The 143,197-nt window shown below is 33.8% G+C and overlaps 21 protein-coding genes across 28 annotated transcripts; 11 read left to right on the top strand and 10 right to left on the bottom strand.

The window, feature by feature from the left end:
- The first annotated feature begins 10,136 nt into the window (after positions 1–10,136).
- On the top strand, positions 10,137–22,063 carry LOC111428677 (cytochrome P450 9e2-like). Its single transcript, XM_023064322.2, has 3 exons — positions 10,137–10,539; positions 10,593–11,464; positions 21,564–22,063. The coding sequence occupies exons 1-3, from the start codon at positions 10,337–10,339 to the stop codon at positions 21,989–21,991; spliced, it is 1,503 nt and encodes a 500-aa protein (XP_022920090.1). The 5' UTR covers positions 10,137–10,336; the 3' UTR covers positions 21,992–22,063.
- A 2,401-nt stretch (positions 22,064–24,464) lies between these two features.
- On the top strand, positions 24,465–25,708 carry LOC111428699 (protein TsetseEP-like). 4 transcript variants are annotated; one of them, XM_071197629.1, is made up of 4 exons: positions 24,465–24,558; positions 24,623–24,982; positions 25,049–25,372; positions 25,472–25,708. In XM_071197629.1, the coding sequence occupies exons 1-4, from the start codon at positions 24,552–24,554 to the stop codon at positions 25,624–25,626; spliced, it is 846 nt and encodes a 281-aa protein (XP_071053730.1). In that variant the 5' UTR covers positions 24,465–24,551; the 3' UTR covers positions 25,627–25,708. The 4 variants fall into 4 exon arrangements, with proteins under 4 accessions (XP_071053730.1, XP_071053729.1, XP_071053728.1 ...); XM_071197628.1 differs by having other exon boundaries at positions 24,466–24,558; positions 24,623–24,958; positions 25,049–25,708; XM_071197627.1 differs by having other exon boundaries at positions 24,466–24,558; positions 24,623–24,958; positions 25,037–25,708.
- A 781-nt stretch (positions 25,709–26,489) lies between these two features.
- LOC111428692 (protein TsetseEP-like) lies at positions 26,490–27,549 on the bottom strand. Its single transcript, XM_071197248.1, has 2 exons — positions 27,450–27,549; positions 26,490–27,100 (listed from the first exon to the last, which is right to left on the bottom strand). Exons 1-2 carry the CDS (start codon positions 27,547–27,549, stop codon positions 26,490–26,492), a joined length of 711 nt encoding a protein of 236 aa, XP_071053349.1.
- A 6,233-nt stretch (positions 27,550–33,782) lies between these two features.
- On the top strand, positions 33,783–34,797 carry LOC111428691 (protein TsetseEP-like). 3 transcript variants are annotated; one of them, XM_071197631.1, is made up of 3 exons: positions 33,783–33,876; positions 33,941–34,282; positions 34,388–34,797. In XM_071197631.1, the coding sequence occupies exons 1-3, from the start codon at positions 33,870–33,872 to the stop codon at positions 34,726–34,728; spliced, it is 690 nt and encodes a 229-aa protein (XP_071053732.1). In that variant the 5' UTR covers positions 33,783–33,869; the 3' UTR covers positions 34,729–34,797. The 3 variants fall into 3 exon arrangements, with proteins under 3 accessions (XP_071053732.1, XP_071053731.1, XP_022920108.2); XM_071197630.1 differs by having other exon boundaries at positions 33,941–34,405; positions 34,493–34,796; XM_023064340.2 differs by having other exon boundaries at positions 33,941–34,796.
- Positions 34,798–41,354: 6,557 nt separating this feature from the next.
- Positions 41,355–42,705, top strand: LOC111428700 (protein TsetseEP-like). Of its 3 annotated transcripts, none has more exons than XM_071197625.1 (3): positions 41,355–41,453; positions 41,518–41,859; positions 42,079–42,705. In XM_071197625.1, the coding sequence occupies exons 1-3, from the start codon at positions 41,447–41,449 to the stop codon at positions 42,621–42,623; spliced, it is 894 nt and encodes a 297-aa protein (XP_071053726.1). In that variant the 5' UTR covers positions 41,355–41,446; the 3' UTR covers positions 42,624–42,705. The 3 variants fall into 3 exon arrangements, with proteins under 3 accessions (XP_071053726.1, XP_071053725.1, XP_022920118.2); XM_071197624.1 differs by having other exon boundaries at positions 41,518–42,096; positions 42,184–42,705; XM_023064350.2 differs by having other exon boundaries at positions 41,518–42,705.
- A 631-nt stretch (positions 42,706–43,336) lies between these two features.
- On the bottom strand, positions 43,337–46,474 carry LOC111428688 (cell surface glycoprotein 1-like). Its single transcript, XM_023064338.2, has 2 exons — positions 46,100–46,474; positions 43,337–46,040 (listed from the first exon to the last, which is right to left on the bottom strand). Exons 1-2 carry the CDS (start codon positions 46,104–46,106, stop codon positions 43,414–43,416), a joined length of 2,634 nt encoding a protein of 877 aa, XP_022920106.2. The 5' UTR covers positions 46,107–46,474; the 3' UTR covers positions 43,337–43,413.
- A 78-nt stretch (positions 46,475–46,552) lies between these two features.
- LOC111428694 (protein obstructor-E-like) lies at positions 46,553–47,546 on the bottom strand. Its single transcript, XM_023064344.2, has 2 exons — positions 47,449–47,546; positions 46,553–47,395 (listed from the first exon to the last, which is right to left on the bottom strand). Exons 1-2 carry the CDS (start codon positions 47,528–47,530, stop codon positions 46,629–46,631), a joined length of 849 nt encoding a protein of 282 aa, XP_022920112.2. The 5' UTR covers positions 47,531–47,546; the 3' UTR covers positions 46,553–46,628.
- Positions 47,547–52,760: 5,214 nt separating this feature from the next.
- Positions 52,761–60,672, bottom strand: LOC111428696 (chondroitin proteoglycan 2-like). Its single transcript, XM_071197247.1, has 4 exons — positions 60,577–60,672; positions 59,895–60,515; positions 53,491–53,601; positions 52,761–53,430 (listed from the first exon to the last, which is right to left on the bottom strand). The coding sequence occupies exons 1-4, from the start codon at positions 60,581–60,583 to the stop codon at positions 52,823–52,825; spliced, it is 1,347 nt and encodes a 448-aa protein (XP_071053348.1). The 5' UTR covers positions 60,584–60,672; the 3' UTR covers positions 52,761–52,822.
- Positions 60,673–67,114: 6,442 nt separating this feature from the next.
- On the bottom strand, positions 67,115–67,926 carry LOC111428702 (peritrophin-1-like). Its single transcript, XM_023064351.2, has 2 exons — positions 67,875–67,926; positions 67,115–67,813 (listed from the first exon to the last, which is right to left on the bottom strand). Exons 1-2 carry the CDS (start codon positions 67,879–67,881, stop codon positions 67,185–67,187), a joined length of 636 nt encoding a protein of 211 aa, XP_022920119.2. The 5' UTR covers positions 67,882–67,926; the 3' UTR covers positions 67,115–67,184.
- Positions 67,927–71,719: 3,793 nt separating this feature from the next.
- LOC139430532 (peritrophin-1-like) lies at positions 71,720–72,523 on the bottom strand. Its single transcript, XM_071197639.1, has 2 exons — positions 72,468–72,523; positions 71,720–72,406 (listed from the first exon to the last, which is right to left on the bottom strand). Exons 1-2 carry the CDS (start codon positions 72,472–72,474, stop codon positions 71,790–71,792), a joined length of 624 nt encoding a protein of 207 aa, XP_071053740.1. The 5' UTR covers positions 72,475–72,523; the 3' UTR covers positions 71,720–71,789.
- Positions 72,524–75,635: 3,112 nt separating this feature from the next.
- LOC111413994 (peritrophin-1-like) lies at positions 75,636–76,493 on the bottom strand. The gene is made up of 2 exons (XM_071197633.1): positions 76,385–76,493; positions 75,636–76,322 (listed from the first exon to the last, which is right to left on the bottom strand). Exons 1-2 carry the CDS (start codon positions 76,389–76,391, stop codon positions 75,706–75,708), a joined length of 624 nt encoding a protein of 207 aa, XP_071053734.1. The 5' UTR covers positions 76,392–76,493; the 3' UTR covers positions 75,636–75,705.
- A 305-nt stretch (positions 76,494–76,798) lies between these two features.
- On the top strand, positions 76,799–77,607 carry LOC139430528 (peritrophin-1-like). Its single transcript, XM_071197634.1, has 2 exons — positions 76,799–76,865; positions 76,926–77,607. The coding sequence occupies exons 1-2, from the start codon at positions 76,859–76,861 to the stop codon at positions 77,540–77,542; spliced, it is 624 nt and encodes a 207-aa protein (XP_071053735.1). The 5' UTR covers positions 76,799–76,858; the 3' UTR covers positions 77,543–77,607.
- Positions 77,608–82,302: 4,695 nt separating this feature from the next.
- LOC111428695 (uncharacterized) lies at positions 82,303–90,886 on the top strand. Its single transcript, XM_071197226.1, has 5 exons — positions 82,303–82,374; positions 82,436–83,037; positions 88,253–88,748; positions 90,079–90,147; positions 90,209–90,886. Exons 1-5 carry the CDS (start codon positions 82,368–82,370, stop codon positions 90,814–90,816), a joined length of 1,782 nt encoding a protein of 593 aa, XP_071053327.1. The 5' UTR covers positions 82,303–82,367; the 3' UTR covers positions 90,817–90,886.
- Positions 90,887–96,539: 5,653 nt separating this feature from the next.
- Positions 96,540–106,997, top strand: LOC111413993 (chondroitin proteoglycan 2-like). The gene is made up of 6 exons (XM_071197225.1): positions 96,540–96,587; positions 96,649–97,248; positions 102,152–102,220; positions 102,282–102,887; positions 106,149–106,259; positions 106,321–106,997. The coding sequence occupies exons 1-6, from the start codon at positions 96,581–96,583 to the stop codon at positions 106,926–106,928; spliced, it is 2,001 nt and encodes a 666-aa protein (XP_071053326.1). The 5' UTR covers positions 96,540–96,580; the 3' UTR covers positions 106,929–106,997.
- A 2,239-nt stretch (positions 106,998–109,236) lies between these two features.
- Positions 109,237–110,056, bottom strand: LOC111413992 (peritrophin-1-like). The gene is made up of 2 exons (XM_023045139.2): positions 109,994–110,056; positions 109,237–109,932 (listed from the first exon to the last, which is right to left on the bottom strand). Exons 1-2 carry the CDS (start codon positions 109,998–110,000, stop codon positions 109,298–109,300), a joined length of 642 nt encoding a protein of 213 aa, XP_022900907.2. The 5' UTR covers positions 110,001–110,056; the 3' UTR covers positions 109,237–109,297.
- Positions 110,057–110,466: 410 nt separating this feature from the next.
- On the top strand, positions 110,467–113,825 carry LOC139430366 (uncharacterized). The gene is made up of 2 exons (XM_071197224.1): positions 110,467–110,513; positions 112,079–113,825. Exons 1-2 carry the CDS (start codon positions 110,467–110,469, stop codon positions 113,823–113,825), a joined length of 1,794 nt encoding a protein of 597 aa, XP_071053325.1.
- Positions 113,826–115,966: 2,141 nt separating this feature from the next.
- LOC139430530 (peritrophin-1-like) lies at positions 115,967–116,732 on the bottom strand. The gene is made up of 2 exons (XM_071197636.1): positions 116,692–116,732; positions 115,967–116,631 (listed from the first exon to the last, which is right to left on the bottom strand). The coding sequence occupies exon 2, from the start codon at positions 116,616–116,618 to the stop codon at positions 116,025–116,027; it is 594 nt and encodes a 197-aa protein (XP_071053737.1). The 5' UTR covers positions 116,619–116,631; positions 116,692–116,732; the 3' UTR covers positions 115,967–116,024.
- Positions 116,733–119,740: 3,008 nt separating this feature from the next.
- LOC111413999 (chondroitin proteoglycan 2-like) lies at positions 119,741–124,154 on the bottom strand. The gene is made up of 5 exons (XM_071197223.1): positions 124,141–124,154; positions 122,683–124,079; positions 122,549–122,555; positions 120,510–120,611; positions 119,741–120,448 (listed from the first exon to the last, which is right to left on the bottom strand). Exons 1-5 carry the CDS (start codon positions 124,148–124,150, stop codon positions 119,820–119,822), a joined length of 2,145 nt encoding a protein of 714 aa, XP_071053324.1. The 5' UTR covers positions 124,151–124,154; the 3' UTR covers positions 119,741–119,819.
- Positions 124,155–130,186: 6,032 nt separating this feature from the next.
- Positions 130,187–130,980, top strand: LOC139430529 (peritrophin-1-like). The gene is made up of 2 exons (XM_071197635.1): positions 130,187–130,252; positions 130,314–130,980. The coding sequence occupies exons 1-2, from the start codon at positions 130,246–130,248 to the stop codon at positions 130,916–130,918; spliced, it is 612 nt and encodes a 203-aa protein (XP_071053736.1). The 5' UTR covers positions 130,187–130,245; the 3' UTR covers positions 130,919–130,980.
- Positions 130,981–132,580: 1,600 nt separating this feature from the next.
- LOC139430527 (peritrophin-1-like) lies at positions 132,581–133,378 on the top strand. The gene is made up of 2 exons (XM_071197632.1): positions 132,581–132,617; positions 132,678–133,378. The coding sequence occupies exons 1-2, from the start codon at positions 132,611–132,613 to the stop codon at positions 133,304–133,306; spliced, it is 636 nt and encodes a 211-aa protein (XP_071053733.1). The 5' UTR covers positions 132,581–132,610; the 3' UTR covers positions 133,307–133,378.
- Positions 133,379–138,440: 5,062 nt separating this feature from the next.
- LOC111413990 (chondroitin proteoglycan 2-like) lies at positions 138,441–141,483 on the top strand. Its single transcript, XM_071197222.1, has 5 exons — positions 138,441–138,491; positions 138,553–139,188; positions 139,836–139,873; positions 139,930–139,948; positions 140,010–141,483. Exons 1-5 carry the CDS (start codon positions 138,485–138,487, stop codon positions 141,410–141,412), a joined length of 2,103 nt encoding a protein of 700 aa, XP_071053323.1. The 5' UTR covers positions 138,441–138,484; the 3' UTR covers positions 141,413–141,483.
- The last annotated feature ends 1,714 nt before the right edge of the window (positions 141,484–143,197 follow it).

Below are 143,197 nucleotides of genomic sequence, written 5' to 3'. Positions count from 1 at the left end.
ACGTCTGCTGCCGTGTTTCAAAATTAAATGATCTCATAGAATGAAAGAACGTTTTAGAGCAAAACTCTGAATGGTTAGATTAAGATTTCGTTGTGAATCTATAAGAGGAAAATCTACCATCTGCGTCTGCAGTAATCTCAGAAAAAGCCGTCCGTGTAAAAAGGACAAAGAGAAGAAATTCAACTCGCTTGCTGCAGACTGAAAGTTTGGAACAATTACGTCGTGCATTTTTGCAAGGACTACGAGCAGAAGGCCAAATTAGGAACGCAAATATTATTGAATGTATAAAAAATACATCAACGGAACAGCAAGATTTGGTTTATCGCGTATTATTCCAAAATGAAGGTATCGAAAGTCTATTGAGTAAAGAAAATTCGTTGGCTATAATGGCAGATATAGGACTGTCTAGGTATCAGTATAATATATTACGACCATACGCTGCAACACAAGGATGTAAATTATTATCTAGTTATTACCAAGTTCAGAGCACAAAGAAAGATTGTTACCCAGATCCTTCATCAATAACCGTCACACCAGTAAGCGCCAATATAACATTACAAGGTTTACTTGATCACACCAGCAAGAGAATTTTTAAAACACAATCAGAGGAAGTGTTAAAATATCTTACGGTAACTGATCTCATATTAATGTGTAAGTGGGGATGTGATGGGTCTTCTGGACAAAGCCAATATAGACAGATTCAAGCTTCAAGTCTAGCTTCAAATATAGCATCCCAAGTTTATAAATTAGCGCCAAAACTTATAATGGTAGGTGTTAAGCAATTTAGTGTAAACTACCAATTATTTTTTACAATGATCGATGGAAAAGTATGCAGCACATTAACAGACACTCCTTCTACATTTACTTGTGGAAATGAATAATCTGGAGAAGGTAACAAGAACATCTCGGGAAGATACATATAAATTTGGTCTCGCATGGATCAAATTTATGGGGTTGGTTATTCATATCTCATACAATTTTTCATTTAAAAAATGGTCTGCCATTGATTCTTTACATAAGATTGAAAAAGAGACTAAGGAAAAACAAGTACAAGACCGATTTGGAGATGAAGTAGGTGTAATTATTGATAACCCTCGACAAGGTACTGAAAACTCCAACGAGGGTAACACTGCTAGAAGATTCGTTTCTAATCTTTGTTGCACAGCAGATATTACAGGAGTAGATGAGGATTTAATGAAATGGTTTTCCATAATTCTTCAAACATTAGCCACCGGAAGAGCCATAAATGCCAAAAAGTTTGGAGAATACGCATATAAAACAGCACAACTGTATGTAGAGCTATATAAATGCTACTACATGCCTGCTTCAGTACACAAAATACTTATTCACGGTGAAAGCATCATACAATATGCTATATTACCAATAGGACAACTTTCAGAAGATGCACAAGAAGCTAGAAATAAAGATTATAAAAAACACTGGTTACATAACGCTCGGAAATGTTCAAGGATTGCCACCAATCAAAATGTTTTCAATACGTTACTATACACATTTGATCCTTATATATCATCAATTAGACATGTTGTAGAAAAAAGCACGTTAGACTTCGATTCAGAAGCCATTGATTTCTATTATACTTTCCATTATAAGTGTAACCATTATTACGTGGAGTTTAACAATTAAGCAAGCATTATGTTTTTTTTAACAATAAATCTATATTTAAATATCATCTGTGTCTTATTTTAGAAGAAAAATTCTGACTAACTTATGATTTCTCTGCAAAGTATACATAAAATTCTAGGATAATGATTATACCGTGTATATTATTTATTGGAACTTCACAGGGTTGCTATTACGCGAATAGGACAACATCTTAACTAACACTTTTAAACATACTATAAGGGTACTAAATGTCGTTAGAATCGATAAGGTAATTTTTAAATAAAAGCAAGAACGGGGTAGTTTACCCCATGGAACCCTCTGGCACATGTGTGATACATCAATGGAAAGCTCTTTAAAAATGAATATCAGTTTATATACAGGGTGATTCATAAGTAATGGGCCAAATTGTAAATGTACGTTCAGGAGGCCAAAATAATAATATTTTCATTAACAATAATGGGTCTTAGTCTGCTCCTTACTGAGATACAGGATGTTAAAGCGAAAAAAATAAAATAGATTAATAGATCAGCTACTTTTCTACATAATGACTCATAGTTGACTTATAGTTTTTGTAAGGGTAAACAATAATGTGTGAGAGGATTTGAGTTAACTCGTAGATGTCGCCACATGCGCCATATGAATTATGAAACGTCAATGAGCTTTTACGTTTAATGAATAGTTTAAAACATTTTATTATTAAGTAAACTGATTCATTCTTGTCCTAACATAAATCAAAATGCCGAGACATAATCACTTTTCAAACGAAGAAATGAGAGACATGTTATGCGTTTACGCACAAGAACGTTTTTCTGGGCAAGCAGCATCCAGAAAATATCGTGAAATGTACCCTTACAGAAGGCAGCCAAACCGGAAGATATTTCAAAATATTTATAATCGATTGGGTGAAACAGGTTCATTTCGTCCAAAATATCATACAGGACGTCCTAAGATTATCACTCCGCAGCAAGAAGATGAAATTTTGGTAAGAATTGCGCAAAATTCTGAAATAAGCACTCGTCGATTGTCTGCAGCAACTGGAATAAGCCAACCATCCGTGACTAGAATTTTACACAAGGAAAATTTATATCCCTATCATTTTATACCTGTGCAAAATTTACTTCCAACAGATTATCGAATCAGAGTTCAATTTTGTCAGTGGCTAAAAGGAAAATTGAATAATAATCCAACATTCCTAAATAACATTCTTTTCACGGATGAAGCAACCTTTACCAGACGCGGAGTTTTTAATTGGCGAAATAGTCATGCCTGGGAAACCGAAAACCCTCGTTTAAAAAAAGATAGACATTTCCAGCACGAGTTTAAAATAAATGTGTGGTGCGGTGTAATAGGCAATACATTACTGGGCCCAGTTGAATTACCTCCTAATTTAAATGGAGAGTCATATTTAATTTTTTTAAATAATGACTTAGTCGACCTCTTGGGAGATCTTCCATTACAACTAAGAAGAAATATGTGGTTCATGCAAGACGGTGCTCCTCCACATTTTTCACGTGCTGTGCGCGAACATCTGAATGAAACATTCCCTCACCGTTGGATTGGACGTGGTAGTGAATTTCAGTGGCCACCATGTGTGGGGTTACATGAAATCAATGGTCTATGCTGAACCTACTATAAATACACGAGACGAGTTATGGAATAGAATTCAAGATGCAGCCAATTCAATACGAAATAATCCTGCTACATTTTTTAAAGTCAGACAATCCTTAACCAAACGGTTAAATGCGTGTATAAATGCTGGTGGTGGTCATGTTGAAAACCTTTTGCAGTAGCTCATAATTAAGCTTAAATTTAATTTAACTTCGCACAACATTAACATGTAGGTTTTGATAACAGTTGTCGTAAGTGGTCTTAGTTCAAGTCTGTTCTAATGTTGTATTTCGTTTTATTAACTGGCGTACAATAAATTGTTTTATTACGTAATTTTTTTATGGTTTCAGTTTAATATTGTTATCAATTATCAATTACGGTTAGGTAAATGTCAACATTCCATGCCATGCTTGTGTCTTAACAGATTAATGCTACGTCGACCACCGTGAAATGTAGTGTAGTGAATTAGTAAAATTCAAATATCTCGAAAATCGTTAATATTTTCAAGATCAAAGAAGTATAGCTTTTTTCTACAGAAATGATGGGGCTATCCAAATTAAACAAGTATGTTGTAAAATAATGAGCGATAAAAAATTTGTAGCTGATTTCATCTAATTCATATGGCGCATGTGGCGACATCTACGAGTTAACTCAAATCCTCTCACACATTATTGTTTACCCTTACAAAAACTATAAGTCAACTATGAGTCATTATGTAGAAAAGTAGCTGATCTATTAACAAAAATCTATTTTATTTTTTTCGCTTTAACATCCTGTATCTCAGTAAGGAGCAGACTAAGACCCATTATTGTTAATGAAAATATTATTATTTTGGCCTCCTGAACGTACATTTACAATTTGGCCCATTACTTATGAATCACCCTGTATATGACTTTCGACAAAAAAAAAGTATTTAAAAGTTATTGAGTTTTGGCCAGCAAAACAGCGTTTCGCCCCACTGTGCGGTGGGACGAAAAGCCCCTCTCCGATACCAGTAAGTTAAGGTTTTGCTTTCTGAAAATTAAAAGTAATCTGCACCTTTTATTGTATACTTGGAGCATACCTGAACCCGAGGGAGACGTGATGGAAATAACTGAAAAATTTTACACTTTCATAAAAAAAAGGCTCGCGGCGCAAGGTTGATTGGTCCACCTTCCCGATATATGATTTATGTAAATGTAATATAATGTAATACCCAGGGATAGTGATGTAAAATTACCGGTAATTTAAAAATCGGTAATATTACCGGTAATGTTACGTAATATTACGGTAACGTTGGTAATTTGTAGAAAACAGCTTTTCAAGTAATACAAGTTTTTTTTATTTCAAAACTGTAAAAACATTACGAAAAACAACAAGAACATTTTTTAAACTAATCAGAGTCACAATGGACTATGTAATAGAGTGGATAATGGTAAATCATCCTCATCATCATCCGGATCATCCCCAACCTCGTCATCTGAATCTTCTTTCTCTTTCGTTAATTGAGTAATGTCTATAACTTCGAAACTGATATCTTCTTTTCCTATTTCTTCTTCAGTAGCTTCTACTATTTTTGAAAGATCGTCTTCATTTAGTAAATTATAATTATGGGCAATATAAGTTAGTTTTCCGGCCCTCTCCACAGTAAGTCTGTTTCTTCTTTGCCGATGAATAAATCCGTAAGTACTAACGGTTCTTTCGGTTGCGGCTGTTGACGATGGTAAATTTAAAATGTCTACAGCCAACCTACTTATTTTAGAACTGGAGCAAATTCCTGCCCACCAAACAGGTCCAGACATACATTTTTCGCTGGAAATAACGAATTCCTTAGCAAAATAAATTAATACCTCTAATTTTGTACAGTGCGAGTGCTTCCATAATAAGATCTACTTGTGAAGAACACTTTGGATGACGCCTTGCAGTTTCATAGATGAACTCCGTTGCAATTAAATTTTCATCTTCAGTTAAATTGTCGCCGCGTTGATTTGGTTCTAATAAGTAAGCAGCAAGATGAACGGGTTTTAAACATTTATTTTGTCGTTTTTCAAGAATTGAACACATTTTCTGGTATTCCAACATAGTAATAGATAAATCTGATACTTTGTCACATAATATAGATCTTATTTCAAAAAAGCAGAGAAACACTTTTGAGATTGTTGGCCCGTTAGCTTCAAAAATCGTCATCCACTTAGTGATTGGCTGGAACAAGTCATAAGTTGCTTCTATTTGTAACCAAAATTCGTTTTGAAGAAGAAATCTTACTGTATTTGATGAAAGAACATCAGAAATATCTGGGCTATCATCAACTGCTAAACTTTTTAATGAATGTTTAGTGTCCAAAAAGCTTTTTAGACAACAAACAAAGGAACCCCATCTTGTTTTCACCGGCAATTTTAAAGAGATGTATCGCCCCGTTTTGTCCAACTGGATTTTTTCAAACGTTGCATGTAAAATCTGCGAATTTGTCAGCTCAGATACAATTGAAATTATGTTCTTTTTAAAATTGGAAAAATGGTCTAATTTCAAGAAGTCTTCAACCAGAAGGTTTAGACCGTGGCAAATACAACCATAATTAGTAATGTAATCATACTTGCTGCTAACTATTTCACGAGCCTTTTTTATATTAGCTCCGTTGTCAGCGACAATAGCTAGAAAATTTGAAGCTCCTAATTCTTTCAACACTTTTTCAATTTCTGAGGCCAAAAATGTTGCTAAATGTCTGTTATTTTCGGTGTGTATTGATTTGTAAAAACCGGAAGAGGTGTATTAATAACAAAATTAGATATAGAGTCATTTCTGTAATTTGACCATCCATCCATTTGTAGGCTTAAGATATGTGCTTCACTAATTTTTGAAGAAACTGCAGCTTTTACTCTAGTGTACTCGGATTCGAGGAGTGGATTTGACAACTGGTAACGAGAGGGTGGTTTATATGCGCATCTCATTGCTTTGAATACATCTAACCATACTTTTTTCGTTGTCATATCTAAGGGGGCTCCTGAGAAATAAATAGCCCTTGCGAGTATTTCATCAATCTTATTGTTTTCTTGAGAGGACTTGTTATCAAAATACGAAGAAATTGTACCCTTTGATGCTTTAGTAGTACTTGAAAATGAAGAACTAGCTGATGAAGGCACAGGCCTGACTAGTGAAGCAATTTCTGAGTCTAAAGATTCTCCCTGCCCCTGCTGAGAGGTAGTATCAGTATCATCAGCATCACTATCTTTTAATACCTCGGTTGAACTTGGCGTGGTGTTATTGTTACTACTGGAAATATTTATTATAGGCAATTTCCCTTTTTTAAGAATTTGTACTACATTTTCAGGTATTTTGACACATTTTAGCAAATGTTGGAATTGTCTGATAGCATTTCTTTTAAAGGAGGTTTTACAATATTTACAGAAATAGTTGTCTTTATCTTTAAGATCGTAGTATCTCCAAACATCACTCTTCGGCTTAACCATATTATCGCAACTACAAAATAAACATCATGCATTTCGGGAAGAGCTCAACTTAAAAATATCTAGACTTAAAAGTTCAAATATCACATAACAAGGCAAAACAATTACAGTTATTTAATAGGAATCGCACTGATAGTTATAAACAACACCTTTTATAACAATAATGTCACTAATTATGATGAAGATTATTTACAAAATATCGCTTGTCGCTTGCCACGGGCCACGGTAATATTAAATATTAAAATTACCGGTAACATTTCCTCGGTAATATTACCCTTTACATCACTACCCAGGGATTTAAAAGAACTCCATAATTTGCGAGAATCGTTTTCAGAAAATAGGTGTGTAAGAAATGCGCGCTTTTTGCGAAGCACAGAACTGGTATGAAGTTATTCATAAATCCCAGCAATAAACTTAAAACATTAATAATTCCGTAACCAATACGATTTGGGTAACCAAATTTCACACATAGGTCACTCTTACCCTCAAGAACAGCTAACCACCAACACTTGGTAAAAAAAAATTTTTCAACCCTCACCCCCGAAAAAGGGATGTTTTTGCCCTGATGGGCACCTTCGAATTAAACGAAATTTTACCACATAATAGAACACACTTCTAAGTATTTTTATCAATTTTCAAAACACCGTAATCCCTAACGGTTTTCGAGAAAAAAAATCAGTATTGTAAACCGCGGATGGGACTTTAGGGGTGAATTTGACCCCGATGGGCACTTCTGAAATTTATGAAATTTTAGGATGTTTTGGAGGGTGGACTTTTGATAGAAAAAAAACTTTTGATAGAGAAAGAAATTTATTATATTAATCTGTTTTACTTATAATTAAATTGTGTAATGGATTGAGAATATGATTATAATTACTTGTACCGCATTCCAGACCGTTTCCAACCCTTGTTCATTTAAGTAAATGCCATCCCTGTGTAGAAATTTGTATAAATACATAAGAAAAGAAACATTTTTACGTTTTGTTACCCTTCCATCATGGTTCTGTTAACAATTGCTTCAATGTCGGTACAATTGATTTGCTTTTCAGCACAAAACCGTCGAATGTAATGATTGATTTCCTATAAAGGCATGGAGAGTATTTATTTATAGCATGACATAGAAGTTATAATATCTTACGTTCACAGACTCGAAGTTTTTGTAGGGAGGAATTGTGCAAATTTGTATTCCTTTAGGATTTAAGGAAACAAGGAAGCGGAAGAGGTGAGAATATTGGGACTTCAGTTGGGATGGTGATGTTTTATGGAGTATATCTTTAGTTCTTATCATTATAACGATATGACGTTCAACAATATCTCCACAAAACCAAGGCGAACATGTTTTTGGAATACACTTTGCGCGCCGCAAAAGTTTTAGTATTGTTTGACCGGCTACTGCTAAGTCGAGGAAATATTTTCCGTTGCTTGTCTGTTTTGATTGTCGTCCTAAAATATATACCATTAGTAGGAATTAATTTCACATCTGTTAGAACAAATACTTACTTTGTAGTTACTTCTAGTACGTAGCATTCGGCAAAAATTACTATCACCCAAAAACAGTAATTTCGTCGACATCTTCACTGGTCATTGGTTTTAACAAGAGATAACTAGAACAGCTGATCTCTGCAATAGCTGAGGAATCTTTATATATTATAAGTTTACTCCTCACCCTTCTGGCAAAATCTAAAAAATGTGTATGACGCTCTAAAACAACACCGAATAAGTCGGCAACTATTTTCCCGGAATGCACTTATAATGCAAAAAATATGGACATATTTTTTCCTTAATACCTGCGCCTTTTGTAACTGCACGTGGCGGAGTTCTTACCCTTTGCCAGTAACGACTAAAAGCCTATAAAACTACAAAATGCCTTTCTTAACAAAATTTATTTTTTCCATGAAATATTAAGAGTTTCGCAGTTTTCATAATCTATTAAAATCGCTAAAGGCACCTACTATCTGCTCTACATACGTGTACAATTTAATAACGAAATTGTTTCTCTGAAGCCGTGGTCGGTGTTTTGACGGTCGATTTAAATCGCTAAAGGCATCCTTTAAATCATCCTAAAATTTCATCAATTTTGGAGGTGCCCAACGGGGTCAAATTCACCCCCAAAGTCCACGCCGCGCTGTGTACCTATAGTGTCTAATAACAAATTTTTTTTCTCGGAAACCGTTATACCTTACGGTGTTTGGATGGTTGATTTCAATTGCTAAAGGCATCCTCTAAATCATCCTAAAATTTCATCAATTTTGGAGGTGCCCAACCGGGTCAAATTCACCCCCAAAGTCCGCGCCGCGCTGTGTACCTATAGTGTCTAATAACAAATTTTTATTCTCGGAAACCGTTATACCTTACGGTGTTTGGATGGTTGATTTCAATTGCTAAAGGCATACTCTAAATCATCCTAAAATTTCATAAATTTCAGAAGTGCCCATCGGGGTCAAATTCACCCCTAAAGTCCCATCCGCGGTTTATAATAATGATTTTTTTCCTCGAAAACCGTTAGGGCTTACGGTGTTTTGAAAATTGATAAAAATACTTAGAAGTGTGTTCTATTATGTGATAGAATTTCGTTTAATTCGAAGGTGCCCATCGAAAACAAAGGGCGAAAACATACCTTTTTCGGAGGTGAGGGTTGAAAATTTTTTTTTTACCAAATGGGGGTGGTTAGCTGTTCTTGAGGGTAAGAGTGACCTGTGTGTGAAATTTGGTTATCCAAATCGTATTGGTTACGGAATTATTAATGTTTTAAGTTTATTGCTGGGATTTATGGATAACTTCACACCAGTAAGCACAGACGAGTTGGTAGAATTTCTCAGAGATTTATAATAATCGAAATGTTAAATGATGTTAATTTTTAGTTTTTTTAAATTGACGTATGGGGTGCTATATCGTTGGAGTATAAGTCACCTCAAGTTGTCATCCTTAGCAGTTTAAATGCATACCGATACCCAGGCTAAACATGTTTTAGCAGGATAACGACCGACCTAATATTGTCCACATCTGTCAGAACTTTCGCTTTCCGGATTTAAACCCGATCGAGCTATGTATAGGATATGATGGGTCGCTATATAAGACGTTTACCACAAGCAGCAAACAGCTTGCAGGAACTTTGTCGTCATCTACAACAATCCTCGGATCATCTCATTCAGAGCTTGCGTCGCAGTAACATTTTATTAGCATAAATTATTTTAAAATTACTTGTAAAAATTTCAACTTTATAACTTAGCTCTCTCGAGGTGTTACAATTTGTTTGGCAGATAATTTATAATAATTCAATTTTTTATTTCGGCATTAAATATAATTTAGAAATATGTTTTGATGTTTTCTAAATATAAATAAATATAAATATTAAATTTATAAATTGTTAAATATAAACATTGCACTAAGTGACACAAAACAAAAGTTCATGGAAAATGATATTGATATCAAGAAATTAACTTAAATAACAAAACTTGTTGATATAATTTATTTCTCCTCCCACTTCTTGCATGTTGTTTTAAAAATAGCTTTTGCCGCTTTAACCAATCGAACAAAAACCTTGAATTGTTTTCCACTCGACGTCAAGGATACCTACTTAATAGAAGGCATCCCACAAACATAACTCAATTCCTAACAAACCTTCAAACTGTTTATGTTGTTATTAAAAACAAACGTTTAAAATGTTTTGGATAATTACGATTTTAGTGTTCGTTTTGTCGCTTGCTTTTTATAAAATAAGGAGGATATATCAACATTTTGAAGAAAAAGGCGTAGACTACATTAAACCAAACTTTTTGTTTGGAAATGTGATGAGTTGTGATTTAAAAAAAGAATCGTTTTATACGCTAATGCAAAAATTTTATGAAGCTTTTCCAACTAAACGGTAATTGTTTTAATTTATTATTTTAACGTCTGATAAATTAATTTTATTTCAAGTTATATGGGATTTTATAATTATCTTACCCCAGTTTTAATAATTCGCGACCCTGAATTAATAAAGTCAATTTTTGTAAAAGATTTTGATCATTTTCCTGCGCACATTCCGTTTGTTCCCGACGGCGCAGACCCTTTATGGAGCAAAAATTTGTTTTTATTAAAAGGAGCTGAATGGAGGCACATGAGATCGACATTAAGCCCATCATTCACCGCCAATAAAATGCGAATACTTTTTTCAGCTATCGTTGAAACTGTCGATATTTACACCGATTATTTTTTGAAAAATAATATTACAAAAATTGGAATAAAAGATACTTGCACAAGATTTACAAATGATACAATCGCTACTGTCGCTTACGGTATTAAAACTGATTCGATTAATAACAAATCAAATGATTTTTATGAAATGTCCAAGAAATTTTCATCAGTCGGACTTCGAGAAAAAATTATACTTTTTCTATATTCAATTTTACCAGGGTTAACAACAACACTTGGAGTTTCTTTAAATACTGCAGAAGTTCGAGAATTCTTCACATCAATCATTTTGGAAACGATTCGAGTTCGTGAAGAAAAAGGAATATATCGACCCGATATGATTTCTTTATTAATCGAAGAAAAGAAAAAAATGCAAGCCGCAGGAAACGACTTAAGTTTAACTAATGAAGAAATCGTTTGTCAGGCGTTTGTATTTTTATTCGCCGGATTTGACACCGTCTCATCAGCTTTATCATTTTGTCTGTATGAAATAGCGCGAAATCCAGATGTTCAAGCGAAATTACACGATGAAATCGACGAGACTTTACAAGAAAACGGGGGCAAAATTACTTACGAAGGTCTAATGAAAATGAAATACATCGAACAAGTCGTTACAGGTAAAAAAAAAACAAATCTAATTGCTTGTTTAGATATTTACAAGGTTATATTTAATTTATGAGAGGTGTTTTATAATCATTTCAGTGTTCCATGACCTAATGATATTTTCCCAGCAATTATTATAAATGAATCCGGAAATAAAAACTAATCAATTTAAATTATCATGCAACTAAAATAACATTCGCGTAATTTTGGTTACCCACCATTTAAACTAGCGTTCCACAAACTTTTTTAAATAGCGACCCAACAATATCAATAAAATTTTAATGTGACTCATAAGTAGAGCTCGAATTTTTATGCAGTCATATTATAGGAAATATGCGCATAAATATGTAAGCTTTTTATTCAAAATATGCAAAAATATGTGGAAATATGCAAACATATACCTTTTTTATAGTTGTTATCAATCTATTTCTATCACATTTTTGTATATGTTTTGCACTTTTTCTATATTGTTCTATTTATTTTCTTCCTCTCACATGTTATCTTAAAAAAGAATAATTAAAAAAGTTAGCCATAGATACTCTAACAGAAGAAAATTTAATTCTGAGACTATAAAACAGATTCGTATTTTTTATTGTCGATTGTCTAGAAACATATGTAAAAACATATTCCAAGAAGATGGGACATCAAATTTAATATAGTTTTATTTAGTTTTAATTTAACAGTTTTCTATTTTTTTAACTCCTAGTGTAAAAGTCTATGAGAAATACAATTTCGGAACAAACCATTGGCAACTCCTCTGAAAACTCTAATTTTTAGCTTAAATCGTTGGCTAAAACGATACAACATAATTTTTAAAAAAATACTTACAACTTTGGCACAAGATTATTTAAATTTAGTTCGGAATAACTTTTTATCCACTGGGATACAAGACACTTTAGGCATTGTTGTTAGAGATTGGTAGATTAATGTTCACACACACTGAACACAGCCACAGAACTATGGTTGGGTATTTCCTTAAAATATCCTGTATTGTGCTTTAAACTAAAAGGTATGTTCGCATATTTAAAAATCAAGCAGTCATTATATTTATTTTATTAAGCAACAAGAAACAAATCTAGTAAAATGACAAAATATGTGAAAATATGCAGTAAAAGGCTAATTTATGCAACAATCAAAAAAATTGTAAAAATATGCAAAATATGCAATTTTTTTATTGTACCATCTACCTTATTTTTATGTAATTCGCCCAGAAACCAATTTTGAAAAAATATTCCAGAAAATAAAGAAGATGCATTTTGCATAAAATCCGAGCCCTACTCATAAGATATTAAAAGAGGGGATAATAACTTATAGAAAATGGAACAAAGTTTCGGCGTAGATTTTCTCAAATAAAATACATTTCAGAGATTTTTTGAGATAAGCATAACAGCTGAAACACTTCTTGCCGCTAAATATGTTGTTGCAAATGGTAGTATGGTATTCATTTCGCATTTGTATCAAAATGTTACTAAATTTTTTTGACTAATGAATTGCGCGAATATCTTGGGGACCCTTCTATTGGACCTCGTCTGCCAATCCATCTCTCTGAAAAACTGGTATTTAAAAATTCGCGTACAGAACGTGAGAAGTGTGGGGTCGTTAGTAATAGAAAAAGTTTCTATGAGGATAGGCATTAGTTGATTTCTCAAAAAGGTTAAACATCTTTCCCCATTTAAAGAGCCATCAAAGAAAGAGGGACCAATGATTTTATTTCGAATTATGCCTGCCCATACACTTATTTTTGTGGGTATTGGGTATGTTCATCGTGCATCCAGCGAGGGTTTTCTCTGCTCCAATATCGGTAATTATGCCTATTTACTGTCCCATTTAGGCAAAATGCGGCTTCATCAGAAAATAAAATATTAGGAATAAAGCATGGATTGCGATCACATCGATTCTGCATAATTTCACAGAATTTCACGATCGCAATCTTCTTCATTTCATTCGTGCCTTAAGTTAAGGCAAAAAAATGTAGTAAAGTTGAGAGGAGGGTTTCGTCCAATCGGAAAAGATGGTGCGTTCTAGACAGTACGTCGCGCCTTTATCTTACCTACATAAAGAAATAAAGGCGTGACGTCCTGTCTGTGGAACATACACCAGAACTACTTAAACATTCTCCCTGTGGGTTGTTGTGTCTAAATTTATTGATTTAATAATTTTCCAGCACTTCGAGTGTATTCCCTTTGTTTCTATGGTGTATATTATCGTAGCGTTGTCATTTTCGTCAAATGTATGGGATGCATTATCTTTTAGATGTTTTCCGAAATTGGACTGAGGTCGTGTTTTGTTTGTTTTATTCTTGTCTTTAGTGCGGTTGAATTATACGGTTGAAGGATACATTATTCTGAGGCGATTTTTGTAATCAAAATTTTTCGAAATGTTTATAATAACCGCACGGGAACTGTTTAAAGTCGTCCAATACGAGATCGTAAATCAGTCCCACCTATTGCCGGTCAGCCGTGCCGTTCTAAACTCGTTTCTTACGTGTTTATTTCTCTTTCTGTGCATCGCTATTGGACGACTTTAAACAGTTCTCGTGCTGTTAGAAAAATCGCTTCAAAATAATGTATCTTTAACCGTATAATACTCTAATCCGGAAGATACGGGATACCTGTATATGTCGGCTTGCATGTGTCACATTCGAGTTTATAAACTCCGTTGTTATTTAATTTATTTTTGTAATTCGCTACGGTAATGGAAGCTATAACAGTACTCAAACGGGTGCTGTAATGAGACTCCTTACAGCATCCGATGCTGTAATGAGATTTTAGTAACATTTTATAGAACCAGTTCAAGTTGGTGACATTGGGTCATTAATTTTTCTAGTTGTCAATGTAACAATTTTTGTCTATGGATGTTTAAACACGTTCTTAGCATCGAATATAAGGTCCACAATGATGAGGACATTGAGCAATTTCTCTTATTTTGGGAGGTGTACATCAAACATTTTTTTCAGGTGAATATATTTTGTGTTTTGACAGTTTCTAATTGTCAATTCAAAGTTTCTATTTTCAAGTGTTCCAGTGTTACCAACTGTTACATACCTATTTCCCTACATTGCCAAAATTTACTTTATTTTTGTTAAAAAAAAGTATAAAAACGCGAATTACAAAAAATAGCATAAAAAACACGTTTCATAAGACTTAAAGCACTCATTCATTAAAAAACTCGTGGCTTCGCTACTCGTTTATCAACTTGAATTCGTGCATTTCAAGCGTGCTTACGAAACTTGTTGTTTAATATACGAATATATGAGTGAGCTGTCCTATTGTATTATTGCATTTTGCTGTTAGTTGCTTGTCGTATTTTTTAAATATTTTTTCAGTTTCTTAAAAAAGTTGCCTTGATATTTTATACTTCTATATATTTTAGGGTTTTCTTCTTGGATTATGTTTAAAGTAGTAAGGTTTTTGGGGTTGTTGTTATTTTGTTGTTTTTTAATCATTTTGTCAATTAGCTCTATTCGGAAATCGTTCTTATTGCTTATTTGTTTTATAGTTTCTATTTCTTTCTTCAAGCTATCTGGGCTATTTGTCGAGTGTGCACGTTCGATGTATGATTTAAATGAGGCTGTTTTTTGCGAGTATTCGTGAATTGAGTGATATGGTATTACTGTATCCGACTGTGTAGGTTTTCTATAAATGTCAAATTGAAAGTTATTTTCAGTTGTGTTAGGGTAGGTACACACGGTCGATTATTCATCGACGAAACAGTTTAGTTGGATTGGTTTGAAATCGCGATGAATTATCAATTTATAACCGACGAAACTATTTAGTTGTTCATAAATCGTGTTGTATGTACACACATATCGATTTCGAAACAACTTGTATTTATATTGAATTGAATATTGAATAATACCGGGAAATAATTCAAATTTTTAAAATAATGTAATTGAATTACCTCATCATTGCAAGTATGCAACCAATATCACAATATTGGTATTGCAATACGCGATTTGCGTATGATGCGTATTGCACTGTGATATTGGTTGTATACTTGCAATGATGACGTTGGGTACGATAATTAATTAACACACTGTGTTTAGTATAGTATATAAAATAATTGAGGGAAACTAAAATAGTAATTGATTTATGTTATACTAGAGAAAACACTTCAACTCTCACTAAATTTGCGCGAGCAACCTAAATTCCTAAAGACCTCATCTCAACTATCGACTGTGTGTGCGCTTCAATATGAAGCTTTGGCATTATCGCAGTTGTACGATAGTTGCACAACTTTTTAATCATAAGTGCACATCGACTCCTTTTGATTAAAAAATCGAGTTGATTTGCAGTTGTGTTGTGTGTGTACCTACATTAAACTTAATACATTTATGTCCATCGTGCTAAACACACACGGTCGACTAAAAATCGACCGTGTGTGCCTACCCTTAATTGTTAGGTCTAGGAAGTTTATTTTATTATCTTTTTCCTCTTCTTACCCTACAAGAGGATTTTTTTTTTGAAGTGAGTAGTTGATGTAGTTGTGAATATTCTTTATGATATTTTTGTTTTTCGTGTTAATAATTATGAATATGTCATCGACATATCTTTTCCAAAGTGTAATATACTATGGTAATATGTTTATTAAATGGGTTTTCGTCGTTAATTATTTTGTCTCTCTCTAGTTTATCTAAGAATATATCTGCAATTAAGCCACTGAGTGGTGTTCCCATGGGAAGGCCTTCATTATAATAGTAGATGTTAAATGTACAGAAATTTTGTTGTAGGCAAATTTGGAAAATACTGTTTGTTTGGTTATTTAATTTTTCATTCAAGATGTTCTTTATTATATCTAATGTCTCGTTTGTCGGTATATTTGTATATACAGTATGTCCCCGGATCGAGTTACAAAGAGGAAAAAAAATTGTGTTACTGATTTTTCAAACTTATTTCAGCATAAATAATGCGCCGGATATGTTCAAACCACTAAATCGCTATAGAAGTTAACCAATTATTCCCATTTTTATGTAAAAATTCGACTTTTTTCTAAATTGAAAAATTTGCAAGTTCAATTTATGATATGTAATCATAGAAACCATAAAAGTTACAACTTATGTTAGTGAAAAATATACGGACAAATCAAATTAAAATATGGCTAAATAATTGAATAAAATATTTTAAATCTAAATGTATGTAATAACACACTATGTAAGTTTGTAAGTGAACAAATCAACTATTCGGCACACATTTGAAGACAAGTTCTAAATTCTTTGAAAGAATTACGAATTTCCGTCAGTGGTTTTAAAAGTTCTGCATTGCCTTGTAGTGGTTCACTGTAAACAATTTTTTTTCAATCGTCCCCAAAAATAAAAATCCATAATTGTAAGATCAGGACTATGTGCTGGTCATAAAATAAGACCATTCGGTCACAATGTATGATGGTGAACTAGGCAACCGTCTCGCTGAAAGTACATTGACCGTATAAAATTTAAGGATAATTCATCAAGTTGTTCATTAAAATAATTTTGTAACATATCCAAGTATTTCTGTTGATTTACATTTTCGTCGAAGAAATATGGCCCAATTACCCCGTGATATGTTATAGCTTATAGCACACCACACATTTACATTTTTGAAATGTTGACTTCGTCTAGAGAGTGTAGAATTTGGATTTACATCACTCTTCTATGGTTACATATCATAAATTAAACTTTGAAAAATTTTTAGTTTAGAAAAAAGGTCCAATATTTACATAAAAATGGGAATAATTAGTTAACTTTTATAATTAGAATATAAAATTCGTGCGATTTAGTGGTTTGAATATATCCGACGCATTATTTATGCTGAGATAAGTTTGAAAATTCAGTAATAAAATTTTTTTTCCTCTTTGTAACTCGATCCGGGGACATACTGTAGATTGACAATGTCAAAGGAAAGTATTGTATGTTGTTCTGTGATATATGTGTTTTTTAACCAAGTGATGAGTTCATTACAATTCTTTATTGTATGTACTGGGTTAAAATCAGTAATATCCTTAAATATGTTCATTAGAAATTTTGATATTTTATAAGTGCTGGAATCGATGGCTTACTTTGTGGAGTTTTGGAAGTATAGACGAGGCATTTTTGAGATTCATATTAAATTGTTCTAGTGTTATTTTAGCTTTTGTTATAATTTTGTTAAAGTGACTGTGAAATTTATTTATGGGGTTCTTTTTATTTATTTTGAATCCATTCTCATTAAGGAATTTTTGGGTCTTTTCTAGATAATCTTTCTTATACATAAATAATATACCTGCATTTTTTATGACCTTTAGTACATATAATGTCTTCTTCTTTCATTTTTCGTTTTATATCCTTTATAGTTTTTATGTTTCTTTCTTCTTATTTTGTCTGTTTCGTCTTCCTTCGCTTTCTCTTCTTCTTATTGTTTTTGTTTCTTCTCTTATTAGTGTTTGTTGATGGTCTTTGATTATTGCTTCCATTTCTATTGCCGTTTTTCTGTAGTTTGGTGATGTATGTATGGCATATTTATGACCTTTGTTAAGTATTTCTATTTCTTGTTGATTAAATGTAATACTTCTTGATGGTGAGTCATTTGATCGGCTCGCAGTGTCTTCAGTTTCTTCATTTTATTTGTTCATTCTCGTGCTGTTCTTGTCCTTTGGATTATTTTAATGTTAAAATAAAATTAGAACTAAAACTAGAACTAACACTAGAAACTTTCGGGTTTTGCCGTGCGTCTTTTAATAAAAGGTTTGACGTTTCGGATGCCATGTTGCAACCTTCTTCAGAAACTGGTTCACTTCGAACCAGTAATTTTAGTTTAATTCACACCGGCCGTGAAAGCCTTCGTACTTATATTTTAATGTTATCTATCATTTCTTTGATTTCCATATAATGGTATCTTAATGTCATTTCTTAATATAAGTAATAAATTTTGATATTATTCTTGTTGACTTTTATGTAGTGTTTTGTTATTCCGTTTTTTATTGTTTTCTTGATTATCTTTTGTGTTTTTTTTTGTTATATTTGATTGGTATTTGTGTTTTGTAAAATTTGGTTTTAGATCTACTCTTAAGCAAGTTTTAAGAAAGAGAATGTGTTGTAGTCTTGTTGTAATTTAAGGTTTTACTTCTTGAAATCGTTTAGAGTTGTGGTCGTACTAACCGCATTTAACAATTGTTTTCGATTTGAAGATAACATCAAATTCTCCCAGTATCTAGTCAACCTCTTCAAATATTAAATTTTTTGATAAAAAATTCAACTTTCTTGTTGCAGGTAATTAGTTTAGTCATGCGCCCTTACATCGATAATGTTAATGCAATAAATAACAAAAATATCAGCAAGGTAAGCAACCTTTGCAAGCCATGCATTGTTTTTGAAGCGCTCTGCTAGTAGATGAATGTTGGTCATTTAAGAGTATTTCTATTTCGGTTCTTACGTCAAAAAATGTTTTCAGTATCTTCTCCTTCAAAAGCCAACATATGTGAATCTAGTAGTAAAACTCGAGATCAAACTGCGCTATTACCAATATGATTCACAATTTTCACACAGTGATCTAAAACTGTGTATAATTCTTCATTTATATTCTTGGATACCAACTGTTAACGATGAAGAATGCAGTGGGTTTTTACTATATTTTTATGCGATAGTTGCCCAATTTGACAACTCAAAATTAATGTATGTTACGTATACTATCAATATAGTATTACTTGAAAAATATGTGGATTCATCTAACTGTGAGGCATAATATGGTGAATGTTCCAATTTTTCAATTAGTTGTAACTTCAGGTCATTTGAAATGCTAAATAACTGCTTACTGTTGTATAGCAGTGTGTAGCCTGTGTCAGCAGACATAGGAATATTGTTAATTTTAGCAATATCTAGCTAAATTGAAAGAGTTATCCATGTTGCAAGATTAATAATCAAATAAAAACCATTTAAAAACTTCTAACTTGCATGAGATGAGGCGAGACTAAAAATCTCATCCCACCAACACATCTTAAAGATTTACTCGTTTTTCTAAGTTTTAACATTCCACACTTTTTAACGTCGCCATTCCTATTTCATCTTTTATCTTCATTTTGTTTATCCATCAGATAGCAAAATGCTTTACTTTCATTTGATTTTCAGTCTACACCTATTATAGCTTCATTTGTCGCTGATGATGGGGTAACCCGAAACTAGTGCGACTTTATATAAATAAATGCAAGTTAGAAGTTTTTACATGGTTTTTATCTAGCTAAATATCTTATAATATTGCATATCTTAGCAATATGCAATGCTACTCAATAAGAACATTGCAAATATTTGTGTTTCAACATATTTAGTCAAACTTGATTTATTCGCCTTCAATTCTTTCAAGTTTTGCTGAGGCATAAAACCTCTTTGGTTTTGTTTTGCGACGGAGTTATCATACTCTTTGCTTGTCTGTGATCTGGAAGTTCTTTCCAGCGTAAGGTTACCTTTGAGACCACCCAACTGCTGATTATTTGTTTTAGGTGGCTTTTTTGTAGTCCACAACAGGGTGGGGTCCAATGAAGGGCGTTTTCGCAAAACTAGAACTAACACTAGACCTGGAACTAGAAATAACCCGAATGTTTCTAGTTCTAGGTCTAGTGTTAGTTCCAAGGGCGTCGCCAGCTTATGACTAAGGGGGGGGGGGCATTGGGCAATATTATGGAGGATCAAAAATATGAACGCCTGGTACAGTCGAAAGCATGAAGCGTTACACTTTGGAAGTCTTTGCCTTGATGACGATTGTAATAAGAACGGTTCTGATAACAATGTATAAAACTTCACAAGCCCTCGACAGCACAATAACTAAATCATACTTTTAAACACAGTAATAATTATTTATTTTAACAAAAATAATATTTAATTAAAACATAACCTGCGGGGATTTTTTGCAAAACTTTCAACCACTTTATCATTAAAATTATTAAGGTTTTTATTTATTATAGGTCTGTGTACACTCATCATGGCCAGACCATTAAGGCGATCTTCTGCCATGGTGCTTCTTAGCCATGTTTTTAGTCTTCTGAGGCTGCTAAAGGATCGCTCTGCTGTACAGGTCGTGCATGGTAAAGCGATCAAAATTTTCAATGCTTTTTCCGTTTCGGGAAAGAAGGAATTTGTTTCGTTTAGGACATCAACAAGTGTAAGATTTGTTAGATTAAGCCTATCGTGCCACAATTGCTGCCAAAGTTCGATTTCATTCTTTATGTTCGGTAAATCATAAAACTGGGCAATAGATTCACAAGTTTGTTTCAGATTTTTCAGTTGTCATCTTTTGCATCTGCGCAGGGTGTAACTTAGATAATGCAAATGATTGCGTGTTTTCTTCAGCAAAACGTACTTCAAGGGAGGTGATAATTGAATCCAAGTATGGTATTACTAAAGACCTCTTCCAGTATTCTGAAGGGCTTTCTGCTGGATGATTGCTTCTATGACGTTGTTTCCCCATAATACGCGGCATTGATGTAATGTCCTCCTCCAGTCCGACTTTCTCCGCAACAGCAGTAGCTTCCTTTATAATTTTAGGCAACTGCCACCTTGGCGACGCCCTTGGTTAGTTCTAGTTTTAGTTGTTATTCAGTGTTAGATTGTTGTAAGAGTAGGGCTAACACTAGACCTAGAAATATTCGGGTTTAGCGGTATGTTTCTTAAAACAGCAAAATCCGAATATTTCTCGTTCTAGGTCTAGTGTTAGTTCTAATGCTAGTGTTTGTTCTTGTTTTAGTTGTTATTCAGCTTTAAATTGTTGTATATTTTTCATTGAAGTAAAACTAGAACCAACATTATAGCTCACTGGAATCACCGGAACTCATCACTGGTACTAACACTAGACCTAGAACTAGAAAGTTTTAAATTTCGAATGTTTCTAGTTCTAGGTCTAGTGTTAGTTCTAGCTTTAGTTGCTATTCAACGCTACATTGTTGCATATTTTATTGATCTAAAAGTAGAACTATCTAATAAAGAACACAACTTTGTGGATAGCTGTTCAAATTTGTGTGCATTAAAATTATTCATTCAAATAGTTTAAAGCGCAAATTTAAAATTGTTCATATAACGGGCTTATTATACTTATTGTATAGCTCCGTATTAATCATGTTAAATCGAGGTTTTACTGTATTCTTAAAATAATCTAAACGTATTTTAATTTTTAGAGAGTTTAAGATTATGGCCACCTGCACTAGCGAGCGATCGAGTTTGTGCTAAAACTTATGTGATCGAGCCAATAAATCCATCAGAAAAACGAATTGTATTAAATCCGGGTGATATAGTTCAAGCCTCAGCACCCGGTATCCAGAGAGACCCAAAATATTATTCGAACCCGTACGTTTTTGATCCAGAACGTTTCAGCGACGAAAATAAGGACCATTTACATCCATACACTTTCATTCCGTTTGGAGTGGGACCAAGGAGTTGCATAGGAATGAGACTTGCTATGATGGAAATTAAAACGTTCATATTTCAATTGTTGGTGAAGTACAGATTGGTCACAATGAACGACGAACCGATTAAATTGAGTACTGATAGTTTAGATTTAAGAATCGATGGCGATTATTATGTTGAGATAAAACCTAGAAAATAAGACGAAAAATAATTTTTATAATATTAAACTTTCAGTGTATTAAGGTTTTAATAAAGATTTTTGCATAACTAACATGTGTTTTTTATTATATACTGTGTGTTTGATTTTAACTGTTACAGCAGATATCTTGATAGAAATTTCAAAATCAGCAAATTTTCATATTTTTGTATCTTTCTCGATACTTATTTGCTACAACTTTTGTTCTAAAACTTCTTTTGTAGTGTGCTTCGATTCCAGAGTGTTTTATCATGAAAAATTGATTAATTCTGGTCGTTAGAGTTACATTAGAATCTTACCTTTTTGCCTTTATTTGCTTCTTAGACGTTGGTCGCCTCAAGTATTGTTCGTGATATAAAAAGTAATCTCGGCCCGTTTCGAAGATGTCGGTCGCCCCAAGTATCATAAACAATATTTAGTTTCATGCTCCGAATTTCAAGTGATACTATTAACAAATACGAATTCAGCAAATTTTCATCGATTGAAAACAAAAGAGCTCTCGTTGACTTTTGCTCTCAGATGTTTAAATATCGACAAGTGTATATAGTATATCAATTAAGCCGAGGTCGCTTGCGGCCGAGGCTCTACAATTAATGTAACAACCCGAAATTAATCATCATCTATGTTGCATTTCAAAACTCAATCCACTGCTTGTAGTAGATTAGCTATTTCTCACAAAAAAGACCACATATTGCTTGCAGAAGACTTGATATTACTTATAAAGGATCAGATATTGCTTGCAGAAGACTAGATACTGTTGACAGAAGCCTACGTATTGCTTACAGAAGTCTGGATACTGCTTGTAATAGACTAGATACTTTTTCCAGAAAACTAAATATTGTTTAGATAAGACTAGATTCTGAAAATAGAAGATTAAATATTTCCAACCACGAACTACACCTTCTATTACTTTTAGAGCTATAGCTTTTTTTTTATTGTTTGGAATTTTAGATTCACGTTCTGATTCCGGGTCTGGTTAAAGTTCACGCAACAAGAAAGGCGATTGTTGCTAGATTCATTGCAAGTATTTTCTAACTAATTCTGCGTAGAAGGAACTTCGATAAAATTTAAAACTCATTTAAAAATAATTACAATAACAAACATCTATTATGAGTATTATGGTTAAATATTATCTTTATCTAAGCTTATCTAAAGTGTTAAAATCAGAGCTATTAATTTCAAGTTGTATTGATTTATTAAGTATGTATTAATAGTTATTAATCACGATTATTGTTCGAATTGCTATAACAACGCAACCAACTTTTTAAATTTGAGTGGGCACCTCAACGAATGGTAATTAAAAATGATAGTGGCATCGACCAAAATTCTTATGTTTGTGAAATATATAAAATATATAATAATATATAATATAATATATATATATATATGTATATATATATATATATATATAGTATGCTTGAGTTTTATGGTATCAGAGACCAACTAAATTTAATAAGATCTTATTTGATGGACAGACACAGTATGTTGAGTACAGCGGTAAAAGTTTATTCAACATAAAAATCAAACAAGGTGTCCTTCCGGGGTCTGTTCTGGGACTTCTTCTATTTATTATATATACTAATGATATGCCATGCAATATTGACGCAGAAACATATCTCCATGCAGATGATACCTCCATAATACTGAAAGATAGTGTAAAGTCTAATTTTAAGGCTAAATCGGAACTAGCTACATATATTATCCTGCCAAGAATGGTGTAAAGAAAAGTTATTGAAACTTAATTATGATAACATATGCTGTTGGAAATCATTCGATATAAAAAAGAATCTGTAGGTGTGAAATCTACACCACAATCTGCACAAATCTACATCTGGATTGCGGGTTGATGTGGGATGTGTAGTTGAGGTATCTTGGGTCTATGCTGACTTTCGCAGTTTTTGCAATAAGAATTCTAAAGTAGGTGGCCACTCACCATGCGGCTAGGTTGTGATATTTCGCTTCGTTTCACTAGGTGGCATCTTATAATTGAAAATTTCATTTCTGATGTTCCTCAAGTATATTAATATTTGTTGTTGATAAAGCCCAACAGTATACATTGGTCAAAAATAAAATTTATGATTAATGATGAGAACTCAATTACGAATTCAGGTCTTGAATCTTAATACCACCACGAGCGTTATTCGCATGTCCGTTCTGTTTATCTGTTTATTTATAAAAAAATAAGGAGTCACAGATAAAAAGGGTTAGTAATGTTAAGATTTTTAAATTGTTGAGGGCTGGCTGACGTTTCAACAACGTCAATGTTTATTGTTCCTCAATACATCCACTTGTAAATTGTGTGAATAGCAGTAATTGTCATCTAAGTCACTATCATTTCTTAATAATCGTTTATTTATAGGAGAAATAGCCACTTGAGACAACATTAATGAATATTTTCTAAAAAAATTTAAACAATTAACGAAATAATCGATTAACTAATAAATTAATACTACTTTAATTTTTTAGATTAACTTTGATAATTCGATTGTATAAATACACAGTTTCATAAGAAAATCATTATAGGTGTTTTGGTTTAACGCCAGATATAACAACTAAGCTAAATATGAAAGGTAAGTGAGTTCTATTTTGTAAATCTTTTAAAATCAATTAACGTTTTTATTATTTTTATTCAAGTTGTGCTCTTTTCGTGCGCGGTTATTTTGGCTGCGATCAACTTGGTTCATGCAGAACCAGTTGGAAAATGCTCATCCACAATGAACCCGGAAACAGTCGATTTTCTCGTCGATTCCAGTGACTGCACAGTTTTTTACAAATGTGATTGGGGAAACCCAGTAAAATACGATTGTCCCGATGGATTGCATTTCAACAAAGAATTGAACGTTTGCGATTGGCCAAATCAAGCTGGATGTGAAGGAGGTAACAACGGAGGAGGCGGTGACAGTAGCGAAGTAGGTTCAAGCTCTAGTTCAAGCGAAGAATCTGTAGAAATTCCTGAACCAGAACCAGAACCTGAACCAGAACCAGAACCTGAACCTGAACCAGAACCAGAACCAGAACCAGAACCAGAACCAGAACCAGAACCAGAACCAGAACCAGAACCAGAACCAGAACCGGAACCTGAACCTGAAGTTCCAAGCGAAGAAAGCAAGAGCTCCGAAAGCAATTCCCAAGAGTTATCTGAAGAACAACCAGAACCTGAACCAGAGCCAGAACCAGAACCCGAACCCGAACCTGAAGTACCAAGCGAAGAAAGCAAAAGCTCTGAAAGCATTTCCCAAGAATCTGAAGAGAAACCAGAACCTGAACCAGAACCCGAACCTGAACCCGAACCCGAACCTGAAGTTCCAAGCGAAGAAAGCAAAAGCGAAGAAAGCATTTCCCAAGAATCTGAAGAGAAACCAGAACCTGAACCAGAACCCGAACCTGAACCCGAACCCGAACCTGAAGTTCCAAGCGAAGAAAGCAAAAGCGAAGAAAGCAAATCCCAAGAATCTGAAGAGAAACCAGAACCTGAACCAGAACCAGAACCCGAACCTGAAGTTCCAAGCGAAGAAAGCAAAAGCGAAGAAAGTGGAAGCTCTGGAAACTCCGATGAAGCTAAACCAAATAAATCAAGTGAAGAAGATTCCGGTTCTGATGAAACTTTCCGTTTCTTACCAAAATTCTTACAATTCTAGTAACTTCTTAAATACAAATATATTGTCAATAATAAAACAAGTAATGAGAAAATCAAAAATAAAGTGTATTTGATGCATTAAATTATAACTGTTTTATTAATTAACTACATCTAACTTTCTCATATTTCTGTAATTCATTGGTATGTAATAGCCCTTTTTGCAAATTTGTATCCATCCAAATTATTTCGGTATTTTTGTATATCCTTTTTAGCTGTTAACATTTTACTAAGAATCTTAAGCCAATAGAACACAGACCAGATAAAAAGTTCGATTTCTTTATCCTACTTCTGTTTCAGTCTTCTATTTGGCATAAATGTACTGAAAACCCAGTGAGTATTGAAAGAATCAAAATTTTTGTATGGTTTGGCTCCTTATTCAACGATAATGGTCTTCTTTACTGACAAAAACACTGCAAAAAGATTTAGAACACAAAAGATACATGAATCATTGAAATGTCAGTAACCTAATCTACAAATTTAAAGTAGTTGTCAATTCACATCTTTAACTCATTATGACAAGTTGTGGTATACTTCTATGTAGCTAGTTTTGAAGACTACACTTCCAAAAGTATGGGTATTATTAATTTGCTTTGTAAGTATTCATTGGATTGTTTTCTAATATCAGATATTTTTACAACTATTTAAGCTAAATTAATAAAGTATTAAAACAATTGAAAATTTTCAGGGATATGGTAATCAGAATTTTGCATGACTGCAAAATAAAAGCCAACTGTTCTGACTTTAATAAATATTGGATTGTGGTTAATAAATAAAATAGTTATACGAATTAACGATTCAAATTAGCTTTATTTTTCATTTTGTTTTACTTGCTATGTTATTGACATTAAATTTGTGTTTAAAGAGTCAACGAAATCGTAAGAATTTGGGTAAGAAACGGAAGTTTTCATCAGAGCTGGAGTTGGAATTTTCTTCACTTGATTTGCTTAATTTAGATTCATCGGAACTTTCAGAACTTCCACTTTCGAAACTGTTGCTTTCTTCGCTAGATTTTTCAGATTCGGGTTTTGGTTTTTCTTCTGATGATTCCTGGGAACTGCTTTCAGAACTTTTACTTTCTTCGCTGGGACTTTCAGGTTCTGGCTCAGGTTTTGGTTTTTCTGCAGATGATTCCTGAGGATTGCTTTCAGAACTCTTACTTTCTTCGCTGGGGGTTTCCGGTTCCGGTTCTGGCTCAGGTTCAGGTTTTGGTTTTTCTTCAGATAATTCTTGAGAACTGCTTTCAGAGCTCTTACTTTCTTCGCTAGGGGTTTCCGGTTCTGGTTCTGGCTCAGGTTCAGGTTTTGGTTTTTCTTCAGATGATTCCTGAGAACTGCTTTCAGAGCTCTTACTTTCTTCGCTGGGTCTTTCGTGTTTGGGTTCTGGTTCCGGCTCAGGTTCTGGTTTTTCTTCAGATGATTCTTGGGAATTGCTTTCCGAACTCTTACTTTCTTCGCTGGGGTTTTCAGGTTCTGGTTCTGGCTTAATTTTTCATGTATTATCTACTCTAGAAGTCTGTCAGCGGTTTTTTGAATCACCCTGTATATGTTGTGCATCGCTGATAATCTGTTGTCTTTCAAAGAATTATTTATTAAACACGTCCACTAGACTAGGCTTCAAATAATCAGTTACCCCCCTAATAGATGAAGTAGTCATACCAAAAATGTCTTCACTAGTTTTTGATTTTAGATTTTTTAGTATGTTACTAACTTCATTTTGGTTTATTGGCTCGAAATAACATGAGTTAACGAAATCGCCTTTCATGCTCGCCAGGTGGCCGATTGACACCATAGAGGAAGTTGACATTCTTGAAAATAATTAGTTCACCTCTTGTGTGTAGTGTTCGCTGAAATCCTTCGCCTTTAATTTCGATCCTATTTCTTTCTGCTCGTTTCGTGGCTTTCTTTGTGCATCGATTACTTCCCATATCTTTTTTTGTTTATTAACTGATTTTTAAATAGTTGTCGCATTTTGTTTTCTCCTTTCTCCTCTTATTGCTTTTATATATTCTTCCTTACACCTCTTATATGTATTATAATCATTGGGAAAGAGACCCGATTATATATTCATTCCTAAAGAATCTAATTTTCGTTTCATTTCTAATAGTCTAGGTGTTGTTCTAAAATGTAGATACTTATTTATTCTATTTGTTTTTTTATTGTAGGAAATGATTCATCGATCAGTCGCTGAATCTTATCATGAAAGCTATTATAGGCATCCTCTGCGTTAACGAATCAAGAACTCCTTCAATCAATGGTTTTAATATCCTCCGTAGAGTATTTAACTTTCTGCTCACTATAATTTCGCAGTTTATTTATTGTAGATCTACTAGATTTTTCCTGATTCTGCTTTTTTACTAACATTATTTGTCCGAAATGATCAGACATATGCAGATTTACGGTCGTACAGATACGGTTATTTGTGCCCTCGTTCGTAAATATGTATATTGCCAATGCATGTGCTATAAACAATTACTAAACGTTGCTCAACAAGTAGGTATTAATTTAATTAATACTTAGAAGTTGTTCAAAATGCCGCCCATTTTCTCTTCTACAAGCATTAATGCGCTGTATAAAAGATCTTGAGGTATCTCTTAACACGTGCATCTTATTTTCTCTAAAGTCGTAAATTATATGGCAGAACAATTGCATATTTTATTACTTACATCTTTTTAAATCTCATAAAGTACCAAGTTGTATTAAAATCTGGTATATCGGAGCAAAATTATTTTACATTATAAAATATTAATCAAATAATAAAAGGAAGAATAAAAAAACTGATAAAATAGACAGAATATAATATTAAGTACAATAACACATATTTTATTACACATTATTCTTTAAATTCTAAATATCAAGAAAACTACTAAAGTTAGATATATGACATACTTATCATTAATTAAAGGTAACTTGATGGGCAATTCAACCAGCACCCAATATAGAGAGTGTTCCATTTAAAAAACCTAAGAAAAAGCCATATGAACATGTTGTATAGCGTATTTAATATCTTTGGTTACTATCATTTATCTACTGGCTTTGACTTTTAGTTATTACATTGTAGTGTAGTAATTAATTATAAATAATATATTAATTTAATTGTTAAGTAGGTTAAGTATTCTTTTGTGCGCTATTGCAAATTCTTCGTAATCGATCATAATGTAACGTAATCACTTTTCGTTATTAAAAAGCGGTCATGATTGCGAAGGATGAGTAGTAGCAATCAATACATTAATGTAATCATATTTTAATAAACATTTATTCTTACATCATGTTTCAATCAAAAAAGATCCTGAACCATCGCATGGCGATCCTGCCAGTCGAGTGAAGCAGCGGATTTATTTGTTAATTATTAATTAGAAGACGTACAAAGAAAATGGGAAAAGGATATAATTATTGCACAAGCGGGCAATAGTGGCGGAGTTAGCAACGATACATCGAAGTACCACCTGACAGAAGTTATTGGCATCATGGCTGTGGGATTCTGCATTGTTTTCATCTTGTGGTGTGCATGTGTAAGAAGTAGAAAAGCATTACGTGTACAAGTAAGAAGAGAAGTGGCCAAAAGTTTTGAAGAGTTGCGTCGTAACGAGTCAGCAGTGTAACAATTTAGTGCTCTGTGGAATGTGTGGGATGTTAACAGATTTCAATTATATTTTGGAACAGGTAGATAGATTTAAAACCAATTTGTTGAAAGATAATCAGAGTAGAAGGTTAAATTTAGAATTAACAATTAAGAAAAGTAGGGAATTAGATAAGTTAGAAGAAAACTTTAACGAATTAGAATCAAAATTTAATTTAATAGGAAGTAAGAATTCAGATATAATTTTAGAATGTGTAGAAAAAATTAGAGAAAATATAGATAATTGTAGAGTAACGTTATTAGAAAGAAAAGAATCAGTTAAGTTAGATAATACAGTAAAAATGACATAAAAATTTGGTAAAAATTTGATCTTAAAACAGCGGCTTCACTGCTACCTGTTATGACAAATTCTGAAAGCGTAACTATGCAATTAATTGATGGAATTGACCTATATTCACAAATGCTGGATGAAGCTGGTCAAAGGTTATTGATTCAATATATTTTAAAAACACGGCTCTCCGTTAGTGCAAAATTGCGATTGGATAACACATACAATTCTATAAATGATTTGGTTAAAGATATGAAACATCATCTACTGTCACAAAAATCTGCTGCAACGCTCTCTGTTGAATTACATAGTATCAAACAGAATAGTAAATCAATTAATGATTATGGAAAACAAGTTGAAGAACTAATGGTAAATTTAACAATTGCGCAATCAAACGATGATGCAAATGCATCAAGTGTACTTCGTAAAGTAAATGAAAAAACAGCAATTGCTACATTTGCCAATGGTTTACGTAGTTCGGAACTAAGAACCATTATAAAGGCTAGGAATTATGAAACACTTAAAGACGCAATTGCAGGCGCAAAAGATAAATAAAAATCTTTTGAAACACCAAATGTATTCCATTATCAACAAAATTTTAATTCATCGTCTAATTCACGAAATCAAAATATTCGCGGAAATTATAGATACAATCGTAATAATCATTTTAATAGAGGTTTTAGAGGTAATTTTCGGAACAGTAAAAATGTGCAACAGTCAGCTAAGAGCAATTGTTTTAGACAAAATAAGTATCAATTTACAAATAATAACACGCATAACGGATTGCGAAATCGTGGCGCACCTAACTATCGTAATCAGCAAGGTAGAATTCGGGGCAATACGTATTTTCATAACAATAATAATAATCAATCTAGAGCTTACGTAGCAAATACTTTGCCACATGAAATCGAAAATAACACACAACAAAATTTAAATACGTTTTTTCGTGAACAATGAATCAAATAGTCATTATTTATAAATTTTTAGTTTAAATGGAGTTAATACGATAACATTAAATTATAATGAATTTGACTTGAAATTTTTAATAGATACAGGAGCATCAGTAAGTGTTGTATTTCCAGATAAATTAAAAAATGAAAACATAGATAACCGTAATAAAATTAAGATAAATGGTATAGGAGGGTATACAACGTCAATTGGTTCAGCGAATTTGGATTTAATGGTTCAAAATTTTAAATTATGTCATAATTTCTTAATTGTAAATAAATTTGACAGTAATTTTGATGGAATTTTAGGCTCAGATTTCCTTATGAAATTTGGTGTTACGATAAATTATGAAAACCTTTCGATGTCATTTTGGATAAATGATCAATTGTTAACGGTATCATTAGCTTCGTCTGTCGATAACATGACCACCATACCACCCAGGTGTGAAATAATAAAATTTTTCGATTGTAATTATGAAGGAGACTGTGTAGTTCTTTCCGAAAACGTATGCGAAGGTGTTTATGTTGCCGGATGCATTGTAAGACCAGATAAAAGTAAGATTCCAATAAAATTGCTAAATGTAAACGAAGGAGATGTTGAGATTAAAAACTTTCGACCCGTTGTACGCTCTCTTAATCATTTTAATATTTGTCAATTTGAAGAAAATAAATTTTCAATAGAACGTGTAGATAAAGTCTTAAATTTAATTAATATAGAAAGTTTAAATAGTGAAGAAAAAGTATCAATAGAAAAAATTTGTGCCAAATATGCAGATATTTTTCATTTAGATAATGATACTTTGACCGTTAGTAATTTAATGTCTCAGGCAATAACTTTAAATAGTAATGCTCAGCTCGTTTATCAAAAACCCTATAGATTACCGCACGCTCAAAAATCCGAAATTCAAAAACAAATCAATAAAATGTTAAACGATAAAATAATAGAGGAAGCTACATCTCCGTGGTCTTCCCCAGTTTTAATAGTTCCAAAGAAAATTGACAATTTAGGAAATAAAAAATGGCGCGTTGTTATTGATTATCGACAAGTCAATAAACAAATTCAAGACGACAAATTTCCTTTGCCCAATATTCATGACATATTAGATTCGCTGTCTGGTGCGATTTATTTCACGCATCTAGATTTAGCGCAAGGTTACTACCAAATAGAATTAGATTCAAAAAGTCGACCAATAACTGCATTTTCTACTGATAAAGGACAATATCAGATGAGAAGATTGCCCATGGGGTTAAAAATAAGTTCCAGTGCGTTTTCTCGAATCATGACAATTGCTATGTCGGGGTTATGTTCAGAATCTTGCTTTGTCTATTTAGATGATTTAATAATTTTTGGTAATAATTTGGAAACTCACAATAAAAATTTAATAAGAGTGTTTGAAAGATTGAGACAGGTAAATCTGAAATTAAACCCGATAAAATGTGAATTTTTGAAAAAAGACTTACTTTATTTAGGACATTTAATTACGGCAGAAGGCGTACTGCCAGATCCTGATAAAATTAAAATTGTAGAAAATTACCCGGTACCAAAGAATCAAGATGAAGTAAAGCGATTTGTAGCATTTACTAATTATTATAGGCGATAAAAAAAAATTTTAGAAGAAATTTTTTTTATTTTCACCCCCAGAGGTGTAGTGTAGTAATTAATTATAAATAATAAATTAATTTAATTGTTAAGTAGGTTAAGTATTCTTTTGTGCGCTATTGCAAATTCTTCGTAATCGATCATAATGTAACGTAATCACTTTTCGTTATTAAAAAAGCAGTCATGATTGCGAAGGATGAGTAGTAGCAATCAATACATTAATGTAATCATATTTTAATAAACATTTATTCTTACATCATGTTTCAATCAAAAAAGATCCTGAACCATCGCAACATAGTTTCAAGGCAAAACTGGAAAAAAAGTCGTTTTTAAAAAGATCCTGCAATGGACACATTTTGGAAAAACAATTTAATATCTCAGGAACTATGAATGCTATGAATTAGTAACATACACGGTTGTATAAACAAATTTGATGATATTCATAATAATATATGATAAAATGTATAGGGTGTTCCATTTAAAAAAATCTCCATACTCTCCGTTACGTTTAAATGAAACATCCTGTATAAGTGAAAATAATTTTACGTAATAAAATGTGGTGAGCCAAACAACTTTTGTATAAAACATTTTTTTCTTTCTCAAACGGTTTAGCAACTATCGTCCGCCGGGATACTGATAACTCGCCCTGTATAGTATGCTTGAGTTTTACGGTATCAGAGGCCAACAACTAAATTTAATAAGATCTTATTTGATGGACAGACACAGTATGTTGAGTACAGCGGTAAAAGTTCATTCAACATAAAAATCAAACAAACTGTCCTTCCTGGGTCTGCACTGGGACTTCTTCTATTTATTATATATACTAATGATATGCCATGCAATATTGACGCAGAAACATATCTCCATGCAGATGATACCTCCATAATACTGAAAGATAGTGTAAAGTCTAATTTTAAGGCTAAATCGGAACTAGTTATATTATCCTGCCAAGAATGGTGTAAAGAAAACTTATTGAAACTTAATTATGATAACATATACTGTTGGAAACCACTCGATATACAAAAGAATCTGTAGGTGTGAAATTTCTGGGATTGCATGTGGATTGCAGGTTGATGTGGGAAGTGCAGTTGAGGTATCTTGGGTCTATGCTGACTTTCGCAATTTTTGCAATAAGAATTCTAAAGTAGATGGCCACTCATCATGCGGCTAGGTTGTGATATTTAGCTTCGTTTCACTAGGTGGCATCCTATCATTGAAAATTTCATTTCTGGTGTTCCTCAAGTATTTTAATATTATTTGTTGTTGATAAAGCCAGACAGTATACATTGGTCAAAAATAAAATTTATGATTAATGATGAGAACTCAATTGCGAATTCAGGTCTTGAATCTTAGTACCACCACGAACGTTATTCGCATGTTCGTGGTAATATCTCTTTATTTATAAAAATATAAGGAGTCACAGATAAAAAGGCTGAGTAATGTTAAGATTTTTAAATTGTTGAGGGCTGGCTGACGTTTCAACAACGTCAATGTTTATTGTTCCTCAATACATCCACTTGTAAAGTGTGTAAATAGCAGTAATTGTCATCTAAGCCACTATCATTTCTTAATAATCTTTTATTTATAGGAGAAATAGCCACTTGAGGCAAGATTAATGAATATTTTCTAAAAAAATTTAAACAATTAACGCAAATAATCGATTAGCTAATAAATTAATACTACTTTAATTTTTTAGATTAACTTTGATAATTCGACTGTATAAATACACAGTTTCATAAGAAAATCATTATAGCTGTTTTGGTTTAACGCCAGATATAACAACTAAGCTAAATATGAAAGGTAAGCGAGTTCTATTTTGTAAATCTTTTAAAATCAATTAACGTTTTTATTATTTTTATTCAAGTTGTGCTCTTATCGTGCGCGGTTATTTTGGCTGCGATCAACTTGGTTCATGCAGAACCAGTTGGAAAATGCCCATCCACAATGAACCCGGAAACAGTCGATTTTCTCGTCGATTCCAGTGACTGCACAGTTTTTTACAAATGTGATTGGGGAAACCCAGTAAAATACGATTGTCCCGATGGATTGCATTTCAACAAAGAATTGAACGTGTGCGATTGGCCAAATCAAGCTGGATGTGAAGGAGGTAACAACGGAGGAGGCGGTGACAGTAGCGAAGTAGGTTCAAGCTCTAGTTCAAGCGAAGAATCTGTAGAAATTCCTGAACCAGAACCTGAACCAGAACCTGAACCAGAACCAGAACCGGAACCCGAACCTGAAGTACCAAGCGAAGAAAGCAAAAGCGAAGAAAGCATTTCCCAAGAATCTGAAGAGAAACCAGAACCTGAACCAGAACCAGAACCCGAACCTGAAGTTCCAAGCGAAGAAAGCAAAAGCGAAGAAAGCATTTCCCAAGAATCTGAAGAGAAACCAGAACCAGAACCAGAACCAGAACCCGAACCTGAAGTTCCAAGCGAAGAAAGCAAAAGCGAAGAAAGCATATCCCAAGAATCTGAAGAGAAACCAGAACCTGAACCAGAACCCGAACCTGAAGTTCCAAGCGAAGAAAGCAAAAGTTCCGAAAGTGGAAGCTCTGGAAACTCCGATGAAGCTAAACCAAATAAATCAAGTGAAGAAGATTCCGGTTCTGATGAAACTTTCCGTTTCTTACCAAAATTCTTACAATCCTAGTAAGTTCTCAAATACAAATATATTGTCAATAATAAAACAAGTAATGAGAAAATCAAAAATAAAGTTTATTTGATGTATTAAATTATAACTGTTTTATTAATTAACTCCATCTAACTTTCTCATATTTCTGTAATTCATTGGTATGTAATAGCCCTTTTTGCAAATTTGTATCCATCCAAATTATTTCGGTATCTTCGTATATCCTTTTTAGCTTTTAACATTTTACTAAGAATCTTAACTCAATAGAACGCAGACCAGATAAAAAGTTCGATTTCTTTATCCTACTTCTGTTTCAGTCTTCTATTTGGCATAAACGTACTGAAAACCCAGTGACTATTTAAAGGATCAAAATTTTTATATGGTTTGGCTTCTTATTCAACGATAACGGTCTTTTTTACTGACTTTTCGTCATTAATAATGTGTTGTTTATAAAAAACTGATTTCACTTAATAAAATTGTAATATTGCAAAAAGATTTAGAACACAAAAGATACAAGAATAATTGAAATGTCAGTAACCTAATCTACAAATTTAAAGTCGTTGTCAATTCACAGCTTTAACTCATTATGACAACTTGTGGTATACTTCTATGTAGCTAGTTTTGAAGACTACGCTTCCAAAAGTATGGGTATTATTAAAATGCTTTGTAAGTTTTCGTTGGCTTGTTTTCTAATATCAGATATTTTTACAACTATTTAAGCTAAATTAATTACGTATTAAAACAATTAAACATTTTCAGGGATATGGTAATCAGAATTTTGCATGACAGTAAAATAAAAGCCAACTGTTCTGGCTTTAATAAATATTGGATTGTGGTTAATAAATAAAATAGTTATACGAATTAACGAGTCAAATTAGCTTTATTTTTCGTTGTGTTTTACTTGCTATGTTATTGACATTAAATTTGTGTTTAAAGAGTCAACGAAGTCGTAAGAATTTGGGTAAGAAACGGAAGCTTTCATCAGAGCTGGAGTTGGAATTTTCTTCACTTGATTTGCTTGATTTCGATCAGTGGTTCCCAAACTTATTATGGCTACGCACCCCTTCTTGAGCCAAAACGTGATCGTGGACCCCCTAGTCAGTGCCGTGCTACTAAAACTGTTTTTACCGGAATGTAAAAAGGGAGCTGGCTAGAAAATTGATGACCTGTCACTGACTTGTGACGTAAAATAATAGTATATTAAAAAACAAGTTTCGTAAGACACGTTTGAAGAGCATGAATTCAAATTGAAAAACGAGTGGCGAAGCCACGAGTTTTTTAATGAATGAGTGCTTTAAGTCTTATGAAACGTGTTTTTTATGCTATTTTTTGTAATTCGCGTTTTTATCCCTTTTTTTTAACAAAAATAAAATAAATTTTGACAATGTAGGGAAATAGGTATGCAGCAGTTGGTGACACCGTAACACTTGAAAATAGAAATTTGAATTGACAATTAGAAACTGTCAAAACACAAAATGTATTCACCTGAAAAAAATGTTTCATGTACACCTCCCAAAATAAGAGAAATTGCTCAGTGTTCAATGTCTTCATCATTGTGGACCTTGTATTCGATGCTAAGAACGTGTTTAAACATCCATAGACAAAAATTGTCACATTGACAACTAGAAAAATTAATGACCCAATGTCACCAACTTGAACTGGTTCCATAAAATGTTACTAAAATCTCATTACAGCATCGGATGCTGTAAAGAGTCTCATTACAGCACCCGTTTGAGTACTGTTATAGCTTCCATTACCGTAGCGAATTACAAAAATACATATAAAAACATTTTGATATTTAAAACAACATTAAAAAAACATATTCCTGTTTTAAAGATAACATTTTTTAATGTGATGGGTGAGCCTGATGAGTTGTGATCAAATTGTTTATGTTTGGCTCTATATTTGTAAGCAATAACCGCAAGTCACCACGAACACTAACATCAAGTCGGTTTCTTTTTTTTCGTAATCAGGCACTCATAACCGCACTAAATCTACGTTCCATTAACTACGAAGACGAAAAAGCTATTAAAAACTTTTCCGCAGTGTCCTATACTTCGGGATATAAAGTTGGTATCTGTTTTTGTAACCGACATTTTTCATATCCGTCAACAAACATTGGTTTTAATTCTTCGTTTGTACTTAGCTCGATAAGTTGCTAATGAATAAACACAGAGCTAGTTGATTTGTATGTAAAAGTGTCCAACACCCAATCGGTAATAACCAAATGAAGAATGTCTTCAAATCTTTTTTTGAAATCTAAGTGAAGTGCCTCCAAGTGCTGACAATATACAAGCAAATCAACATCACGATTTTGTAACTAAAAAGGTTTTGGAAATTAAGAGAATTCTCCTCTTCCCAACCTTTCTTTATAAAAAAAAAGTTTTTTTACGAATGCAGATATTACACTTTTTGTTTTTATTTAATTCAACCGATCGCCTTGCAGCTTCAAATTGATTTCGTTACATTTGGTAAACATATCATTTCTTGAATGAAATAAATTAAGTCGCAGATCATTGTCTTCAGTTTCAAAGAATTCTAAAACGTAATCAAAAAGTGAGTAAAATCTATTCAAACATGCACTTCTAGACAACCAACGTACTTCTGTGTTCAGTAGCAAACGATTGTAACCTTCATCATTCTCCAGGCAAAGTTGAGCAAATAATCTCGCATTCTTTTTGATTTTATTAACTGCTCTAATCATATAATTCAGTGAGCGATGTAAGATTTTTTGCTACTAAATGTTGTCGATGAATGACACAATGAACTGTTAATATATTCGGTACTGCTTGTTTTAAATATGCCAGAAAACCTGGATGGCGTCCTACCATTGCCGGAGGGCCATCAGTAGCAACGCAGATGATATTACACAAAGGAATACTTTTTGCTTCAAAAAAATATTTAATTCCATAAATATAATTTCATCTTTTGTATCAGTTTCCAAACATTTCACAAATCATAATTCTTGAAATATTTTTTTATCCTTTACAAATCTTACATACGCTATACTATCTTACAAATTTAGTTCTTAATACACTTCACAGACTTACATATACTACAACAACTGACTACTGTTCTTACTTTTTGCGGACCCCCCAACGCTAGCTACGAACCCCCGAATTAATTTTATTTTGCTACGGACCCCCTGAGAACTTACAGGGACCCCAAGGGGTCCGTAGGAACCACTTTGGGAACCACTGATTTAGATTCATCGGAACTTCCAGAACTTATACTTTCGGAACTGTTGGTTCCTTCGCTAGATTTTTAAGATTCGGGTTTTGGTTTTTCTTCTGATGATTCCTGGGAACTGCTTTCAGAACTTTTACTTTCTTGGCTGGGTATTTCAGGTTCGGGTTCTGGTTCCGGCTCAGGTTTTGGCGTTTCTTCAGATGATTCTTGGAATTGCTTTCAGAGCTCATTCTTTCTTCGCTGGCTCTTTCGGGTTCCGGTTCCGGTTCAGGCTCAGGTTCTGGTTTTTCTTCAGATGATTCTTGGGAATTGCTTTCCGAACTCTTACTTTCTTCGCTGGGGTTTTCAAGTTCTGGTTCTGGCTTAATTTTTCATGTATTATCTACTCTAGAAGTCTGTCAGCGGTTTTTTGAATCACCCTGTATATGTTGTGCATCGCTGATAATCTGTTGTCTTTCAAAGAATGTTGTTAACCTAGCTTTCATAATTTGCTCTAAAATCTTGGAGAATACCGGCAATATCGCTATTGGACGATATTGCACACATGAGTTACCATCCCCTTTCTTAAGCAGCGTTGTAATTTTCACGACTTTAAGTTTCACTAGACTAGGCTTCAAATAATCAGTTACCTCCCTAATAGATGAAGTAGTCATACCAAAAATGTTATCACTAGTTTTTGATTTTAGATTTTTTAGTATGTTACTAACTTCATTTTGGTTTGTTGGCTCGAAATAACATGAATTAACGAAATCGCCTTTCATGCTCGCCAGGTGGTCAATTGACACCATAGAGGAAGTTGACATTCTTGACAATAATTAGTTCACCTCTTGTGTATAGTGTTCGCTGAAATCCTTCGCCTTTAATTTCGATCCTATTTCTTTCTGCTCGTTCCGCGGCTTTCTTTGTGCATCGATTAATTCCCATATCTTTTTTTGTTTATTAACTGATTTTTCAATAGTTGTCGCATTTTGTGTTCTCCTTTCTTCTCTTATTGCTTTTATATATTCTTCCTTACACCTCTTATATGTATCATAATCATTGGGAAAGAGACCCGATTATATATTCATTCCTAAAGAATCTAATTTTCGTTTCATTTCTAATAGTCTAGGTGTTGTTCTAAAATGTAGATACATATTTATTCTATTTGTTTTCTTTATTGCAGGAAATGATTCATCGACCAGTCGCTGAATCTTATCATGAAAGCTATTATAGGCATCATCTGCGTTAACGAATCAAGAACTCCTTCAATCAATGGTTTTAATATCCTCCGTAGAGTATTTAACTTTCTGCTCACTATAATTTCGCAGTTTATTTATTGTAGATCTACTAGATTTTTCCTGATTCGGCTTTTTTACTAACATTATTTGTCCGAAATGATCAGACATATGCAGATTTACGGTCGTACAGATACGGTTATTTGTGCCCTCGTTCGTAAATATGTATATTGCCAATGCATGTGCTATAAACAATTACTAAACGTTGCTCAACAAGTATTTATTAATTTAATTAATACTTAGAAGTTGTTCAAAATGCCGCCCATTTTCTCTTCTACAAGCATTAATGCGCTGTATAAAAGATCTTGAGGTATCTCTTAACATGTGCATCTTATTTTCTCTAAAGTCGTAAATTATATGGCAGAACAATTGCATATTTTATTACTTACATCTTTTTAAATCTCATAAAGTACCATGTTGCATTAAAATCTGGTATATCGGAGCAAAATTATTTTACATTATAAAATATTAATCAAATAATAAAAGGAAGAACAAAAATACTGATAAAATAGACAGAATATAATATTAAGTACAATAACGCATATTTTATTACACATTATTCTTTAAATTCTAAATATCAGGGAAACTACTAAAGTTATATATATGACATACATATCATTTATTAAAGGTAACTTGATGGGCAATTCAACCAGCACACAATATAGAGAGTGTCCCATTTAAAAAATCTAAGAAAAAGCCATATGAACATGTTGTATAGCGTATTTAATATCTTTGGTTACTATCATTTATCTACTGGCTTTGACTTTTAGTTATTACATAGTTTCAAGGCAAAACTGGAAAAAAAGTCGTTTTTAAAAAGATCCTGCAATGGACACATTTTGGAAAAACAATTTAATATCTCAGGAACTATGAATGCTATGAATTAGTAACATACACGGTTGTATAAACAAATTTGATGATATTCATAATAATATATGATAAAATGTATAGGGTGTTCCATTTAAAAAAATCTCCATACTCTCCGTTACGTTTAAATGAAACATCCTGTATAAGTGAAAATAATTTTACGTAATAAAATGTGGTGAGCCAAACAACTTTTGTATAAAACATTTTTTTCTTTCTCAAACGGTTTAGCAACTATCGTCCGCCGGGATACTGATAACTCGCCCTGTATAGTATGCTTGAGTTTTACGGTATCAGAGGCCAACAACTAAATTTAATAAGATCTTATTTGATGGACAGACACAGTATGTTGAGTACAGCGGTAAAAGTTCATTCAACATAAAAATCAAACAAGGTGTCCTTCCGGGGTCTGCTCTGGGACTTCTTCTATTTATTATATATACTAATGATATGCCATGCAATATTGACGCAGGAACATATCTCCATGCAGATGATACCTCCATAATACTGAAAGATAGTGTAAAGTCTAATTTTAAGGCTAAATCGGAACTAGTTATATTATCCTGCCAAGAATGGTGTAAAGAAAACTTATTGAAACTTAATTATGATAACATATACTGTTGGAAACCACTTGATATAAAAAAGAATCTGTAGGTGTGAAATTTCTGGGATTGCATGTGGATTGCAGGTTGATGTGGGAAGTGTAGTTGAGGTATCTTGGGTCTATGCTGACTTTCGCAATTTTTGCAATAAGAATTCTAAAGTAGATGGCCACTCATTATGCGGCTAGGTTGTGATATTTAGCTTCGTTTCACTAGGTGGCATCTTATCATTGAAAATTTCATTTCTGGTGTTCCTCAAGTATTTTAATATTGTTTGTTGTTGATAAAGCCAGACAGTATACATTGGTCAAAAATAAAATTTATGATTAATGATGAGAACTCAATTGCGAATTCAGGTCTTGAATCTTAGTACCACCACGAACGTTATTCACATGTTCGTGGTAATATCTCTTTATTTATAAAAAAATAAGGAGTCACAGATAAAAAGGCTGAGTAATGTTAAGATTTTTAAATTGTTAAGGGCTGGCTGACGTTTCAACAACGTCAGTGTTTATTGTTCCTCAATACATCCACTTGTAAAGTGTGTAAATAGCAGTAATTGTCATCTAAGCCACTATCATTTCTTAATAACCGTTTATTTATAGGAGAAATAGCCACTTGAGGCAAGATTAATGAATATTTTCTAAAAAAATTTAAACAATTAACGCAAATAATCGATTAGCTAATAAATTAATACTACTTTAATTTTTTAGATTAACTTTGATAATTCGACTGTATAAATACACAGTTTCATAAGAAAATCATTATAGCTGTTTTGGTTTAACGCCAGATATAACAACTAAGCTAAATATGAAAGGTAAGCGAGTTCTATTTTGTAAATCTTTTAAAATCAATTAACGTTTTTATTATTTTTATTCAAGTTGTGCTCTTATCGTGCGCGGTTATTTTGGCTGCGATCAACTTGGTTCATGCAGAACCAGTTGGAAAATGCCCATCCACAATGAACCCGGAAACAGTCGATTTTCTCGTCGATTCCAGTGACTGCACAGTTTTTTACAAATGTGATTGGGGAAACCCAGTAAAATACGATTGTCCCGATGGATTGCATTTCAACAAAGAATTGAACGTTTGCGATTGGCCAAATCAAGCTGGATGTGAAGGAGGTAACAACGGAGGAGGCGGTGACAGTAGCGAAGTAGGTTCAAGCTCTAGTTCAAGCGAAGAATCTGTAGAAATTCCTGAACCAGAACCTGAACCAGAACCTGAACCAGAACCAGAACCAGAACCGGAACCCGAACCTGAAGTTCCAAGCGAAGAAAGCAAGAGCTCCGAAAGCAATTCTCAAGAATTATCTGAAGAAAAACCAGAACCTGAACCAGAGCCAGAACCAGAACCCGAACCCGAACCTGAAGTACCAAGCGAAGAAAGCAAAAGCGAAGAAAGCATTTCCCAAGAATCTGAAGAGAAACCAGAACCTGAACCAGAACCAGAACCCGAACCTGAAGTTCCAAGCGAAGAAAGCAAAAGCGAAGAAAGCATATCCCAAGAATCTGAAGAGAAACCAGAACCTGAACCAGAACCAGAACCCGAACCTGAAGTTCCAAGCGAAGAAAGCAAAAGCGAAGAAAGCATATCCCAAGAATCTGAAGAGAAACCAGAACCTGAACCAGAACCAGAACCCGAACCTGAAGTTCCAAGCGAAGAAAGCAAAAGCGAAGAAAGCATATCCCAAGAATCTGAAGAGAAACCAGAACCTGAACCAGAACCAGAACCCGAACCTGAAGTTCCAAGCGAAGAAAGCAAAAGCGAAGAAAGCATATCCCAAGAATCTGAAGAGAAACCAGAACCTGAACCAGAACCTGAACCAGAACCAGAACCCGAACCTGAAGTTCCAAGCGAAGAAAGCAAAAGCGAAGAAAGTGGAAGCTCTGGAAACTCCGATGAAGCTAAACCAAATAAATCAAGTGAAGAAGATTCCGGTTCTGATGAAACTTTCCGTTTCTTACCAAAATTCTTACAATCCTAGTAACTTCTTAAATACAAATATATTGTCAATAATAAAACAAGTAATGAGAAAATCAAAAATAAAGTTTATTTGATGCATTAAATTATAACTTTCTCATATTTCTGTAATTCATTGGTATGTAATAGCCCTTTTTGCAAATTTGTATCCATCCAAATTATTTCGATATTTTTGAAAATCCTTTTTAGCTGTTAACATTTTACTAAGAATCTTAAGCCAATAGAACACAGACCAGATAAAAAGTTCGATTTCGTTATCCTACTTCTGTTTCAGTCTTCTATTTGGCATAAACGTAGTGAAAACCCAGTGAGTATTTAAAGGATCAAAATTTTTATATGGTTTGGCTCCTTATTCAACGAAAATGGTCTTTTTTACTGGCAAAAACACTGCAAAAAGATTTAGAACACAGTAACCTAATCTACAAATTTAAAGTCGTCGTCAATTCACAGCTTTAACTCATTATGACAAGTTGTGGTATACTTCTATGTAGCTAGTTTTGAAGACTACACTTCCAAAACTATGGGTATCATTAAAATGCTTTGTAAGTTTTCGTTGGCTTGTTTTCTAATATCAGATATTTACAACTATTTAAGCTAAATTAATAAAGTATTAAAACAGTTAAAAATTTTCAGGGATATGGTAATCAGAATTTGCCAGAACTGTTCTGGTTTTAATAAATATTGGATTGTGGTTAATAAATAAAATCGTTATACGAATTAACGAGTCAAATTAGCTTTATTTTTCATTGTGTTTTACTTGCTATATTATTGACATTAAATTTGTGCTTAAAGAGTCAAAGAAATCGTAAGAATTTGGGTAAGAAACGGAAGCTTTCATCAGAGCTGGAGTTGGAATTTTCTTCACTTGATTTGCTTGATTTAGATTCATCGGAACTTCCAGAACTTCCACTTTCGGAACTGTTGCTTTCTTCGCTAGATTTTTCAGATTCGGGTTTTGGTTTTTCTTCAGATGATTCCTGAGAACTGCTTTCAGAGCTCTTACTTTCTTCGCTGGGTCTTTCAGGTTCGGGTTCGGGTTCCGGCTCAGGTTCTGGTTTCTCTTCAGATGATTCTTGAGAACTGCTTTCAGAACTCTTACTTTCTTCGCTGGGGGTTTCAGGTTCTGGTTCTGGCTCAGGTTCAGGTTTTGGTTTTTCTTCAGATGATTCCTGAGAACTGCTTTCAGAACTCTTACTTTCTTCGCTGGGGGTTTCAGGTTCTGGTTCTGGCTCAGGTTTTGGTTTTTCTTCAGATGATTCTTGGGAATTGCTTTCCGAACTCTTACTTTCTTCGCTGGGGTTTTCAGGTTCTGGTTCTGGCTCAGGTTCAGGTTTTGGTTTTTCTTCAGATGATTCCTGAGAACTGCTTTCAGAGCTCTTACTTTCTTCGCTGGGTCTTTCAGGTTCGGGTTCTGGTTCTGGCTCAGGTTCTGGTTTTTCTTCAGATGATTCCTGAGAACTGCTTTCAGAACTCTTACTTTCTTCGCTGGGGTTTTCAGGTTCTGGTTCTGGCTCAGGTTCAGGTTTTGGTTTCTCTTCAGATGATTCCTGAGAACTACTTTCAGAGCTCTTACTTTCTTCGCTGGGTCTTTCAGGTTCAGGTTCTGGTTCTGGCTCATGTTCTGGTTTTTCTTCAGATGATTCTTGGGAATTGCTTTCAGAGCTCTTGCTTTCTTCGCTGGGTAATTCAGGTTCGGGTTCTGGTTCCGGCTCTGGTTCAGGTTTTGGTGTTTCTGCAGATGATTCTTCGGAATTGCTTTCAGAGCTTTTGCTTTCTTCGCTGGGTCTTTCAGGTTCGGGTTCTGGTTCTGGTTCAGGTTTTGGTGTTTCTGCAGATGATTCTTGGGAATTGCTTTCAGAGCTCTTACTTTCTTCGCTGGATTTTTCAGGTTCGGGTTCTGGTTCTGGCTCAGGTTCTGGTTTTTCTTCAGATGATTCTTGGGAATTGCTTTCAGAACTCTTACTTTCTTCGCTGGGATTTTCAGGTTCGGGTTCTGGTTCCGGCTCTGGTTCAGGTTTTGGTGTTTCTGCAGATGATTCTTCGGAATTGCTTTCAGAGCTTTTGCTTTCTTCGCTGGGTCTTTCAGGTTCGGGTTCTGGTTCTGGTTCAGGTTTTGGTGTTTCTGTAGATGATTCTTGGGAATTGCTTTCAGAGCTCTTACTTTCTTCGCTGGGATTTTCAGGTTCAGGTTCTGGTTCCGGCTCTGGTTCAGGTTTTGGTGTTTCTACAGATGATTCTTCGGAATTGCTTTCAGAGCTTTTGCTTTCTTCGCTAGGTCTTTCCGGTTCGGGTTCTGGTTCTGGCTCAGGTTCTGGTTTTTCTTCAGATGATTCTTGGGAATTGCTTTCAGAACTCTTACTTTCTTCGCTGGGATTTTCAGGTTCGGGTTCTGGTTCCGGCTCTGGCTCAGGTTTTGGTGTTTCTGCAGATGATTCTTCGGAATTGCTTTCAGAGCTTTTGCTTTCTTCGCTAGGTCTTTCAGGTTCGGGTTCTGGTTCTGGCTCAGGTTCTGGTTTTTCTTCAGATGATTCTTGGGAATTGCTTTCAGAACTCTTACTTTCTTCGCTGGGATTTTCAGGTTCGGGTTCTGGTTCCGGCTCTGGTTCAGGTTTTGGTGTTTCTGCAGATGATTCCTGGGAATTGCTTTCAGAGCTCTTACTTTCTTCGCTGGGATTTTCAGGTTCGGGTTCTGGTTCCGGTTCTGGTTCAGGTTTTGGTGTTTCTGCAGATGATTCTTGGGAATTGCTTTCAGAGCTCTTACTTTCTTCGCTGGGATTTTCAGGTTCAGGTTCTGGTTCCGGCTCTGGTTCAGGTTTTGGTGTTTCTGTAGATGATTCTTCGGAATTGCTTTCAGAGCTTTTGCTTTCTTCGCTGGGTCTTTCCGGTTCGGGTTCTGGTTCTGGCTCAGGTTCTGGTTTTTCTTCAGATAATTCTTGGGAATTGCTTTCAGAACTCTTACTTTCCTCGCTGGGATTTTCAGGTTCGGGTTCTGGTTCCGGCTCTGGTTCAGGTTTTGGTGTTTCTGCAGATGATTCTTCGGAATTGCTTTCAGAGCTTTTGCTTTCTTCGCTTGGAACTTCTGGTTCTGGTTCAGGTTCAGGTCCTGGAGTTTCTACGGATTCTTCACTTGAACTAGAGTTTGAACCTCCTCCAACATCTTCGTTGCTTCCTCCGTTATTACCTCCTTCACATCCAGCTTGATGTGGCCAATCACAAATGTTCAAATCTTTGTTGAAATGTAATCCACCGGGACAATAGAATATTATCGGTGTTCCCCAAGAACATTTGTAAAAAATCTTGCAGTCATTGGAATCGACAAGAAAGTAAACTGCTTTCTGGTTCTTTCCGGGACATTTTCCAACTGGTTCAGCACGAACCATGTGTAACGCAGCCAAAATTACCACGCACGTTAAGAGCACAACTTGAACCAAATAAAAGAAAATATCAATCGGTATTAAAAAATGTAGAAAATACACTTACCTTTCATATTTAGCTTGGATCTACCTGGTATCTAGCGTTAATCCAAGACACTTACGGCGATTTTCTCCCGAAACTATTAATTTATATAGTCGAATATTCTTTATCAAAGTTGATTATATTAATTTATTTATTAATCTATAAACTGCGTTTATTGTATTATTACTGCGGTACAAATGGTTATTAAGAAATGATAGTGGCATAGGTCACAGTGTGTTTTTTAAAATGTACAAGTACAATATAAAACCTATTCTCTGAACTTTAATTTAACGTTTCAAATAATATTATTTATGGTCTAATTGTAACATTACTATCTTATCATAAAAATAAAATTTGATTTATTAAAAAGTAAATTCTATGAACAATGACCGACTGCTTTGTTGCATATAAAGTTTAAATATTTTTAAGAAATTCAAAAATTTATTGGGGTATTAAAGTGCATTAAAAGATAAGGGGTATAATTGAGCCACAAATATTTATGAGCATGACTCATTTATTACTTAGTTTTCTTTATTATAACATTTCATACAACTTATTTACATCGAGCATTTTCTGGTTCAACACAAACATTATCGTCGAGACTGAAATGGAGTCCACTTGGACAACTCATGTCATAGGCTTTACCCCAATCGCAAACGCAATATTTTTCACATGTTTCCGGATGGGCGAAGAAAACCGGGAATTTGCCGTTTACTTCTTGACATGGTTCATCTGAACACACTCCGTCATTGATTTCTGGAGAGTCAGGTTCCCCACTTCCACTATCAATAGAATCATCATTTTCACATTTAGCATTTTCTGGCCAATCACAAACTTGCAATTCTTTGTTAAAATGAAGCCCAGGTGGACACGATTTATCGTAAGCTATTCCTCTATCGCATTTACAGAATTTATCACAATCTTCTGGGTGAGAGAAAATTTCGGGAAATTCACCGTTTTCTGCTGGACATTGATCATTAGGGCATTTATTTTCTGATGGTTCTGTTTCATTCGATTCTACTTCATTAGATTCTATTTCATTACTTAAATCTTCTTCTGTATTATTTTCATTATCATTTCCATTACATCCAGCAATTTCAGGCCAATCACAACCACCTGTTTCTTTGTTGAAATGTAAACCTTCATTGCATCGGTATTGTACAGGTTCTCCCCAATTGCATTTATAGAATACGGAGCAATCTTCTGAGTCTACAAGAAAGTCTACTTCTTTTGAGTCCATATCCGAAGAACAAGTTCCTACGGGATCGGCGAAACTTGAACTCAAGAATACCATGAGTATGGAGAAAATAAAAACGGTCGCTGAAAGATGTATTAGAATTAAAATTTAATTTTTATTTTTCTTTAATACTTACATTTCATGTTTATGAATGTTTGAATGAACATTGCATGAAGACGGGAGAACATTTGTAGATGCTGGTTTATATACTGCCTCATTATACATTTTTATTTAGCAACAATGGTAATCATTTTTCTTATAAAAAATTAGATTAACGTAAGTTGTGGTCTTTATTACGTATGCAAATTGTTTAATAGATGTTATAATCTATTGTTTCTTATCAAATGCATTGTTATGTTAGTCCTAACATATAAAACTATATTTTCTTAAAACATCTTTGTAAGAATGGAAAGTTATAACATGTGTTGAAGTAAGAAAATTTATTAATTCCTAGAATTAGTTATCTAAGATTAATTTTAATTGATCATGTTATACGCAATTCAAATTTATTATCAATCTATTATATTACTATTTAGATAAATAAGGATTCTAAATTAGAAGTTGTTATCGCAATGATAAGTTTTTCAACAATGTTTAATAGCTTATATTAAATTTATTATCTATTAGTGCTACATATAAAAAAATGTACCTACTTGTTGAGCTACTGCGCAGATTTTACCTTCATTTAAAATGTATTATGCATTCATAGCCTTAATAAGTAAGCATTTTCTTTGTTGTCAAGAATTTTTTTTTGACTAAGCAATTTAGAACATGAATGTGGAATTCATATATTTGTTGACCTTCCTTTATACAGGGTGATTCTCAACCACGCATAAACTTGGGTATTTACTCCTCATGACGAATGATGACTAATAGGCGAAAAATTAGTAGTAAAAGATTTTCTGTTTCATAGATATCCGTGATATTTACTTTCAAATCAAGAATACATAGAACATTTTAAAATAACATCACAGCAAGTGTTCGAAGTTATTTCCCATATTTTCTATCAATTGGGTTCCCCGAATCCAAGATCCCATACTAGCGCGGCCTAAACCAGGGTGTTGGCGGATTGTCTAGGCAGCAACAAGTATCTGATTTTGCAATATTTGCTGAGTATTAACTTCCGTGGCGTACACTCTGCTCTTTAAGTGACCCGAAAGGTGTAACTCAAAAGGATTGAGGACGGGCGATCACTGTGGCCAGGCAATTGGACCATCACGACCTATCCATCTTCCAGGAAACACATTATCTAGATATCGCCGATTATATCGAAAATCTAGGAAAATAAAAAACTTTTACTACAATTTTTTTCATCTATTAGTTATTATTTGTCCTTAGCAATAAATCCCCTGTATATCACAAAGTGGAGATTTTGAAGCCTCCTGAAAAACCTACAACCTAAGTTGGAAGAAACTCAATTGTTGATGAAAACTCAGTTATTGTTCAGTTTAGTTGGAAGTGGCGATTGCAAAATTAATGGAGATCTTGACCAGGAACAAGTTGAATAACGAAATAGAGGATAAAGGAGTGTTTAGTAACGATCAATGCAGTTTTAGGGAAGTTCATAAAAGCAATAAAAAGAGTGCAAGGAGTTTTGGATAAAGAAAACTCTCCTCTTCGGTATAACAGAGTTCCTCAGATGATTTTGATTTAGTTGTAACAGGAAAAAACATGTTAGAAGTAGAATATAAGATGGGATATGCCGCCAAAAGCGTAATAATATAAATTGATGTGTTCGTTTCATTTGATTTGATTTGTTTTTCGAAGTTTCTAGAACTTCCTTTCCGGACATGATGCTTTATTTGCTAGGTTTTTCAGTTTTGTATTCTGGTTTTTCTTTAGATTCTGTTTGAGAATTGTTAGTTCAGGTCTTGGTTTTTCTTCTTGGGAATTGTTCTCGTTGTAGATCTGGTTCAGGTTCAGCTTCGGGTTTTGATTCTGCTTTTGGTCTTTCTTCAGATTGTTGTAAATATAAATGATAAACAAGTAAACACTATATATAAAACACAAAAAGGCCACTCATGTATGGATGTTAAAGAGTACACACCCAAAGAGTATGCACTCTTTACCATTCTGCGTACTCTTAGATTCTGTAAGTTAACAATAATTTTAACTTTATATTATTAACAAAAAGATGGGAAAATACCGACGAAAAACTGATCGACAATTGAAATTTAATGAAGATTTATTGAACGAAGCCAGAACACGAATTGAAAGAGGAGAAAGCAAGCGTTCTGTGGCACGGTCATTGGGTGTTAACGAATCTACTTTAAGAAAAAGGTTAAAAGCAGCAAGTTAACAACTCGTTGTTTTTAACTAAGCATGATAGTTATATACCTATTTTACAGGGTACTATTCCTACTACCTTAGGAAGATTTGCTCCGGTCTTTACCAAGGAAATGGAGTTGGAATTAGCAAACCACGTTAGAGAACTTGATAACAGATGTAATGGATTAAGAATGAAAGATGTTATGTCCTTGGTATATCAATATGCTGAATTAAATGGGATTGAGCATAGGTTTAACCGCGAAAAAAAAATTGCATTGAGACATTGGACTATCTTTATGGAACCCAGAAAAATTTAGTTTAGCTCGGGCTATGGAGTTTAATAAGGTGCAACGTCAATGTGTTTTTAACAATTTAGCACAATGTTACAAGAAGACCAAAGTAGGACCTCATCGTGATTTTAATATGGATGAAACTGGTCTGTCGACTGTACCTAACAAATTGCCAAAGGTTTTCTCATCCAAACGTAAAAAGTGTGTGGCTAAGGTGGTATCAGCTAAAAGGGGCCAACTAATAACTGCCGTATGTTGCATGAGTGCATCGGGTATATGGGTGCTTCCTCCTCTCATTTTCCCTCGAAAAAAGATGAAGGAAGAACTATTTTATGGTGCTCCACCCGGAACTTTAAAACTAATTTCAGATTCTGGGTGTATGAATTCAGAATTATTTATAGAATGGCTACGTTATTTTCAAACCTATGTAAAATCAACATCAGACGACCCAGCTATTCTTATTTTAAATAACCATATTTCCCACTGCTCCTTACAAGCCATTATGTTTTGCCGAAAACATTTCATAATGTTATTCTCGTTACCACCACACTCGAGCCATAAGTTGCAACCTTTAGATAAAGCTTTTTTGCTCCTTTAAAACCCGCATTTTCATCAGAATGCGATAAATGGATGGTAACTAATCCAGCAAAACCCATCACTATTAGACAGATGGCAGCCTTATTCCATTCGGCATATTCTAAAGTTGCCAATATTTCCATACAACCCAGATACTTTTAACGATGTAGATTTTGCTCCAGCTGAAGTAACTAACATACTTACGTTTGATAGTCAACAGGATTTCGATAGTGAAGATGCTTTGCCACTATCTCATTTTTTACTTAAAAGACAAGACACAATAATATCTGAACAATCAATAAGCAATCACAATCACCAGACACAAATTCAAGAACAGCAAATATTAACAATTCAGAAAGAACAAACCACCAACGAAAACAGTCAAGCAGGACCAGGACCATCAATGACATCTACAAAGATTCATTGCCAAACACAACAGAAAGAACTAATAACACACCAAAAAACACTCGATCATATTCGTAGATAAGCAAACACTCAGACATTCAGCTCAAAATTCAGAAAAAAGAAACAACACCTAAAAAGTCATTCTCAACACCAAACAAAAGTCTTCTGACGATACCAGCAAATACATTCTACGGGAGTGACACAATTTCAATCACACCGAAAATGATAATACCTCTTCTAAAAGCGAAACATGTTCAAACTCGAAGAACCAAATCAAATAAATCCGAAATTTTATCTTCCACGCTTTACAAAGATGCGCTGTTACAAAATGTGAAACGAGGTGATTCGACCAAGAGGTAAATTTTACAAGAAATTAAATAAGAACCATCGACAAAGAAAGGAAAAAGAACATGCCGTGCGAAGAGAAAGTAGAAAAATATGTGAACTACAAATGCAGAAGAAGATGATATTTTTCTTAGTTGTCAGGAAAATTACAGAAGCTCTTGTTCTGAATCAGGAAGTTGCTTACAATGTTATAAATTGCATTGTGGTGCTGCTGCGCATAATTATCAAGGACAAAATTTTTTTTTGTGCGACTCGTGTGAAAATTAATACACTTTTCATTTGTATTATTTTTAGACAGATTGTTGTGTTTTATTTAGTTCACCGTTTTTATGCGTACTCTAAGACGCACAAGTGCGTACTCTTAGGAAAATGTGTTTCTAAGAGTACGTGCGCTCGCTTTTTTTATAACATTCTCTGTACATTCCTATGACTACAACAATTCTTTTTCCTTTGACCATTTGTTAGTTTGTAGGCATGGGTACGTACATGTCATAGAATAAACTCCTTTTGATGTCAAATCCATTTTTTATAAAAAAAAAAGTTAAGTGCGTACTCTTAGGCGCACCTCCAGTAGCTTAATGAAACAAAAGTCACATAGTTATTAAAAAAGACATGTGTGTACATGGTTACAAAACAACAACAAATAAATATTAGATTTTACCAGATTTGACTACCAAGTCGTGTGTAAATTTATTACTACATAAATAGAAATCACAACACAGATCCTTCTTGGGAATTCCTTTCAGAGTTGGTGCTAACTTCGCTTGAAATGGGTTTAAGTCGAGGTTTAGGTTCAGAAATGATGTATCCAGAAATACTTCACTTAAATTAGAGCTTGAGATCTTTCAGCTTCTAGTTCTGGTTCACTTTTCTTCAGATGATTCTCCGGAATTACTTTTGGAGCTGTTGCCTTCCTTGGTTAAAATAGATTCTGCTAACGATTCTTGTTCTGACTCTGGATCTGGTTTTGGATCTGGTTCTTGCTCTGGATTTAGTTCTGTTGTTGATCTTGTTCTAGTTTTTATTCTGCTCTTGTTTTGGGTATTGATCTGGATCGCGTTTTAGTTCTGGTTCAGATTCAGCTTCAGCTTCAGGTACAGATTTATTTTCTGGAGTTTTCTGAGATTCATCACTTGAGCTAGCGTTTGAACCATCTCCACTACCTTTATTGCTCTCTTCGTTGATATTTCCTTCACAACCACTTTAGTTTGTCACAATCACAAACATAAAATTTTTTGTTGTAGTGCAATCCATGGCACCCACAATCGTATTTTTCAACTGTGTAATGTAATGACATTATACATACGTTGTGTCGATATAGAGCTCAACATTAATAGAATTCTTCACTATGACAGGGGTACGCACCGATACAAATATGACCATGTCACCTTTTGACTTGATTCTGGCAGAAAGGAAAGCGATACACGAGAAAAGAACAGAATGTATAAGCGATGGTCACTAAATAGTAACTTCTCGCCATCATCTCAGTACATAGTGAAGCATTGCAATAAAGATGACATGACACTATAACTGAATATTTTTATAATAAAATTCAAAAAAATGCTTACAACATAATAATATTTTTATTTATTTAAACAACATAAACATTTTTATAAATCAAATAAATTATTCGCATCCTGCATCGGCTGGCCAATCGCAAACATTAAGTTTGGTATTGAAATGAAGTCCATCTGGGCATGGCATATCATAGGCAACTCCCCAATCGCATTGGCAGAATCTACCACAGGTTTCAGGGTGGGCAAAGTAATGAGGGAAATCACCATTTTCTTTTGGGCATGGATCATTTGGGCATCTGCCTTGACCGTTTCCATCGCCACTTTCGTCACTTTCGGAGCTAGAACTAGAGCTGGAGCTACCGGAATCTTCTTCAACATTGTCATCTCCTCCTTCAACTACTTCTTCATCGTCATCCCCTTCATCGCTTTCGCTACTGCTACTGCTGCTGCTACTTCCACCGTCATCTCCACCATCACCGTTGCATCCAGCTTTATCGGGCCAATCACAGACTTCCAATTCTTTGTTGAAATGTAAATCAGATGGGCAATCGAATTTGACGGGTTTTCCCCAATCGCATTTGTAGAAGACGGTGCAATCGTTATCATCTACCAAGAAATCAACTTTTTCCGGGTTCATTGTGTCAGGGCATTCACCAACTGGATCGGCTTTGGCATATTGGAAAGCCAATACAAAGGTGGCACACAATAAGAATGTAACTAAAATATAAAAAATAAAGTTTTAGCTAAGTTTGTTAAATTGTAATGGTTTAATCTTACCTTTCATTTTGATGCTTAACCAAATTGCTGTAATCGAACAATTCGAATAATAATTGAGGATGGTACTACCTGATTTTATAGCAATGTTGAACGCAAAAAACGTAGATAACAATTATGATAATTGCCAATTAATTAGTGTTAATAAGGGTAGATTTTAATCTTTACTATCAATCTAATACTCAAATACTAATGAAGTGTCAAAAATATGAATATAAGTCATAGGAAATAATAGAATCAATGAAATTTTTTAATATTAATTAATAATTTCAATAACAGTGAACAGTATGATAAGATTTCAATATCAATATTAATTTTCTAAAGAGCTGTTTGTTCCCATTCAATTAAAATTAATTAAAAAACTATATGTAGATAATGTATTGTAAAATTTTAATCATTAATCGAATTGTTCTAAAGATGAAAGGAAGTTTCTAAACATTTTAATATAATAAACTTAGTTATATCTGAAAAAAGTAAAGTGGATTCTTTCCACCCACCTTTAAGTGTTATTGCAATATTTCCAAAGAGAGCTACCAAATCACAGTTTCATTCAAATATACACAATTCTCGCAAGGCTGATTTTCCATTATTAATTGCTTTAATTAAAGATACTAAATGGTTAATTTTGGAGAATTTAAATACGGTGGATGAGGTAGTATCTAAATTTTATCAAATTTTGTACAGTTTATTGGATAGATGTGTACTTAGAGGTAAGGACTCTGTTGAAGGGCCTATTAGAGAGTATCCTAAGTGGTTTACATTTGATATACTTAATAACAAAAATTAATGCTAAACATAGGTATTTGCTGTTATATAAAAGACATAATCTTCAGTTTTATTCAAAATGCATATACCATATACATAACAAATTTTGAACAAAGTATACACGAAAACAGTTCTAACTTCTGGTCATTCATTAAAAGTCGAAAGAATAGTAAGAAGGTTCTTGAATATAACCGTATGACATATCTCGACGATCAATATGAATCATCCAAGGAGATCGCTATGGCGCATAGTGGTTCAAACTGCTATTTTAGCTGGACAAAATGCACGAAAGTGTTTTCTTATAAACTGAGCAAACTAAACGTTTCCATTAGAAACTATAGTGTCTATAGTTATACAATAATCAAATTAAGACTAGAAGACTGTGATGATCACGTAACCGGATGTGTGCTAAAAGTGACTGATAGTTGTTGTGTGCAGGACAAAGTACATACAAGAGAAAATGTATAGGACGGACATGGGAAATGAACAACATGACGATGCATTCTTGTTCGTAATTTCATTGGTTCCGTTTCAATTAAAACATAATGAAGCAATAAAATGGGAAAATCCACGCTATTGTCGCCTAATAAAGTTATTGTTTCAGGAAGAGACTGCACAACTAACTCGAACAGAAGTTAGTAAAGTAGAAACAGAAATAAAAGTTCTTTCTCCGACACATATTATAAATGAAGGCAAAGACATATTCATGGATCACAAAATGGTGATGACAATGATAGACGGAAAGGTCTGCAGTGTTATTGTACAAGAGTCATTTTAAAAGTATTATATCTGTGGTGCAACACCTAAAGAAATGAATAACTTGGCTAGACACGCATCAATGCCTGTTGATGAAGGATATTCGATTTTAGGTTATCAAGTTTTCATGCGTGGATAAGATGCTTCGAAGGTCTACTGCACATTGCCTACAGATTTGAAGTTAAAACCGAGCATTTGAAGAATATGCCATAGACATTGCTAAGTTGTATGTTCAATTATATAATTGGTATTACATGTCGGCAAGTGTTCATAAACTTTTAATTCATGAATCGGATATTATTAAATCTGCTCTTGTTTCTATTCGGCAGCTTTCTGAGGAAGCGCGCAACAAGGATTGTCGAAAGTTTCAGAGAGATCACGCTAGAAAAACGTCTAGAATCACTAACACCGAGGATCTGTTCAATATGTTATTAGTTTCGTCAGATCCGCTAATTACAAACTTCAGAAGTCTTGTTCCTAAGAAAATAGAGAATATTTCCGATGAAGTAATTTGATTATTAGAAAAGTCATCTCAAGAGCAGGAATCTATCACTGCAGAGGAGGAGTCCACAAATGAAGAATTTTGTCCCTCGTGCAGTAGTGATGACTTTTGAAACGACGATGAAGACTTTTAAAACATTTTTTATGAAATTTTGAATATAATTATGTCTAAAAAAGTTCTATTTTTTTCAATATTAATTTTGTCTACCTAGATTTATGAAATGGACCACTGTGTGGCGTTTGGAAAATATTTTTCGTCAGTGTTCAGTGTTCCTTTACCTAAGCTCCTTTACCATCAATTTTACTGGGGAGCGGGTGGATTCTGACTAACTGATACTGACATACTTACAGCCTTGAAGAAAATAAAAACTAAAACATCTGTGGGTTCAGATCAAATTCTTATATAAAAGGTTATATTGAATATTTAATGAAATAATTTTTAACAAAATAATACAAACTTCTGAATACCCCACTTTGTGGAACAAAGTTAAGCTTTTTCTTGTATACAAAGGTGGCGATAAGAGACAAATTACTAATTATAGGCCTATTGCTCTCATTCAATGTATTTCGAAAATATTTGACAATATTATATACATTCAAATTTTTCAACATACAAAAAATTATATATCTGATTTTCAGCATGGTTTCTTTCCAGGGAGATCAACTGTATCCCATTTAACAGTTTTTTCTGAGAATGTAGCCCTGGCCTTAGATAGCAAACAACAGATGGACGTGCTATACACCGACTTTACAAAAGCCTTTGACAGAGTTAATTTTAACAATTTGCTGAGTAAACTGTATAAATACGGTTTATCGACTAATTTATTAAAATTATTTGCATCTTATTTTACGAATCGTAGGCAGTATGTAGTATTTAATGGTGAAAAGTCGGAGTTGTTCCTCGTTCACTCTGGAGTGCCACAAGGCTCTAATATGGGACCATTGCTTTTTTTATTATTTATAAATGATCTCCTTGATGTCATAAAGTAGAGACGCCTTTTGGGAGTGATCGTGAAAAGAGTTAAAAGGAATAATATTATCCGTTTGGGTAGGCTTACGGAATATATCAAACGTAATTTTATGTTTGTGTTTTTGCAAAATAAAATCTAAAAAGTTACTTTTATTTTCTTTTTCCGTTTCTAAAGTATATTTTATATTGTTGTGGATAGTATCAATGTATGTATGTAAATTGTGTACATCATCTCTATTAACAATAATGGCGAATACATCATCAACATATCTAATCCAGAATAAGATGATATTTTTATAAGGATTACTGTTACTAATTATAAATTCGTTTTCTAATTTATTCAAGAAGATATCAGAAATGAGTCTTCTGAGTCACTTAATGGTGAACAAATAGGTACCCCTCCGTAAATTCAAAAATTTTGTCGTTAAAACGACAAAAGTTTTGTTCAGTTTTTCTATTTACAATATCATCCATTTTTCATTTATGATTTCCTCCATTATTTATAGTGATTCTTGAATTGGAACATTGGTATAGAAGTTGGTAACATCGAATGAAATCATAGTAAAGTTTTCAGAGAGTTGTAATAAATTGATTTTGTTTATCACATCTTGTCTTTTTAAAATGGTGTATTCAGGATGAAAATGTACAACATTCTTAAAGAAGTTAACAACGAATTTTGTTATTTTATATGTACTAGAATCAATATTAGAAATAATGGAGCGCATTGGATTGTTAGGTTTATGAATTTTTGGTAGAGCATACAGAGTAGGTATTTTGGGATTCATGGGTAAAAGGTTTTTATGGTAATTAATTATTTGAGCTATAGAATCATAAGTTTCTTTTAATATCTTCTTTGTTTTCTGGTGGAATTGGGTAGTTGGCTTCTTTTTTATATTATTGAAGTTATTTATAGTAAGGAACTCTGTAGTTTTTTCAATGTAATCTGTTTTATACATTATGACCAAACCTGCGTTTTTGTCGCCAACAGTAACAATGAGATTATTGTTCTTAATCTTCTCTCTTATCTTCTTCAATGTTTTATTGTGTTTCTTTGAATGTTTATAGAGGCACCACTCGATGGTTTATAGAAGCAATGGCACCACTAGATGGTGTCCCTTGCTTGTTTCTGTCTTTTCTCTTCTTTTAATAGAGCTAGTTGTAGATCTCTTCGTATTTGATGTTCATTTTCGATTCCTTTGATAGCAGCTTCAAGTTCGACGGCAGTTTCAGCTATATTTGTTGGTTTATATATAGCATATTTTCCTCCTTTGTTGAGTAAAATCATCTCTTCTTTTTCGAACTTTACTGAAGTCAAATTAGTGATTTTAGAATGGAAGTTGTGAAAGGATTCCTGATTATTTCCTCACTTCATTTGTTGGTTTTCTATCTTTTTTGCACATAGGATGTGCAGTTTTTAGTTTTTACGTTTTATACTATCCTTAATTTTCCAATTATAGTTATTGTGCAAATTCTCATTGATAGCATTCAGTTCCAAGTAATGAAGTCTGTGTGATAGTTCTTAATAAATACTATATTTGTTGATATTGTTATAGTTAACAATATCAGAGTAATGTTTATGGATTTCATAATTGATATGTTTCCTTTTTAGTATTTAAACATTATTAGATTTTATGTGTGTAGGGTATTTTTTGTTTGTGAATGCTGGTGTGAGATCTTCATGTAAACATGTTTTAAGAAAACTTATGTGAGATAATTCGATGTTGATTTTGGTGAACATTTTGCCATATGTTTGGATGAGATTGGTCGTACTAACCTTATAGTATGAATTAATGTTATCCATTATATCCATTTATCACTTATCTATTAATGTTTAAAATAAATAGAATCTTATGTACTTAGTGATAATAATTTTTTCTAGTTGCATTAATTCTTCTTCTTCAATTTGCTTAAGCCCAATAGTATCGTTTATTTTCATATTGACAGTTTTTTTACTGTTTACAATAAATTGATTTAGGTCATTTGCGTCCAGACGAGAATTATTTTCTTTCTTGCGCTTTGTTTTTCCAGTTTCTTGCTTCACTATATTCCAGGCAGCAGTTATTCTGAATTCATCATACACTGTCTATAAGCTTCTTTTTTTGTATTATCAGTCTTATAAACTCACGTTTCTTTTTTTTTGATACAATTCTTTGTATTTCTGTTCTTTCGTTACTTCAGCTATCTTTTTTCTTTTTCATCTTTCTTAGGTTATCTAAATTCATTTTAGTCTTGATAGTACATGTTTTCTTTATTGTTGTTATTTCTCGAAAAGCAGACTGATAGTATGATGTAATTATTCGGCGAAACTTTGTATAACTAGTTTGCGTATCAGTGTTTTGATCTTTTATTACTGTGCAATCACTAATTCTTAATTTACTTATGAAATGTTCTATTGTTCCTTTATTTATTAGTCTTATTTTTGTATGTTTGTTCTTTTCAGTTTTATATTCAAGAATAATTGTTGTCAATTGCGCCAGATGGTCACCTAGATGCCAGTATACTGTATTTTTTAAGACAACCTTTGTAAATGTACTTATAAATATGTTATCTACACATCTTCTTCGATTTACACTGGATGGTTAATTAAAGACTGGTTTAAGTCCATGTTCTGACATAATAGATAAGAAATTTTCTTTGATTTTGGAGTTTACATTAACACATATGTTTTAGTCTCAGATACCTGCATAAATTGTCAGTAAAATCAATTTTCAACTTCAACATCCTGCAAAATCAATGGCTTGCTTGTTTACTGCTAATATTTGGAGAACATACCAAAGTGGGTGTTGAGTCCTTTTTCAAATGTCAATATGGTAGGAGCACGATCATCCCAGCTAGAAGAAGAACTTATAGAACTGACAATAAAAGACAATAAACGAGAAAATAAAAATCAAATTCAAATATAGCTATCCGGCGCCCCCCTGCACGTATTCATTTCGATAGGAGAGGAGCACCCATGTAGTCTCCAATCGTACGTAGAATGTCAACGAAGTTTTCGTTTTTCTTCTATGGGATGCTCCACAACTTCTTTCAACAAGACTGTTAAGCTTCACGTCCTAGTTTTAAAAAGCAACATTTTCTTCGCTTGATGTCCTTATGAATTTAAGCACAAATTAGATCTTCTTAGACATACCATATGAATGGATATGGATACCTAATTAACCTTCTTAATTTTCTTTATTATGTAAAGTGATTTATATGTAAAAGATTTTTGAAGGTTAATAAATTGCATTATTATATATTGCATCTTCACTGCAAAATTGTATGGATTGGTATGAGACCATTCATTAAAAATTATAGCCACACTAAAGCCCTTAAGCATAATTATAAAATAAAAAAGACAAATTATAAATACATAATCATATTTTATTTATATTTCTTTAAATAACACTTTTATGAAAATAAATAAATTATTCACATCCTGCATCAGCTGGCCAATCGCAAACATTAAGTTTGGTGTTGAAATGAAGTCCATCTGGACATGGCATATCATAGGCAACTCCCCAGTCACATTGGCAGAATCTACCACAAGTTTCAGGGTGGGCAAAGTAATGAGGGAAATCACCATTTTCTTTTGGGCATGGATCATTTGGGCATCTGCCTTGACCATTTCCATCGCCACTTTCGTCACTTTCGGAGCTAGAACTAGAGCTGGAGCTAGAGGAATCTTCTTCAACATTGCCATCTCCTCCCTCAACTTCTTCATCATCACCTCCTTCAACTACTTCTTCATCGTCCCCTTCATCGCTTTCACTGCTGCTACTGCTGCTGCTACTTCCACCGTCATCTCCACCATCACCGTTGCATCCAGCTTTATCGGGCCAATCACAGACTTCCAATTCTTTGTTGAAATGTAAATCAGATGGGCAATCGAATTTGACGGGTTTTCCCCAATCGCATTTGTAGAAGACGGTGCAATCGTTATCATCTACCAAGAAATCAACTTTTTCCGGGTTCATTGTGTCAGGGCATTCACCAACTGGGTCGGCTTTGGCATATTGGAAAGCCAATACAAAGGTGGCACATAACAAGAATGTAACTAAAATATAGAAAATAAAGTTTTAGCCAAGTCTATTAAATTAATATCGTTATAAAGTTACCTTTCATTTTGATGCTTAACCAAATTGCTGTAATCGAACAATTCGAATAATAATTGAGGAAGGTACTATCTGATTTTATAGCAATGTTAACCGCAAAAAAATCGTAGATAACTATTTTGATAATTGCCAATTAATTAGTGTTGATAGGTACAGATATTAATCTTTACTATCAATCTACTAGTTACATACATATTGAGTATAAAAAATAGGAATTTGAGTTACAGGAAATAATAGAATCAATGAAATTTTCTAATATTAATTAATAATTCCAATAATAGTAATTAATGATGATAATATGATAAGATTTCAACGTCAAAATAAATTTTCTAAAGAGGTCTTTGTTCCCATTCATTTAAAATTAATTAAACATATATAGGCGATAAAATTAATATAAACGGTTTATGGAAAAATTCCTAAAAGGGGTCTGAAGATTTAAATTTTTTAAACATTTTTAAACAATTTCGCGGTACGCATCTTGTTGGAATTGAGTTGGGTCAACATTATCGGGATGAGGCCGTTATGAAAGGAATGATATCATTTTGAAAAAATGTAAACATCGCTCTTCAGTTAAGGTTTCCTAAAAAGGTAAGAACCCAGAACCTTATCCCGTACTATTTCGCTCTAAAATTGATTTTTTGCGGATATTTGATTTGCGACTTTCTTGTCCAATGTGGATTTTGGGTAGCCCAATACCGATAATTTTGTCTATTTACTTGTACAAAGTCTCCATCGTCGTTGCAAAATTGTTGTTGTAAAAACTACGACTCATTGCTCGTGACTGAGATTTACGTTATAGGTATGATATTTTGGTGTTTTTAAAATTTTGTGAACCGTTAATAATGAGGGTAACATGGTAACATGAGAGTTATTCTGCCCAGCGAAAACCACGTTTTATTGAACCTCTCCTGAAACATTTGGTCGGCCAGACTTCGAGCAATCTTTTTGATGCCCATCCTTTTTAAATTTAGCCACAGCTAGGCTTACCATACTTTGAATAATGAGTTGGCGATTAGGATCTTGCATTAAAGAGGTCAACTACATACTAAATCAGTTTTTAACACATAAGAAATTGTTTAAAATAATTAGTTACCACAGTTTCTCATGGCTACTGTTATTTTTACTATGTCAATCAAATTTGTAGTAGTAAAACTTTAAAATAATTTTTCTCGAAAATATTCTTATGTAACCAATAGGGCAACCAAAAATATGCAAACGTATATTTTTTTTCAAACCCTCCAGAATAAAATGGACTAGATAGAAATTTGTTTCAAATCAATCTATGAATTTTGAGCCGTATTTGTTAGAGCATATTTTTGCTTATTTTATCTATACGAGCATACATTGCATATTTTTAAATTATATAACATTTTTGGAAATAAATGAATATTTTTAATGCATATTTTCAAAATTTTATTTTGCAATAAGTTTCAACTTGGTATAAAGTTACCGTAAAGTTATTCAATTCTTTAAAGAATACTAAATTATCGACATTCGAAAAAAGAAATCGTTAGTCTACCATGGTAATTCCCTGTTCGACCGCCGCGCTGGCCGGTGGATTCCCATTCTACCGCGTGATATATTTGCGGAGCACCATCTCTTGATTTTTCACAAGCATTAAAAAAATCTTTATATTTTCTACGTATCGAATGAACACGTCGAAACCTGATGTATCAAAAACGATACACGCGACCAACGGAAAGTTAAGATCGTTGGGTGTTCTCGTATACATCGCGTGTGTAACCATTATAAATTTGAAGTGATTAGAACAGAGTAAGTATGAGTAAAAATTTATTTGAAATTGTAGTAGTAGTACTAATTGGAAATTATTGTAGAATTATGCCGAAAGTAAAGTCGTCCATGTCAGGGAAGTTATCACAATATGTGCGTGAATATCCTGTATTCAACACTGATGGTAAGGTACTTTTTTGCAAAGTGTGCAACAAATCTGTGTCAGCCGAAAAAATATTCTCGGTAAAACAGCATCTGGCAAGTTTAAAACGCATAGAATTAGAGAAAAAAAATAATGAGAAGAAAACTACTCAGTCTTTTTTTGCTGTATGTTCCACATCCAAATCAAAAGATATTCAATTTGCAGAAGATCTATGTAGCGCACTAATTTCAGCTGACATACCTCTATATAAAATGCGTAACAAAAAATTAGTATCGTTCCTAGAGTCATACACAGAGTACAAAGTACCATCTGAAACTACTCTTCGCACAAATAATGTTAAGGAACTTTACCAAAATACCATAGAACACATACGAAAATGTATCAACGGTCGCTTCTTGTGGCTCTCAATTGACGAAACCACAGATGCAACAGGAAGATATGTGGCAAATGTCATCACTGGTATTTTGGATAATGATGAGTCGATTGCGAAACAAAAATTTTTGTTAAATACAGCAGTGCTTGATAAAGCGAATCATAGCACTATTGCAAGACATTTCGATGATTCTGTTAAGATTTTGGGTGAGACTTTCAACAGAGATATGATTTTACTCTTTGTATCAGATGCTGCTCCCTACATGGTAAAAGCAGCAAAGGCGATACAAACGTTTTATCCAAAAGTGACACACTTGACTTGTGCTGCACACGGACTTCATCGAGTTTGTGAGCAAATTCGAGGTACATACACTAACATCGACCGGCTTATCGCCAATGTGAAAAAAATATTTTTAAAAGCGCCATCAAGAGTAGCAATTTTTAAGGAAATAGCGCCTAGTATTGTTCTTCCTCCACAACCGGTAACTACTCGCTGGGGAACATGGATTGAAGCGGCAAAGTACTATGCAACTAATTTCGAAATAATTAGGAATGTGTTTGATGCATTAGACGAAGAGGACGCTGCGTCAATCAAAATTTCAAAGGCCTTACTAAATGACAATACAATAAAATCAGATTTGATTTTCATTGCATCAAATTATGGCTTCCTTTGTACGTCAATAAAAACATTAGAAACAACTGGGCTTTCGCTTTCTGCACAGGTTGATATAGTGACAAAAGCTCAGGACTTAATTAATGGAATAAACAGTGAAACTGCGAAGCCAGTAAAGAAAAAAATGGATATGTGTATTTCAAAAAATCATGGTTTTTCTATTTTGAAAGAAATTTCTACATGTTTAAGTACAAGATCTACAGAAATAAAAAACAATAAATATACTGTTAGTGAAATAGTAGCATTTAAGTTTGCACCTATAACTTCAGTGGAAGTGGAACGAAGCTTTTCAATGTACAAGAATGTTTTACGTGCAAACAGACAAAGCTTCCTTTTTGATAATTTAAGCGAGATGTTTGTCATTTATTGTAATTAAAATTTAAGTTGAATCTGTATTTGTTTTATTATCTATTTCTTTCTATTTGTCTTTTGTATATTGTTCAATATTTTGTAATTGTCTTTTAGTTTAAACATGTCAAACTAATAAACGTCTCGAGATATAAATAGCCTACAAATTTAAAAGACAACTACATTTTAAATTTGATAGGAATATTTGGAAAAGACTCTTTTTTATAGAGCATATTTTCATGTTTAAACAGCATATTTAGATTTTTATACAGCATTTTTTAAGCGCTTAAACTATCATTTTTTGAGCATATTTTTGGTTGCCCTAGTAACCAATATTAATATTGGCTGTACTTGATTCAGAAGAAGACCCTCTTTCATATTCCGTAATGAAAATGGGCGATTGTCATTTGAAACAAATATCGCAGACGTCATAATTCATTTAAGAATGGCGGAAAAAATTTAAAATTCTACACCAAAAAATTGCAAAAAAATTTAAATCTTTAGACACGTTTCAGGCATTTTTACATAAACATTTATAATGATTTTATCGCCTATATACGCTACTTTACGGACACACTGTATAACGTTTTGCATAAAATACGATATATTTATATATCGTATTTATATTTATTTATATATAGAACTGTAACTTTATTTTTTATATTTTAGTTACATTCTTGTTACGTGTCATCTTTGTCTAATACATTACTATATGCCAAAGCCGACCTAATTGATGATTGCCCTGAGGACATGAAGATTATACCGTCTTTTACATATGCGATTGGCGAAATCCCGTCAATTTCGATTACCCACCTGATTTATATTTCAACAAAGAATTGGAAGTCTGTGATTGACAGGATAAAGAAGGATGCAACGGTGATGGTGGAGATAACAGTGGAAGTAGCAGCATCGCCAGCAATGAAGGGGATGAAGACGATAAAGAAAAATTTAAAGGCGGTGATGACAATGTTGAAGAAGATTCTGGTAGTTCCAGCTCTAGTTCTAACTTTGAAAGTAACTATGGAAATGGCCTAGACAAATGACTAAATGATCCATGCCCTAAAGTAAATGGTGATTTCCGTCATTATTTTGCCCACCCCGAAACCTTTTCAAAACCAAACTTAACGTTTGCGATTGGCCAACTAATGCAAGATGTGAATAATACATTTATTTTCATAAAAATGTTATTTAATGAAGCAATAAAACATGATTATGTATTAATAATTGGATTCTTAACCCTTGCGTAGACGCGACTCTATATGTAACGCCAATACACGCTGGGACTATCAGTCCTATAGCAGAAAACAACTCAATTTTTATATTATACATACTTTGAATTATAAATTAAATTGTTTTACAGCAAGTTGGTTTATTAAAGTATTTTAAACCTGAAAATATTAGGGTATAAAAAGGCAACTAATATTTACCTTGAATCAAAGTTAACATTTAATAATTTGTAAAACACATGGGTACGAACACATTTGTTGTATATCTTTATTTTATTTCGAAAACGTTATTTGAATTCATTATCCACGTCTCTTTCACTACTACCTTCAAGACAATTTTGACAAATTAATTTAACGTGTTTTTTCAAACATATATAGCTATTACACTTTTCGCATGTAAAGGTTGTTCTGGCGTCCTTCTTCGATTCTATGTAACAAGCTTCGCATCGTTTCCTTTTGACAGATCTTCGACTTGTTCCAACTTGATTGTTGTCGTCTGGTATTGCTGGTTTATGCTTTGCTAGCATGGTTTTCAGTTCATTTGGCAATGACTGAATAAGCGATCTCCTCGTCAATTGTTCTGAAACTAAACTGAGGGATCATTTTTTTAGATAGTCTCGTCTTGAAATATATTTGTTGCCATTGCCCAAAAAAATAATTCTAGCATTTATCGCTGCTACATTCAATAAATGATAAAAGATGACCATCGGCCATCGCCTTGTTGCTCTAGCAACGTTGTACCTAGCGCACACTACATCCACTCCAGATTTTGTACTATTATAGTATTCCATAATTTCCGGTTTCCGTTGTCTATTAGTTGCCACTTCATTGCTTGACGTATGCGAGCTGGCTAGCAGTACAATAGTCTTACCCTTCTTTGGCATGTAGGAGACAAGGGTTTCGTTTCTTGTGTAACCGAAAATGCTGTCATACTGTGCTCTACGTTTTGGCAAAGCAAAACTTTGTGGTAATTTTCTCTTGTTTTTTCGGGCAGATCCAACGTATGATATTTTCTTCTTTTCCAAAGCTTTTACAAGTTTCAAACTTGTAAACCAATTGTCTGCGGTAATGTTTCTTCCGCTTCCATAAATTGGCTCTGAAATTCGCATGACAATATCTTCCACAGAATTACTTTTTTTGTAAGGTCCGTCAGGAAATGATAAGGCATGGGACTGCCAGTCCCATACGCGTCTATTCAAGGGTTAAACAGTACATTATGATATCACCACAAATAAGACAACTCGAGTAGAATAGTTTACTTTTAAATTTCGATGATGAAGATTACAACAGATAGGTGTTTCACACAAATCTCTAACTCTGTGATAGAGTTTTTGGAAAGAATTTCGCGACAACCTAATCACATGAAAGAATGATTTTGACCTGTATAAATTATTTAATGAAATCAATCTTCCACTTCAAAGTGACGAATTGATGAAAAAAAATGTTACAGCTGTTTTTTTACACAAGAAAAATTTCCCTAACTTATCAGCAACACCATTCAACAATTACGACTTGCTTGTTTACTACCAACGTTTGGAGAACCTCCACAGTGGTTTCAAAGATCGATTGCAGGACATTTTAAAATTGGTAATACCACGGTGGTATCGGATCCTTTTTCAAATGTCAACACTGCAGAAGCAGGATCACACAGCTGGAAGTATAACTTATAGAAGTGACAATAAATAAGTATATTTTTATTTACTTATTTAATCAAATTCAAAAATGGCTACCGGTCGCGTGGTGGGCTTGATGGACAGTATTCATTTTCGTAGAAGAGAATCAGATAATCTCTTATCGTACGTAGAATGTTTTAAACAACATTTTCTGCGCTTAATACGCTTATTAATTTAAGCACAAATTGGATCTTCCTTGGATCTTCTTGGATATGCCATATGAACGGATATGTTATATCTTCACTGCAAAATTATATGGATTGTTATGAAACCATTCAATAAAAGTTATTTCTACAACCTATGTTTTTTTTACAACCTACTAACGCCCTTAGACATGGTTATAAACAAAAACAAATTATTAATACATAATCATATTTTATTTAATTTATATTTCTTTAAATAACATTTTTATGAAAATAAATATATTATTCACATCCTGCATCAGCTGGCCAATCGCAAACATTAAGTTTGGTGTTGAAATGAAGTCCATCTGGGCATGGCATATCATAGGCAACTCCCCAGTCACATTGGCAGAATCTACCACAGGTTTCAGGGTGAGCAAAGTAATGAGGGAAATCACCATTTTCTTTTGGGCATGGATCATTTGGGCATCTGCCTTGACCGTTTCCATCACCACTTTCGTCACTTTCGGAGCTAGAACTAGAGCTGGAGCTAGAGGAATCTTCTTCAACATTGCCATCTCCTCCCTCAACTTCTTCATCATCACCTCCTTCAACTACTTCTTCATCGTCCCCTTCATCGCTTTCACTGCTGCTACTGCTGCTGCTACTTCCACCGTCATCTCCACCATCACCGTTGCATCCAGCTTTATCGGGCCAATCACAGACTTCCAATTCTTTGTTGAAATGTAAATCAGATGGGCAATCGAATTTGACGGGTTTTCCCCAATCGCATTTGTAGAAGACGGTGCAATCGTTATCATCTACCAAGAAATCAACTTTTTCCGGGTTCATTGTGTCAGGGCATTCACCAACTGGGTCGGCTTTGGCATATTGGAAAGCCAATACAAAGATGGCACATAACAAGAATGTAACTAAAATATAAAAAATAAAGTTTTAGCTAAGTATATTAAATTAAAATCGTTGTAACGTTACCTTTCATTTTGATGCTTAACCAAATTGCTGTAATCGAACAATTCGAATAATAATTGAGGAAGGTACTATTTGATTTTATAGCAATGTTAACCGCAAAAAAATCGGAGATAACTATTTTGATAATTGCCAATTAATTAGTGTTGATAGGTACAGATATTAATCTTTACTATCAATCCACTAGTTAGATACATATTGAGTATAAAAAATAGGAATTTGAGTTACAGGAAATAATAGAATCAATGAAATTTTTTAATATTAATTAATAATTACAATAATAGTGATTAATGATGATAAGATGATAAGATTTCAATGTCAAAATAAATTTTCTAAAGAGTTCTTTGTTCCCATTCATTTAAAATTAATTAAACAAACTAAATGTGTATAGGCGTCCGTAAAGTAGCCGATATAGGCGATAAAATCAATATAAACGGTTTATGGAAAAATTCCTAAAAGGGGTCTGAAGATTAAAATTTTTTTAAAATTTTTATACAATTTCCGAATTGTCAAAAACTGATTTAGTATAGCTTATCGAAGTGTAGCGGTGCGCATCTTGTTGGAATTGAGTTGGGTCAACATTGTCGGGATGAGGCCGTTATGAAAGGAATGATATCATTTTGAAAAAATGTAAACATTGCTCTTCAGTTAAGGTTTCCTAGAAAGGTAAGAACCCAGAACCTTATCCCGTACTATTTCGCTCTAAAATTGATTTTTTGCGGATATTTGATTTGCGACTTTCTTGTCCAATGTGGATTTTGGGTAGCCCAATACCAACAATTTTGTCTATTTACTTGTCCACTCAATGTAAATGTTCCCTCGTCGGAAAAAATTATGTTTTTGATAATGTTCTCCGTCGTCGTTGCAAAATTGTTGTTGTAAAAACTACGACTCATTGCTCGTGAATGAGATTTACTTTATAGGTATGTGGTGGTAGAAGCTGTACATAACCGGAGCGATTTATTGTTCAAAACTATCAAAAATAGCAAACACGAGAACTGATAACACATGAATGATAGTGAGAAAAACATAAAGAAAACAAGTAGAATGGAGAGATTGCTCCCAACAAAATATTACAAATCCTAACTACAATACTGATGCTGGAAATGGTTAACCCTTCATTATTAAGTGCAATCAAAAAATATTATTATTAAACAAATAAAACAATAGTTACGCACTCGAGAAAAAATGAAGAATAATAATTGCTAGTAATAAACAAAAAAGAAAAAAAAATGAAGGGTTATACAAATACAACAATAGTAACGTTTAGCGATCAGCCTTCTGACTCCTTGTACCAGTTCTACGAGATGACTAGAAACGCCGACAATCCTCAATGGCAATTTTGTTCTTAAATGCGAATTATCACCAAAAATATTAGATCAAACCGCACCAGCATAGAGCACATCTACACACCTTCCGCCATATTTTTCTTTCGTTTCCACGTTTCTTTCATATTCCGCAATAAAAATGGGCGATTGCCATTTGGGAAAAGTATCACTGACGTTATCATTCATTTAAGAATGGCGGAAAAAATTTAAAATCTACAACAAAAAATGTATGTCTTTAGACAAGTTTCAGGTACTTTTACATAAACATTTATAATGATTATATCGTCTATATACGCTATTTTACGGACATACGGTACAACGTTTTGTATAAAATACGGGGTTGATAAATTATAAATCGTTAATCGAATTGTTCTGTCATAGCAAATTGGCTAACAGTAAATATCAAAATAAAAGGTAAATTGATAACAATTCAAAACTATAAACTTAGTAGTAACTTTATTTTTATATTTCAGATACATTCTTGTTATCTTTGAATGTGCCATTTGATTTACATTTCAACAAAGAATTGTAAGTCTGTGATTGGCCAGATAAAGCAGGATACAATGGTGATGGTGGAGATGACAGTGGAGATAACAGTGGAAGTAGCAGCAGCGAAAGCAATGAAGGGGATGAAAACGATGAAGAAAAATTTGAAGGCGGTGACAATGTTGAAGAAGATTCTGGTAGCATCAGCTCTAGTTCTAGCTTCGAAAGTAACTGTGAAAACGGCCAAGGCAAATGCCTAAATGATTCATGTCCTAAAGTAAATGGTGATTACCGTCATTACTTTGCCCACCCTGAAACCTGTGGAAAATTCCCTGATGGAGATCATTTCAAAACCAAACTTAACTTTTGCGATTGGCCAACTAATGCAGGATGTGAATAACACATTTATTTTCATAAAAATGTTATTTAATGAAGCAATAAAACATGATTATGTATTAATAATTAGTTTTTGTTTATAATTGTATCAAATATTCAGTATTAACAGAAAACTCATCTTGCTCTTTGTTGATATCACTCAAATTGTGCAAGGAAATTGGACTGAGTGTTCAAAAATTGTTTCTTCGGAATCATAATTTTTTTTTTAAATATGTTTAAATTTATTGGGTATCATAAAAATATAAACTGAACGAAAAGATTCTTAAGCAGGACAGTATGATATCACCACATATAAGACAACTCGAGTAGCATAATTTATTTTTAAATTTCGATGATGAAGATTACAATAGATAGGTGTTCCACATAAATCTCTTTAACTCTGTGATAGAGTTTTTGGAAAGAATTATGCGACAACCTCATGACATGAAAGAATGATATTGATCTGTATAAATTGTTTAATGAAATCAATCTTTAACTTCAAAGTGATGACTTGATGAAAACTTTAGTAGCCAAGCTGCTCTTACACAAGAAAAATATCGGCAGATGTCAGTTTCACAATTTCCCTAATTTATCAGCAGCATCCTTCAACAATTACGACTTACTTGTTTACTGCCAACGTTTGGAGAACCTCCACAGTGATTTCAATGATGTATTCCAGGACATTTTAAAATTGGTAATACCACGGTGGTATCGGATCCTCTTTCAAATGTCAACACTGCAGGAACAGGATCATCCAGCTGGAAGAACAACTTATGGAAGTGACAATAAATAAGTAAATTTTTATTTACTTATTTAATCAAATTCAAAAATGGCTACCGGTCACGTGGTGGGCTTGATGGACAGTATTCATTTTCGTAGAAGAGCAACAATCAGATAATCTCTTATCGTACGTAGAATGTTTTAAACAACATTTTCTGCGCTTAATACGCTTATTAATTTAAGCACAAATTGGATCTTCCTTGGATCTTCTTGGATATGCCATATGAACGGATATGTTATATCTTCACTGCAAAATTATATGGATTGTTATGAAACCATTCAATAAAAGTTATGGCTACAACCTATGTTTTTTTACAACCTACTAACGCCCTTAGGCCGGGTTTATACAGACGATTTAGCTGTAAATTTAAATTTAAAAATTTAGCTGTAAGAGTTAAATGTATTGAAACCCCATGTATCATTTATACAAAGCTGTAAGATTTAGCTGTAAACATAAAGTTGGTCAACTTTTCTAAATTTACAGCGTCACACATGCGCAACACGACCTCAATCAGCTCTATCCAATGATCGGCCGGTGTAAATAGCGCGTTCTAACCTAACCTCAACTGTCGTTTATTTCTGTGCCAACAAAATGAGTGAATTCGATGGAAAATTAATTAAAATTGTTGAGAACTACCGATATATTTACGATAAAAAATGTTCTGAATATAAAGATAACATATTGGTAGAAAATGACAACACAAAAACTAGTAATATTTTGTTTCTTAAGGTTGCGATTCTGTAAATCTTAAATTCTGTATAAATCAATTTTTTTCTTAAAGCTAAATAAAATCCTTAAATCTTAATCTTTAAATTTAAATTTACAGCTAAATTCTGTATAAACCCGGCATTAGACATGGTTATGAAATAAACAAAAACAAATTATTAATACATAATCATGTTTTATTTAATTTATATTTCTTTAAATAACATTTTTATGAAAATAAATATATTATTCACATCCTGCATCAGCTGGCCAATCGCAAACATTAAGTTTGGTGTTGAAATGAAGTCCATCTGGGCATGGCATATCATAGGCAACTCCCCAGTCACATTGGCAGAATCTACCACAGGTTTCAGGGTGGGCAAAGTAATGAGGGAATTCACCGTTTTCTTTTGGGCATGGATCATTTGGGCATCTTCCTTGACCGTTTCCATCGCCACTCTCGTCACTTTCGGAGCTAGAACTAGAGCTGGAGCTAGAGGAATCTTCTTCAACATTGCCATCTCCTCCTTCAACTTCTTCATCATCACCTCCTTCAACTACTTCTTCATCGCTTTCACTGCTGCTACTGCTGCTGCTACTTCCACCGTCATCTCCACCATCACCGTTGCATCCAGCTTTATCGGGCCAATCACAGACTTCCAATTCTTTGTTGAAATGTAAATCAGATGGGCAATCGAATTTGACGGGTTTTCCCCAATCGCATTTGTAGAAGACGGTGCAATCGTTATCATCTACCAAGAAATCAACTTTTTCCGGGTTCATTGTGTCAGGGCATTCACCAACTGGCTCGGCTTTGGCATATTGGAAAGCCAATACAAAGGTGACACATAACAACAATGTAACTAAAATATAGAAAATAAAGTTTTAGCCAAGTCTATTAAATTAATATCGTTATAAAGTTACCTTTCATTTTGATGCTTAACCAAATTGCTGTAATCGAACAATTCGAATAATAATTGAGGAAGGTACTATTTGATTTTATAGCAATGTTAACCGCAAAAATATCGGAGATAACTATTTTGATAATTGCCAATTAATTAGTGTTGATAGGTACAGATATTAATCTTTACTATCAATCCACTAGTTACATACATATTGAGTATAAAAAATAACAATTTGAGTTACAGGAAATAATAGAATCAATGAATTTTTTTAATATTAATTAATAATTACAATAATAGTGATTAATGATGATAAGATGATAAGATTTCAATGTCAAAATAAATTTTCTAAAGAGTTCTTTGTTCCCATTAATTTAAAATTAATTAAACAAACTAAATGTGTATAGGCGTCCGTAAAGTAGCGGATATAGGCGATAAAATCAATATAAACGGTTTATGGAAAAATTCCTAAAAGGGGTCTGAAGATTAAAATTTTTTTAAAATTTTTAAACAATTTCCGAATTGTCAAAAACTGATTTAGTATAGCTTATCGAAGTGTAGCGGTGCGCATCTTGTTGGAATTGAGTTGGGTCAACATTATCGGGATGAGGCCGTTATGAAAGGAATGATATCATTTTGAAAAAATGTAAACATCGCTCTTCAGTTAAGGTTTCCTAGAAAGGTAAGAACCCAGGATCTTATCCCGTACTATTTCGCTCTAAGCATTGATCTTTTGCAGATATTTGGTTTGCGACTTTCTTGCCCAATGTGGATTTTGGGTAGCCCAATAACGACAATTTTGTCTATTTACTAGTCCACTCAATGTAAATGTTCCCTCGTCGGAAAAAATTATGTTTTTGATAATGTTCTCCGTCGTCGTTGCAAAATTGTTGTTGTAAAAACTACGACTCATTGCTCGTGAATGAGATTTACTTTATAGGTATGTGGTGGTAGAAGCTGTACATAACCGGAGCGATTTGTTGTTCAAAACTATCAAAAATAGCAAACACGAGAACTGATAACACATGAATGATAGTGAGAAAAACATAAAGAAAATAAGTAGAATGGAGAGATTGCTCCCAACAAAATATTACAAATCCTAACTACAATACTGATGCTGGAAATGGTTAACCCTTCATTATTAAGTGCAATCAAAAAATATTATTATTAAACAAATAAAACAATAGTTACGCACTCGAGAAGAAATGAAAAATAATTGCTAGTAATAAACAAAAAAGAAAAAAAATGAATTGTTATACAAATACAACAATAGTAACGTTTAGCGATCAGCCTTCTGACTCCTTGTACCAGTCCTACGAGATGACTAGAAACGCCGACAATCCTCAATGGCAATTTTATTCTTAAATGCGAATTATCACCAAAAATATTAGATCAAACCGCACCAGCAAAGAGCACATCTACACACCTTCCGCCATATTTTTCTTTCGTTTCCACGTTTCTTTCATATTCCGCAATAAAAATGGGCGATTGCCATTTGGGAAAAGTATCACTGACGTTATCATTCATTTAAGAATGGCGGAAAAAATTTAAAATCTACAACAAAAAATGTATGTCTTTAGACAAGTTTCAGGTACTTTTACATAAACATTTATAATGATTATATCGTCTATATACGCTATTTTACGGACATACTGTACAACGTTTTGTATAAAATACGGGGTTGATAAATTATAAATCATTAATCGAATTGTTCTGTCATAGCAAATTGGCTAACAGTAAATATCAAAATAAAAGGTAAATTGATAACAATTCAAAACTATAAACTTAGTAGTAACTTTATTTTTATATTTCAGATACATTCTTGTTATCTTTGAATGTGCCATTTGATTTAGAAGAAGTTGAAGAAGATTCTGGTAGCATCAGCTCTAGTTCTAGCTTCGAAAGTAACTGTGAAAACGGCCAAGGCAAATGCCTAAATGATCCATGTCCTAAAGTAAATGGTGATTACCGTCACTACTTTGCCCACCCTGAAACCTGTGGAAAATTTCCTGATGGAGATCATTTCAAAACCAAACTTAACTTTTGCGATTGGCCAACTAATGCAGGATGTGAATAACACATTTATTTTCATAAAAATGTTATTTAATGAAGCAATAAAACATGATTATGTATTAATAATTAGTTTTTGTTTATAATTGTATCAAATATTCAGTATTAACAGAAAACTCATCTCGCTCTTTGTTGATATCACTCAAATTGTGCAAGGAAATTGGACTGAGTGTTCAAAAATTGTTTCTTCGGAATCATAATTTTTTTTTTAAATATGTTTAAATTTATTGGGTATCATAAAAATATAAACTGAACGAAAAGATTCTTAAGCAGGACATTATGATATCACCACATACAAGACAACTCGAGTAGCATAATTTATTTTTAAATTTCGATGATGAAGATTACAATAGATAGGTGTTCCACATAAATCTCTTTAACTCTGTGATAGAGTTTTTGGAAAGAATTATGCGACAACCTCATGACATGAAAGAATGATATTGATCTGTATAAATTGTTTAATGAAATCAATCTTTAACTTCAAAGTGATGACTTGATGAAAACTTTAGTAGCCAAGCTGCTCTTACACAAGAAAAATATCGGCAGATGTCAGTTTCACAATTTCCCTAATTTATCAGCAGCATCCTTCAACAATTACGACTTACTTGTTTACTGCCAACGTTTGGAGAACCTCCACAGTGATTTCAATGATGTATTCCAGGATATTTTAAAATTGGTAATACCACGGTGGTATCGGATCCTCTTTCAAATGTCAACACTGCAGGAACAGGATCATCCAGCTGGAAGAACAACTTATAGAAGTGACAATAAATAAGTAAATTTTTATTTACTTATTTAATCAAATTCAAAAATGGCTACCGGTCACGTGGTGGGCTTGATGGACAGTATTCATTTTCGTAGAAGAGCAACAATCAGATAATCTCTTATCGTACGTAGAATGTTTTAAACAACATTTTCTGCGCTTAATACGCTTATTAATTTAAGCACAAATTGGATCTTCCTTGGATCTTCTTGGATATGCCATATGAACGGATATGTTATATCTTCACTGCAAAATTATATGGATTGTTATGAAACCATTCAATAAAAGTTATGGCTTCAACCTATGTTTTTTTACAACCTACTAACGCCCTTAGACATGGTTATAAACAAAAAGAAATTATTAATACATAATCATATTTTATTTAATTTATATTTCTTTAAATAACATTTTTATGAAAATAAATATATTATTCACATCCTGCATCAGCTGGCCAATCGCAAACATTAAGTTTGGTGTTGAAATGAAGTCCATCTGGGCATGGCATATCATAGGCTACTCCCCAATCACATTGGCAGAATCTACCACAAGTTTCAGGGTGGGCAAAGTAATGAGGGAAATCACCATTTTCTTTGGGGCATGGATCATTTGGGCATCTGCCTTGACCGTTTCCATCGCCACTTTCGTCACTTTCAGAGCTAGAACTAGAGCTGGAGCTACCGGAATCTTCCTCAACATTGTCATCTCCTCCCTCAACTTCTTCATCATCACCTCCATCAACTACATTTTCGTCGCTTTCGCTGCTGCTACTGCTACTGCTGCTTCCACCATCATCTCCACCATCACCGTTGCATCCAGCTTTATCTGGCCAATCACAGACTTCCAATTCTTTGTTGAAATGTAAATCAGATGGGCAATCGAATTTGACGGGTTTTCCCCAATCGCATTTATAAAAGACGGTGCAATCGTTATCATCTACCAAGAAATCAACTTTTTCCGGGTTCATTGTGTGAGGGCATTCACCAACTGGGTCTGCTTTGGCATATTGGAAAGCCAATACAAAGGTGGCGCACAATAAGAATGTAACTAAAATTTAGAAAATAAAGGTTAAGCTAAGTTTATTAAATCGTAAATCGTTATTAACTTACCTTTCATTTTGATGTTTTGTCAAATTGCTGTGGTGGAACAACTCGATTAACGATTCGTGACATACCCTCTTATGTTATATAGGAAACATTATCTACACATTCTTTTTTAAATAATTTTATGTGAATGAGAACAAAGAGCTCTTTATTAAATTAAATTAATTAAAAGCGTAGAAGTTTTTAAGTGGTTTCATTGATTCTAATTTCTCTTATGATTTACTTAATTGAACTATGTTTTTTATAAGTATGATTAGAATAATGAATAAGTGGTCAGAGCTATTGAACAATGAATTATTAAATCGATAACGATCAATACTTATTAATTATCAAAACTAATTAATTAGCAATTAGAGTAGTTTATTATTTATAATTAAATTACCTGCATTTTTTAGGAATACATTGCTATAAAATAGAGTTACTGCATACTCAAATTGTTATTCGAATTGTTCGACCACAGCAATTTGACGAGATATCAAAATGAAAGGTAAGTTCAAACAATTACAATATAATAAACTTGGCTAAAATCTTATTTTTTATATTTTAGTTACATTCTTATTGTGTGCCACCTTTATATTGGCTTTCCAATATGCCAAAGCCGATCCAGTTGGTGAATGCCCCGACGACATGAACCCGGCTAAAGTTGATTTCTTGGTAGATGATAAAGATTGCACCGTCTTTTACAAATGCGATTGGGGAAAACCCGTCAAATTCGATTGCCCATCTGATTTACATTTCAACAAAGAATTGGAAGTCTGTGATTGGCCAGATAAAGCTGGATGCAACGGTGATGGTGGAGATGATGGTGGAAGCAGCAGTAGCAGTAGCAGCAGCGAAAGCGACGAAAATGTAGTTGATGGAGGTGATGATGAAGAAGTTGAGGGAGGAGATGACAATGTTGAAGAAGATTCCGGTAGCTCCAGCTCTAGTTCTAGCTCCGAAAGTGACGAAAGTGGTGATGGAAACGGTCAAGGCAGATGCCCAAATGATCCATGCCCAAAAGAAAATGGTGATTTCCCTCACTACTTTGCCCACCCAGAAACCTGTGGTAGATTCTGTCAATGCGACTGGGGAGTTGCCTATGATATGCCATGCCCAGATGGACTTCATTTCAACACCGAACTTAATGTTTGCGATTGGCCAGCTGATGCAGGTTGCGAATGATTTATTTAATTTATGAAAGCGTTTATGTTATTTAAATAAATAAAAATATTATTGTGCTCTAAGAACTTTATTTAGAATTTTATTATAAAAATATTCAACTGAAGTTAATGCACTTCAATCGATGGAATTATGTCATCTTTATTGCAATGCTTCACTATGTACTGAGATGATGGCGAGAAGTTATTACTTAGTGACCATTCGCTTGCATATTCTGCTCGCTTTCTCGTGTATCGCGTCCCTTTGTGCCAGAAACAAGTGAAAAGGCGATATGGTCACATGGTATCGGTACTTACCCCTGCCATGGTGAAGTATTCTATTAATAATGTTAAGCTCCATGTCGACACATACGACGTCGGTATACGTTGTAATGTCATTTGACGATTCCCCGATGATCCACGTCCAAAAGAAAATGATGATTTCCCTCATTACTTTACCCATCCTGAAATTTGTACTACCTTCTGCCAATGCGACTGGGGAGATGCCTATAATATGCCAAGACTAGATGCACTTCATTTCAACTCCGAACTAAATGTTTGCGATTGGCCAGTTGATGCAGGATATGAATAATATATTTATTCACATTATATTTGTACTTATTATCAAATTATATTTGTTTTTGTTTATAATTATGCCTAAGGAGTTTAATAGGTTGTAAAAGAACATGGGTTGTAGTCATAATCATTTTGCAGTTGCGAGATGTAACATATTCATGTGGGATTCCCCCTTGAAAGCGCTAACGAATAAGAAGATCGAACCGTCGAAACAGTTGCCTCTGAGATCCCGAAGAGCAACGGTCGTATTTTTAAAACGTTCCGATCGTATCAACATTATTTTATTATGAAGTGAACAGTAATATGAAGTTCATTCATATAACATGTCTAGGGAGATCGAATTTGTGCTTCAATTCATAAGGCCCTTAAGCGAACAAAATGTTGTTCTTTAAAACTAGGACGTGAAGCTTAACAATCTTGTTGACGGAAGTAACCTCGAGTTGTGGGGCATCTCATAGAAGCAAAATGAAAACTTTATTAACATTCCACGTGCGATTAGAGATTACCTGGGTGGTCCTCTCTTAAGGGAAATAAATACTGTATATTAAGCCCACCATTCCACACTAATATAACAAACCGCATTTCATTTTTCGTTAGTATTTGATAATTTAAATGATATTTGATAAAATAATTTAATGTTAGATATTTCCGAGCGGGTGAATGTCGAACCTGAAGTGCTAAAATGCAGACGTGACGACAGCGGGGGTAAACGAAAAAACACTCGGGGGTTTGAAAATTGGGGGAGAACGTTTTGAATTGCGCGACGGGTCAGGTTAAAGCGGGGAAGTTTTGGTGGTGTTTTTGAATCGAAATAGAAGAAACCTAAAGGAAAAGAGCCATCAGGTACAACAAATCGAGTTATAATATTCGTTATCACTCGCTTTGTTTCACTGTATTTTGTTTTATCTATCTTTCTTTTTCTTTTTTTTTATATTATTGATTGTTTTATTAATTGCTTCCCAATTGTGCCGAACCCTAATTAACTTCTGTCCATTTATTACAGGGTTGCTAAAGCAGAGTGCTGATCCACGTTTAAGATAATAATTGAATTTCTACTTTGAAAGGCGGTCATAACACTGTTAAGAAGTTATGTATATCTGGCCATAATTTATTTACAACTAAATTAAGTTAAAAATGTTTAATATCATTATAATATCTTCTTAATGGTTAGTTAGGATTCATTACATCTACAAAGAATGCCTAAAACAAGATATAGGATTTTGTAACAAATATTTGAAAATAAAAATGAAACAAATGTTTTGTTGTGAATGTGTTTAAGCTAGTGTAACTCCGAAAACATGGTATATTTATTTCATGTACCCTAACAACAACTATATACACCGTACAAGTCTCACAAATGTTTCATTGTATGTTTGCACAGGTATAAAAGACGTGACAATCATGTTTTCAAACCCCCATTTAAAAATAGCAACAAAATTGTGGATGCCTGGTTGTACTTTAAGTAAAATATTTAAACATTGTTTTATTTGGAATAACCTTATAATTGTATGGTTTACAAGGTTTTGCAATTCCACTGCAGCACACTCAGCAATAATTTCGGCGACTTTAATACCATTTGGATAACAACGCTTTTTTGACTTCCATGACTTTTTCATAGCTTGAATAGATATTTGCATGCCTGTTCTTTGCTTGCGTTCTTAACATTCGGTACTGATCTACAGTGAGCTTTCTATTAATTATGAATGAGAGAGCTACGTCGTCAGTATATGATATTATTTTCTCACTTGCCAAGCTTTCCTAATTTTAGATGCTCGACTTGACGTCATCGTTGCCTCTTGAACAATCTACAGATTTCCGTTATTAATATTCCGTGTCGGATAGATATATTCTAACTAAAAAAATACTTTGGACTTGTTTCTGAAGAATGTTACAACATGTCATCCTAATCGTCAAACTCTTTTTAAAAAGACGCACGGTTAACCCGAAAGTTTCTAGTTGTAGATTTGATATAGATCTGATAATAGAGTTAATACTTATATTAATTCGTTGTTCTGAAAAATTGTAAACGATTTTTAGTTTCAAAACTAAAAATTAAATGTTTCGATATTCACTGACGAATATCTGTAGACACCACAATATCTGTAGACACCACGCTAATATACAGGGTATATTAGCCATATTATTGAAAATGTGCAAATTATTTTTTGGGAACGGAAAGCATAAGCTTGAAAGTTCAGGAAAGAACAAATTTCAACCTAGCATTTTATGATCCGACACCCACTCTGGTATTTCCAATTTTAAAAAGTTCTGAAATTGATCTTTGAAATCACTGTAGAGGTTTTTCAAATGTTGGCAGTAAACAAGCAAGTCGTCATTATTGAAGGATAAATTAAGGAAATTATGAAACTCACATCTCCCGATATTTTTCTTATGTAAAAACAGTTTGGCTACGAAAGCAGCTATGACATTATTTGTTTTAATCTAGTCGTCACTTTGAGGTTGAAGGTTGATGTCATTAAACGGTTTATACAGGTCAATATCATTCTTTGATGTGATGAGGTTGTCGTGCAGTTCTTTCCAAGAAGTCTATCACAAAGTCAAAGAGATTGTAAAATCGCATAGAACAAGTACCTCTTGATAGCCACGTGAACGCACTTCTGCGAGAAACGTCAATCGGTTGTAATCTTCATCATCGAAATTTGAAAATAAACTATTCCGATCGAGTTGTCTTATATGTGGTGACATCAAAATTTCCTGCTTAAGAATCTTTTCATTCACTTTACAATTCTATTATTTCCAATAAATTTAAACATATTTTAAACACATTTTACGACTCTGAAGAAACAATTTTTGAACACTTAGTCCAATTTTCTTGAACAACTTGAATGATATCAGCAAAAACCGAGATGACTTCTGTCTTAATTCTGAAGATTTGATACAATTATAAACAAAAAGAAATTATTAATACATAATCATATTTTATTTATTTTTCATTAAATAATATATAAAATAAATATATTATTCACATTCTGTATCAGCTGGTCTATCACAAACATTAAGTTTGGTGTTGAAATGAAGTCTATCTGGGTATGGTTTATCATAGGTAACTCCCCAATCGTATTGGCAGAATATATATACCACAGGTTTCAGGATGGGCAAAGTAATGAAGGAAATCACCGTTTACTTTCGGGCATAGATCATTTGGCATTTGCCTTAACTGTTTCAATCGTTACTGTCGTTACTTTCTGACCTAGAACTAGATCTGGAGCTACCAGAATCTTCTTCAACATTCTCATCTCCTTTCTCAACTTCTTTTTTATCACCTCCATCAACTACTTGCTCATCATCTGCTGCTACTGCTGCTGCTTTCATTGGCTAGCTGATACAGGATGTGAATAATAACAAAATTCACCAAAGAATTTTAATTAATAAAACTCAAAAGCATATTCAGAAACTCCCGAAAAACTACGGAAAACCAATTTCTATGACAATTTTCCAAAATGGTTACCAAAATCTGAATTTTGAAATGTATAAAAACTAGTTTAAAGAAGGCGTACAAAGACAACCTCGGCAATAACTCAAATATTAAACTTTAAATGTAGTAGATAACAAAAAAAAATACAATATATGCATGAACGATAAAATTATTATATTCTAATTGAAATTAATGAAATCAAGGTATTCAAAACAAAATAATGGAAGGGAAAAGAATAAAGGAACAGCACATCTATGGGGCAAGAGCGAAGTTGCGCCACTCCTGTAGATATGAAACAAAAAACTTAATCGCCAACACAATAAAACAAGTAAAATTTAAAAAAAAATCAATATTGCTAAGAGGAAAAATTAAGATGAATTGTTAAAAGATATATAAAATGTTAAGAGGAAGTTAAGTTAAGTTAACAGAAAACATTACTGCTAGTAAAATTGCTGTGTTTGAACAATTCGATTAATGATTTACAATTTTACAATACATTATCTACATTTTATTTTTTAATTAATTTTAAATGAATGGGAACAAAGAGCTCTTTAGACAATTAATTTTGGCAGTGAAATCTTATCTTATTAGTATTAGAAAATTTCATTGATTCGATTATTTCCTATAACTCATATTCCTATTTTTTATACTCAATATGTACTTAACTAGTAGATAGATAGTAAAGATTAATATCTGTACCTATCAACACTAATTAATTGGCAATTATCATAATAGTTATCTACGATTTTTTGCGTTTAACATTGCTATAAAATCAGGTAGAACCTTCCTCAATTATTATTCGAATTGTTCGATTACAGCAATTTGGTTAAGCATCAAAATGAAAGGTAACTTTACAACGATTTTAATTTAATAAACTTAGCTAAAACTTAATTTTTTATATTTTAGTTACATTCTTGTTATGTGCCACCTTTGTATTGGCTTTCCAATATGCCAAAGCCGACCCAGTTGGTGAATGCCCTGACGAAATGAACCCGGAAAAAGTTGATTTCTTGGTAGATGATAAAGATTGCACCGTCTTCTACAAATGCGATTGGGGAAAACCCGTCAAATTCGATTGCCCATCTGATTTACATTTCAACAAAGAATTGGAAGTCTGTGATTGGCCCGATAAAGCTGGATGCAACGGTGATGGTGGAGATGATGGTGGAAGTAGCAGCAGCAGTAGCAGCAGTGAAAGCGATGAAGGGGACGATGAAGAAGTAGTTGAAGGAGGAGATGACAATGTTGAAGAAGATTCCGGTAGCTCCAGCTCTAGTTCTAGCTCCGAAAGTGACGAAAGTGGCGATGGAAACGGTCAAGGCAGATGCCCAAATGATCCATGCCCAAAAGAAAATGGTGATTTCCCTCATTACTTTGCTCACCCTGAAACCTGTGGAAGATTCTGCCAATGCGATTGGGGAGTTGCCTATGATATGCCATGCCCAGATGGACTTCATTTCAACACCAAACTTAATGTTTGCGATTGGCCAGCTGATGCAGGATGTGAATAATATATTTGTTTTCATAAAAGTGTTATTTAAAGAAATATAAATAAAATATGATTATGTATTAATAATTTGTTTTTGTTAATAATTATGCTTATGGGCTTTAGTGTAGCCATAATTTTTAATGAATGGTTTCATAATAATCCATATAATGTTGTTGTGAAAATGCAACATATCCATTCAAATGGCATATCAAGAACATCTAATTTGTACTTAAATTCATAAGGACATTAAGCGAAGAAAATGTTGCTCTTTAAAACTAGGGCGTGAAGCTTAACAGTCTTGTTGAAAGATGTTGTGGGGTATGTCATAGAAGAAAAACAAAAATTTCGTTAACATTTTATGTTGGAGATTACCTGGGTACTCCTCTCCTATCGAAATTAATACTGTCTATCAAGCCCCCATGCTCCGAATAACCATTTTTGAATTTGATTTTTATTTCCCCCTTTAATATCTATTACTGTCAGTTCTATAAGTTCTTCTTCCAGCTGGGATGATCCTATTCCTACAGTGTTGACATTTAAAAAAGGATGCAACACCCACTCTGGTATGTTCTCCAAATATTGGCAGTAAACAAGAAAGTCATCATTTTTTATGGATTCTGCAGATAAACTAGGGAAATTGTGAAACTCACATCTGCCGATATTTTTCTTTTGTACGAGCAGTTTAGCTACGAAAGCAACTATGAAATTGTTTATTTTAAACAAATCGTCATTTTGAAGTTGAAAATTGATTTCATTAAAACTCCAAAATCAAAGAAAATTTCTTATCTATTATGTCAGAACATGGACTTAAACCAGTCTTTAGTTAACCATCCCGTGTAAATGGAAGAAGATATGTAAATAACATATTTATAAATACATTTACGGAGGTTGTCATAAAAAATACAGTAAACCGGCAACTAGGTGACCATCTGGCGCAATTGCCAACAATTATTCTTAAATATGAAACTGAAAAGAACAAGCATACAAAAATAAGACTAATAAATAAAACAGCAATAAAACATTTCATAAGTAAATTAAGAAATAGCGATGGGACAATAATAAAAGATCAAAACACTGATGCTCAAACCAGTTATACTAAGTTTCACCGAATAATTACATTGTGCTATCAGTCTGCTAACACTAAAATGAATTCAGATGACCTAAGAAAGATGAAAAACGCTTTAGATGCTATCTACACCATGGCTGAAGTAACGAAAGAAAAGAAATGGAAAGAAATGTATCAAATAAAAAAAAACATGAGTTTAGAAGACTGATAGATAATACAAAAAAAGAAACATATAAACAATGCATGATGAATTCAGAAAATAAAATAACTGCTGCCTGGAATATAGTGAAGCAAGAAACTGGAAAAACAAGGCGAAAACTTGAATAAGACAAATACCTACAAAAGATGTTTACGGGATGACAACGAAACTAATTCAGAACATAGAACCAATAATAAGAGAAGTGTTATGTATATTATTAAACAAATGCTTAAGAGAGGGAACTTTTCAAAATGAATTAAAGTACGTTAGAGTTATTCCTATTCAAAAACCAGGGGATCCAAATGATAAAAGTAAATATAGACCAATATCAATAGTACCAATAATGAAAGAAATTAATAACAAAGTTACTCCCCAATTGCATTGGCAAAATCTACCATAGGTTTCAGGGTGGGGAAAGTAATGAGGGAAATCACCATTTTCTTTAGGCCATGGATCATTAGGGCAACTGCATTGACCGTTTCCTTAGTTACTTTCGCTACTTTAGAACTTAGAACTAGTGCTGAAGCTACAAGATTCTTGTTCAACATTGTCATCACCTCTATCAACTACTTCTTCATCATCGTCACCTTCATTCGCTGCTGCTACTGCTGCTTCCACTATCTTCTCCAATGTCATCTCCACCATCACCGTTACATCCAACTTTATCTGGCCAATCACAGACTTCCAATTTTTTGTTGATATATAATCCGGATGGGCAATCCAATTCGACAAGCTTTCTCCATTCGCATTTGTAGAAGAGGGTGCAATCTTTATCATTTACCAAGAAATCAACTTTTTCCGGATTCATGTCAGGGCAATCACCATTTCGATTAGCTTTGGTATATTGGAACGGCAATTTTATTTAGTGATATCATACTGTTTATTATCACAGGTCATGTGTATGTAGGTGACAAGTAACAAGACATGATACAAATATAAATTTAAAAATCATAAAATAATCTTTGTCATGGAACAATAAAATACAAAAACTAAAACTACACAAAATTGGTAAATTCACTTGTCAAATACTCATCAGTATCATAAAAGACCTTATTAATCAAATAACCATTAATTTTTTCTTTAAATTTTTACAGTGGAAGGCTCTTGATGCTAGATGGCAGGGGGTTATAAAATCTCACCGCATAGTAATTGATACCATTTGTAGCTCTATTCGTGCGGCAACCAGGTACAATCAAATTTTTCCGATTACGCGTACTATTCTATTCTATGTTCTCACGATTTTTTTTGTAAGAATCTTCGTGTTCCTTAAGATACAACAAGCAAGATAATATAAACAGAGAGGGCAATGTTAATATCTTTAATTAATATCTCACGCATCTCCTCTGAACACCAAACACCTGATCAGCATGTGCAGAATGTCCTCAGCACAATATTGCGTACGACATATGTGAAAAAAATATTATTTAACGTTTTTGTTAAGTGCGCTACATGATCAGACCAAGTGAGGCGGGAATCAAGATACACTCCTAAGTACTTCACTGGTTCACTGGGCAAATCAATATGTTGAAGTGAGAAAAAAAGTGTTTGAGTTTTGATTCATAGATATTAAAAAGATTAGAGTCAAACCATTCCAAAATATTTCTTTCAAAATCCTTAGTTATAGCTTTTAGCTTTTAGCCTCCGAATTGCATTTGTTTATAATGGCAGTGTCATCAGCGAACAAGATCATATGTGTCTTGTCCATTAATAAAAATAAGGAACAATATCGGTCCCAACATTGATCCCTGATGTACTCCACAGCAAACCGGCAAATCAGAAGAAGTCTGATTTTTATACTGAACGTGTTGCACCCGCCCAGACAAGTACGACCGCAGAAAGTTTATACTTTTTGGACCGAAATGAAGTGTATGAAGTTTATGTAGTAACAAATCGTGTGAAACGCAATCGAATGCCTTTGTTTTGTCGTAAAATGAAGTCTGAGCATACAATTTATTTTCGAAGCAATCCTGAACCTGCTCGACCAAGCTACTTAGGGTAGTCACAGTGGATTTACCCTTTCTAAACCCAAACTGACCCACGAACAGTAAATCGTTAGCTTCCAAGTAATTCACAATTTGCCTTTTTAATATAATTTCATAAATCTTAGCAATAATAGAAATAATTGAAATTGGTCTGTAATTGCTCACATTATCATACGATCCTTTTTTTATGAATGGGAACAACCCTAGAAATTTTCAAGCAATCCAGAAATGTGTCTGCCGTAACGGCCTGATTTATCAACTTGCAAATAGGTACAACAATCAAATGTTTAATCACCTTGATAAGTTTGCTGTTCAGTCCGTAACAATCAGTGCTATTAGAATTTTTTATACCGGATATGATGTCTCTTACTTCATTGAATGAGACACTTCTAAATTGAAGCTGTTCTTTTTGAGCGAGAGGCTGGCATTCGCTAGAAGAACAACATCGCGACTTAGGGGAGATTCGGGACATAAGATTTTCGGCAACGCTCACGAAAAACGAATTAAAGTCATCCGCGTTAATGATGTGTGAATAAGAATTTATATTTACAGATTGATTACTTTTGATTACATCCCATGAAGCACGTTGAACGTTTGTTGGGTTTTTAATATATTCACTGTTCTTATGTTTCTTTGTAGCAAGAATAAGTTTACGATAGTAGGAGCTATAGTGTTTCAAGTCGTCATATGCTATTAAATTACTATTGTATAGTTCTTTAAAAAAATTTAAGGTTTCACGTGCTTGTAATATCTCTTCGGTGAATTATTTTGCAATTCCTGTTAATCCAATAGTGTTGTTTTAATTTTAAAACTAGTATTAAAAGCAGTTATTATCAAGTGTAGAAATTGCAAAAATTTAAAAGGCCGTTACTTGTTATAGGCCTATAGCTGAATTTAGTAGAAGAAATATTTTTTTGTAATTCGCGACGGTAACGAAAGCTCTAACAGTACTCAAACGAGTGCTGTAATGAGACTCCTTACAGCATCCGATGCTGTAATGAGATTTTAGTAACATTTTATGGAAGCAGTTCAAGTTAGTGACATTGGGTCATTCTTAGCATCGAATACAAGATCCACAATGATGAGGACATTGAACACTGAGCAATTTCTCTTATTTTGGCAGGTGTACATGAAACATTTTTTTCAGGTGAATACATTTTGTGTTTTGACAGTTTCTAATTGTCAATTCAAATTTCTATTTTCAAGTGTTACGGTGTTACCAACTGCTGCATACCTATTTCCCTACGTTGTCAAAATTTATTTTATTTTTGTTAAAAAAAAATTATGAAAACGCGAATTACAAAAAATAGCATAAAAAACACGTTTCATAAGACTTAAAACTCATTCATTAAAAAACTCGTGTCTTACGAAACTTGTTTTTTAATATACTATTACAGCATAGCATAGTATATAAAGGACAGCCTGATGATCGGACAACACAGGATCAATGACTTTAGTAGTATATAAATTATCCTCCATTGACTTCCATACAATAATAAATTCTCTCAGACTAAAAAATAAAAAAAAAAATCAAAACATTTCGTATGTTGCCTTCATTGTTTGTTCTTAGAGGGTGTTTATCTGGTTATAATACGTTTAAATCAATCTGTTGAGTTACTACTTTGCTGATTTGTTTAAAATTTTAAAAATAATTATGGTGTACACATTGCAAGAACGTGTTGAGCTGGTTAGCCTCTATTAACAAAATCAAAATTGTGCCCGAGCGACTGCAAGGATATTTAACCAAAACCATCCTGAACGTAGTTTTCGCCATAAGTACGTAATGAAATTGATTTCAAAATTTGTTGAGACGGGTTCAGTAATGGATAAAAAAAGGGCACCCATTGGAATTGTGAATTATGAAGGAGCAGCGGTGGCGGTCTTGGGACATGTCCAACTTATGCCAAACACGCAATCTGTACGACAACTTTCTGCAGCTTCCGGTATTAGCTAATCTAACGTTTTCAGAATTTTACATAAACACAAGTTCCATCCGTACAAAATTAAATTAATTCAAGAATTAAATGATGATGATTTGGATCGAAGGCAAGAGTTTTGCGAAATTATGGCCGAGCGTATCAACAATAACCCAAATTTCTTGTACGTTTGCTTTTCTGACGAATGCACTTTTTCACTTAATGGAGAGGTTAACCGGCATAACTGTAGAATTTGGAGCGATACAAATCCTCATGTATTTCGAGAAGCTCACACTCAACATCCGGAAAAGCTAAACGTTTGGGTAGGAATTTTGGGAGACCACATAATTGGACCTCTGTTTATTCCTGGTAATTTAAATGGCGAAATTTATCTTGAAATGCTGGAAAATGTAATTGATCCGTTAATAACAGAAAAATTAGAAAACGATCCTCTACTACTTGAACAACAATTGCATTTCCAACAAGACGGAGCTCCCCCTCACTACGCCGCACCACTTCGCCAATACCTCAATTTGCAATACCCCAGTCGTTGGATTGGAAGAAGAGGTCCTATAGAGTGGCCTGCCCGTTCTCCTGACCTGAACCATCTGGACTTCTTCTTGGGGGGACATCTTAAGTCCAAGATTTTTGTGACTCAGCCTAAAAATTAGGACGAACTACGCCAACGAATTGTAAATGAGTGTCGTCACATAACTCCAATTATGCTGAACCATGTTAGAGACGGTTTTCAGTCAAGATTGTATTATTGTATGGAAGTCAATGGAGGACAATTTGAACATTTGATTTAAAACCGCAGATTTGATTTTTTGATTGTGATAAATAAAACAACATGATAAAACAATTGTTTTTATTTATAACCAAAATATTCAAGGTTGCTCATTTGAGCTAAATAATTGATTTTTGGTGAAAACGGTTCATCAAATTTACGTTTTTCATACACCGTTGTAAAGAGGCTTCCAAGACCTTTCAAATGAAGTATCACTCAACCCCTCTCCCCTATTCAATTTTGAGGGGTTGAAGCACCCCCTCTTAGGGGGTTGCTCGTTCAAGCCTCAAATGGCGTCAAAAGATGTCCCCCAAACAAAATCATGCGAAGGGTTTCGGGAAACTTTTCTAATCACTATGGGATAAGAAATATACGGGGTGGCTCGTCTGAGATGGAACACCCTGTAGATTAGAAGGAATATTGGTAAATATATTATCAAGGCAACAATTTTTGCGAGTAAGAGAAAATATCATTCTTGTCAAATCAAAAGACTCGCATAAGTCACAGAGCATGTTGGCTTTCTTGTTATTTTTGTGAAAGTGAACATTGAAATCACTACCGGTGACTACCACCCCATCCCATAATTAAGTTTTATTTAGTAATGTAATAAACCTTTCAAAGTCGCCACACGAAGAACGGAGAACATAACAAGAACGTAACTACAATATAAAGAATTAAGTTATGACTAAGTTTATTATATTGAAATTTTTATGAACTTCCCTTCATTTTGATATTTACTGTTGAGTAATTGCTATGTTAGAACACTTAGAACAATTCGATTAATGATTTACAATTTTACAATACATTATCTACATTTAGTTTTTTAAATAATTTTAAATGAATGGGAACAAAGAGCTCTTTAGAAAATTAATATTGATATTGTAATCTTATCATAGTATTCATTGTTTTTGAAATTATTAATTAATATTAAAGAATTTCATTGATTCTATTATTTCCTATAACTTATATTCATATTTTTGACACTTCATTAGTATTTGAGTATTCGATTGATAGTAAAGATAAATATCTACCCTTATTAACACTAATTAATTGGCAATTATCATAATTGTTATCTACGTTTTTTTGCGTTTAACATTGCTATAAAATCAGGTAGTACCTTCCTCAATTATTATTCGAATTATTCGATTACAGCAATTTGGTTAAACATCAAAATGAAAGGTAACATTATAATGATTTTAATTTAATAGACTTGACTAAAACTTTATTTTCTATATTTTAGTTACATTCTTGTTATGTGCCACCTTTGTATTGGCTTTCCAATATGCCAAGGCCGACCCAGTTGGTGAATGCCCCGACGACATGAACCCGGAAAAAGTTGATTTCTTGGTAGATGATAAAGATTGCACCGTCTTCTACAAATGCGATTGGGGAAAACCCGTCAAATTCGATTGCCCATCTGATTTACATTTCAACAAAGAATTGGAAGTCTGTGATTGGCCCGATAAAGCTGGATGCAACGGTGATGGTGGAGATGACGGTGGAAGTAGCAGCAGCAGTAGCAGTAGCGAAAGCGATGAAGGGGATGACGATGAAGAAGTAGTTGAAGGAGGAGATGACAATGTTGAAGAAGATTCCGGTAGCTCCAGCTCTAGTTCTAGCTCCGAAAGTGACGAAAGTGGCGATGGAAACGGTCAAGGCAAATGCCCAAATGATCCATGCCCAAAAGAAAATGGTGATTTCCCTCATTACTTTGCCCACCCTGAAACCTGTGGTAGATTCTGCCAATGCGACTGGGGAGTTGCCTATGATATGCCATGCCCAGATGGACTTCATTTCAACACCAAACTTAATGTTTGCGATTGGCCAGCTGATGCAGGATGTGAATAATATATTTATTTTCATAAAAATGTTATTTAAAGAAATATAAATTAAATAAAACATGATTATGTATTAATAATTTGTCTTTGTTTATAACCATGTCTAAGGGCGTTAGTAGGTTGTAAAAAAACATAGGTTGTAGCCATATATACTGGTTTATATATATAAAAATAATTAAGTAAATTTCTAACTGCCATAACTTTTATTGAATGGTTTCATAACAATCCATATAATTTTGCAGTGAAGATATAACATATCCGTTCATATTTGTGCTTAAATTAATAAGAGTATTAAGCGCAGAATATGTTGTTTAAAACTAGAATGTTAAACTTAATAGTCTCTTAACTTCGTTAACATTCTATGTACGATAAGAGATTATCTGATTGTTGCTCTTCTACGAAAATGAATACTGTCTATCAAGCCCACCACGTGACCGGTAGCCATTTTTGAATTTGATTAAATAAGTAAATAAAAATTTACTTATTTATTGTCACTTCTATAAGTTGTTCTTCCAGCTAGGTGATCCTGCTCCTGCAGTGTTGACATCTGAAAAAGGATCCAATACCACCGTGGTATTACCAACTTTAAAATGTCCTGCAATCGATCTTTGAAACCACTGTGGAGGTTCTCCAAACGTTGGTAGTAAACAAGCAAGTCGTAATTAATTGAAGGGTGTTGCTGATAAGTTAGGGAAATTTTTCTAGTGTAAGAGCAGTTTGGCTACTAAAATAGCTATAACATTTTTTTTCATCAATTCGTCACTTTGAAGTGGAAGATTGATTTCATTAAATAATTTATACAGGTCAAAATCATTCTTTCATGTGATTAGGTTGTCGTGTAATTCTTTCCAAAAACTCTATCACAGAGTTAGAAATTTGTGTGAAATACCTGTCTGTTGTAATCTTCATCATCGAAATTTAAAAGTAAACTATTCTACTCGAGTTGTCTTATTTGTGGTGATATCATAATTTACTGTTTAACCCTTGAATAGACGCGTATGGGACTGGCAGCCCCATGCCTTATCATTTCTGTAATTACGTAAAAACTATTACAACTACGGCACTGTGGATTTTTGAGATCTCAAAATGATATTTTAGGAACCCTTTACATGAGTTTCAAACGAAGGCTCAGTTTTATTACGTTGTAAACACTCAAACAATGCTGCGCGTACATGATTTGGGACTGAAAATCCCAGCGCGTGTATTTACGTCTCCTCTTTTCGGCGAACGTTGATCCGGTAGTTCACGCATATATTCGGTAGTTTTATTGTTTAGATATCTTCTTTTTATTTACGTGTTAATAAATTGTTTAGTTGTGTATTTCTAATAAGTATCAATTTTATATAAAAATAAGAATAAAATATATTGATCCGTTTTTGTGTTGCATTTATGCACGTATCCGATGGGAATCCCATGAATGGTGAAATATTTGTTTTATTTATTGAGAACTGCAAATTACATTACAATTTAGGCGAAAACGTCACTATTAATGAGATGCTTCCAGCATTTCGTGGTCGTTGTGGTTTCAGGCAGTATATACCGTCAAAGCCAACAAAATATGGTATAAAAATCTTTTGTCTTGCTGACGCAAAGCTTTTCTATACTGCCAACATGGAGATCTATTGCGGCCAACAACCTGACAGACCTTACAAAAAAAGTAATTCTGCGGAAGATATTGTCATGCGAATTTCAGAGCCAATTTATGGAAGCGGAAGAAACATTACCGCAGACAATTAGTTTACAAGTTTGAAACTTGTAAAAGCTTTGGAAAAGAAGAAAATATCATACGTTGGAACTGCCCGAAAAAACAAGAGAAAATTACCACAAAGTTTTACTTTGCCAAAACGTAGAGTACAGTATGACAGCATTTTCGGTTACACAAGAAACGAAACCCTTGTCTCCTACGTGCCAAAGAAGGGTAAGACTGTTGTACTGCTATCCAGCTCGCATACGTCAAGCAATGAAGTGGCAACTAATAGACAACGCAAACCGGAAATTATCGAATACTATAATAGTACAAAACCTGGAGTGGATGTAGTGTGCGCTACGTACAACGTTGCTAGAGCAACAAGGCGATGGCCGATGGTCATCTTTTATCATTTATTGGATGTAGCAGCAATAAATGCTAGAATTATTTTTTTGGGCAATGGCAACAAATATATTTCAAGACGAGACTATCTAAAAAAATGATCTCTCAGTTTAGTTTCAGAACAATTGACGAGGAGATCGCTTATTCAGTCATTGCCAAATGAACTGAAAACCATGCTAGCAAAGCATAAACCAGTAATACCAGACGACAACAATCAACTTAGAACAAGTCGAAGATCTGTCAAAAGGAAACGATGCGAAGCTTGTTACATAGAATCGAAGAAGGACGCCAGAACAACCTTTACATGCGAAAAGTGTAATAGCTATATATGTTTGAAAAAACACGTTAAATCAATTTGTTAAAATTGTCTTGAAGGTAGTAGTGAAAGAGACGTGGATAATGAATTCAAATAACGTTTTCGAAATAAAATAAAGATATACAACAAATGTGTTCGTACCCATGTGTTTTACAAATTATTAAATGTTAACTTTGATTCAAGGTAAATATTAGTTGCCTTTTTATACCCTAATATTTTCAGGTTTAAAATACTTTAATAAACCAACTTGCTGTAAAACAATTTAATTTATAATTCAAAGTATGTATAATATAAAAATTGAGTCGCGTCTACCCAAGGGTTAAGAATCCAATTATTAATACATAATCATGTTTTATTGCTTCATTAAATAACATTTTTATGAAAATAAATGTATTATTCACATCCTGCATTAGCTGGCCAATCGAAAAAAAAGCTCTAACAGTACTCAAACGAGTGCTGTAATGAGACTCCTTACAGCATCCGATGCTGTAATGAGATTTTAGTAACATTTTATGGAAGCAGTTCAAGTTAGTGACATTGGGTCATTCTTAGCATCGAATACAAGATCCACAATGATGAGGACATTGAACACTGAGCAATTTCTCTTATTTTGGCAGGTGTACATGAAACATTTTTTTCAGGTGAATACATTTTGTGTTTTGACAGTTTCTAATTGTCAATTCAAATTTCTATTTTCAAGTGTTACGGTGTTACCAACTGCTGCATACCTATTTCCCTACGTTGTCAAAATTTATTTTATTTTTGTTAAAAAAAAATTATGAAAACGCGAATTACAAAAAATAGCATAAAAAACACGTTTCATAAGACTTAAAACTCATTCATTAAAAAACTCGTGTCTTACGAAACTTGTTTTTTAATATACTATTACAGCATAGCATAGTATATAAAGGACAGCCTGATGATCGGACAACACAGGATCAATGACTTTAGTAGTATATAAATTATCCTCCATTGACTTCCATACAATAATAAATTCTCTCAGACTAAAAAATAAAAAAAAAAATCAAAACATTTCGTATGTTGCCTTCATTGTTTGTTCTTAGAGGGTGTTTATCTGGTTATAATACGTTTAAATCAATCTGTTGAGTTACTACTTTGCTGATTTGTTTAAAATTTTAAAAATAATTATGGTGTACACATTGCAAGAACGTGTTGAGCTGGTTAGCCTCTATTAACAAAATCAAAATTGTGCCCGAGCGACTGCAAGGATATTTAACCAAAACCATCCTGAACGTAGTTTTCGCCATAAGTACGTAATGAAATTGATTTCAAAATTTGTTGAGACGGGTTCAGTAATGGATAAAAAAAGGGCACCCATTGGAATTGTGAATTATGAAGGAGCAGCGGTGGCGGTCTTGGGACATGTCCAACTTATGCCAAACACGCAATCTGTACGACAACTTTCTGCAGCTTCCGGTATTAGCTAATCTAACGTTTTCAGAATTTTACATAAACACAAGTTCCATCCGTACAAAATTAAATTAATTCAAGAATTAAATGATGATGATTTGGATCGAAGGCAAGAGTTTTGCGAAATTATGGCCGAGCGTATCAACAATAACCCAAATTTCTTGTACGTTTGCTTTTCTGACGAATGCACTTTTTCACTTAATGGAGAGGTTAACCGGCATAACTGTAGAATTTGGAGCGATACAAATCCTCATGTATTTCGAGAAGCTCACACTCAACATCCGGAAAAGCTAAACGTTTGGGTAGGAATTTTGGGAGACCACATAATTGGACCTCTGTTTATTCCTGGTAATTTAAATGGCGAAATTTATCTTGAAATGCTGGAAAATGTAATTGATCCGTTAATAACAGAAAAATTAGAAAACGATCCTCTACTACTTGAACAACAATTGCATTTCCAACAAGACGGAGCTCCCCCTCACTACGCCGCACCACTTCGCCAATACCTCAATTTGCAATACCCCAGTCGTTGGATTGGAAGAAGAGGTCCTATAGAGTGGCCTGCCCGTTCTCCTGACCTGAACCATCTGGACTTCTTCTTGGGGGGACATCTTAAGTCCAAGATTTTTGTGACTCAGCCTAAAAATTAGGACGAACTACGCCAACGAATTGTAAATGAGTGTCGTCACATAACTCCAATTATGCTGAACCATGTTAGAGACGGTTTTCAGTCAAGATTGTATTATTGTATGGAAGTCAATGGAGGACAATTTGAACATTTGATTTAAAACCGCAGATTTGATTTTTTGATTGTGATAAATAAAACAACATGATAAAACAATTGTTTTTATTTATAACCAAAATATTCAAGGTTGCTCATTTGAGCTAAATAATTGATTTTTGGTGAAAACGGTTCATCAAATTTACGTTTTTCATACACCGTTGTAAAGAGGCTTCCAAGACCTTTCAAATGAAGTATCACTCAACCCCTCTCCCCTATTCAATTTTGAGGGGTTGAAGCACCCCCTCTTAGGGGGTTGCTCGTTCAAGCCTCAAATGGCGTCAAAAGATGTCCCCCAAACAAAATCATGCGAAGGGTTTCGGGAAACTTTTCTAATCACTATGGGATAAGAAATATACGGGGTGGCTCGTCTGAGATGGAACACCCTGTAGATTAGAAGGAATATTGGTAAATATATTATCAAGGCAACAATTTTTGCGAGTAAGAGAAAATATCATTCTTGTCAAATCAAAAGACTCGCATAAGTCACAGAGCATGTTGGCTTTCTTGTTATTTTTGTGAAAGTGAACATTGAAATCACTACCGGTGACTACCACCCCATCCCATAATTAAGTTTTATTTAGTAATGTAATAAACCTTTCAAAGTCGCCACACGAAGAACGGAGAACATAACAAGAACGTAACTACAATATAAAGAATTAAGTTATGACTAAGTTTATTATATTGAAATTTTTATGAACTTCCCTTCATTTTGATATTTACTGTTGAGTAATTGCTATGTTAGAACACTTAGAACAATTCGATTAATGATTTACAATTTTACAATACATTATCTACATTTAGTTTTTTAAATAATTTTAAATGAATGGGAACAAAGAGCTCTTTAGAAAATTAATATTGATATTGTAATCTTATCATAGTATTCATTGTTTTTGAAATTATTAATTAATATTAAAGAATTTCATTGATTCTATTATTTCCTATAACTTATATTCATATTTTTGACACTTCATTAGTATTTGAGTATTCGATTGATAGTAAAGATAAATATCTACCCTTATTAACACTAATTAATTGGCAATTATCATAATTGTTATCTACGTTTTTTTGCGTTTAACATTGCTATAAAATCAGGTAGTACCTTCCTCAATTATTATTCGAATTATTCGATTACAGCAATTTGGTTAAACATCAAAATGAAAGGTAACATTATAATGATTTTAATTTAATAGACTTGACTAAAACTTTATTTTCTATATTTTAGTTACATTCTTGTTATGTGCCACCTTTGTATTGGCTTTCCAATATGCCAAGGCCGACCCAGTTGGTGAATGCCCCGACGACATGAACCCGGAAAAAGTTGATTTCTTGGTAGATGATAAAGATTGCACCGTCTTCTACAAATGCGATTGGGGAAAACCCGTCAAATTCGATTGCCCATCTGATTTACATTTCAACAAAGAATTGGAAGTCTGTGATTGGCCCGATAAAGCTGGATGCAACGGTGATGGTGGAGATGACGGTGGAAGTAGCAGCAGCAGTAGCAGTAGCGAAAGCGATGAAGGGGATGACGATGAAGAAGTAGTTGAAGGAGGAGATGACAATGTTGAAGAAGATTCCGGTAGCTCCAGCTCTAGTTCTAGCTCCGAAAGTGACGAAAGTGGCGATGGAAACGGTCAAGGCAAATGCCCAAATGATCCATGCCCAAAAGAAAATGGTGATTTCCCTCATTACTTTGCCCACCCTGAAACCTGTGGTAGATTCTGCCAATGCGACTGGGGAGTTGCCTATGATATGCCATGCCCAGATGGACTTCATTTCAACACCAAACTTAATGTTTGCGATTGGCCAGCTGATGCAGGATGTGAATAATATATTTATTTTCATAAAAATGTTATTTAAAGAAATATAAATTAAATAAAACATGATTATGTATTAATAATTTGTCTTTGTTTATAACCATGTCTAAGGGCGTTAGTAGGTTGTAAAAAAACATAGGTTGTAGCCATATATACTGGTTTATATATATAAAAATAATTAAGTAAATTTCTAACTGCCATAACTTTTATTGAATGGTTTCATAACAATCCATATAATTTTGCAGTGAAGATATAACATATCCGTTCATATTTGTGCTTAAATTAATAAGAGTATTAAGCGCAGAATATGTTGTTTAAAACTAGAATGTTAAACTTAATAGTCTCTTAACTTCGTTAACATTCTATGTACGATAAGAGATTATCTGATTGTTGCTCTTCTACGAAAATGAATACTGTCTATCAAGCCCACCACGTGACCGGTAGCCATTTTTGAATTTGATTAAATAAGTAAATAAAAATTTACTTATTTATTGTCACTTCTATAAGTTGTTCTTCCAGCTAGGTGATCCTGCTCCTGCAGTGTTGACATCTGAAAAAGGATCCAATACCACCGTGGTATTACCAACTTTAAAATGTCCTGCAATCGATCTTTGAAACCACTGTGGAGGTTCTCCAAACGTTGGTAGTAAACAAGCAAGTCGTAATTAATTGAAGGGTGTTGCTGATAAGTTAGGGAAATTTTTCTAGTGTAAGAGCAGTTTGGCTACTAAAATAGCTATAACATTTTTTTTCATCAATTCGTCACTTTGAAGTGGAAGATTGATTTCATTAAATAATTTATACAGGTCAAAATCATTCTTTCATGTGATTAGGTTGTCGTGTAATTCTTTCCAAAAACTCTATCACAGAGTTAGAAATTTGTGTGAAATACCTGTCTGTTGTAATCTTCATCATCGAAATTTAAAAGTAAACTATTCTACTCGAGTTGTCTTATTTGTGGTGATATCATAATTTACTGTTTAACCCTTGAATAGACGCGTATGGGACTGGCAGCCCCATGCCTTATCATTTCTGTAATTACGTAAAAACTATTACAACTACGGCACTGTGGATTTTTGAGATCTCAAAATGATATTTTAGGAACCCTTTACATGAGTTTCAAACGAAGGCTCAGTTTTATTACGTTGTAAACACTCAAACAATGCTGCGCGTACATGATTTGGGACTGAAAATCCCAGCGCGTGTATTTACGTCTCCTCTTTTCGGCGAACGTTGATCCGGTAGTTCACGCATATATTCGGTAGTTTTATTGTTTAGATATCTTCTTTTTATTTACGTGTTAATAAATTGTTTAGTTGTGTATTTCTAATAAGTATCAATTTTATATAAAAATAAGAATAAAATATATTGATCCGTTTTTGTGTTGCATTTATGCACGTATCCGATGGGAATCCCATGAATGGTGAAATATTTGTTTTATTTATTGAGAACTGCAAATTACATTACAATTTAGGCGAAAACGTCACTATTAATGAGATGCTTCCAGCATTTCGTGGTCGTTGTGGTTTCAGGCAGTATATACCGTCAAAGCCAACAAAATATGGTATAAAAATCTTTTGTCTTGCTGACGCAAAGCTTTTCTATACTGCCAACATGGAGATCTATTGCGGCCAACAACCTGACAGACCTTACAAAAAAAGTAATTCTGCGGAAGATATTGTCATGCGAATTTCAGAGCCAATTTATGGAAGCGGAAGAAACATTACCGCAGACAATTAGTTTACAAGTTTGAAACTTGTAAAAGCTTTGGAAAAGAAGAAAATATCATACGTTGGAACTGCCCGAAAAAACAAGAGAAAATTACCACAAAGTTTTACTTTGCCAAAACGTAGAGTACAGTATGACAGCATTTTCGGTTACACAAGAAACGAAACCCTTGTCTCCTACGTGCCAAAGAAGGGTAAGACTGTTGTACTGCTATCCAGCTCGCATACGTCAAGCAATGAAGTGGCAACTAATAGACAACGCAAACCGGAAATTATCGAATACTATAATAGTACAAAACCTGGAGTGGATGTAGTGTGCGCTACGTACAACGTTGCTAGAGCAACAAGGCGATGGCCGATGGTCATCTTTTATCATTTATTGGATGTAGCAGCAATAAATGCTAGAATTATTTTTTTGGGCAATGGCAACAAATATATTTCAAGACGAGACTATCTAAAAAAATGATCTCTCAGTTTAGTTTCAGAACAATTGACGAGGAGATCGCTTATTCAGTCATTGCCAAATGAACTGAAAACCATGCTAGCAAAGCATAAACCAGTAATACCAGACGACAACAATCAACTTAGAACAAGTCGAAGATCTGTCAAAAGGAAACGATGCGAAGCTTGTTACATAGAATCGAAGAAGGACGCCAGAACAACCTTTACATGCGAAAAGTGTAATAGCTATATATGTTTGAAAAAACACGTTAAATCAATTTGTTAAAATTGTCTTGAAGGTAGTAGTGAAAGAGACGTGGATAATGAATTCAAATAACGTTTTCGAAATAAAATAAAGATATACAACAAATGTGTTCGTACCCATGTGTTTTACAAATTATTAAATGTTAACTTTGATTCAAGGTAAATATTAGTTGCCTTTTTATACCCTAATATTTTCAGGTTTAAAATACTTTAATAAACCAACTTGCTGTAAAACAATTTAATTTATAATTCAAAGTATGTATAATATAAAAATTGAGTCGCGTCTACCCAAGGGTTAAGAATCCAATTATTAATACATAATCATGTTTTATTGCTTCATTAAATAACATTTTTATGAAAATAAATGTATTATTCACATCCTGCATTAGCTGGCCAATCGAAAACTTAAGTTTGGTTTTGAAATGATCTCCATCTGGGAATCTTCCACAGGTTTCGGGGTGGGCAAAATAATGACGGAAATCACCATTTACTTTAGGGCATGGATCATTTAGGCATTTGTCTAGGCCATTTTCATAGTTACTTTCAAAGTTAGAACTAGAACTGGAACTACCAGAATCTTCTTCAACATTGTCATCACCGCCTTTAAATTTTTCTTTATCGTCTTCATCCCATTTATTGCTGGCGCTGCTGCTACTTCCACTTCCACTACATCCTGCTTTATCTGGTCAATCACAGACTTCCAATTCTTTGTTGAAATATAAATCAGGTGGGTAATCGAAATTGACGGGATTTCGCCAATCGCATATGTAAAAGACGGTGTAATCTTCATGTCCTCAGGGCAATCATCAATTAGGTCGGCTTTGGCATATAGTAATGTATTAGACAAAGATGACACATAACAAGAAAGTAACTAAAATATAAAAAATAAAGTTACAGCTAAGTTTATTATTTTGAATTGTAATCAACTTACCTTTCATTTTGATATTTACTGTTAGCCAAATTGCTATGATAGAACAATTCTATATATCGTATTTTATGCAAAACGTTATACAGTGTGTCCGTAAAGTAGCGTATATAGGCGATAAAATCATTATAAATGTTTATGTAAAAATGCCTAAAACGTGTCGGAAGATTTAAATTTTCTGCAATTTTTTGGTGTAGAATTTTAAATTTTTTCCGCCATTCTTAAATGAATGATTAGATCTTATGACGTCTGCGATATTTGTTTCAAATGACAATCGCCCATTTTTATTACGGAATATGAAAGAGGGTCTTCTTCTGAATCAAGTACAGTCAATATTAATATTGGTTACTGGTTACATAAGAATATTTTCGAGAAAAATTATTTTAAAGTTTAACTACTACAAATTTGATTGACATAGTAAAAATAACAGTAGCCATGAGAAACTATGGTAACCAATTATTTTAAACAATTTCTTATGTGTTAAAAACTGATTTAGTATGTAGTTGACCTCTTTAATGCAAGATCCTAATCGCCAACTCATTATTCAAAGTATGGTAAGCCTAGCTGTGGCTAAATTGTGGCTAAATTTAAAAAGGATGGGCATCAAAAAGATTGCTCGAAGTCTGGCCGACCAAATGTTTCAGGAAAGGTTCAATAAAACGTAGTTTTCGCTGGGCAGAAAAAACCCTCATGTTACCATGTTACCCTCATTATTAACGGTTCACAAAATTTTTAAAAAAAACCCAAAATATCATACCTATAACGTAAATCTCATTCACGAGCAATGAGTCGTAGTTTCTACAACAACAATTTTGCAACGACGATGGAGACTTTGTACAAGTAAATAGACAAAATTGTCGGTATTGGGCTACCCAAAATCCACATTGGACAAGAAAGTCGCAAATCAAATATCCGCAAAAAATCAATTTTAGAGCGAAATAGTACGGGATAAGGTTCTGGGTTCTTACCTTTTTAAGAAACCTTAACTGAAGAGCGATGTTTACATTTTTTCAAAATGATATCATTCCTTTCATAACGGCCTCATCTCGATCATGTTGACCCAACTCAATTCCAACACGATGCGTACCACTAAACTTCGATAAGCTATACTAAATCAGTTTTTGACAATTCGGAAATTGTTTAAAAATGTTTAAAAAATTTAAATCTTCAGACGCGTTTTAGGAATTTTTCCATAAACCGTTTATATTGATTTTATCGCCTATATCCGCTACTTTACGGACGCCTATACACATTTAGTTTGTTTAATTAATTTTAATCGAATGGGAACAAAGAACTCTTTAGAAAATTTATTTTGACATTGAAATCTTATCATCATTAATCACTATTATTGGAATTATTAATTAATATTAGAAAATTTCATTGATTCTATTATTTCCTGTAACACAAATTCCTATTTTTTATACTCAATATGTATGTAACTAGTGGATTGATAGTAAAGATTAATATCTGTACCTATCAACACTAATTAATTGGCAATTATCAAAATAGTTATCTACGATTTTTTTGCGGTTAACATTGCTATAAAATCAGGTAGTACCTTCCTCAATTATTATTCGAATTGTTCGATTACAGCAATTTGGTTAAGCATCAAAATGAAAGGTAACTTTATAACGATATTAATTTAATAGACGTGGCTAAAACTTTATTTTCTATATTTTAGTTACTTTCTTGTTATGTGCCACCTTTGTATTGGCTTTCCAATATGCCAAAGCCGACCCAGTTGGCGAATGCCCTGACACAATGAACCCGGAGAAAGTTGATTTCTTGGTAGATGATAACGATTGCACCGTCTTCTACAAATGCGATTGGGGAAAACCCGTCAAATTCGATTGCCCATCTGATTTACATTTCAACAAAGAATTGGAAGTCTGTGATTGGCCCGATAAAGCTGGATGCAACGGTGATGGTGGAGATGACGGTGGAAGTAGCAGCAGCAGTAGCAGTAGCGAAAGCGATGAAGGGGATGACGATGAAGAAGTAGTTGAAGGAGGAGATGACAATGTTGAAGAAGATTCCGGTAGCTCCAGCTCTAGTTCTAGCTCCGAAAGTGACGAGAGTGGCGATGGAAACGGTCAAGGAAGATGCCCAAGTGATCCATGCCCAAAAGAAAACGGTGAATTCCCTCATTACTTTGCCCACCCTGAAACCTGTGGTAGATTCTGCCAATGTGACTGGGGAGTTGCCTATGATATGCCATGCCCAGATGGACTTCATTTCAACACCAAACTTAATGTTTGCGATTGGCCAGCTGATGCAGGATGTGAATAATATATATATTTTCATAAAAATGTTATTTAAAGAAATATAAATTAAATAAAATATGATTATGTATTAATAATTTGTTTTTGTTTATAAGCATGTCTAAGGGCGTTAGTAGGTTGTAAAAAAACATAGGTTGAAGCCATAACTTTTATTGAATGGTTTCATAACAATCCATATAATTTTGCAGTGAAGATATAACATATCCGTTCATATGGCATATCCAAGAAGATCCAAGGAAGATCCAATTTGTGCTTAAATTAATAAGCGTATTAAGCACAGAAAATGTTGTTTAAAACATTCTACGTACGATAAGAGATTATCTGATTGTTGCTCTTCTACGAAAATGAATACTGTCCATCAAGCCCACCACGTGACCGGTAGCCATTTTTGAATTTGATTAAATAAGTAAATAAAAATTTACCTATTTATTGTCACTTCCATAAGTTGTTCTTCCAGCTGGGTGATCCTGTTCCTGCAGTGTTGACATTTGAAAGAGGATCCGATACCACCGTGGTATTACCAATTTTAAAATGTCCTGGAATACATCATTGAAATCACTGTGGAGGTTCTCCAAACGTTGGCAGTAAACAAGTAAGTCGTAATTGTTGAAGGATGCTGCTGATAAATTAGGGAAATTGTGAAACTGACATCTGCCGATATTTTTCTTGTGTAAGAGCAGCTTGGCTACTAAAGTTTTCATCAAGTCATCACTTTGAAGTTAAAGATTGATTTCATTAAACAATTTATACAGATCAATATCATTCTTTCATGTCATGAGGTTGTCGCATAATTCTTTCCAAAAACTCTATCACAGAGTTAAAGAGATTTATGTGGAACACCTATCTATTGTAATCTTCATCATCGAAATTTAAAAATAAATTATGCTACTCGAGTTGTCTTATATGTGGTGATATCATAATGTCCTGCTTAAGAATCTTTTCGTTCAGTTTATATTTTTATGATACCCAATAAATTTAAACATATTTAAAAAAAAAATTATGATTCCGAAGAAACAATTTTTGAACACTCAGTCCAATTTCCTTGCACAATTTGAGTGATATCAACAAAGAGCAAGATGAGTTTTCTGTTAATGCTGAATATTTGATACAATTATAAACAAAAACTAATTATTAATACATAATCATATTTTATTGCTTCATTAAATAACATTTTTATGAAAATAAATGTGTTATTCACATCCTGCATTAGTTGGCCAATCGCAAAAATTAAGTTTGGTTTTGAAATGATCTCCATCAGGGAATTTTCCACAGGTTTCAGGGTGGGCAAAGTAATGACGGTAATCACCATTTACTTTAGGGCATGGATCATTTAGGCATCTGCCTTGACCGTTTTCACAGTTACTTTCGAAGCTAGAACTAGAGCTGATGCTACCAGAATCTTCTTCAACATTGTCATCACCGCCTTCAAATTTTTCTTCATCGTTTTCATCCCCTTCATTGCTTTCGTTGCTGTTACTTCCACTGTTATCTCCACTGTCATCTCCACCATCACCATTGTATCCTGCTTTATCTGGCCAATCACAGACTTCCAATTCTTTGTTGAAATGTAAATCAAATGGCACATTCAAAGATAACAAGAATGTATCTGAAATATAAAAATAAAGTTACTACTAAGTTTATAGTTTTGAATTGTTATCAATTTACCTTTTATTTTGATATTTACTGTTAGCCAATTTGCTATGACAGAACAATTCGATTAATGATTTATAATTTATCAACCCCGTATTTTATACAAAACGTTATACAGTGTGTCCGTAAAATAGCGTATATAGACGATATAATCATTATAAATGTTTATGTAAAAGTGCCTGAAACTTGTCTAAAGACATAAATTTTTGTTGTAGATTTTAAATTTTTTCCGCCATTCTTAAATGAATGATAATGTCAGTGATACTTTTCCCAAATGGCAATCGCCCATTTTTATTGCGGAATATGGAAGAAACCTGGAAACGAAAGAAAAATATGGCGGAAGGTGTGTAGATGTGCTCTTTGCTGGTGCGGTTTGATCTAATATTTTTGGTGATAATTCGCATTTAAGAATAAAATTGCCATTGAGGATTGTCGGCGTTTCTAATCATCTCGTAGAACTGGTACAAGGAGGCAGAAGGCTGATCGCTAAACGTTACTATTGTTGTATTTGTATAACCCTTCATTTTTTTTTCTTTTTTGTTTATTACTAGCAATTATTATTCTTCATTTTTTCTCGAGTGCGTAACTATTGTTTTATTTGTTTAATAATAATATTTTTTGATTGCACTTAATAATGAAGGGTTAACCATTTCCAGCATCAGTATTGTAGTTAAGATTTGTAATATTTTGTTAGGAGCAATCTCTCCATTCTACTTATTTTCTTTGTTTTTCTCACTATCATTCATGTGTTATCAGTTCTCGTGTTTGCTATTTTTGATAGTTTTGAACAACAAATCGCTCCGGTTATGTACAGCTTCTACCACCACATACCTATAAAGTAAATCTCATTCACGAGCAATGAGTCGTAGTTTTTACAACAATAATTTTGCAACGACGACGGAGAACATTATCAAAAACATAATTTTTTCCGACCAGGGAACATTTACATTGAGTGGACAAGTAAATAGACAAAATTGTCGTTATTGGGTTACCCAAAATCCACATTGGGCAAGAAAGTCGCAAACCAAATATCCGCAAAAGATCAATGCTTAGAGCGAAATAGTACGGGATAAGATCCTGGGTTCTTACCATTCTAGGAAACCTTAACTGAAGAGCGATGTTTACATTTTTTCAAAATGATATCATTACTTTCATAACGGCCTCATCCCGATAATGTTAACCCAACTCAATTCCAACAATATGCGCACCGCTACAGTTCGATAAGCTATACTAAATCAGTTTTTGACAATTCGGCAATTGTTTAAAAATTTTAAAAAAATTTAAATCTTCAGACCCGTTTTAGGAATTTTTCCATAAACCGTTTATATTGATTTTATCGCCTATATCCGCTACTTTACGGACGCCTATACACATTTAGTTTGTTTAATTAATTTTAAATGAATGGGAACAAAGAACTCTTTAGAAAATTTATTTTGACATTGAAATCTTATCATATTATCATCATTAATTACTATTAGAAAATTTCATTGATTCTATTATTTCCTGTAACTCAAATTCCTATTTTTTATACTCAATATGTATGTAACTAGTGGATTGATAGTAAAGATTAATATCTGTACCTATCAACACTAATTAATTGGCAATTATCAAAATAGTTATCTCCGATTTTTTTGCGGTTAACATTGCTATAAAATCAAATAGTACCTTCCTCAATTATTATTCGAATTGTTCGATTACAGCAATTTGGTTAAGCATCAAAATGAAAGGTAACTTTACAACGATTTTAATTTAATATACTTAGCAAAAACTTTATTTTTTATATTTTAGTTACATTCTTGTTATGTGCCACCTTTGTATTGGCTTTCCAATATGCCAAAGCCGACCCAGTTGGTGAATGCCCTGACACAATGAACCCGGAAAAAGTTGATTTCTTGGTAGATGATAACGATTGCACCGTCTTTTACAAATGCGATTGGGGAAAACCCGTCAAATTCGATTGCCCATCTGATTTACATTTCAACAAAGAATTGGAAGTCTGTGATTGGCCAGATAAAGCCGGATGCAACGGTGATGGTGGAGATGACGGTGGAAGTAGCAGCAGCAGTAGCAGTAGCGAAAGCGATGAAGGGGATGACGATGAAGATGTAGTTGAAGGAGGAGATGACAATGTTGAAGAAGATTCCAGTAGCTCCAGCTCTAGTTCTAGCTCCGAAAGTGACGAAAGTGGCGATGGAAACGGTCAAGGCAAATGTCCAAATGATCCATGCCCAAAAGAAAATGGTGATTTCCCTCATTACTTTGCCCACCCTGAAAGCTGTGGTAGATTCTGCCAATGCGATTGGGGAGTTGCCTATGATATGCCATGCCCAGATGGACTTCATTTCAACACCAAACTTAATGTTTGCGATTGGCCAGCTGATGCAGGATGCGAATAATTTATTTTATTTATAAAGAAGTTATGTTATTTAACGAAATATAAATAAAACATGATGATGTATTAATAATTTGCTTTTATTTATAATTATATCAAATATTCAAAGTAGAGACAAAGATATACTTAAAACTTTGTGGTTGTTTCGATGAGCTTTTTTTAAATATTGCTTTTTTAGTGCTAATTGATATTGTAGGGGTGGCGTTTTTGAACAACGTCATATTTAAAAATCTCTGGACCATCCCTTCAAGATTTACATACTCCTTGCCATTATTGATGGAATATCTATGCTCCATTAGACTTAATAAAAGTCCAAAATGGTTTAGACGGCGCAAAGAACGTAAATGTCAACACTCCCGATATATAAACTATTAACGGCATCGTTCAGGCGATCTCGTCTAAAAAATACACATGAAAACTTAAAGTTTAATTATATCGTTTATTATCTTGTTGCTATATAAATGCTTGCTTTGTTTCGCTGCAGCAAGAAGCTTCTTTCTAGCAAGACGATTCCATAAAAAAACAAATCGGTTTTATTGGCTCACATTTTTGCATTTAACTTCCATACTAGTATCAGTTGAATTTATCTTCCTGAATATCACTATAAAACTGTACGGATTCCTGTGAAACTATTTATTAGCAGCAATCAAAAGGAAATTGCCATTTCTTTTTTAACTTTCATCACCATCAGTTCCCTTTTCCGCTCAGTGTTAAACATAGGCCTAAACATAAGAGTCCTGGTATTGTAGGATGCGAGTATCACTTCCATTTGAAATTTAGGTATTGTTCTCGTCGAATTTTTATGACTCCATCAGGTGATCCCTCGTTTAGGGATGATAAATTGGTTCATAATTGGACAGATATTTAATTGGACATATAGAAAAGGAAGGGTAGTGTTAAAGATTTTTAAAAAACCATACTATATTCTACTTGAAAAACAAGTTTATATATTCTCGAAACAGTACTTGTGTTATTTTATTTTAAGAAATGAGATGTTAAGTCATTGTGTTCGTATAAAGATGTGTGGTATTTGTTTCAACTTTTAAGTAATAATTTGACGTGTCTTCTGAAGATGGTAATTTAATTACCGAAACCGGTCAAGACAAAAATTAAATAAAAGATATCACTTTGTATATAATCATTTTATTGTATAAATTATTATCTTCATGTCGACTACAATATTCTTGTGTATTTATGTGTAAAAAAAAGACTGATATTCAAAGTTCAATATCGCAAAAACGGTTAAGTTTAGGTTTAGGATGTGCTATATGAATCTTGTTTAGAATTTCGAGGTGAACTGAAATATAGAATAATATGCCTACAGGATGTTCCATTGAAGAAAATCCAACTTTGTTTCATCATTATGTTTTGACTCACCCTGTATGTTTTTAATTTCCCTTTATTGTAATAGATTTAAAAAAATACTAAACCTTTTGTGTCTTAACATGTTTCGCTGGCTATCTTGCTTTAGAAAATAACCGACCGTTTTATACATATCAGCGACTTGTATACAGACTTTACTAGGACTTACCAACATATCACCAGTTTTTTTATATAAACTAAACAGCTATGAGCTGTCAAAGTTGAGCCAAAAATGTACAGCCTCTAAGGGGATGAAATTCACCACCCTTTGATTTTTTATAAGAACTTTTTAATGCTATGGAATATTAACATAAAAAAATATGGGTTGTAAAGCTTATTCTTTAGTGGTGCTTTTTCTCTCTTTAGTATTTTCCTTAAAGTTTACAGTTTCCGTGTAGCTTAGAAGTTAACAGCTTTACAATCGATATTTTTTATAATATTATTCAATGGCGTTAAAAAGTTGTTTAACAAAATCAAAGGGGTTGTGAATTTCATCCCTTTAGAGGGCACTAGGAAAGTTTAAGGTATGGTTAAAAATAAGGTATTAACCGGTAGTACATAAATACAGAATTTTAAATTCTACGGTTTGCTCATACCCGAAATAAAAAATAAAATGTAAATTTTAGGCTCAACTTTGACAGCTCATAGCTCGAAAATAAAAGAGTTGCGATCCTATGTTTATATAAAAAGCTTGTGATAGTTTGGCATGTACTATGTCATACTAAAGTTTACCGATTAAAAACTGAACCACCCTGTGTATACTGACTTCCATAAAAATTGCGATACCTAGAATTAGTTGAATGATTTTATTGAAATTTTCGTTAACGATGTCTTTCATTAGAACAAACAAACGATTAAAATTTGAATAAAATAGTTCAATAAATTCTAGGTGTTGCAATTTTTATGGAAGTCAGTATAATTATAAACAAAATCAAATTATTAATGCATAATGATATTTTATTTATTTATTAGTCAATCAAATAATATAACATTTGTATGAAAGTAAATGTATTATTCACAGCCTGCATCAGCTGGCCAATCACAAACATTAAGTTTGGTGTTGAAATGAAGTCCATCTGGGCACGGCATATCATAGGCTACTCCCCAGTCACATTGGCAGAATCTGCCACAAGTTTCAGGGTGGGCAAAGTAATGAGGGAAATCACCATTTTCTTTTGGGCATGGATCATTTGGGCATCTGCCTTGACCGTTTCCATCGCCACTTTCGTCACTTTCGGAGCTAGAACTAGAGCTGGAGCTACCGGAATCTTCTTCAACATTGCCATCTCCTCCCTCAACTTCTTCTTCTTCATCACCTCCATCAACTACTTCTTCATCGTCATCCCCTTCATTGCTTTCGCTGCTGCTACTGCTGCTGCTGCTTCCACTGTCGTCTCCACCATCACCGTTGCATCCAGCTTTATCTGGCCAATCACAGACTTCCAATTCTTTGTTGAAATGTAAATCAGATGGGCAATCGAATTTGACGGGTTTTCCCCAATCGCATTTGTAAAAGACGGTGCAATCTTCATCATCTACCAAGAAATCAACTTTATCCGGGTTCATGTCGTCGGGGCATTCACCAACTGGGTCGGCTTTGGCATATTGGAAAGCCAATACAAAGGTGGCACATAACAAGAATGTAGCTAAAATGTAAAATATAAAGTTATAACTAAGCTTATTATATTGAAATTGTTATGGACTCACCTTTCATTTTGATATTTAGTCAAATTGCTGTGATGAAACAATTCAAATAATAATTTAAGTATGCGGCGGCCCTATTTTATAGCATAAATCAAAAAAAATACCGATAATTTAATTATAAAGAACAAATTGCTATAATTGCTAATTAATTAGTGTTGATAAAAGCGAGATAATTAATAATAGCCACTAGATATTAATCTATTGCTACCAACACAATAGTTCAATACATATAGTGTATACAAAGTTCATACAAAAAATATTAATGGTTATCGATCAATGAAACCGGATATAATATGATTTTTTTTCGCTTTGATGCAAGAGGCATACGTGCATCACTTGAAAATACATTTTTAAATAAAACATTTGAGTTATTATATTCTTCTTCCATTATTTCTCAAAATGATGTTGGCAGCCAAATACAAAGGAATTACTTTATAAAAACGGCGATATTTCTTAAACAACAGTCGATATGAAATATGAAAATCAATACAAAACTTTTTGGTGCTGTAAGCGAACGTGTGAGGTTAGGTTAGAGCATCTTATAATTTGAGTAACTTCTAAGTTACCCATATTATTTTATACAAAATTTAAAAAATAGCCAGTATAATTTAGTGTTTCAATGTGGCAATAGTTAGGAATTAAGAAACGAAATATTGTGAGGTTAGAAAGAAATATTTGAGATTAAGTTTAGCCAAATTATAAGTTTCCAGGACGGTTAATTTATTTTATATAAAATTTAAAAAAATTCTTGTTGAGTTTGGCGCATCTCGAGAATGTATTTGAAGTCAAAAATTATTCTCTCCTAAACAATTAGGAATTAAGAAATTAAATATTTTGAGGCTACAAAATTATAAACTTAAGGTTTGCCCACTATCCTTCATAGGGAATTTTAAAAATCGCCAATTTAATTTTATGCTTGCTGATAGTGTGGTTACAAAAAAAATGTTTGCTATCCAACTTGTATAAAAACAGTACGCTTTAAAATAATTTATTTTATATCATCTTCTTCTTCTCCTGATTCTTATGCCTGATGGCGTCGGATAAACCATTTTCCTAATCCTCCATCCACCTCTTACACTAATTCCTGGTTAACTCCTTTATATCTTCTAGAGTCTTCCCTCTCTTCTTCCCAACTTCTGCTATTCTTTCCTCTCACTTCTTCCTAGGTTTTCCCCTCTTTTTCTTATCCATATTCTTTGCTTCAAATACTTTTTTTACTATTGTGTTATGTTCCATTCTAATTACGTGGGCGTACCAGTTTAGTTGCTTTCTCTCTATTTTGCTGATTATCTCCTCTTGATCTACTCCCAGTCTTATTTCATCATTCCTTATCCTATCCTACTTTGTTTATTAATTTCATTTCCATTGCTGTGATCTTTCCTTCTTGTTTATCTTGGAGTGTCCATGATTCATTGTCTTATGTTAATATTGGGACTGCTACAGCGTTGTACACTTTCAATTTTATCTTTTTATCTATCTCCTTCTTCCCAAAAATTGTTCTGTTTAGAGTATGATATATACTGTTAAAGTATACTTACCCGCTTCATCAATCAATTGTTTGGACAATTCTTGCTCACTTAACTTAACCCACTTCTTTCGGTCCTACTTTACACGAATGCACCAATCATACATTTTAATAAAAATAAAGAAAATATTTAAAAATTGTACCTACGACGATTTAATAACGTTTGTGCACGCTGCGACTTGTTTCGACTAAAAATTACCAATACTGTGGAAGAATCACGTGATAGGTCATGTGACCACAACGAGAACTACATAGCGGGGTAGATACAATTTTAAATTTAGTTAGTTTACACCGAATTATTTGTATTGTACTTTTAATCAAAATACAGAGTTGGAAAGTGTAAAGTTACACTGTGAGAAATAAACAGATTAACACCGTATTTTTAACATCTTAACAAAGTTATTTTGACTCTGAAAAGAGTTGCAAGCTACTAGAATTTAGTTAAATTTACCACTTTTAGAAAGAGTTAAATCACTCCGTAACATTTTTAACAGTGTACGTTGTCTGATTTCCTTATTCTTCTTATTCGATTCGATCTTCTTATTCGATTTGCCAATTGAAAGAGTCGTTATCAACCGATCAAGCGTCCCATTAACAGAGGAGGAAACTAAAGTACTCGCCAAAGGCTTAAATTATGCAGTCGCTCCAAAGAGGGTTCCCAAAGAAGAAATTATATGTGAAGTGGAAGTGGCTATTCGCAGAATACCTGCAGTGAAAGCAGAGGAAATTCGTCAAGACATAGCGAGAGTGCTTAAAACAGCAATGCCACCAAAATCAAACTTAACAATAAACAAAAGAAGAGCACTACGAACGATAAGGGAAAAACCAGACATTATCATCCTACCAGCGGACAAGGGGAATGCGACCGTGGTTATGGACAGAAAAGAATACGACGACAAGATCAAGAGCCTTTTGGACACAGCCACCTATAAGAAAATAAAAAAGGACACAACCGAGATGATAGTAAGGAAGATGAAAGAACTGGTAAAATTCACAGAAATCCCAGCAGATCAACAAAAAAGCTTATTCGTACAGGCTCCAGTACCAGCAAGGATATATGGATTACCCAAAATCCATAAACCAGACGTCCCACTACGTCCTATTGTCAGTGCCATAAATTCTCCCACCTATCAACTAGCAAAACACCTTTCCAAGATTCTGTCTCCTTTTACAGGTAAAACAGTGGAATCTCTATTCACCAGAGTACCAGTCAAAGATGCCGTGGATGGTCTTCGCCAGAAACTTATCCCGGAGGGTTTGCCCAAGTATGTCCCAGGACTAGTGGAATACTGCCTATCGTCGACATATTTCAGCTGGAAGGGGGAATTCTACGAGCAATGCGAAGGAGCAGCCATGGGATCACCTCTGTCTCCTGTGATAGCCAATTTTTACATGGAGATGTTTGAAGAGGAGGCGCTAAAGAAGAGTCCTTGGAAACCGAAGCTATGGCTCCGTTACGTCGATGACACTTTCGTGATCTGGCAACATGGAAAAGAGCAACTCCAGGAATTTCTAGACCACCTCAATTCACAGCACCCCATGATAAAATTTACCATGGAAACAGAAAATGCAAAACAGTTGCCATTCCTGGATGTGTTAGTCACTAGGAAAACAGACGGGGGCATGAAACTGGGAGTATATCGAAAGAAGACACATACGAATAGGTACCTGCAGGCTTCATCCCACCACCACCCACAACAGAAGAGGTCCATGATTCAAGCCTTATTTCAGCGAGCAGAGAGGATATGCGATAAAGAGAACCTAAGAAAAGAAGAAAGATTCCTAGAAGATGTGCTGCAGAAGAACGGCTACACGATGAGAGATATCCGACGATCCACCAAACCACATAAACAGAAGGATGACTCGGTAAGTACGACACCAGCCGGTTTTATCTGCCTTCCTTACGTTTCAGGTGTGACGGACCGAATTGCGAGGCGTCTGAAGAAGAATGATATCGTGGTACGATACGGTACGGTCAGCAAAATACAAAACGCTCTTCCGATAGCCAAAGACAAACTAACCCCATTAAAGGGAGCTGGAGTCTACCGGCTATCTTGCAGTTGCTCGAAATATTACGTTGGCCAAACTGGACGTAACATCGAGTGCCGCATCAAAGAACACGAAAGAGACGTCCGACTAAGGAAGATCCAACAATCTGCAGTCGCAGAGCATTGCCACAAAGGAGGACACAGCATAGAGTTCGAAAAAACCAAAGTGCTAGCAAGAAACGGGCATTACTTCCAAAGATTGACGAGAGAGGCGATAGAGATTCATCAACATGGGAATAACATGAATAGAGAAGATGGCTGAAAACTCAGCCGCACATGGAAGATGTTGGTGAACTCAACGAAGCCTTCTCCACCCGGATTTGACAAAACAACTTAGTTGACAATTAGACACTAATTAGTTATTAATTACCTTTTCATGTATTTATTGTCAAATTTTAAAACGAATTCGTCACTTCGAACTTGTTTCTGAAGAAGGTTGCAACATGGCATCCGAAACGTCAAACATTTTTTCAAAAAACGCACGGCTTAACCCGAAAGATTTTAGGTCTAGTGTTAGTTCTAGTTTTAGTTTAATGTATAATAATTGTTGGGTTGGATTGGAAAAATGTTGAAACAAAACTTATATTTTCGGCGTAACCTAAAAGACTTCATATGATAATACTTCTTATATCCTTTGTTCCTTAATAAAAATTTCTTTATTTATTTTGTATGAATGTAAAAATATCACTGATTGAATTCAATTCTTTTCGAAAAAGTTACGAATTAGGAAATGAAACTTTCTGGTTTATTTAAAAGGACCTTACTAATAGATTAATTATATGGAAAATTTTCTGCCTGATAACAACAATCATTTATGCAATGAAAGAGTAAAAAGCAACAAAGTATCAATACTGCCATCTATGATAATGGAATAGTCATAATTAAAACATAGTAAAGATAACACTACATAAAACCAGAAGCCACTCTTACATATGGAAAATGTAGCAAATAATTCTTAATGACATTTCAGTATACCAAAGTATCAAAGTTGTGAAACACATTATAAGAATAGAATAGATAAGATATTTTATATGTTTTAGTAGAATACGTAGTACGTAGGGACATTGGCGATAATATTGCCATCTTATACTTAGTATATAAACGAACTTTAACAATTTTCACGAATGTTGGCAGCCAGTGCTTATAGGATGGTGTATAATATATATTGTATATTCATATGTTGTTATATATTTTTGGTAATAATGTAAGTAGTAGCTATCGTTATTCTTACCAGAAAAATGCCTAGAAGTAAGCAAGATATAACATGGCTGCGTTAGATGTTGGCGCATTGAAGGGAATTTTGAAAGAAGTTACATATAATAATGCAAAAGTGCGAACCGCAGTTAAAATATTTCGAATGGTTACAAATTGAGAATAATGCACAGGGAAATCCAAATAATATAGCTTATGTTTACATAGCAAAAAATGATAGGTACCCATAAAGTGTTTTTTTTAAACGAAGAACTCCAGTTAGTCGATTATTATTTACATGCCGCTCGATTTCACCATGGTCTCACAAAAAGAGAAACTCGCGTTTGAATTTGCTCATGAAAACCACATTAACATACCAAATAGTTGGACCGAAAACAAGACCGCCGGAGAAATGTGGTTAAGAGGGTTAAGAAAACGGTATACAAATTTGAGTTTACGAAAACCAGAGGCGACGTGTCTTTCCCATGCTACCAGCATTAATCGGCAGACTGTGTCATGTTTTTGCAATAATATTCAAGATGTAATGATTAGATACCAATTTCCTCACAGTAAAATTTAAAATTTAGATGATACTGGTAATTCCACTGTTCACACACCACCCAAAATTTTATCATCAAAAGGTGTTAAGCAAGTAGGAAATGTTACATCCGATGAAAGAGAAGTTAACATTACTATTGTCTAACCGTGATTAGACATGACACTTCAGACAGGTGATTTACCAAAGAACGCAGACAAACCAAAAACTATCAAACAGTCAAGATGAAAAAGACTTAAGCGTAGCTAACTGTAACTCTTTTGCAAAGTCGACGAATAAAGAAAGTAGTGCATGCATATCCAAGTCACAATGCATTGCTGGATCGGCTGCTGCAAGCTGGACCTGGAGTATTGCCTTAACTTCTTCTTCAGTAGAAGCTCTTCGACCATTTCCAAAGTCCGTGCCGAGAATAGTACAATAAGAAAGAAAAAAAGGTAAAACGCGTATTTACTGATTATGTCCTGAAAAGAACATAATTAAATATGAAAAGAAAAAGAATCCTACCCCATTTCATTGTAAACATTGTATACAAAAGTCTAAGGAACCTGTTAGTATATTTGGAAATTTTAAAACATTGTGCTTTTAGAAAAAGAATTATATTTCAAACTAGATCAAATGCTTTAATTGAATGATTATTAACAAAAACAAATTATTAATGCATAATTAAATTTTATTTGTGTTCAGATAAGTAACATTTTTATGATAATAAGTATATTATTCACATCCTGCATCAGCTGGCCAATCGCAAACATTAAGGTCGGTGTTGAAATGAAGACCATCTGGGCATGGCATATCATAGGCAACTCCCCAGTCGCATTGGCAGAATCTACCACAGGTTTCTGGGTGGGCAAAGTAATGAGGGAAATCACCATTTTCTTTTGGGCACGGATCATTTGGGCATTTGCCTTGACCGTTTCCATCGCTACTTTCGTTACTTTCGGAGCTAGAACTAGAGCTGGAGCTACTGGAATCTTCTTCAACATTGTCATCTCCTCCTTCAACTACTTCTTCATCGTCATCCCCTTCATCGCTTTCGCTACTGCTACTGCTGCTGCTACTTCCACTGTCATCTCCACCATCACCGTTGCATCCAGCTTTATCGGGCCAATCACAGACTTCCAATTCTTTGTTGAAATGTAAATCAGATGGGCAATCGAATTTGACGGGTTTTCCCCAATCGCATTTGTAGAAGACGGTGCAATCTTTATCATCTACCAAGAAATCAACTTTATCCGGGTTCATGTCGTCGGGACATTCACCAACTCGTCGGCTTTGGCATATTGGAAAGCCAATACAAGGGTGGCACATAACAAGAATGTAACTAAAATATAAAAATAAAGTTGTAGCTAAGTCTATTAAATTAAAATCGTTATAAACTTACCTTTCATTTTGATATGTAGTCAAATTGCTGTAAACGAACAATTCGAATAATAATTTAAGTGTGCGGCAACCCTGTTTTATAGCATAAACCCAAAAAAATGACGATAATTTAATTCTAAATAACAAATTACTATAAGTGGTAATTAATTAGTTTTGATTAAAGTAAGATAATAATTAATAACAGCCAATAGGTTTTAATCTGCTACCGACACAATAGTTCAATACTTATAGAATTTTAAAACTAAAGAAAAATGTGAATTGTCATCGATCAACGAAAATTATATTGTCCAATTGTTGGCATTAATTAAATATTTTTAGCTATTTACTAAAATTTCCTTCGAGCTTCATTAACATATCTGCAAGAATTTAATCGTTTCATTGCAAATGTCCAATATCCAACTCTTCTTCATCATTCATAGGATTGAACGAGGGTGAGGCAGAGTATAAACAAACACCTGTACAAATCAAACCTCATCAGCAATGTAATCTTTAATTTTTTGACGTAAAAATGTTGTAATATATTTGCGATTCTTTTTCTCAAAAACTAGCTGAGGAAAAAGTTTCAATTTTGAACAGAATAAGAAAATATGTCCGAGAGATATTTTAAGGCAAAGGGCTTGTAGGTAAACATCGAGAAGACAAAGGTCATGAAGTTCTGCAAAGGTGGGAGAAGAATGGATGTAGGAGGGAAGAGAGATAGAGGAAGTGAAGGAGTATACATATTTGGGATATGGGTTCTCGGACGATAATAAAGTTGGGTCGCAAGTTAGGGCGATGGAAAGAAGAGTGAAGAAGCGATGTGGGAAAAAGAAAGGTTATGTTTGAAAGCGGATAAGTATGAGAATGGAAAGAACAAGGGTTACTGGAGGATGTACAAACAAGGTATTGGAGATGGGTATTGGAGTTGGCAAGGGAGACTTCAGCCTATATAGTGAGGGAAGAGGTTACAGTGGATGGAAGCTGGGAGAAGAGCAGTGAAGTACGAGGAAAGGATAGAAAAAGGACTGCATTGCAGGATCTTGGGAGAGTGCTGCAGGGAAATTAGGGAGAGGAGTAATTTTTGACATCCTAACGTTTGTACAAGAACTTGATGCACAAGATTTCAAAAAAAGACTAGAATTTTTGGAATGGGCATTAAAAAATGTTCAACAAGAATATATTTTGTTGATTATCTTTTATTCACCGATGAGGCGACATTCCTTAAAAATTACTCGCCATAATCTTCATTTCTACGATACTGTCAATTCTAATTTTAGACGATTAGTAGACCACCAAGATCGATGGTGCTTAAATGTCTGGGCAGGAATTATCTGGGTAGGATCTTATTTGAATTTTTTAGAAAATCAACTGCAGGCTCTTTTAGAAGATGTTTTACTAGACGTTCGGCAAAGATTGTGCCTTACGATGCTTCAGAAAAATATAGGGTGTTCCATTTAAAATAACAAAGTTATGGCTCACCAAACATTGCATAAATTAATTGCTTCTGGTAAACACTCTGTATAATAACATCCAATAGTATTAACGGTGATCGAAACACCCAAGCTTTATTTATCGACATGCCAAATTGCAATCTTCAATATTTAATAATAATGCTGCCTTGCATTCAAAAATTGAAAACAATATATGCAGTTGTAGCATTTAAGACAGCTAATCAGCGCATGTAAAAAAATATATCTACAAATACATATATTAAGTTGAGTACGGTCCTCGAATAGTAAAACACCCAGTATAGCTGAAAATAATTTTAATGGATGCAGCTTTGATGGTAATATATGATAACATAAAAACATTTTTTTATATTTTCAACAGTAAAGCCACTATCTTTCGTCGCTGCATTATTGACTCACCCTGTATATGTATATTGCTATAAAATTGTGAATATTTTTGTATAGAATAAAACGCTCATTATTTGTATCAAGGAATGTTAGGTAAGGTTAGTTTTGTTTTGAAATGTTAATCATTCCGTGACATAATGGTAGGTAAGTGTCGGTATCTGGTTCACAATATAATAAGATAATAATAAAATGTTAATAAAATAATAATGATTTTGTATTGTAACATGATGTTATATGTCGTGTACACAGCATGCTACAGCCACTTTCCCTCCTATAAAGACTAATCAAAGAGGAAGATGGTTGTAAAAAAAAATCGTACTTAAAAATTGAAACAAAATTGATTTTATCGCTTTGGTGACATGTTGAGTTTTCTTTTAAAAGGAATGCTGGTTTAAGATTGTTGATGTTAACAGTTAGTTCCTGGTTGTTTTTGAAAATTACAAAATATTTCGCAAATTTTTTTATTACTTTAAATGGGCTTTCATATCTTGGAGTTAAAGAGGGTTGAATCACATTAATTTTGACAAAGGCAAATTTTGAATTGAATAAATGGTTTTTGTTTTGAATGAAAAACTGTGTATAGTGGTTTCAAAGAAGATAATGTTTCATTAAACTAGATAGCAATGGATCAGATTCCAAAGGGTATTGATTATTAATAAAAAATTCTCCAGGAAACGTAAGTGGTTGACCGTATACTAGTTCGGCAGATGAACAACCTAGGTCTTGTGTCAGTAAGGTTAGTTTTATTTTCTGCAACAGGACAAAAAATGACGCCGCGAAAATTTCAACAACCTCAATATCATGATACGAATTACAGTCGGTGTATATGTATACGTAACAGTCTGCTATGGCAATTGAACCATCGTGGTGGAGGACGCCTTTACTATGACGAGTTATCATCACAGTAAAGTCAAAAGTGCTCTGCCAGTTAAAACTAATATTTTAAATATGGCGCTAATTAGAATGGAACAGGCGAATGGTATTGTGATATTTTTGTTATTAAAAGAGAAATTAATGTGCACGATTAAAAGAAAAAAAGAAAACAAGATTCTGGATATCATTAACTGATATCTAAATAACAAATGTGGACGTCCGTAATTCCTCACGATTACTATATAACAAATGAATTTGTTCCATTTGTTGAATCATATAATTGTTTTTATAATTGCAAGTGAAGTACTTCTTTTAACTTTAACTAATATTTTTCAAATAAAATTCAATCAACAACGTTCTTATTCAATAACCATATTTACATTTATTTAAATAATATAACAATTTTCATAAATCAGATATATTATTCACAGCCTGCATCAGCTGGCCAATCACAAACATTGAGTTCGGTGTTGAAATGAAGTCCATCTGGGCATGGCATATCATAGGCAACTCCCCAATCGCATTGGCAGAATCTACCACAAGTTTCAGGGTGGGCAAAGTAATGAGGGAATTCACCGTTTTCTTTTGGGCATGGATCATTTGGGCATCTTCCTTGACCGTTTCCATCACCACTTTCGTCACTTTCGGAGCTAGAACTAGAACTGGAGCTACTAGAATCTTCTTCAACATTGTCATCTCCTCCCTCAACTTCTTCATCATCACCTCCTTCAACTACTTCTTCATCGTCCCCTTCATCGCTTTCACTGCTGCTACTGCTGCTGCTACTTCCACCGTCATCTCCACCATCACCATTACATCCAGCTTTATCTGGCCAATCACAGACTTCCAATTCTTTGTTGAAGTGTAAACCGGATGGGCAATCGAATTTGACTGGTTTTCCCCAATCGCATTTGTAAAAGACGGTGCAATCTCCATCATCTACCAAGAAATCAACTTTTGCCGGGTTCATGTCGTCGGGGCATTCACCAACTGGCTCGGCTTTGGCATATTGGAAAGCCAATACAAAGGTGGCACATAACAAGAATGTAACTAAAATTTAAAAAATACAGTTTTAGCTAAGGCTATTAAAATAAAATCGTTATAAACTTACCTTTCATTTTGATGCTTAGCCAAATTGCTGTAATAGAACAATTCGAATAATAATTGAGGAAGGTACTACCCGATTTTATAGCAATATTAAACGCAAAAAATTCTAGATAACTATTATGATAATTGCCAATTAATTAGTTTTGATAGGTATAGATATTAATCTTTACTATCAATCTACTAGTTAAATACATATGGAGTGTGAAAAATACGATTATGAAGTGCTAGAAATAATCGTATCAATGAAATTTTCTAGTATCAAATTATCATTTCAATAACAATGATTACTATGATAAGATTTCAATGTCAAAATTAATTTCCTAAAGATCTCTCTAATTTCCTTGTTTCTAATTTCAATTTCTGTTGATTAAAAGTAGTTGAAAAAACTGAGTATAGACACCAATCTACACTCTTTACCATCAAGATCAGTGATAACTGATCTTGACAACCTACAGTAAACAAAACTAACCAACACCAATCCACCCGCGGAAAGGAATCTTGGAATAGGTCAGGTTTGTTTCATCACAAACCAAACCAAACCTGACGTATAGTAGCAGAGTGAACAAGTATTGCACAAAGTACCAGTTTTAAATCATCAATCAGCGATCAAATTTGGACACTAATGTTGGTGGATAATCCACTAAAAGATTCCTGCAAGGAGAGCTCAATAACTAATGCTAGTTGTGAAGAAGTGCAACACTAAGCCAACCACAATAACGTCTATTTGCTACAGTCGTTTATATATATATATATATATATCGATTAAAACGCATCTAAGATTTAAAACGACATCAAACTACTTGAGTGATTACGTGCTTGAATCGGTTTCCTATAACGTTATTTTCCTCACGTACACGCTCAAAATGTCTTAGATCTGGCCAATATATACCTCTCGATAGGTTCTGCATACTTACACTACAATGAATCCATGATCAACTTATTCACTCCACACTGCACAGTAACGCATACCTAAGTTTCTTTTTTCCGCGTCATCAACATAGTAACTCCAACATATCCACCACTCAGCACCTTAAAATCTACAATCAACACCATACAATCCACACTCAGCCCCTTAATCAGTTCACCACACACATATCTCAAGGCTCCTGATCTCTAATCCTCAGACTCCTTACCTTTTCCAACAACACCTGCGCATCCTTGAATCTTATATGTATACACTGAATATATTGAGTGAATGACTTTTGTTCGAATACGTTATAAGTGCGTTACCAACACTTAAAAGTGAAGAGCAATTTGCACCATAACTTCTAAGTTGTCCATTCTCAGCGACTTGAATTCTTCAAAACACATATTAACAATACTAAATAAATACTCGACGTTGAGAAATATGTAAATAATTTATGTATTTTAACACTACGGATTGTGAGTCAGGTTCGAATAATCAATAATCTTGTAATCAAAGCAATCTTTCATTAACTAGGTACTCGACTATCTTGTAAACTTCGCTTTGTTATTACTGTTACTATTGATAAGATGATTCATTCTTCGATGAGACGTCATCTTGTTCACCACCTTTTACTACAAAGAGAAGATTTCAAAAGAAGATATTCGTCTATTTTTTTTTAATGCCTGATTACTTAGTTTTTGGAGAAATATTATTGGAAAATTACAATTTTTTTCTTTTAATTGAATGCTTTTTGAAATTATCTTGTTTTTATCAGCGCCGTGAATTACAAATTTTTAAAAAAGTAAAAGTTGTTATAGTAATTAATGTCAGAGGAAATCGCTTGAAGTGTTTTTAATTAAACTGGGATGTAGGAACTAATACTACTAATAGATATTAGTTTTTTTTAATATTTTGATATCAATTATATTCCCATGAAAACCATTCTAACATTTACAAAAACATCTTGTGTGTTAAACAATGAGTAGGTAATCTCAAACTGTAAAACAACATGTGGTAGTATCAATAATTATCGGTAATACTACTTGTTGTCGGTTAAAGCGCATCCAATGATGTGGTATGTGGCCTTCAAAAACAGTATCTTGCCAAAATCTTAAGTAGTATGGATGCAATATTACCGGATATCTAATTAAACACATGAATACAAAATAAATTCAAAATAAAATATACAATTATGCTGTATCATCTTTATTATATTATTTGGTTATTACTAAACGTATAATTCATTTAGATCATTAATAAGAAATTATGCATGTGGACATTTGGCATCAGCAGGATAATCACAAACATTCAAAACGGGGTTGAAATGTAAACCAGTAGGACATGGCATATCATATGCTACTCCCCAATCACATTTGCAATATCTATCACAAACCTTAGGATGGCAATGGAAGACGGGGAAATCACCATTTTGAGATGGGCATACCACGCTAGAGCAATCATCACCAGGAATTGGAGATGTCACTGGTGTTTGAGTGAAAGTTGTAGTGGTTTCATCGGTTAATACGTCATCGGTAGTTGGATCAGGTTTTGGGGTGGTAGTTGGAAGTGGGGCTCCATTGCAACCAGCATTTTCAGGCCAATCACAGACGTTTAATTCGGTGTTAAAATGTAATCCAGCTGGGCATGGCATGTCGTGAACTGTACCGTAGTTATCGCATTTACAATATCTTCCACAATCTTTAGGATGTGCGTGGAATACTGGGTATTGGCCAGGAGTGTAAGGACAAGTCACTGATGCACAATCTCCAGGTTTAGGAGTGGTTATAGTGGGTGTTTGGGTTGTTGGCGTTGGTGGAGCTGGAGTAGTTTTTTCAGTGGTAGTTGTCTTTGTAGTGGTAGTCGAACCTCCATTACATCCAGCATTTTCTGGCCAATCGCAAACATTTAAGTCGGTATTGAAATGTAATCCAGCTGGGCATGGCATGTCATGGACAATACCGTAGTTATCGCATTTACAATATCTTCCACAATCTTTAGGATGTGCGTGGAAAACTGGGTATTGACCAGGAGTGTAAGGACAAGTCACTGATGTACAATCTCCAGGTTTAGGAGTGGTTATAGTGGGTGTTTGGGTTGTTGGCGTTGATGGAGCTGGAGTTGTTTTTTCAATGGTAGTTGGTTTTTCAGTGGTAGTTGTTTTTGAAGTGGTAGTCGAACCTCCATTGCATCCAACATTTTCTGGCCAATCGCAAACATTTAATTCAGTATTAAAATGTAATCCAGCTGGGCATGGCATGTCATGAACAGTACCGTAGTTATCGCATTTACAATATCTTCCACAATCTTCAGGGTGAGCGTGGAAAACTGGGTATTTTCCAGGTGTGTACGGACACGTTACGGATTCACAGCTTCCAGAGTTAGGGGTGGAATGAGGTTGTGTAGTTGGATTTGTCGTCCCAGTAGTAGATCCAGCTGATCCACTACATCCCGCGTTTTCTGGCCAATCACAGACATTTAATTTAGAGTTAAAATGTAAATTAGAGGGGCAGGTGTATAGTACAGGTTTCCCCCAGTCACATTTATAGAATTTATTGCAGTCTTTATTATCGATAAGGAAGTCTACGTAAGCACCATTAGTACTTGGGCATACTCCAACAGGATCCGCACCAATTCCAACGATACTCAAAAGACCTAAAGCAGCTATAGCTACAAATAAAATATAAAAATTATATTAGCTACAAATATTTTTCATCAAATTGTTTCTTACCTCTCATCATTGTATTGAACTGCTCAGAAGGAGCTAAACTTTGAGTAGACAACGAATTTGAAACGATTTATATACACACAAAATATTTTTTCTTATTGCAATTATTGAGAAATCTAATCATTATCAAGGATTTATTCTATAATGTTCATCCGGTTTTCATGATTGATGCATTATTTGTTAAAACATTTGTGTACACACATAAACGGATTAAAAATCGTTTAAAAAGTATTTTTATTTGATTATAGAAGCGGCAACAGACGTACAAACAATTCATAATTCAATTTGTTATATGTTTTGATACACACAGTATTGTGCTAGCAAATGTTGAAGTAAACAACAAATATTTATTGTTCAATTATGCACCCTTTATAAAAAATAAAATTTAAATATCTCAATACAATTCAGTACATCTACACAGAACTGCACAATATTAAGTGTAATCAGACAATATCAATTAATTACCTGTAATAATTAACCTTGAGGACCAATTAAAAAAATATATATTGATTAATTTTATTAATGTAAATCGTCATGAAATAGATATCACTAACTGAGAGAGTAACAATAAAGATTTGTACTTTCAGAAAATTAGAAAAGTAGAAGATAAACAAGCCTTAAAACTCCAAAAAAAATGACAAAACTACAGTCCCAGACATAAGTTGTAGATTACAAAAAAGTCTTCGACTGCGTATAACACCTAACGCTTGCAGATATCCTAAGAAGACGCTAAACTTTATAGCTGAGAGATCACTGGAATTGCTCCGAACGGCAACATCAATAGTCATAATCGCCAACCTTTGTCCTATGACAAAGGTTGGCGATAAATAAAAAAGTATAGATAAATAAGGATAATTTTAAAATGTAATGGATATAGTTAATAGTTTAATTTAGTTCAGTTTTAAGGAATTTTTATTATTTTATTTTTGCATAGTATTGAAAACGTGTAGTTCACTGAAGAGTCGAAAACATCATATTGAATTGCAATATGCTGACGACACAAGTGTCAGTGAACTACTCGTTTCCTGTCAACTACAATTAGTTCTCTATAGACAATCAATCATAGACTATCGTTAAGAACTTATCGATATTTGTTAAGTTACTTATAAATAAAATGGATTAAAATTAATTAAAGTCTTTTCAATAAAACATAGAAAACCATAAGATCACAAATTATTACATGGTGATCCTGCCAGGAATATGAACGTTTTATAAAAATATAATATTAATACCAGCTCAAATTTTTTTTAAGATCACTGTATTGTTTTATGCGGTTAAGGGGCGCCGACGAAACACAACGGTCAGAATGAAACATGGGTACCTTTAGCGACGTACTGGCATAACAGTGAAGTCGGTGAAACACTACCCAATCCTAACCGTAACGGTTACGTTTAAGCCTAAAATCACGTTTTTAAGTTAAAAAGGAAACAGTGACCATATAATTATTCTGCTTATAGGATGCTGTACGTCGGGACATTAGTTTTGTTCTCGGGCCATGTCCTAAGGTATAATATTGTATATTAATTTGTTGTTATATATATTTGTGGTAATAGTGAAGAAATAAAGTCTATCGTTATTCTTCCCAGAAAAATGCCTAAAAGTAAGCAAGATAAAACAAGGCCTGCGTTAGATCTTGGCGCACTGAAGTGAATTTTGAAGGAAGTTACAGATAATAATGGAAAAGTGCAAATCGCAGCTAAAATGTTTGCATTTTTCAAAACTACCCTCTTTCGTCATGTTACACCGTCTAGAAATTGACAATAATGCACAGGCAAATCCAAATAATACAGGTTATGTCTATATAGCAAAAATATACTCACTCATAAAGTGCTTTCTGTGAATGAAGAACTCCAGTGAGTCGTTTATTATATACATGCCGATACATGCCATCATGGTCTCACAAAAAGAGAAGAAATGAAACTCGCGTATGAATTTGGTCATGAAAACCGTACTAAAATATCAAATAGTTGGACTGAAAACAAGTCCGCCGGAGAAATGTGATTGAAAGGTTTAAGAAAACGGCATACAAATTTGAGTTTACGAAAACCAGAGTCGACAAATCTTTCCCGTGCGGCCAGTTTTAATCGACAGACTGATACCAATTCCCTTCCAGTAAAATTTAAAATTTAGATGATACTGGCAATTCCATTGTTTACACACCACCTAAAAGTTTATCATCAAAAGGTGTTAAGCAAGTAGGAAGTGTTACATCTGGTGAAAGAGGAATTAACATTACTATGATTGTTGCGGTTAATGCCACTGGTAATCATGTGATACCTATATTGATTTTTCCTGAAGTACACTTCAAGTCCCACATGCTTATTGGTGATCCATTGGCGCACAAATCCATCTGGATGATCTAATGAAGGGCTTTGTGTAGATTATAGAAAACTTTAATGCCCACGAAAAACCTTCCAAAGATGATCCGATCCTATTAATCCTTGATAATTACGAATCACATATTTCGCTTCCAGCGATTAGCTTAGAAAAGTAAAATGGCGTTGTAATGTTAACTCCTTCGCATCACACTTCACACAAGCTTCAACCGTTGGACCACGAAGTGTTTGGCCCTTACAGATCCTATTACAATGCTGGAAAAGCTTAAATAGCTGGTTACTAGAATATTCTGGAAAACCAATTAGCATATATGATATTGCTGGATTAATAGGAAAAGCATTTAGTAAATTTACTATACTAATTTACTTTATAAAGGAGAATATTGAAAAAGGATATCAGGTGACGGACATTCATCCCTTCAATGACCAAGTTTTTCGAGACGATGAGTTTTTTACTGACCGAGAGATTAGACATGACACTTCAGGAGGTGATTTATCAGAGCGGAAAAAGACAAACCAAAAATTATCAAACAGCCAAAATGAAGAAGGCTTATGCTTAGAGTGTAACAGTAACTTTTTTGTAAAGTCGACGAATGAAGAAAGTATTTATGCTTTTACATGCACATCGAAGTCTCAATGCATTGCTGGATCGGCTGCTGCTACCTCGAACTGGAGTATTCCCTTAACATCTTCTTCGCCAGAAGGTATTCGACCATTTCCAAAGGGCGCGCCGAGAATAGTACAAAAAGAAAGAAAAAATGGTAAAACGCGCATATTGACTGTTTATTGCCTGAAAAGGAAATAAATGAATATGAAACAAAAGTGGAAGAAGAAAACCAACGGTTAATATATGTATGTAGTTTCACGTGGGGGTGAGTTACTTCACAGCACTTAGGCCCCAACGGACAATTTGTACGTCCCCACAATTTACTGTTCATTCAAGGGTCAGAAAACCAGCCCAATCTTTTCATGAACGTTAATATAGAACAGAAAGGTATGTTCCTTATATCCAAAATTTGGAGCCATGCTACTCTTATCACAGAAGTGTAGATCCACATTGTAACTTTCGGATTTAAGCCCTAAGTATTCCCAATAACTCTTCGGCACTGGATCAGTACAATCGTTGCTTTTCTGGTTTTGCAACTAATGTGTGATGTCCAAGTTAGTCCTTTGTCCAAGATAACACCCAGATATTTCACCTCTGGAGCAAAGGTTAATGGATTATTGCAGAAATTGGGTGGCGTCTCTCAAACTGTCTCTTAACTCTGTCTTTTTAGGATTGACAGAGAGGGTATGTTCATCACACTATCGTTCAACAAGTTTAAGCGCCTGCTGCATTCTGTAACAAAGAAAATTGTCAGGTTTACCTCTTAACAAGATAGCCACGTCGTCGGCGTAACCAACTGTGAAGAGATATTTATGATTTAACTCACGAAGGAGATCATCAACTGTTAAGAATTTCCAAAAAATTAACTGGAAGGTGTGTTAGGTTTTTCCATGTACGTCCTTTTTTGAGTATTTTGGCTCGCATCAAGTGATCATTCCTCCATATTTGGGAATATAAAGAATTGTTTGAGGACCTGCAGTGGATAGAGGGTAGTTTGGTTGTTTATGCTGATGCTTCCAAATCTACAAGTGGTGGTGTTGGTTGTGCTTTTTTGATACCTACTATTAATTACCATGTCAGTTTTAAACTTAATCCATCCACTAGTATTTTTGCGGCGGAAGCAACAACAATTTTGGAGGCCTTAAAGTATATGGATAGAAATATACGCCTAAATAGTAGCGTTAAAAAGCGTCCTACTATCTATAAAACACAGGAAACACTTCTCGAAATACTAGCCTGTTATAGTGGAAATTTTGAACAACGTCGCTAGGTTGAATGGTCAAGGCCATGTGGTAAAACTTTTATGGGTGAAGGCTCACGCTGGTTGAAAACGAACTTTGTTCTTCTGAGGTCTTATCTATCTGCAGGGAAAAACTTGTAAAGGAGGACTGGTGCAGACACTGGGATCAAACATATCAGCACAGGCGTATATCCTCGTATACTTTACCATCAATGGTATAGTGAGCGTGACGTTTCTAGAAATTTCTTTTCAACTATTGTCAGGGTGAAGTCCGGCCTTGGATGTTGCCGTGCCTATGTAAATAAAATTAATATTTTACAGTCCCCCAATTGTTTGAAAGTTTTGTCGCAGTACTAAATGTCATTTTAAATGTCTTCTGAAAGACAAAACTGTAAACGAAATCCCTACTATGTTGCCAAGTGTGTGTTTTCGTGAACGCATGTTAATTAAGAAATGTTAAAAGGAAATCTTTTATACTAAATATTCTACAGGTGGCCCATCGAAAACGAGCTGACGAACATAACTTCCAGGGAAAGATTTTTTCGAAATAAATCTGAAACACATAAGTTTGTTTTTCAGGGGAACAACTTTTGACGCAAAAATTATACCTCAAACTTTACCCTTCTAAGCCGGAATGTCATTCCCCAATATTTTTCAAATGGGATGGGTGGTTAAGATTTTCACTTCAGAATCAAGTTCAAAACTTGATGTTTGAACTTGAAGTTTCAAACTTCAATCATAAATTCCACCAATTTATACATATAAGTATCTTTTATAATGTGAAGGGGTTGTAGCTGGATTTCTTGTCAGGCTATTAGCAATTTACTCTAATAACGACACAAATATATGATCTCTATAAGAAAGTTTATTTTTAATTAAAATGTTAACATATAAATAATGTCAAATAGACGTTATTGTAGTTGGCTTGGTGTTGTACTTCTTCACAACCACCATTAGTTATTGAGCTCACCTTGCAGGAATCCCTTAGTGGACTATTCACCAACAAGTGTGCCCAAATTTGAAATAATGATAATGTTTATATTGCAAAATTATTATTTAGCTTCTACAAATGACCACACTACTACATAAATAAAAACCGTTTTTAATACAAATTAGGCGTAACGTCTAATTTTATCATAATGACATAACCATGTATGGATTTAATATTTTAGGTGGAATTGAAATTATTTATGGAATAAAATAATGGAATGAAGTGTAAAAACTGCAATCAAGAGTGAAAAACTGTGTAAAAACTACTAAACAAAACCTGGTGCTATCCGATCAACTACCTATCGAATGCAATACGCATAAATATGAAGTTTCTGTACTAAAATTTCAGTCGACGGCGCAGCCCAAATCAAAACTGGTACTTTATGCAATACTTCTTCACCCTGCTACTGTACGTCAGGTTTGGTTTGGTTTGGGATGGCCTGTTATATTTGAAACAAACCTGACCTATTCCAAGATTCCTTTCCGCAGGTGGATTGGAGTAGGTTAGTTTTGTTTATTATAGGTTGTCAAGAGCACTGTTAATGGTAGATTGGTGTCTATACTCAGTTTTTTCAACTACTTTTAAATCAACGGAAATTGAAATTAGAAACAAGGAAATTAGAGAGATCTTTAGGAAATTACTTTTGACAGTGAAATCTTATCCTAGTAATCATTGTTATTGAAATAATAAATTGATATTAGAAAATTTCATTGATACGATTATTTCTAACAATTCATAATTGTATTTTTGACACTCCATATATATTTAACTAGTAGATTGATAGTAAAGATTAATATCTATACCTATCAATACTAATTAATTGGCAGTTATCATCTAGAATTTTTTCGCGTTTAATATTGCTATAAAATCAGGTAGTACCTTCCTCAATTATTATTCGAATTGTTCTATTACAGCAATTTGGCTAAACATCAAAATGAAAGGTAAGTTTATAACGATTTTATTTTAATAGCCTTAGCTAAAACTGTATTTTTTATATTTTAGTTACATTCTTGTTATGTGTCACCTTTGTATTGGCTTTCCAATATGCCAAAGCCGACCCAGTTGGTGAATGCCCCGAGGACATGAACCCGGCAAAAGTTGATTTCTTGGTAGATGATGGAGATTGCACCGTCTTTTACAAATGCGACTGGGGAAAACCAGTCAAATTCGATTGCCCATCCGGTTTACATTTCAACAAAGAATTGGAAGTCTGTGATTGGCCAGATAAAGCTGGATGCAACGGTGATGGTGGAGATGATGGTGGAAGTAGCAGCAGCAGTAGCAGCAGTGAAAGCGATGAAGGGGACGATGAAGAAGTAGTTGAAGGAGGAGATGACAATGTTGAAGAAGATTCCGGTAGCTCCAGCTCTAGTTCTAGCTCCGAAAGTGACGAAAGTGGCGATGGAAACGGTGAAGGCAGATGCCCAAATGATCCATGCCCAAAAGAAAATGGTGATTTCCCTCATTACTTTGCCCACCCTGAAACCTGTGGTAGATTCTGCCAATGCGATTGGGGAGTTGCCTATGATATGCCATGCCCAGATGGACTTCATTTCAACACCAAACTCAATGTTTGTGATTGGCCAGCAGATGCAGGCTGTGAATAATTTATTTGATTTGTGAAAACGATTATGTTATTTAAATAAATGTAAATATTATGATGCAATAAGAACTTTCCTTTGAATTTTATTTTAGAAATATTTAAAAATATTAGTTAAAGTTAAAACGAGTACTTCACATGCAGTTATAAAAAATCAATTATCTGATAATTAAGTTCAATGTAAAACGTATATGACAACCATATCTTGCAAGAATAGAAATTATTTGTACGTTAATTTTGGAAGTTCCCATCTTTTGTTAATAAATCGGTTAAAAGAGTCGTTTCGATGTCAAAAATAGATCTATTCGATAAGTGCGTAACCGAGAATCTTATTTTCTTCTTTTCTCGTGTTTACTCATGCACATTAATTTATTTTTTTTAAATAAAAGTTTTATAATACGTGTCGCCTGTTCACGTCCAATTAGCGTTATATTTATAATATTACCTTTAATTATCAAAGAGCCGACGTTTTAAAAACCCCCTAGCAGTACTGTCATCACAGTAAAGGATTTCTTCACCATGGAGGTCCAATTGCGCTAGCAGTCGACTGCTACGTATAACACTGACTTTAACTCGTATTGTAAAATCGATGTTGGAACAATTTTCGATTTTCAATTTACATAACATTGTGTGCCGGAATGATTAACATTTCATAAGAAAACTAACTTTACCCAATATTATTTTCAGGAAATGATTAACAGTTCAAAACAAAATTAACCTTATTTAACATTTTCTGGAAAAACTAAAAATAGTTAAACAATTTTTTATGCCAAAATATTTGGTCCAATACAAAATATAAATCCAGGTGTTTTGAGAATGCGATTCGACATACGCAATGTGTATGAGGTATTTTGGCTAAAACTACTACACCAGTCTACAATTCGTTCAAAATTGAAATTTTTTCATCAGATAGTATTCGGGAAAAAAATCGCAAAGTGGTAAAAGATGCTAGGCACGATAAAAAAATCGGGTACTTTTTTCATTTAACGAGCTATATATGTTACGTAGAAATGTTCAGTAATCACAACAAATTACTGCTTTTGTGTTATTGAATGGTTGCGAAAATATCGATTTTGAAATTGAAAAGCCTAATATTGGACACGGATAGTAGAAACCCCACGAAAAGTCCACCTACACAGTCAAAACTCATCATTAAATATATTTTGCACCTGTAGATATCGTAGGGACTTATTTACAAAACTGATTTCTACAAGATGGGGTCTTTGCTCAAACGCTGCCTCGCCCTAGTTCAATCGTGTGAGTGATGAAATTCTTCTTGCGGGGTATTTTAACACAGAGATTTTTAAGTATCATCCTCGTTAAATTTTACATTGGTCAGTTGCGATTGGAAGTTTTTGTGAAAAGCTAAAAATATGTAATCAGAGCGAACAATTTTTTCAAAACAACCTAACAAAATCATATTACATCCGGTTTCATTGATTGATAACCATTCATATTTTTTCTTTAAAGTTTTATTATTCTATAAGTATTAAACTATTGTGTCGATAGCAGATTAATATCTAGTGTCTCTTATTAGTTACCCTACTTTTATCAAAACTAATTAATTAACAATTATAGTTATTTGTTATTTATAATTAAATTAACGGCATTTTTTTCGATTTATACTATAAAACAGGGTTTTCGCACGCTAAATTATTATTCGAATTGTTCGATAACAGCAATTTGACTACATATCAAAATGAAAGGTAAGTTTATAACGATTTTAATTTAATAGCCTTAGCTAAAACTTTACTTTTATATTGTAGTTACATTCTTGTTATGTGTCACCTTTGTATTGGCTTTCCAATATGCCAAAGCCGACCCAGTTGGTGAATGCCCCGAGGACATGAACCCGGCAAAAGTTGATTTCTTGGTAGATGATGAAGATTGCACCGTATTCTACAAATGCGATTGGGGAAAACCCGTCAAATTCGATTGCCCATCTGATTTACATTTCAACAAAGAATTGGAAGTCTGTGATTGGCCCGATAAAGCTGGATGCAACGGTGATGGTGGAGATGACGGTGGAAGTAGCAGCAGCAGTAGCAGCAGTGAAAGCGATGAAGGGGACGATGAAGAAGTAGTTGAAGGAGGTGATGATGAAGAAGTTGAGGGAGGAGATGACAATGTTGAAGAAGATTCCTCTAGCTCCAGCTCTAGTTCTAGCTCCGAAAGTAACGAAAGTAGCGATGGAAACGGTCAAGGCAAATGCCCAAATGATCCATGCCCAAAAGAAAATGGTGATTTCCCTCATTACTTTGCCCACCCAGAAACCTGTGGTAGATTCTGCCAATGCGACTGGGGAGTAGCCTATGATATGCCATGCCCAGATGGTCTTCATTTCAACACCGACCTTAATGTTTGCGATTGGCCAGCTGATGCAGGATGTGAATAATATACTTATTATCATAAAAATGTTACTTAACTGAACACAAATAAAATTTAATTATGCATTAATAATTAGTTTTTGTTTATAATTATTCACTTAAAGCATTTGATCTATTCATTATTAGCGGAGAGTTCTACAATGGGACATTTTTGAAATATAATTTTTTTTTCTAAAAACACAATTTTTTAAAATTTTCAAATATACAGTGTGTCCCCGGATTGTGTCCCCGTAAGGTATAATTGACGATAAATTTTGGAATTCAAATTCCATCTTTTGCAATTAAAGTCTGGATGACATAAAACGAAATGTAACCAAGTGTTATGTCAAATGTCCTCAAAGTACCAAAGTTAACGCAAGAAGTTTGTTAACTGTTGCAGGTAAAGTGGCCTTTCTGAGCAATGTACAACAAAAGTTGATTAAGATAAAATGTTTATTATGTTAAATTATAGCGATATGCCGAATTTTATTAATGTAGGATATAAAATCAAAATGCAAATTTTTAAATCATAAGATTAACAAAACATTTTCGATCTAAACTAAATTAACATAAAAGCTTATTCAATCATACCACCAACACTAACACATAATTCAGCCCTTTTCCGACATTGTTTATAACTTTTTCTAATATGGTCCAACGGAATTTCTCTAATAGCAGTTTCATTTTTTTTGTTTTCAATGGTCTAAATTGTTATTCAAATTTTCAGTGTACACTTTTTGTTTTACATAACCTCAAAAATAAAAATCCGTAATAAATAAATCCGGACTTCTTGGCAACTATGGTTGCGGATCATATCTACCAATCCATTTTTTTCGAAATAACGTATTTAAATAATTTCTAATTAAAATGGTCGAATGTGGGCCGCAATGTTTTTATGTTTTTTAAAAAAGTTCTGTCTTTCAAAATGTTGTACCCAAGCCACATAGAATAATCTAAACGTTTTGCTTCATCACCTAATTCGATAGTGTGGTTAAATTTTGGTTTATAATACGACACCTTACCATAATCCATTGCGTTCGTTACTGCAACAATCGACCCCGCATCATGTTCATCTAAAAGCTTTTTTCCTTCCTTTTATTTTCCACATTGCTCGTTTCCGAAAATATTTTAACAACTCTCTTCCAGATTTTCCATTTCAATCCAAATTTTTCCTCAAATTGCCTTAAAACTGCATTGTAACTGATGTTCCCCAATCCATAGCACTGCACTATAAATATTTTACGTTGTAATGTAAACATGATCAATTAATATTTGACAATAGGCTAAAGCTAAGCTATCAAATGATAATTGTTAGTTCACTCAGGTCATTTGTTTTTATTGTAAAACGGAATATTAGAAAAAATTTTCAAGAAAAAACTCATTTTTTCTTTTATATGCTAAATTAATAAAATTCGGCATATCGCTATAATTTAACATAACAAACATTTTATTTTAATCAATTTTTGTTGTACATTGCTCAGAAAGACCACTTTACCTACAGCGGTTAACAAACTTCTTGCGTTAACTTTGGTACTTTGAGGATATTTGACGTAAAACTTGGTTATATTTCGTTTTATGACATCCAGACGTTAATTGCAAAAGATGGAATTTGAATTCAAAAATTTATCGTCAATTATACCTTACGGGGACACAATCCGGGGACACACTGTATGTACTAACAAATTCTTTAGACCTTTGTACACAATGTTGACGTTTTACAAAAACGATATAGAAATGGAAATAAATTATTAAACAAAATAAAATGGAATGGGGTAGGCTTCAGGTATTAATACGACAAAAGCAATAGCTAGGTATTTATACGAAGGAATAAGCTAGAATATAATCTTTAATAGCTTTTAGATACAACATGACATTAACATTAAGAATTATTTAACATTGTATTATGAAAATATACTTCAAATATAATTGCTTGTCTTGTCAATGAACCTTGAATAACCGGATGTGGAAGTTTTCCAATAATGTCTTTTATGAGGACATTATACTCGTCATTTCGATCCGGCATAAATCTTCTGGTATTACCAATCCTTTTATAATATTTTGCTTGAAACTTGGAAATAGACAAGACGTTAGTAATTTCACCAACATAAAAATAAACACGTTTTTTCTAAGAAATTTTATCAAAGCAAAATCGCATTTATTTAAATTACCTTGGACAAAATACTCTTTAATCTTCTCTTCCACATTCCTATTTTATATTTTCTAATAGGGTTCCTTGTTCACTGCTGGAACTGTTTTGGACTTTTTTATTATCTTCATCTGAGGAACTGTCGTGGGGACACTCCTTTCATTTAATTTTTTGGAAATTGCTTGTATGTATGTATGTAGGAAAGGGGAGGGTATGCTTCACCTTAAGGAATTTCCGAAGGCTAGGATACAGCTCAGAGGTGTGTTCCTGATCCCATCTGTGCTCGGCCATTACTCTCCGAAGTCTCTCATTCTGAGGTCTTCACAGAGGCGATAGAGAGGACTAACAGCAAGCTTAAGGTTATAAAGATGCTTGTTTACCTTACAGTGACCTGTGACGAGTCCCGTTACAGTTCGTAGAGCGTTTCTACCAAGCCTTACAAAAGACAAGGCTCCCTCTGCTGAGGGATAATGGAATACTTCCTTAGACAGATGGCAGCCCTCAACCCTATCCCACCAGTTCATAAATTTTTTGTGGGTAAAATCTTTTATTATCTAAATCTGAATTGATAAGGACGCAGCATTATCGGTTCAAGCGAACATGGCGCTCGCTTGGCAGCCCTTTTGGTAAACCTATCAGCGTGCTTGTTACCTGAACAGGTCGACTGTTCTTTTATCCATTGAAGTTTAACACAGTTATGCACTGCGGCATTCTCCAATGTCAGACAACAACCCATAACAAGTCCTGAGCTAATTGTTATTCTACTCAGGGCTAAAATAGTTTGTCTACTGTCAGTGTATATTGTGAAAGTCTTACCTACCAAGTTGGATCTGACAATAACGTCAGCGACAATTTGTATGGCGATTAACTCCGCCTGTATGACGGTGGTACTTTTACCTAGAGGTTCATATACGTGGAGTCGGAGATCGTACGAGAAGAGTCCGGCTCCAGCTCCTTCCCGTCTACTTCAACCATCAGTGTAGATTTTAAGGCTGTTTTTTACCTCTATTTCAGTGGAACTTGGATGGGTGAGATATTTCTTCGTAAAAATGTGTTGTAGGGATGTGAAGTCCGTTTTACATTCTACAATTGGTGAGTAGTCCACCATTTCATTCCAGAGAATGGCATTTTTACTATCACTCTCACCCATTAGAATTCATGCTGCCCGCAGTCGAATCATAGTCACCAGTGCCATCTCTTGAATGAACAAATGAAGTGGCGTTAGGTTCAACATTTTTCCATGGTTGCAGTGGGGGTAGTCCGCAGCGCACCTGTAACATAGAAACACGCAAGTCTCTGTACTTTATTAAGTACATCAGTGGATGTAGACTATAAGGTCTTTGACCACCATACTACTGCACCATATGTAAGCATAGGTCGGATTACAGCCGTATAATCCAGAGGGCATTTTTGGGTGACAAACACCATGCCTTACCTATAGCCCTTCCGCATTGACCGAATAGAACGTACGCCTTTTTTACTCTATTATCTAGGTGTGCTCTCCATGTTATTTTATTGTCAAGTATGATGCCCAGATATTTAACGTCTTTTGACAACGCCAATGGAATATTAGCAAGGGATGGCATTCTGGGCTTGCCAAACTTCCTAATCCGTGTGAAAAGAGTCAACTCTGTCTTCTTAGGATTCACAGAAAGTCTTTGTTCGTCACGCCAAGTAAGTCTCTATCAATTTGAGAGCTACTTGCATCCTATCAAAAAGCATTCAGTGGTTACTGAGTGACCAGCTTTGTGGAAATTGCTTTTCTTTTGCCACTTTTTTTTCATATCCAATTATGTCCTTTTCAGGAAATAATCAGTAAATATGTGTTTTACCTTTCTTTCTTCCTTTTTGTAGCATTCTCGGCATGGCCTTTGGAATAGCTTCTAGTGAAGAAGATGTTGAGGGAATACTCAAGGTCGAGCACGCAACAGCCGATCTAGCAATGTATTGTGACTTATATCTTGGATGTGCATGAACTACTTTCGTCATTCGTCGACTTTGCAAAAGAGTTATTATTAGCTACGCTTAAGTCTTTCATCATGACTGTTTGATAGTTTTTGATTTGTCTCTGCCTTCTCTGATAAATCATCTCTTTAAAGTGTCATGTCTAATCTTGCGGTTAGTGACAAATGAGGATGGAAATTCATCGTCTTGAAAAACTTGGTATTTGACTTAAAAAAACGGTATTTGAAGCAAAGAATATGGATAAGAAAAAGAGGTGAAGACCTAGGAAGAAGTGGAAGGAAAGAATAGCAGAAGTTTATAATTTTGTATCCTCAAAATATTTCATTTCTTAATTCCTAACTGTTTAGGAGAGAATAATTTTTGAAGTATCTCGAGAATACATTCTCGAGATGCGTCAAACAATTTATATAAAATAAATTAAAAGCCCTGGAAACTTATAATTTGGCTAAACTTAACCTCAAGCATTTCTTTATAACCTAAAAATATTTCGTTTCTTAGTCCCTAACCATTTTGAAGGAAGCAATTTTTCTGCATAACCATATTGAAACACTAAATAGGGCCGTTCAGTATTTTTTTTTATTGAAAACGTTACTAATCCGTCTAATTTAATATAGATTATCGATTTTTTGAAAGACGGTCTTTCTAATCGATTGACCTTAACGGCCCTATTATACTGGCTATTTTTAAAATTTTATGTAAAATAATATAGGTAACTTAGAAGTTACTTTGATTATAAGACGGCCTAACCTAACCCCCCAAAATGTATTTTCATATAATGCACGTATGCCTTGCATCAAAGCGAAAAGAAATCATATTATATCCGGTTTCATTGATCGATAACCATTAATATTTTTTGTATGAACTTTTAATACACTATATGTATTGAACTATTGTGTTGGTAGCAATAGATAAATATCTATTGGCTATTATTAATTATCTCGCTTTTATCAACACTAATTAATTACCAATTATAGTAATTTGTTCTTTATAATTAAATTATCGGCATTTTTTTTTATTTATGCTATAAAATAGGGCCGCCGCATACTTAAATTATTATTCGAATTGGTTCATCACAGCAATTTGACTAAATATCAAAATGAAAGGTGAGTCCATAACAATTTCAATATAATAAGCTTAGTTATAACTTTATATCTTATATTTTAGCTACATTCTTGTTATGTGCCACCTTTGTATTGGCTTTCCAATATGCCAAAGCCGACCCAGTTGGTGAATGCCCCGACGACATGAATCCGGATAAAGTTGATTTCTTGGTAGATGATAAAGATTGCACCGTCTTTTACAAATGCGATTGGGGAAAACCCGTCAAATTCGATTGCCCATCTGATTTACATTTCAACAAAGAATTGGAAGTCTGTGATTGGCCAGATAAAGCTGGATGCAACGGTGATGGTGGAGATGACAGTGGAAATGACAGTGGAAGCAGCAACAGTAGCAGCAGCGAAAGCAATGAAGGGGATGATGATGAAGAAGTAGTTGATGGAGGTGATGAAGAAGAAGAAGTTGAGGGAGGAGATGGCAATGTTGAAGAAGATTCCGGTAGCTCCAGCTCTAGTTCTAGCTCTGAAAGTGACGAAAGTGGCGATGGAAACGGTCAAGGCAGATGCCCAAATGATCCATGCCCAAAAGAAAATGGTGATTTCCCTCATTACTTTGCCCACCCTGAAACTTGTGGGAGATTCTGCCAATGCGATTGGGGAGTTGCCTATGATATGCCATGCCCAGATGGACTTCATTTCAACACCGAACTCAATGTTTGTGATTGGCCAGCTGATGCAGGATGTGAATAAATTAATTTTTTCTCAATTAAATGATTGTGTTATATAAATAAAATTTGAACTTGTATTAATATTATGTTTTTATAAAACGTTCATTTTAAAATTATCCTTATTTATCGATATTTTTCTTCTTATTTTTACTTATGTTTGGTACTGACGTTTTGCAATATTCTTCTTTTGTAATTTTCTGAAAGTACAAATCTTTATTATTACTCTCTCAGTTAGTGACAGCTATTTCATGACGATTTAAATTAATAAAATTAATCGATAGGTAAATATTTTTCTAATTGGTCCCCAAGGTTAATTATTACAGGTAATTGATTGATATTGTCTGATTACACTTGATATAGTGCAGTTCTGTGTAGACTGAATTGTATTGAGATTTAAATTTTATTTTCTATAAAGGGTGCATAATTGAACAATAAATATTTGTTGTTTACTTCAACATATGCTAGCACAATACTGTTTGTATCAAAACATAAAACAAATTGAATTATGAATTGTTTGTACGTCTGTTGCCGCTTCTTCAATCAAATAAAAATACTTTTTAAACGATTTTTAATCCGTTTTTTGTGTGTACACAATTGTTTTAACAAATAATGCATCAATCATGAAAACCGGATGAATATTACAAAATAAATCCTTGATTAGATTTCTCAATAATTGCAATCAGAAAAAATATTTTGTGTGTATATAAATCGTTTCAAATTCGTTGTCTACTCAGAGTTTAGCTCCTTCTTAGCAGTTCAATACAATGATGAGAGGTAAGACACAATTTGATAAAAAATATTTGTTGCTAATATAATTTTTATCATTTATATGTAGCTATAGCTGCTTTAAGTCTTTTGAGTATCGCTGGAATTGGTGCGGATCCTGTTGGAGTATGCCCAAGTACTAATGGTGCTTACGTAGACTTCCTTGTCGATGATAAAGACTGCAATAAATTCTATAAATGTGACTGGGGGAAACCTGTACTATACACCTGCCCCTCTGATTTACATTTTAACTCTAAATTAAACGTCTGTGATTGGCCAGAAAACGCGGAATGTAGTGGATCAGCTGGACCTACTACTGGGACGTCAATTCCAACTACACAACCTGATTCAACCCCTAATTCTGGAAGCTGCGAATCCGTAACGTGTCCGTATACACCTGGAAAATACCCAGTTTTCCACGCTCACCCTGAAGATTGTGGAAGATATTGTAAATGCGATAACTACGGTACTGTTCATGATATGCCATGCCCAGCTGGATTACATTTTAATACTGAATTAAATGTCTGCGATTGGCCAGAAAATGTTGGATGCAATGGAGGCTCGACTACCACTCCAAAAACAACTATAACTGATGAAACAACTACCACTGAAAAAACAACTCCAGCTCCACCAACGCCTACAACCCAAACAACCACTATAACCACTCCTAAACCTGGAGATTGTGCATCAGTGACTTGTCCTTACACTCCTGGACAATATCCAGTTTTCCACGCACATCCTAAAGATTGTGGAAGATATTGTAAATGCGATAACTACGGTACTGTCCATGACATGCCATGCCCAGCTGGATTACATTTCAATACCGACTTAAATGTTTGCGATTGGCCAGAAAATGCTGGATGTAATGGAGGTTCGACTACCACTCCAAAAACAACTACCACTGAAAAAACAACTCCAGCTCCACCAACGCCTACAACCCAAACACCCACTATAACCACTCCTAAACCTGGAGATTGTGCATCAGTGAGTTGTCCTTACACTCCTGGTCCATACCCAGTATTCCACGCACATCCTAAAGATTGTGGAAGATATTGTAAATGCGATAACTACGGTACTGTTCATGACATGCCATGCCCAACTGGATTACATTTTAACACCGAATTAAACGTCTGTGATTGGCCTGAAAATGCTGGTTGCAATGGAGCCCCACTTCCAACAACCACGCAAAAACCGGATCCAACTACCGATGACGTATTACCCGATGATACCACTACAACTTCCACTCAAACACCAGTAACATCTCCAGTTCCTGGTGATGATTGCTCTAGCGTCGTATGCCCATCTCAAAATGGTGATTTCCCCGTCTTCCATTCCCATCCTAAGGTTTGTGATAGATATTGTAAATGTGATTGGGGAGTAGCGTATGATATGCCATGTCCTGATGGTTTACATTTCAACCCCGTTTTGAATGTTTGTGATTATCCTGTTGATGCCAAATGTCCACATGCATAATTTCCTAGTAACGACCTAAATAATTTATATATTTAGTAATAATCAAATAAAATAAAGATGATACAACATAATTATACTTTTTATTTTGAATCTATTTTGTAATAATATCTTTAATTAGATATCCGGTAATATTGCGACCATACTACTTAAGATATTACCGATAATAATTGATACTACCACATGTTTTACAGTTTGAGATTACTCATTGTTTAACACGAAAGATGTTTCTGTAAATGTTAGATTTTTTATTAGTATTAATAAATATTTAATTTAGTGGTTTTCAAAGAATATAATTAATATCCAAAGATTAAAAAAAATAATACCTGTATAATATTAAATAAAAGCCATATAAAAACTTCTAACTTGCGTTTATTTATATAAAGTCGTACTAGTTTCGGGTTACCCCATCATCAGCGACAACTATAAAGAGTACGAAAAATAAGATAACAATCGAAAAGTGATAAATATAATAGAGTGATGTTAACTCGATAAAAAATATATTTTTTTATAAATAATAAATTTTGTTGAAATAAAAGTTAGAAGTTAAGTTAAAATATAAGACGTTCAAAGAATTTATTTAAAAATACGCGAAAAACCTTAAACTAATCTTAAATCAAACAAAAATAATCTAAACTTAGAGGCAAAAACAATCAAAATGGAAAACTTTTTATGGAGAAATTAACAACTACTACAAATAATTTCTATATATTCTATATATTTTTTATCGAGTTAACATCACTCTATTATATTTATCACTTTTTGATTGTTATCTTATTTTTCGTACTCTTTATAGTTGTCGCTGATGATGGGGTAACCCGAAACTAGTACGACTTTATATAAATAAACGCAAGTTAGAAGTTTTTATATGGTTTTTATTTGATCATTATTCTTGCAACATGGATAACTCTTTCAATGTATAATATTAGTTCCTACATCCCATTTTAATTAAAAAACACTTCAAGTGATTTCCTCTGATAATATTACCATAAAAACTTTTACTCTTAAAAATGTGGAGTTCACGGTGCTGATAAAAACAAGATAATTTGATAAAGCTTTAAATTAAAAAAAAATTAGAAAAATTTTATATCTAAGAACAAAGTAATTTAATTACATAATTTATTTTAATCTCCAATAATTCTTCTCCAAAAACTAAGTAATCTGGCATTAAAAAAATAGACTTTTACACGAATATCTTCTTTTGAAATCTTCTCTTTGTAGTAAAAGGTAATGATCAAGACGACGTCTCATCGAAGAATAAATCATCTTATCAATGGTAACAGTAATAACAAAGCGAAGTTTACAAGATGGTCGAGTACCTAATTAACGAAAGATTGCTTTGATTACAAGATTATTGATTATTTTGGGGCGCATTAATGCTTTAGGTGTTAACACAATATGTGTTTTGAAGAATTTAAGTCACTGAGAATGGACAATTTAGAAGTTATGGTGCAAATTTTTTCAAAAAAAATTTTTCATCGTTCCTTATTGGTTTTATTTTGAAATATAATAGTGATGTTTTTGATTTCGTTTAGGGCGAGATTAGGCATGAACCTCCTAAATAATTGTATATATTAACAGTGGTAGACATTTCGGGATTATTTGATGTTTTCGGAGGTGTATTTGGAGTGCTGGTGTCTTGGGATGGCAAATTTTTTTGAAGCTCATATTCCAAGAAATGGATTTTATACAAATTTTTTGCAAAATTTGGAAAAATCCATAAAATTGTCGATTATTTCAAAAATTTATTTCTCAAGAACTAAATGTGATTTTTCAAAAACGCCCTTT

Source organism: Onthophagus taurus, chromosome 7 (assembly GCF_036711975.1).
Source record: "Onthophagus taurus isolate NC chromosome 7, IU_Otau_3.0, whole genome shotgun sequence".
NCBI lineage: Eukaryota > Metazoa > Arthropoda > Insecta > Coleoptera > Scarabaeidae > Onthophagus > Onthophagus taurus.
The sequence above is the reverse complement of the archived record's forward strand: the minus strand, read 5'-3'. Positions and strand labels throughout refer to the sequence as shown.

Excerpts from the sequence above, each read along its gene's own strand:
- LOC111428677 (XM_023064322.2), top strand. The coding sequence starts at position 10,337 with ATGTTTTGGATAATTACGATTTTAGTGTTCGTTTTGTCGCTTGCTTTT. Across the intron at positions 10,540-10,592 it reads GAAGCTTTTCCAACTAAACG|TTATATGGGATTTTATAATT; the intron begins GTAATTGTTTTA and ends TTTTATTTCAAG. Across the intron at positions 11,465-21,563 it reads CATCGAACAAGTCGTTACAG|AGAGTTTAAGATTATGGCCA; the intron begins GTAAAAAAAAAA and ends TTTAATTTTTAG.
- LOC111428699 (XM_071197626.1), top strand. Across the intron at positions 24,983-25,048 it reads ACCAGAACCAGAACCTGAAC|CAGAACCAGAACCGGAACCT; the intron begins CTGAACCAGAAC and ends CAGAACCAGAAC.
- LOC111428692 (XM_071197248.1), bottom strand. The coding sequence starts at position 27,549 with ATGGGAAGTAATCGATGCACAAAGAAAGCCACGAAACGAGCAGAAAGA. Across the intron at positions 27,101-27,449 it reads GCGAACACTACACACAAGAG|AACCAGAACCTGAAAACCCC; the intron begins GTGAACTAATTA and ends AAATTAAGCCAG.
- LOC111428694 (XM_023064344.2), bottom strand. The coding sequence starts at position 47,530 with ATGAGGCAGTATATAAACCAGCATCTACAAATGTTCTCCCGTCTTCAT. Across the intron at positions 47,396-47,448 it reads AACATTCATAAACATGAAAT|CGACCGTTTTTATTTTCTCC; the intron begins GTAAGTATTAAA and ends TACATCTTTCAG.
- LOC111428696 (XM_071197247.1), bottom strand. Across the intron at positions 53,602-59,894 it reads TTGGCCAGCTGATGCAGGAT|TGTTATCTACGTTTTTTGCG; the intron begins GTGAATAATTTA and ends AATTATCATAAT. Across the intron at positions 53,431-53,490 it reads GTTAAGCATCAAAATGAAAG|TTACATTCTTATTGTGTGCC; the intron begins GTAAGATTAAAC and ends TTTATATTTTAG.
- LOC111428695 (XM_071197226.1), top strand. Across the intron at positions 83,038-88,252 it reads CAGCTGATGCAGGATGTGAA|TTCCATCCGTACAAAATTAA; the intron begins TAATATATTTGT and ends CATAAACACAAG. Across the intron at positions 88,749-90,078 it reads TCGTTGGATTGGAAGAAGAG|GTAGTACCTTCCTCAATTAT; the intron begins GTCCTATAGAGT and ends CTATAAAATCAG.
- LOC111413993 (XM_071197225.1), top strand. Across the intron at positions 102,221-102,281 it reads GTTAAGCATCAAAATGAAAG|TTACTTTCTTGTTATGTGCC; the intron begins GTAACTTTATAA and ends TCTATATTTTAG. Across the intron at positions 106,260-106,320 it reads GTTAAGCATCAAAATGAAAG|TTACATTCTTGTTATGTGCC; the intron begins GTAACTTTACAA and ends TTTATATTTTAG.
- LOC139430366 (XM_071197224.1), top strand. The coding sequence starts at position 110,467 with ATGAAAATCAATACAAAACTTTTTGGTGCTGTAAGCGAACGTGTGAG. Across the intron at positions 110,514-112,078 it reads GCTGTAAGCGAACGTGTGAG|AGTCGTTATCAACCGATCAA; the intron begins GTTAGGTTAGAG and ends GCCAATTGAAAG.
- LOC139430530 (XM_071197636.1), bottom strand. The coding sequence starts at position 116,618 with ATGTGCCACCCTTGTATTGGCTTTCCAATATGCCAAAGCCGACGAGTT.
- LOC111413999 (XM_071197223.1), bottom strand. Across the intron at positions 120,449-120,509 it reads GCTAAGCATCAAAATGAAAG|TTACATTCTTGTTATGTGCC; the intron begins GTAAGTTTATAA and ends TTTAAATTTTAG.
- LOC111413990 (XM_071197222.1), top strand. Across the intron at positions 139,189-139,835 it reads TTGGCCAGCTGATGCAGGAT|ATTTCTCAATAATTGCAATC; the intron begins GTGAATAAATTA and ends ATCCTTGATTAG.